General features: G+C 26.9%; 4 protein-coding genes across 5 annotated transcripts; 2 read left to right on the top strand and 2 right to left on the bottom strand.

Moving 5' to 3' along the window:
- Positions 1–5,722: 5,722 nt before the first annotated feature.
- On the bottom strand, positions 5,723–11,942 carry LOC129961736 (intraflagellar transport protein 27 homolog). Its single transcript, XM_056075287.1, has 7 exons — positions 11,720–11,942; positions 11,250–11,329; positions 9,883–9,942; positions 9,020–9,079; positions 7,635–7,752; positions 6,484–6,593; positions 5,723–6,102 (listed from the first exon to the last, which is right to left on the bottom strand). The coding sequence occupies exons 1-7, from the start codon at positions 11,754–11,756 to the stop codon at positions 6,004–6,006; spliced, it is 564 nt and encodes a 187-aa protein (XP_055931262.1). The 5' UTR covers positions 11,757–11,942; the 3' UTR covers positions 5,723–6,003.
- A 254-nt stretch (positions 11,943–12,196) lies between these two features.
- LOC129960222 (intraflagellar transport protein 20 homolog) lies at positions 12,197–19,765 on the top strand. The gene is made up of 4 exons (XM_056073475.1): positions 12,197–12,395; positions 18,356–18,441; positions 19,378–19,481; positions 19,564–19,765. The coding sequence occupies exons 1-4, from the start codon at positions 12,269–12,271 to the stop codon at positions 19,643–19,645; spliced, it is 399 nt and encodes a 132-aa protein (XP_055929450.1). The 5' UTR covers positions 12,197–12,268; the 3' UTR covers positions 19,646–19,765.
- A 23-nt stretch (positions 19,766–19,788) lies between these two features.
- On the bottom strand, positions 19,789–33,191 carry LOC129960213 (beta-glucuronidase-like). Of its 2 annotated transcripts, XM_056073453.1 has the most exons (12): positions 32,722–33,186; positions 30,178–30,357; positions 29,910–30,085; positions 29,498–29,643; positions 27,905–28,104; positions 25,191–25,331; positions 24,826–24,998; positions 23,922–24,065; positions 23,759–23,843; positions 22,930–23,106; positions 21,793–21,931; positions 19,789–20,289 (listed from the first exon to the last, which is right to left on the bottom strand). In XM_056073453.1, the coding sequence occupies exons 1-12, from the start codon at positions 32,908–32,910 to the stop codon at positions 20,108–20,110; spliced, it is 1,932 nt and encodes a 643-aa protein (XP_055929428.1). In that variant the 5' UTR covers positions 32,911–33,186; the 3' UTR covers positions 19,789–20,107. The 2 variants fall into 2 exon arrangements, with proteins under 2 accessions (XP_055929428.1, XP_055929437.1); XM_056073462.1 differs by lacking the exon at positions 23,922–24,065 and having other exon boundaries at positions 32,722–33,191.
- A 127-nt stretch (positions 33,192–33,318) lies between these two features.
- On the top strand, positions 33,319–90,440 carry LOC129961953 (RNA polymerase II-associated protein 1-like). The gene is made up of 33 exons (XM_056075602.1): positions 33,319–33,420; positions 39,947–40,121; positions 41,400–41,434; positions 43,378–43,464; positions 46,002–46,086; positions 47,224–47,376; positions 47,490–47,552; positions 49,119–49,334; positions 53,243–53,373; positions 56,114–56,215; positions 59,746–59,847; positions 60,051–60,218; positions 62,907–63,041; positions 63,783–63,917; positions 65,630–65,699; positions 67,542–67,648; positions 67,880–67,935; positions 68,602–68,703; positions 69,770–69,922; positions 70,029–70,125; positions 73,511–73,579; positions 74,526–74,635; positions 74,762–74,957; positions 75,083–75,223; positions 75,515–75,639; positions 77,423–77,527; positions 79,489–79,611; positions 80,511–80,656; positions 84,681–84,807; positions 85,272–85,437; positions 86,000–86,084; positions 87,931–88,070; positions 90,171–90,440. The coding sequence occupies exons 1-33, from the start codon at positions 33,415–33,417 to the stop codon at positions 90,303–90,305; spliced, it is 3,846 nt and encodes a 1,281-aa protein (XP_055931577.1). The 5' UTR covers positions 33,319–33,414; the 3' UTR covers positions 90,306–90,440.
- Positions 90,441–111,890: the final 21,450 nt, after the last annotated feature.

Raw genomic sequence — 111,890 nt, 5'->3', positions numbered from 1 at the left:
TTTATGCCATGTATTTTATTTCAGAATGAATAGTCTTATTCCTTTCAATTTACCAATATGATTCATTGTTCGGTTAAAAAACTATAAATGTGTCTGGAAAATTAATTTCTTTAAAAAAAAATTTCTTGACAATTCATTTTAAAATTTCTGCAGTTTAAAAAACTTTTTTGAAATATTCTGCCTGAGAAATCAATCGTCTTGTATCTACAGAAACAGTTTGGTAGTTGTCATGTCTATTAGCTGCTTCATAGACATTAGATGGCATCCTGTGATCAACACAGATCAAAAACTCAACGAGTTAGGATAAATAAGAAGTAACGTTTTGGTCTTATCACTTCAATTGCAGATCTGTACCAAATTTTGCACCACATTTGTTTACTTGAATGCTATCGATTCATCTACAGTTATCGATTTCTCATATACAGCAAACTAGATGGAGTTTGATATGCGAGTCTGATATCGGAATCGTGTATCTCTGTTAAATTTTGGATGTAATTGATCAAAGAGCTTCAAAATGAACACTTGATCTACATTCCACGATGTAGCTTAACTCGCAACTTGAACAAAGGAAAGTCCTTATTTGGGGTAACGAATGGCAGTTTTTATAAACAAATTATACCCACTTGATATAGATAAAAGGCTTGACACCAGTTTTAGAAATTTTGAAGGGAGGAATAGGTTATAATGACTACGGCGTCACATGAAAGGATCAAAATGATGGTCAATGAATTTCTGTATTTGTCTTCTATACATTTAATTTAGATAGAATTCAAATACAATAGAATTTTATTCAAAAGATTAATTGGTAAAATTCGTAAATTTTGCGTATCATTAATGCGGTCATCCAAATGGTAATAAAGTAAAATTTCGTTGTCGCATTGCTTAATATTTGCTTCTCGTTTTGAAGCAACATGAGAAGTGTTTTGGGACAGACATCGTAAATTTAAATCTTGGTCAGATGCTGAAGATTGATATCTGAGACTGCGTCCACCCCTCCAGCTTTCTGCGCTCTGCGAACAGAAAGACGTTTGAAACTTGACATCATATTTAACGAACACCAGACCCTCATACATAGTGGTTTTTGGTAGAATTCAGTTGCCATCTGGAATTTACCATTCTTCCACTCAGAAGTCGGGTTCTTAACATTGGACAGAGAGGGATACATTTTTTTTGGTATCCTATTTTTTAAGCTATTTATCGCCTAAACTGTTATTTTTATGTATTGCCAAAGAAAAATGCTTTAATTTAAATATTAAATAGTATATTTAATATTGCAGCTGACTTTCAAGTAAGTGCAGATGCAGCTGAATCCTGTCTAATATATTTACATTTTAAAAATATAAATTATGCTCAAGAGGTAGTAATAGTGGTACTACATTGCTTTCGAAACCACAGTGCAAAGAAGCACTAAATATCTGGAGCTTCGGTATTCAAATTGTGTTCAATATTCATTTTGCATGCTTTAAACTGCTAGTTTTCACACTAGAAACGATGTCTCTGAACTGTTAATTTGGATGAGGTACATTACTCAAGTTGGCTGTCCGTGTTTATTTGCGATCTTGAAGAAATGTCTAATAAAAGTTTTGATATTATATTCCGAGTTTCTAGAAGGAAATTTACAAAATATAGAACCTTACCTGTTTTTTCTGTCATATCTGAAGACCAGTTTCTTGAGCAACATTATATATATATATATATATATATATATATATATTTATATATATATATATATATATATATATATATATATATATATATATATATATAAATGTATGTGTGTGTGTGTGTAACATTATTTTGGTTGAAGCAGAATGCAGGTTTGAAGACATAGAAGACTTTGTATTTTTAATTTCGTTTTATTCTCTCTCGGAAGACACGTATGATTTATTTACAAGAAGGCGCAGCGCGGCGCAAAAGCAGAAGTAAGAAATAGGGGACGAAACAAATGATCACTAGTCTTATATAACATGGGATTTCCGGTCACGTGTCGATTAAAACGTGTTGACCTTGAGAAGGGCAACGGAAGTATCACTTTCACTCGATACTGATGTAGCACTGATGGCGCATTATTTTTACAAAGGAATTAATTAAACCGAAAGTGGAATTAGATCAGGAAATAAGATAATATTTTACTATGGACTAAATTAAGATAAAGTTTTGGAAATTAATTTGGTTAGATTAAGAGTTTAAAATATCATATACATAATATGAATTCTAAGTGATGAATATGCTGTCGTTAAATTGATGGTGGTGTGGCTTGATGTTACCGGATTAAAAGTTTGATCAGCTTCCTTCTTTGGTTTTGTGAATTACCTACGAAAGTTGCATCATGAATATTTAAAGAAGCATTTCAATACATACTTAAAAATCATGTTAATCAAATGTTAAATATCATCGAGAAGTAAAGAAAGTCCTAAGAGAGTAGTTTGTTAATTTCCATTGAACAACATCAACAGCAAAACCCTTTATAGATTTGGAGGTTTTAACACTCGTTTTGAATAGGTTCAAATAGCCACAAATTACACCGAACTTTCTTAACCAGAAGTGAACATTCACTATTTGATATTCTGACAAGAAATAATGTTCGAATCCTCGATGCTTCAAGAAAATATATGTCGAAGATAAAGGAAAAAACGAATGCGCTTTGATAAACCCCTTCCCCCTCGTAAGATGCATATAGTCTCTTAAAATCAAGAGAAAGGGGTGGAATTATTTTTCTCTCGTGAAAATTAACTTTTTCCACATCTGATAATGGAAGGCTAAGAAAGCGTAATGATAAGGATGATATTGTCATCTGTCTAGATTGGTTTGGTTTGGTTTGGTTATATTAACGTCCCGTTTGAAGCAACACTAGGGCTATTTTGGGACGGACCTTGTAATTTTGAACCACGGTCAGATGACGAGGACGACACCTGAGCTGGCACCCCCCTCTCCACACCACACCACACCAACGGGAGGACGTTTGGTCATGACGGATTTAACGTGCAACAGACCCCCTTACACGACGGTTCTTCGGTGGAATCGGGTCACGAACCTGAAACCCTCCGGTTCCAAAGCCGAGACCTTACCACCAGGCCACCGCGGCCCATCATCTGTCTAGAAAACGGCTTTTAATGGAAATAATCCAACTAATCAAAGAATGGAGAAACAACAATTCACTTATTTATTTCAAAGGAAACAATAACTAGTATACATTTGTTGGTATTTTTAAGTCATAAATTCCAATTTATTTCTGTGTGAGAGAAAATTGATGCGATAATTGATAAGCATAATGCCGCTTGACAGAAACAAGAAAAGAAATCGATATGGTAAAATAAATCTTTTTTTACAACTTCAATGAATAAACTAGAAATTTAACTTCTACGGAAAAGACGGTTATTTCACACACATAAAACTTAGATGCTTTGAGAATTCACCTATATGGTATGAAGAAGCGATGGACGACTTCTCCTCACGTAAAGTGTAAGATTAAAATGGGTATGACCATATCAGCAAGCGGATAATGATGTTGATCAATATCCAATACACAAAATGGTTAAAAAAAAATTGTAGTAATTGTGGCTTTAAAAAAAGGATGAATCATTGTTCATCACTCTTCAAATATGTAATATTTTATGTGTAACTCCCTGTTTATTTTTTATGTTTTGATGAATTTTTTGAATTAAAACACATTTTTTGTTGAGTTATTGAAAAGCAAGTTTCCAGAAGGTTCATAAATGCTAACTACCCGTAGATTTTTTGAGCATGCCATCAATTGAAAATGCATTATTTCAGTTCGTGCAGCAAGTTACATTCCAGACATTATCTAGAAAAAAAATAATGAACACCCATTATAAGAATTTCAAGGATAGACAAAAATATAATGCTTTAAAAAAGGGCTAGCCTACCTAACTGTGGTCTAAAGACAGGACCAGCGTTTCTCAACAGACAAATATATTTAAAATGTGTTCTGACTTATTAAGTAAATTTATTTGTTCGCAATTTTCGTGCAATGCTTTTTCTGAAATGTATTTCGTGTTCGAAAGTTATTGAAAATATAATTTTAATGTCTGTTAAGGAATTGCTTTTTTTTTAGTTACAAATTTGTTTGATACATATGTTATGAAAATTTACTTTCACTCATTTAAAAGTAATATATATTGTATATAACAGCATACAGAAAGTTAATTTACTTATAGTAAGTGTCCATATTTGTTGGCACAATTAATGATGACGGATAAATTCTTTTAAATCTTGACAACGATAAAATAAAAGGATAATTCCACATATTAAAAATATTTAAATAATTCAAATGAAAAAAAAAAAAAAAAAACACCAGACATTGTAGCTTTAAGTTTTTTTCACGGCACCATTTTGATGACGATGCAATTTCTTGGTTTAAAAAAAGACCGTGAGTTATAAGTTTTCTTGTGTCCATTTTGACGACATCATATCAGGGTCACTAAAAGCAATAGTATCGGCTGATTTAAAATCACAAAATGACAGATTTAGCACCCTCGGAAAAAGCAGAATTTCTGCCAAAATTAAAATGCTCCTTCACTTCTTACAACTTACCGACAGTGCTAAAAATGGCAAGTGAAATAATAGATTTAAGGCTTTCTCTGTATTCGAGATACATTTTTTTACGGTTTCTTGTAGAAAATAAGAGAAGGTACCAATTTTAGACGTATTAATAAACAGTTTCGTATTCCCTTTTACAAATTGTAAAGAAATGGTATCCAGTTGCATTCAAAATGTACAACATTTTAATAAAAATACAAAAACATTCTTAAAAATCATTTTTTTAAAAATGTAGTAAGAAAAATATTTTTTATTACAAATCCTCGATCCAATCAACATAAAATCGTCAGAAGTCAAAAGAAATACGTTAAGTATATTAGAATTTCATTAACATTCATACATATTTTTAATGAATGTTTAGATTTTTTTCTTTTTCTTATTTTATTACATTCCAACTTTTCATTTCCCTATTGTACTGTGTTTAGTGTTTAATGCTGTTATATTTATTTTGTCTACCACTGGGGCATTTGAAAAAAAAAAAAAAAAAAAAAAAAAAAAAAAAAAAAAATCTACAGCATTAATAAAAGTATTTTTTTTACATTTTTTTTTTTACTTTGTTCTTTTAAATCTTTATTATCCTTTATAATTCATTATAATAAATGTTAGAAAATTTCGGAATTATCTTGTTCTCTGCTTTAAAAGCAAATAAAGCCAGTTACATGGAATCAAGGTTTAATTAAAATTAATCGGTTGATTTTAACAAAGGCCCTGAAAGTTTTGTATTATATCATCAGAGACACACAACAGTACAAAATTTGGTACTTTAGAACAAGAAGTGAATGAAAATTTGATTAGAAAATTCAGCTTCTTTCAAAAGCAAAAGAAGCTAAATTAGAAAAATGTACTATTTTTAAAAGGATAATTTAAAAAAATAAAAGCACCATTTACTGAAACTAAAGTATTTTGTTTATAAACATAATGTATTTTTGGAGGGGAAAAAATTCTGAAACATAAATTCAAGAAATATATCAATAAATAAATAAATAAAAAGAGTTAAAAATTATTTTATTTAGCATAAGAGATTTTGCTAATTATGAATAAATGCTTAAGCTCATTATTTACTTTAAAGTAATTTCAGAATAATTAAAAATATCTTGAATGCAAAAATTATTTATATTACTGGTGGAAATATTTCTTAATTATTTTTCGATATACATATAAAAAAATGAATAGTGGTGGCATAGTGGCAAACTACATAATAAAATTATATAGTTTTCAAATTAAAAATAATTTAATTCTGAGCCAAAGATAAAATTTTTTAGTTTACTCTTTAATATTTAAATAATAATGTCTTTTGCATAATGTAGCTCATTTTCCCTTTATATATTCACAGTGCCTTTAGAGTACTATGAAAAATCATAAAATCATTATAATAATTTATAATATCCTCTGATTATTGGTTAATAAAATTTCTTCTGTACAAATGGTATTTTTTTAGCAAAACTACGATATAGTTTTGCAATATTCAACTTTTTCCAAATACATCTTGTGCCATTCATTTGCTAAATAGAAAAATGGTTCTTCAACTCCTTTGTTTTCTTTCTGGAAAAAAAAATCGCTATTTATAGTATAATACAAAATATAAAAGTCATCATTTTTAAATTGCTTCATTTGTATCAAAAGTGTAATTATATGATCATTGTAATATTTTTGAAGATTATCATAATAATTTAGAAATGATGCAATTACAACAAATTCTCTTATTTGAAAAAAAAAAAAAAAGAAAGAAAGAAAAGATATTGTAGATGAGTTTTGTTTTGTGTTAATAGTCAATAAACTTTAAATTTATAAACTATGAAATACTTACAAATCTTTTAATTATTTGTTAAATGGAACAATATTTTAAAATATTCAGTCATTTATTGTGTGTGTTTTTCAAATAACTGGAAACCTCCTCCAAAAAAAAAAAAAAATTAAACATACCGCTGAACATTCAAAATACTGAAGACTGTTTTTACGAGCATAATCTTGAGCAACATTTGCTTTGACTACTCTTCTTTCCTTCAAATCAGATTTGGAACCAATCAAAACACCTGAAGAAATTTTAATAACTATACAATTAATCTACAAAAGAATATAAAATTGAGCAGTATTGAGATAGAACTGTGAATAATGCCAAAATTATTGTTAATCACAATGATTTAAAATTATTTAAGAATAAAATAAATACACAGCTTCCAATTCAAAACAATGCATGCAACTTTCATTTTGAATATTGGGAAGCATTTATTAAAGACATGAAATGGGAAAAAAAGAAAACAAAACTTCTCTTTTAAGAAAATATAAGTGCATTCACTGCTTATTGGTACATTTAACAAATTATCAAACATTCTGAGGCTCATATAAAATACACAGTACTTTAAAAAAAGTAAAATTTTCTGTATAACCAATATTGTCACAATTCAATATAACAAGGTCCTGAATTTTTTTTTTTATAGAAAATGATACAAAAAAAATGTTTAAAGACCACAATTAAAAAAAATGTCCATTACCGAAAATTCTATATATCATTATCATATAGCATAATTCTGAAATGCCTTTTATTTAAAAAAAAAAAAAATAAATAAATAAAAATAAAGTGCATAGTCGGGATTATTGTTTTCAAGTAAACATCTTCATATGCAGTTAATAGTGTTGGGAATTAGGATGGACAAGATTGTCATCTTAATATAAAAAAAAAAAAAGATTATAATTTGGCCCACAAATATAAATGAAAAAAAAAAAAAAACTGTCATTGAAGTTTTGAAATTACATAGATAATCGATATTTTAAGGAAAAGGTTTATTATTAAGTTAAGTAAAATTTTTAGTTAGTTTATAATATTCTTTAACAAAGAAAAAAATAATGCTTTGCTCACTTACAATAACAAAGTATAAATTTATCTAAAAGTAATTAACTCTTATTCTTTGTTATCTATTACTTTTTAAAAACAATAAAATTCTGTTAATATGAATCAACTATAAAAATACGGTTATTATATAAAACTACTATTTTATCGAAAAATTACAAATAAATGACTTTATAATAAAAGATTTGCAATGGTTCATGCAATAAATAAATAGATAAGTACTAACCAGGCACTGTTAAGTAACGACCTGTATTTCTAACAATATCCAACCATTTGGAAGAATTATTAAAGGAATTTTCATCTGTCAGGTCAAAAACAACACATACCATGGATGGATGATGCCACTGAGTTGAAAAGAAAATATACATATTTAAGACAAAAAGAAATTACAAACGATGTAAGCTGTCTTATAAAAAGTTTCATTGTTCATTTCATTTATGCTAGAACCTAATCTCATTTCCTATGTTACTTTTTTATTTTACATATCAACATACTTAATTTTAAAATATTTACAGAAAATATTAAAGTGAAATTATTGATTTAACCCAAATACATTTCAAAAATTATTTTTTAATCTATAATGGTAATGTTTCATGCTTTAATATTCTTATTTTTAGCCCATAAATTTGTTCCTTAAAATTTAATATATTTGCTAATAAAATATGAACATCAGTTTTTAAAAATTTTATTATATTGTGGCCAATGGCAGTTTATAGATTTATAATAATCAAGAATAAAATAGTTTGCAGAATTTTAAGCAGTTTTGCCAAGTTAAAAATAGAATAAAAGATTTTCTATAACAGCTCATTTTTCAGAAAATTTTAAAAAGTAAAAAGAAAATCCTTTTAATAAAATAGTATATTTTTAATTTTGAATGTCAGCAAAAAGTATGATTTTCATTCATTTTGTAATAAATTCAAAAGCACAGCAATAATTAAAAACAGGGAGAAAGAGATTAAAAGATTTTGAAAGTTCAATCCATAAAGTGAGAATACTTGCTAAATTTGAAAGTGCTTATTTATTTAAACATAATATGAAGTGAAATTTCTCACTATCTATATTGTTATTACAAATTTTTCCTCAAACTAACTTATTATAATGCCATGGATTTTTTATTTTCATTTAAAGTTTATTTCATGTATAACTACTGAAACCAAGCAACTTTAGAAAAAGTCAAATCTGTTGTCTGATTTGCTTCATTTTTATGCTGATTGCATTCATATTGTACAAGTATATCAAATTTAGTGTCTAAATTTTCTCAGTTTTCAACTAATGTTTACTGTATCAAACCTTTTGTCATGGAAAAAAAAAATACTGGTTTCTGGTTTGATGTTACTGGAGACCAGGAGGGATAAGCCCCAACAAACAACACCTTTTGTAAAATTAAGATTCACATCATTTAATTTATCCCTATTTTTAAAATGAAATTTATAGTTTAAAGCAGTGGAGTAGCAAAAGTAAAAACATTCAATGAAGACTTTTCTTTATAAACAATAAATAGTCCCTTTAATTATAAACAAAGTTGGTGCAAACCAAAGAATTAAGTATGACATAGATTTGAAAGTATGTAATAAAACATAGCTCAGAAGAAAACACAAATATTAAAGTTACCAGTTGGGTCTGGAAATCTAAATATGCATCCTTTCCTGCTGAGTCAAAAATCAATAATTCCTATAAAATTCATAACATTCATTTATTTATACAAGTATATAATTGAAATTTATATATTACATTTGTAACGAACTTGCTTTAAACAAAGTTATTATATACTAAATATTTTTCCCTAAGTTGTATTCAGAATAAATAAATGAAAAAAGAAAATAAATTAAAAGCTAGGCATAAAAATGTTTAATTAAAATATTATATATTAAATGAATAAACTGAACATGGATATAATTTTATTATTAACTCTAAACAATCCAAAATAATGAAAAAAATTAAAATGGTTTATTTCAATGAATAAATAATTTACTCTTCATCAGTAAATTTTTTTTATTTCCATCACTAATATTTAAATACTGCTTTTGTTTAGCATTAGTGTGTTACCTGCATTTTGTAATCAGACTTCATAATGGTTGTATTATGCAACACAAAATAAAGGGGGAGGAGTGTTCAAAATGAATCATTTTGAATCATAAAATTATTGTTTCAGAAAAAAAAAATCATTAAAAATATACAATTATGTTGCTTCTTTTCGGGATTTATATCACTTGAATAAAATAAGTACACTAAATAAAAAATATCTTTTTCTTATGTCATGTCTTGTGTCTCATTTTGTCTTTCTTTTTTTGTACTTCATATAAATATATATGTTAGAATATACACATATTTATTTTAAAACTAAATTTATTTTGCAATTATCTAACAAAAAAAATCTTTTCAAGAATAATTTAAATATTACATTTGAAGCAACACAGAATGTAAGTCACACTGTACTAAATGAAGAAATGGAAACTTAGAATTTTAAAGCTTACCACAGCATCAACACTATCTGGAATCGCAATTATTTTAGTTTTGACTTCTACTGCACATGTCTGAAAAAGAAGTATTTTCTCTAAAAAATTATCAATAATTTCAGAAAATTTCATATTTATATTATATTATTTTAAATTATAAAAATAATTCCAGAATTTTTTATTTTAATGAACTTAAAATAGTTAAATATGATTCTTATAAATGCACAAATATATTTCATAAGAGTACATAATGTGATGCGTGGAAAAATAAATTCAAAAGCAATCAATTCTTGTTTTAGAATTTTATTGGGTTTGAAGGATAAAAAAAAAAAAAAAAAAAAAAAAAAGATGAAAATAGTAATTTATTTCAGGGCCTTCAACCATTGTACTGATAATGTTTTTTAATTCTTCTTCTGATAAGAAGAAAGTTACATTATAAAAATGAACATAATGAAAGGTTTTATATATAAGCTATAATTTTACACATAAAATGAGATTAAACATATAAGGAAAAAGATTTTCAAAACTGCTTAAAAACAATTATTTAAAATTGTGTCCAATGTGATCTCTAAAAATTATCTTTCCTTTAAAAAAGACATAAAAAAAAACCAAAACAAAACAATTAGAGACTGCAATTTTTCAAAAAAATATGGAAAGTAAGTTTTTGTTTTAAATTTAGATAAAAATAAATTAGTAGGCTTAAGACATTAATTTAACATGTACTTTATGTACTCTGTGGATAGGCAAAAACTACCTACAATAAAAGTAACCAAAATGATGTTACTTATAAAAAAATTTGTTTACAAAGTTTCTTTCAATTTTTTTTATGGGAAAAAAATATGCATATTTTTTTCATATATATATAAGAGGATATGACATATATATATATATAATAATGGATAACAAAAGAAATATAAACTTCTTTCTATCAAAAAATTGCTTCGACAAAGCAGGTAAATTTCTTACCATTTAGAAAGTGATCATGGTTTTACAAATCAATAATTTTATATAATTTTAAATTCCTTAAATAACTCCTTAGTGTTTTGGTTTAGTTTTATTCCATAAATATTAAAGTTATAACTTCAACTGAAAATGACAATTAATGATGTATTTTTTAGCTTTTTAGAAATAATGAGAAAACGTTTCATTTTAACTTTACAAATTTTAGACAAATCTCATAATAAAATTTTAAATGTGAAAAAAAAAAAAAGGCCAAAATAATTATTTGATACCTTATTAAACCCCAAATTTTTAGCTTGGAAATTGTTCATGAATTTATAATTACATACTTTTAAAACATAGTAAGCATTTTCATACCCCCCCCCAACAAAAAAATATGACGAGATACTCTTACAATAACCTTAGTTATAAAATATTGACCATACCATTATGTAATTCTTTTGAAATTTATCACTATCATGGAGAAATGTATGTACAATAGCAGATTTTCCAACAGCAGGATCTCCTAAGAAAAGAAAGTACTTAAAATTATGAAATTTTTCATGCAAATTCTTTAATATATACATTCAAGTTCTTACTTTAATACCTCAGTATTTATTGTTAATTTTTTATAAGACTGTAATTAACTAATATATTAATTACCTATAATCAGATAAGCAATAATAATTGCTAATAGCATCACCTAAATAATCAATGTTTTCTTAACAGCATTTTTGTTCATAATTTTATTGGCAAATTCATCAAACAAAAGTGAATAAAAAAATTAAAAATAATAATAAATTAAAATGGTATGCTGATTATTTTGTAAAAAGCGAAAATAACAAAAATAAACTTTCTACTGAATGTATGAAAAGTCTATAAAAGTTCTTTATGAAAAAAAATAGTAGAATCTTACCAACAACAATGCACTTTGCGCGTAAAATATTTGGCATTGTAAGTAATACGAATGATGTTTTTAGAATATATGGATATATTTAAAATCACTCAATGGGGGCGGCTTTTAAAATATGAGGAGATAAAAGAAGCTTCCAAATAATGATGATTAATTTCTAGCAAATCCAAAAAAATCCATGCATGTTTACCGAGTTTTGAATTACATGCTTTCGTTGCTTAGCAACATAAATCTCATCTCTTTCAAATAGATGCCAGATTTCAAAGACAAAAAAAAATTTAATTATTTTTTATTCTTAATATAAAAATTATAGCGTTTTTAATATATAGTTTAGTCACAGTAATTTATTTATGAATTCATTTGTTGATTAATAAACTCAAAAATATGCCCATTGAAATTAATATTTTATTCAATATGTCAGAGTATTGAAAGATATCTGTAACGGTAACTTTATTTATTTGTTTATGATTCCTGTCTTGGGATAAAATTTCAGTTGCATACGCTGGAAAACAAAACTCCATTCCTTCCTTCCTTTTAGGTTTCGATTTTAGTATGGCGGCGGAAAGTTTACAGAAAATCGGATTATATTTTGATGACTTAAACAAAATTCGAGTATTAGATCCTGAAGCAAGCCAAAAAACTACTGCTCTTAAAGAAGAATGCAGAGAATACGAAAGCAGTAACTATTTTCGTTTTTCCACTCATGTCATTTGTGATAGCGTTTTTTAAGTTATTCTGCGTATTTTGTGTCTCTTTATTATTTTTTCCATTTCTATATTAATAAATTATTTTATTTCTATTTCATGTTATTTTTTTAAATCTTCACATTTATTTGATATGTACTTTTCATTATTTATTTTATCTCATATGATTCGAATTTTTGTATATGTCTTAAGATTGGACGTCAGGATTTTGATAAATTCCGGACTTCTTTGAGTTTCAAAAAAAACTCAGTTCAAAATTATGTCAGGCTACTAACAGAAACTACTAGTAAATGAAATTTTCTAGATCAATGAACTAAATTTTCTCTTATCACGGAATGATTCAGAAAGAGAACCATCTGAATAGATAAAATTTTGCATTAATCATTATACAAAATGTGTAAATTTCTGTCAAGTTCGGGTTAAAATTTCTCTATTTGCAGATCACTTTCTTGCATATGAATATGATTAACTTAAAAATACAGGAGCCCAATAGGTGAAATTTGCCATACATCAGGAATGTAAATGAGTATCAAATTCTAAATCAGATTCCTCACTAGGTTGATCATTTGTGAGTACAGATCTATGTACATATGAGCTTAATCATTTGCGAGTACAGATCTATGTACATGTGAGCTTGATAATTTGAAAGCACAATGGCGTTAAAGGAAATTTGGTATGCTGTCTGTAGGTCATAATTGTAGATTTGTGTGAAATGTGACTTCAATCAGATATTTAAAAGTTTTCCAAAAAGAAACCAGTTATTCTAATTGGTTTTCTTCATTATAGCATAGAGTTGTAGAAAAGATTATATTGTGTCAGTATATGAAACTGTGACACACAAAATGTACATTCCAATTAATTAAAGTATGAGTAAGTTACTAGAAATTGTAGTATAAATTCCCATATACATTTGTACTACATTATTGGACATTGTGCTTTATTAGACATTATTTGCAATAGACTGTTGTATAGGTTAATATAAAATAATGTACCATTTCACTAATTCATATTTCTACAATGTATGACATTTCAACAAGTTTGTATGGGAATTAACTGCACCATATTCTAAGACCTTAGCCCTTCACAGCTTTTTGCTCTTCACAGCCTAATTAGTCCTGCGCAGCTTTTGGGACAATATATATATATATATACACAAAAGTATTAGAATCAAGTTAATAGGAAAAAAATTAAACCAAAAAAATTATAAAAAATATAAAAAAAGAATCCGGCCTGAAGACTTTTTCAAGGGTCACCCTCAGGCAGGGATTCAAAGAAAGGGATTTTTTCTGTGAGGAAAAACAGACATTGTCTAAAAATGATTCCTCGTGACCCGAAAATCCCCTGAAATTATGCTCAAGAGATATACCATTTTAACAGAAAGGAAATATAAAACAACAAATAAGAAGAAATTAACCACAACAAAGTAAAAATACAATAACAAAAATAACAATAAAAACAAACAATAGCACTAAAATTAAAAACGAAAAGGCCAGTACATTATATATATATATTATTATTCTTTTGTTACCATTTACCATATTATACCACTGTTGATAATGCTTTGAGTTTAACAATTAGAAAAATTTGTTCACTGATCAATAACTGTAAATTTTACACCATTATACTTTAACATTTAAACACCTATATAAATTGTACTATCTTTCTGATGATAAATAGTATAATTTATGTTCTGATTCAATATGGTATGTATCATATATATTTAATGTTTGGATACAATGTGCTTGAATAAACCTGATCTAAAACAAGAATATATATATAATGATATTTTAAACTCTAATTTAAATCCAAATTAATTCACAAAGTTTTATCTTGATTTAGCATTCTAAGCAAATACTTTTTAAAAAGATCCTTGTGTTTCCCTTATTTGTAATTGATATGCGTCGGAAATCCCTATCAGAATCTTAATAATATATTAGCACTATGAAAAAATATTTTCCCTATCAATGTCTCATGTTATATAAGATAAGAGATAATTTATTTCTCTCTCTTCCCCACTTCTTGTGTAATCTGTTACTATGAGCGGACATGCATTGTCCCGAGCCTCCTCTTGTAAAAAAATTATGCCTTCCCAGGATACAATAAATGCGAACTTAAAAAATGAGTCTCTTCACTACCTGTCGGACCTGCATTCTGCTTCACACACACACATATATATATATATATATATATTTAAATAGTTAAAGTTAAAAATTTTATTGTTGTATGAAGATATATGATTCTTCATATAAATGGTTTGTTCTAGAGAATCGCTAACTATTTTTTAAATGTATAATTTCTAACAAGAAATATTATAGTTATCATTAGTTATTATAAAAAAATTATTATCCTAAATTTTTGAGAAGAGAATGCTCTTTATCAAAAAAATTACTGTGCTAAAAACAATTTTCATCTTGTTTAGAAATTTTTCTGCATTAATGTGTTCTTTTCTTTCTTAAGTTTTTTGGCCAAATTCGTTTTGTTTCTAAACTGATGAAATAATAGATTTTAATTGTATACACAATATATAGTTAAAAGTTCATCAGTCAGTGTTAAATAAAATATTATTTGCAAATTTGCAATAAAAAGAGAAACTTTAACTTTTATTTCACATGAAAGCTCATGATTGCTAGACACATCATTCTCTTCTCACCACTTTTGACTTTTTAGAAAAATCTGGGGGGAAGGGTGGAAACACTACTTCATCATATGTTCTCTGTATTGAAACCATGACAAAGTTTGATGGCCACAACTTTCATATTGATTTGGAATTTTTTGTTTTTTTATATGAATGCTCATGACTCCTTCATACTTCATCAGTACTTGCATGTCCTTTACGTTTTGCTTCAATAAATAAATAAATAATAAATCTTGAACAGTATCTTTAATATCAATAATTAGTCTAATTTCTCTTGTTTGACAATTCAATCATTTTGAAATATTTTTAACGAATCAGAATGGTTTATCATTATTATATGAGTATGATTTAAATAATGCTTATGTTTACTCTTTTTTTTTTCTCTTTCTAATTATACTTTTATGTTTGCTGTGATAAAATGCTCATCAAAGTTGATTGACATAACTAAATAATCATTATTAATACTAGTCATCTTTGATAGTAATGCTCTTAATATAGTCCTGTTAATCAACTTTGATTAAATAAATTTTATCAAAACAAAAGGGAGTATTATTTTAAGTTTTGATTACATAATTATGATACAGTATTTTAGCTGGTTAACTGTACTTGCAAATTAACAAAATTATTCAGGGACAAAATTGGCCATTTGTTCAGATTAAGGCTGTGTCTTAGTTTTATTTTTCAAAAATATTGATGGAGCGAGTGGACAGAAAACTATTAATGACATATCTAGGAGTCATGAGCTTTTAAGGGAATTAAAAATTGGTGAAATGGGTGTTGTGGTTCTGGTGATTTGATTTTGCCAGTTACTTAAAACTAGACACTTTTGGTGACTATCTGGTTTAAATGGAGTATTGATTATGTTTAATTTCAGTTAAATCATTTAGATATAACTTCATGCCCAAGATTCCATCAAATTGTCAGACATTAAAGCTATGTTATTTTAACTGTTCATTGTTTATGTGAATATTTTTAATAGATAGCAGTCCCATGACACTATAGCTCGATTAAAAATGTAAATGCGCAATTCATGTAACTTCTAAATTTTGCTTTTTTATTCGACTTGTACACTACACAGTTATTAAACAGAGTCCTTATTCCTATACTTGTATGGAAGAAAATCCTTCAATCAAATATTTGATGAGATAATAAAAATAGTTTGGATTACAGAATAATAATGTACTACATTTAGTGGAAACTGAGCAAGGAAACATTTTTAAAAAATTGCCAAAATTCAGGAAAAATTTGGGTTTTTTTCAGAATTTCTGATAGTAATAACAACAATTCAAAAATAAAATATTCTTTTTTACAAAAAAGCTTTTACCAAATGTAGATATTGATAAAATACTAAAAAAGAAGTTTTATATTGAAATTATTGTTGTATAGTATACATTTTAAGCATGGTTTAAACATTTTGTTTTGAAGTATTTAGGATTGGGTTTCATAATTTTTAATTAAAATCACATCATAAGAAAGAAACTTCAATCGTTGTTTGGTGAAGCTTGTTTTTAAAGTGTTCCTGTAATTTTCAACTCTGGTCATTTCAAACATAAAATTTCAGAAATAATTAAATTCCACATAACAATTTCTCTGCCTTTACATTTGAAAAATGTAAAGGCATGGTTCAAATCTGTTAGATGGGTCATTAAAACCTACCAAATTTCTGTGATAACTTATATATACAATGTTTCTAGCATTTACCAATAGCAATGATTGGGTCTTTCCTAACAAAGTAACATCTTTATCTATTTTTATTCTCTCTCTTTTGTAAATCTAGAGAACTTATTTTTTCATTCTGTTTCATACATCGAATTATCTTTTATGTTTAAAGAATAAAGTATGCAAAAATAAATAAATCTTGTAATAACCAATTTGAAAAACTTTTATATTGATATAAAAATCACTATTTTAAAATATATTCTTTTTAGAATAAGTTTAATAGCAGTGAATTTATTTTACTGTTATTAAATTTATTATTAGTTATTAATAATACATTTAATAACAGTGAAATAAAATATTTCATAAATTTAAGTGATAGAATAAAAAAAGAAAACTAAAGAACATGGCAAGATGTTGCTAATTTATACAATGCCCAATTTGTTTTATTCATAAATTATTCTAAAAAGTAATTCATTCAAATTTTTCGATGGTTAATATAAATATCAGAAAATTTTTATCCCTAACAAGTCAAATGTAAGTATCTGTAGATTTGTGATCATTTGTTTGAGATAAAGAAGCAATATGAATGGTGTAAAGTGCCCTGAATTATAAAAGATTATAATGTAGTACTTTAAGGAAAATAAATAAATTCACTTGATGTAGACATTTTTCTTTACTAAAAAGACATTTATTAAAAGTTCTATTACAAACATAATCTGATATTCTTCTCGTCCCCCCCCCCATGATTTGATACATTTAGATGGTCTGTTTAAACAAAAATATTTTGCTGTAATATGCCAAAATTAAATACATATTCCAGGTGATAAAAACTGTATGCCAAATTGCTCAAGTTAATTCAAATTAAAAACATACACATCTGTACTGACTTTAAATAACATTGATTAATTTATAGTGTTGTGGATTCTTTATAACTGTGTCTCTAGGTACGAAATATGACAATTATTAATAGAAATATAGAATGAATATTTTTGGGAAACTTGAATTGAAATTCTGAACTATGGATTCAAAACCTTTATTTGTATGTAAAAATAAAAAAATCGTCTCAACTAATCTGAAATAATATATTTCTTATTCTGATTGGGAATAATTCTGCTACTTATTTTAATAATATACTTACTGTAACTTTTTTTTGTGATAAATTCTTCTTTATTTAATTTCAGTAGCAATAATTAGTCTTCTGAATACTGAAAACTAAATGAACAATTTTCATTTGCAAAGGTAAAAAAAAAAAAAAAATCTGTAGTCTTTAACCTGAAATTTCAGTGCAAACTGAGAGGAGAAAATTATTGAAAACCATAAAAGAAATGTTATTTATGTTTTGAAAATAAAAAATAATAATTATATCAATTTAATTTTAAGTTTTTCATAAAATTAAAGAAATTTATTAAAATTTAGCTCTAATAAGCAGATAATGTTGAATAATGATATTTCAGTAGTTTGTATCATTACGCAGTTTGTTAATAACTTTATTTTAAAATGAGTTATAGATTTTTCTTATTCCATTCATAAGATATGATAAATGGACAAAAGATTGTATATTTAAAATAGGAATCAAGAAAAGTATTTTTAAAATTTATTTTACATGGTATATTTTAAGCATTTCAATGTTTTTTTTTATAGAAATAACGGAATTTCAAAGAGTAGTTGATGGATTCCTTCAAATAGCAGAAAGTTTATCAGCTGAAGTTGAAAAGGAAAAGCTTAAAGTAAATTTATTTTAGCTTATTAATGTTACATCTTATCTTATAGAACTATCTCATAATAGTCTTGGTTTCTTTTCTTTTTTTTTTTTAAGCTTAGATAAGCATAGAGGAGAGGAAGAGATTTTTAGTAAGATTTTTTATGAGTGAATTGCAACAAGATGGATAATTCTTAGGCTTTTCTTTGATTATTATTATTACTTGTTCTATATTTTAATGTTATGATTAAGAGATGTATTTTGAATTTATATAATTATATATGTATATAAAGTCCCTCCTAAATTGAAGCATTTATATTTCATCAAGTTTCTGTTGTCTGTAAAAGAATTGTTTCAAGATAGCATTCAAAATTGGAACATCTCAAACTTTAACTAGCTGAAAATCTATCAAGTAAAATGGGTAAAAATTCTATGAAGCTTTTTAATTCCTCTCCCCCACATATATGTGTGCATGTAAAATTAAAATTAATCGAAAATATAATTTTATATTTAATAATATTGTATTTTATGATCATCTTATTGAAAAGTTTTTAGATAATGTTTATATTAATAAGCTCCTTTTAACAAATGAAATAGAATTAGATGTAGTTATTAAATTTGTGGATTTTTAAATGTCTTTCTCTTTTAAGCTATCGTATAGTTGAACTTTCTAAAGTAACTACATAAAACCAGTAATTGTTGTCATAGAAAAGTTAGTTTCATGCATTTAAGAATTTTTACTAGAACAGTAAGAAAAAAAAAATACTTATACAAAAATAATTAAAGGAATTTTAAACTTTAGTATGTCTGACATTGTTTTATAATTACAACCATATTAATATGGACTTTTTGTAAATAAGTTTTAAAACTATGGAAATTTGCTATGAATTTTAATGTCATAGATTTCATTGAAATATGCATTACTCTCAAAATATCTCAGGGTATTATATTATTTTTTTCATAGGCAATTGGCTCAAGAAATTTACTCAAGTCAATAACAAAGCAAAGAGAAGCGCAGCAGCAACAACTTCAAGCTTTGATCATTGAAAAAAAATTACAACTTGAACGGTAAGGAATTAGAAAGAAAAAAAAAAGTTTCTAATTATTATTGAATTGATATATCATATTTTTAAATTTTTTTTTTCCACAGGTTAAAGGTTCAGCATGAATCACTTAAAAAAGAAGAAATGGAACAAAATGAGTTGATTGAACAGTTTTTACTTCAAAAATAAGACATACATGTATCATTTCCTTTTACTACAGTAATTTTCATTGTTTGACACATGTAAATATAACATAATCAGATTATGACTAGTACACATTATTGCACATTGAAATATTGTATTTATTTATATTTTTCGAAATAAAAGATTTTAATTGTCTTTAATGTTAATTGCCTTTTTATTAGATGACTAAATTAATATTCTTCACTAAATGTTAAACTTTTTTTTTTAACAAATCGAGTTTCTTATTAAAAGTATTTCAATATAAAACTCATAAGATTGTATTAGTTACATTATACTTATGTAATTTTTATCCACATGGTAAATAATTAAACAAATGAAAAAAAGGAAAAAGATAGATTAAGTAGAAGTATAAAATAGTATACAAAATATATTTGTTTGATAGGATGATATATTATAATAGTTGATACATTTTGATTGAAGCATTCCTTTCAGAATGGATGATTTCCATTATACAGCATTTGAACACTGATAATCACTTAAACTTTGTGAATGTGGACAGTATGCTATACTGCCAACTATGGTGCGATTAACTAATGAGTGATAACGACACCTTAACAACTTTGCAGAAGCTTTTGGCTGTCTTTCTCTGGTAAAAATTCCTTTCTTGTTACCAACCACTCTCTGGATTTCTGCATAGAAAGATTTATAAATGAGATATAGTATGAACTGCTTTTCTAATCCACAAATAACAAAATTAACTTTCCAGGAATTTAAATTAACAATAACAAACCTTTCAAAATTTGTAATATATTCAAAATCTTAAAAATTTAATTCTAGTTTATTTTAATTTCATTTTTATTACAAATAATGCTAGATGTAAAAATTAATTTAAAGATAATAAATAACCAACGTGTAAAAAATTTACAAATAATAATATAAATAATATACAATAATAATAAAAAAATATTTGGCTTAAAAATAGTTGCTTATTCAGCGAATTAAAATTTTTAAAACCTTCTTTTTATGACTTGTAACACATTTTGAGACGCCTCAAAAATTTGTTTAATTATTATTATCATTATTTTTAGGTGACACTCTTATTTCCCTTTTCTCTTTCCAAATTTGCACATAATTCTCTTTCTTGTCTTTATACTCTTCATATTTGACTCATGAATTCATTACATTTAAAATCAAATATTTTTACACTTTAAAATTACTTATTCTACTGTTTGCTTGAATATTGTCATAATTCTTTTTGCAATGAGTGTTTGTTCTTTAATAATTACCCACAAACAATGAAATTGAAAAAAAATTTCTCAATAATGTCATGAGAAAGGTTTACTATCACCTTTACTAAAGATACATGGTCACTGCAAGGTTCTGAGTTGACAGCAGGTTAAGCTTCAATTTATTTGTACTCTTTTTCTTAAAAGTGAAAACAGATATTTCTGGTTGTTTAATTAGGATTACTGTCAACAATATTCCTCAGCTTATCATAATAAAATTTTAAAAATTTGCTATATCCTTGAAAGAAAGTTATTCTGGATTATTGTTACTATGATTGTTTTGGCAACATAGTAACATTTTCATCCAACAACTTTGGATGAAAAGAAACGATAATACAAAATTACTGCTCATGAGCACACTTGGCACAAAATGCATGCAATTTTCCCCTGATTTTTACAAATTTCTCTGAAATTCCAATTTAATCATCACCCTGTTTTACAAGGTTTTTAGTAAGAAAGAGTAGAAAACTATTTTTCATACACTATTAAGAATGTGCTATGAAATAAATAAAAGAAAGAAAAGAAAGCAAATTTCAGAAGATTTTTGATTAAAACCTGGAAATAACAGGGAAAATCAAACAGCAGAAATGCTGGCCACTCTGTTATAAATAGTTTTAGTTTCCAGTTATTTTAACTATCTTTCGACTGTCAGCCTTGCAACGCATTAAAAGTAGTTAGTATTTTTGAGGACATTATTTAAATATTACAGTAAGGATCCTTAAACTATGAGTCTCATATGGAGTTATATGGAACACCCTTTTAGAATAAAAACTATTATAATGCCTTCCTATTCCTTAGTATTTTTTAATATTTGTAAATAAATAAAGACACTTCATAAACTGTGAAAAAACAAAAAGACTAATACTTTTAAAGTCACATCTCTTAAATATTGTTGAACTAACTTACGTTGCAGAGTCAAAAAGTCAGCGAAGTTCCATATATGTTCTCCAACAAAAAATCCTTTTCTACGTAATATATCAAATGCCTTATGATGCAACATCATAAGTTCTGTTTGATAATCTTCTGTGAAGATAAAAGGTGGATCCTAAATAATTTTAAAGACAGGAATTTAGGATAAGTGCTTTCAATATTAGATAAAAAAAAATACTTAAAAGTAATTTAATTTTTAAAACAATACAAAAAGCATAATGGATATTTTATCATATTATTAGTAAAACAACGGAAAACAAAAAGTGGGCTTAATATTTTAAATTATAAACCCAATGAATTTGTATCATGTGGATATAAACTTTCTTTTCTTTGTTTCAATGTATTTAATTACTAGTAACTTTTTGGCAATATTTGTATTGGATATTTCAAAAGGTCGATAACAAACTTTAAAAAACAGCAAGAATTGTAGGAAATTTTTTATTTGTTAGTTAATTTATATATATATATATATATAAACATTGCATTGAGTAACTATTGAATTTATGTACATATTTCTAAACAAAAATGAAACTGTCAGAAAAAAAAAACCTTTTTATTTCCTTTTTTTAGAAACACAAACAATCTAGCACAATAAGTAGCTTGTAAATTTTGTATTTTGAGTGTTTGTGCAGATGAGGAATATCTGGAGGCACATAATTCATTAGCAGAATGAATATTCTTTAAAATTAGTTTTATTCATTTAACAGCTTATTGAGATTGTATGTTGTAACTGTTGAGTAACTTATGAGAATTTGAAATTTGACTTCTAAGATTTTAAATAAAATACTCTTAATTGTAAAGAAATTCAGACATTTAAATAGATCAATAAATTATTTTTTAAAAAATGAGAATAATGGAGCTTATTAAATTAAAACTAGAATGAAAAGCTGTTTCTTCAAGGAACAAGATATGAAAAAATTATTTCACTTACTAAAGAAATCAAAAAGGTTATATGAATAAATCTTGTATTAAAAAAAGAAAAGAAAATCTCTTCATAAACTTAAAAAAGAAATTATATAAAAACTTTTGGTCTTTATTACAAAATAAGATTGAAACAACTATAAAAATTGCATGAAAGTTTGTATTTAATAAAATAAAATGCTCTAGAATTACCATATGTAATCCAGCTATAGTATCTGCACCATATTCAGACATCATAATTGGTTTTTTATAAACATCATGAGCTTTAGACATAAAATTCACCAGTAAAGGGATAATGACTTCAGTAGATCCTACATCGCTGTACCATGCAAAATAATGGTTCAACATGACATAATCCAAATATTTTCCCTGAAATAATATAAATTGATACACCCATAATATATATATATATATATATATATATATATATAAAGTCTCATTAAACACACAAAAAAAATTCTAAGTTAGCAACAAAAGTATTTTGTTTTAAATTTACAATTTACAATTTGCTAAATAATTAAAACCTCTATGCACCATACAAAATTTACAACCAAACAAAAAATAAATATATAATCATTTGATTAAGATATACTTCATACATAATTGTAGCTATATTTTTAAAATCAAAGTAGAGGAAATTTTGCATGTGCATACGATTTTTTTTAAATTCATTTATTATAACCTACAACTATAATTTATGTATAATTAAATGTTAATTTTTAATTTCATTGGCAAATAACATTAATTTAATTTTTAAATTAAAAAAATGAAATAACATTTTCAATATTCTTTTTCATTAATACTGCAGAAAAAGAATTGGCAAATATTATTAATGCTTTTAAATTATTTAAGATGTAACTCTATGTGTAACACTTGAGAATAAGATTCTTTATAGCAGACGTTTTCAGTGTGCTAAAAGAAATTTAGCAATAAATTACTGAAACTACATAAATCTGCTACAGATATTTATGTGAAACAGCATGACATCATAGTTTAAAAACAAAACAAATACTATACTTACTGCTTTTTCTTTGTTGTAGTCAGCATTAATTGCAGCTGTTACTGGTCGTGTAGGATCAAGTGATTTTACTAATTCTGTAATTTCTCTAAAATAAATAAATAAAAAATTAATAACATGCAAAAAAAAATTATTAAAATGTAAAATACAACATTAAAATACACACTTGAAATATTTATCAGCACTTGCTTTAGCAGATGATGGCTCATTTGCTACTGACCATGCCACAACAGATGGGTGGTTTTTGTCTCTCCTAATTAATTCGTTTAAAACAGCTTTATGCTGGTTTAATAAATCTTCACTAAAGCTTCTAAAACACAGAAAAATGTAAAATTTTAAGAATGAGCTATATTTCTTATATCTACCAATAATAGGGAGAATATGTGTATGTATTGATGTCTTACTGGTCAGTTTGTTTGACCTAAAGGAATATATTTTGTAGGATGAGAATGCACATCTTGGAACAATTTGAATTTTAAAAATTTTAATCAGTTAAAAATTAAGTGTGGTTTTGGCAGTTTCCTTACAACAATATCTTAGAAAACATCATTTTATATAAAAAAAAAAAAAAAAAAAAAAAAAAAACTGTTTTAGAATTTTATATGTATATATTCTTTCAAACATTTTTTATTGCTCCATAAAATATTTATTTATCTTCAATTGTTGCAAATTATCCAAAGAGGAGTTAGGTTTATTATCTGCACAGTTTACAGAAGAAAGGGGAAGAAAAAAAAGGTTATGGTGCTATGAAAGGTTATATGCAATTAATGAGATAAATAACTGGATAGATCAGTTTTCAGTAATATTATGTTGCAGAGCCCATTAGGGAGACTCAAACACATAATAAATAGAACAAACATAAGGCTATAAAAATAACATAGTTTTAATATCTATCATGAATTTAAAAAAATGGGGAGGGGATGGGTAAGCTATGCTTATTGAAGTTATACATAAGAGGCCTACTGAAATTAAATACATTCATGGTGAACCAGACTGCTCACTAAAGGTGGATAGTAATATATAAATCCATAAACTGCTAATGAATCATTAAAACATTCAAACTTGTTTACGTTAAGCCAACAGCAGGGCATTCATCTATAACAACTATTCCTTGTGCATCAGCCTGATCCATTATTTCTTCAGCATATGGATAATGAGATGTACGAAATGAATTTGCACCAACCCACTGTATTAAGTTAAAATCTTTGATGATCAAAGGCATATCAAGTCCTTTACCTCGTATCTAAAAAACAAAACAAAGTATCTTTTATAAAAGGTCATTTAATTCTTTTATATATTCAGCATAAATGTAGCTTTTTTTCAATAATGATGATTCAGTATTCTTCCATACAAAATAAAAACATCAATACCACTTGTAAAGTCGTTTTATTTTCTTATTTGATTATGCATTTATTGTTTCTAAATCTTTACTTACATTAGAATCCTCATGCTTCCCAAATCCCATGAAGTAAAAGGGTTTCCCATTTATTAGGAACTGGTCTTTTGTTACTTTCACTGTTCGAATGCCAAAAGGTTGATAGTATTCATCAATAATATTTTTCCACTTTATTATCACCTGAAAAAGTAAAATCAACATACAATATTTAAGAAATATATATCGTTGCAAGCCTGTAAAGTAGCTTCCCAGCACGGTAAAATGAATCACTGGAAAGACCGTTTTACAATCAGCTCGGTAGGTGCTGATCGGATGCCACGTCAGTAAAATCAATGCTTGGCGACTTTTGCGACAAAATAGATATTTTGGAATTTTAACGATCTATTCAATAGGAACCAAAATACACTTGATTGATCCCAAACCTTTTCGGCCAGCCTCCCGGAAATTGAAAAAGGCCGACAGTCTCAAACTGCATTGAGTCAGTTGGAGTCGTAGTCAAGTATCGAGTCGTCGAGAGGATGACGAAGCAACTGCGGAATAGTAAGTCTACGCGTTGTGTGGAGTTCAAGTGTTTGCTGAATTGAGCTGTGTACCGAGTCCTATTGTTTATATAGAAGCAGGATCGTGTTGTTTGTGGAGTAGTGAGTTGGCCGTTGGATACAGCTAAAGCGAAGATACAGTGGAGAATTTCAGCCGTTTGGAGAGACCGTAGAGTGAAGCACCGAAGATTCCCTCTCCTGCTGAATTCTCTCTGGCCGCTTTGTGTGCTGTGGTCGATTACTACTTGTGTACTACTGTTTGCTGTCCTGTGTTCGTTTCGGCTGTATATTTCTCGTCTTTGTATTAGTGTCTTCGTGTTGAATAAACGTTGTCGTCGTTCGTTATTGTGGCCTGCTGATTGTTTTCACACCATACACCCACTATTTTACGGACTTAGTAAATAATAGTAGAATTGATGAAGTTCCGTAACAATATATATATATATTTACCATTCATAAACACTCAAATAAGATAAACAACAACCTATTAACAAAAAGAAATCAAACATGAATATAAGCTAAAAAAAAAAAAAAAAAAGAAGAAAAAAAAAAAAAACCTTCGTAAATAAATTTTGCTAAACATAAGCAACATGTAAAATATGTGTTTTTAAATGAACAATAAAATATTTACAAATACGCTTGAAATATTAAAAATATTGTACAGTTTTCAATACATTAAAGAAAACTGATTGCATTACATAAAAGAAAATTGGTTTGAAGAATGATAAAATTTGATTCCGTAAATGCAGAAATCTGCATTAGAAAAATTATATAATTCCCTGAATTAAATAAGATTTTTATTATGGAATAGTTAATTAATTCATAACTATTAATAAATCTCAATAAGGAAATGTTAAGAACATCATAAATTGAAGGGTTTGCTGCAAAAAGTATGTAGCCCCAACTTAGGAGAATTTGGAGTTACATGCACTATCATACAGTAAAAAAAAAAAAAAAAACTTGTTTTGTCTGGTGCCAGAAAAATATAACTCCAATCGTTAGTTATCATGTTACTCAAGCGATGGAACTGTCCGTTTCATTAGTTTGTTATAATATAGAGGTAGCTCCTTGAGTTACCGTCATCGATGCTGCCTATGGAAACATTGAAAAACGTGCAAGGAAGTTGTATGAGTACACTGGTATCATAGAGAAGACATTTGAGAAATTTATTGTTACTAAAGTTACCCAAGGAATGATTTTCAACTTCGTTGACCTATTAAAAGGTTTCTTCCTGAAAACTCCTTACATCATTTCTAATGGTTGCAAAAGTATTTATAATGAAATATAGTGTTTTTGCTTATGAAAAATCTCAAATTAATACAGGAAACATATTATGTAGAGAGAGTTTTGGACTGCTCTGTAAGAAGCCAGTAAGAATATTCCACATCCAAAACTTTACAAAATTAATGTTAAACAAGATTTAGCCATCTTACTCCCACTCCCTTCCATTTAAGAGCACAAAATACAAGGATGTGATGGAACTAGCTTGCAAATACATCCCATAAAATTATATGTAGTTTTACGATGGCCTACAACCTGACGACACAGTGGATGAGCCAACGTCACAGAGAGGGAGAGTGATGAGTAATTGGAATATAATTTGTTTGTTTTTGGAGACAAGTTGTCTGTATATTTTGTTAATTTATTAATAATATTATAATTTACTAATAAAATAATATTATAATAAAATGCATTCTTATTGTGAATTATTTTTCATAGAAATTGTTGGTTGCAAGAAAGAGGTAGCTCCGACATTCTAATATGTGCCACGTCATTTGAAAAATATATTTTTGAGTGAAAATGCTGTCATAATATGTAGAAATAATAAAGAAGATTGATCAAAAGAAAAATCTTCACCCAATTTGGAATTTAGAATTTTCAAACATTTTTTACGGCTTTCTGCAAACTTAAATAATTGCAACTACTACCTTTTTGCAGAAAACCCTTCATTTGCTGATATTTTAATTTGTTACACACACACACACACACATGCAGTATTTTCAAAATATATTTTAGAATAAAATTATTTATTATGAATTTAAAAGAAGCTTTAAAATTACCAATATGAAAAAAGATTAACCTATTAAAAGTATACATATGCAAAAAAAAAAAAAAAAAAAAAAAGAGTTCAGAAACTAAAAAAACATCTTAAAATTTAGAATCTTACTTATTTAAAATGAATAGAAAAGAATAATAATGTTGTCGATATCTTACATGCAATTTATATAAATATCCTGGATTTTGATGCATAGTATTTGGCCACCACAATTTGGGATTTTTAATAGTAATTACACCAGAACATCCAGTAACAGAAGCCACTACCTTTCCTCCTTTGTCTATGACTTCAATGCTGCATTCAGGATATAATGTCTGAGATGAGTTAATACTTGAAAAAACAGAATAGGACACAGAACCTAAAAAAAAAAAAAGAAACATTTTTCTTTCTTTTTTCCCTTTATTTTTAATATTCATGACATTTTGAAATTTCTAAAACTGTTCTTTGGGCCTCCCCCCCCCCCTCCCTATATAATTCACTGATCGTAGTTTCAAAAACCATTTTTGGAAATGATATAGTAAAGAGATAAATTAGATTTTAATCTATGGATTTGAGATTATTTTTGTACTGGAACATGCAATGCAAGTAGAATATTTAAAAAAAAAAAAACTTTACATTCAAATTGATTTTTAAAAGAATGGTTCTAAAGGTATTCGGAAGTATTTGAAATAAGTTTTGCATTATGTGTTTCTCAAAAGCATGACAGATTCTGCTTATCTTTTTAAATATATTCAATAAAAGTATTGTAATCACCAAAAATTTAGATATGAGATTTTGATGAATTTCCCATTTAGACTTCCCAGAGTTTGGAAAACAAGCTTTGGAGTTGAGTTCATGTGCCTTCAATAATTTCAAGATCAATGATTGAAATTAGGTAAGTTGTACACATACCAAAAGTATTAAACATTATATCAAATTAATCAACAATAAGAGGTGCTATACAAAAATTGATAATTAGTTGTTTCCATTGTGGAATAAAATTAAATGAAAATTGCACCATATTGTGGAAGTATGCAAAATTGTTAATTTGCAATTTTTAAAATATCAATAACAGATTATATCAATTTGAATGCAGTTTTAAATAATTTTAAAAGTTACTTTACTTCAAATGGACTATAAAGGACAAAACAGATAACATTTTTTTCTTTGATTGTGAAGATAAATTTGGACAAATTTTCTTTGAATATGATGGAAATTTTTTCTTTCATTGTAAAATAATTATAAAAATTAAAATAAAAACATTTTAAACAAAAGGCAACATTTTATTCAAGATTACATTTTTTAAGGCAGAAAAATTGTTCTTGCCCTTTAACTTTCAGTTTCACCTTAAAATTACACCTTCCACTTAAAAAAGAATGAAATACCAGTACAGACATTTTTTTTTTCTACATGAAATTGGTAGTTTTTCCTTTGTGTGTGTCACAATTAAAAAAAGAAAAAGAAATATTCTCTCTTTTATTAAATTATCAATAAAAGCAATACAATTATGAATTGAAGATATAACTGGAATATACCAGCAAATATCTTCCACATCATTATATTTCTATTAATGTGATTCTGTAATGATTAGTGCACAGAAACTATGAAATGATAAAAAAAAAGTTTTTTTTTATATAAATTTTTAAAAAAGAAAAGTATTTTTAACAAAATTATGTGTTGTAAACATCTCACAGAATTAAATGAAGAAATAAATTTACAGAACCCATATTCTAAATGATTTCATCATTCAAAATAATTTCAAATAAACTGACCTGTATTGTTAGAGATATCTGTGATTACCAGTATATCATCAATGTAAGCAACAGGCATGGCATACAAAAGCACAGATCTATGAATACCAGCATAGTTGAAAAAATCAAAACTTGTTCCCTGAACATAGAATCCAGGTGGATAAGGTCTTGAAATATAAATTATCAGGGTTATTAATAAATATTATTTTGAAGACCTCTATAACAGGCAAAACTAAAGTAGATTTAAATCAGTTACAAATCCTTTTTAATGATCAGAGTCTTTGCTAATTATAATTACAAAGAATAAAATATTGAAAATAAATTCATAAAGTAACATTATAATAATAACCACATATTCATAATCAGTAAAAATAAAAATAAATTTAAATAATTGACTAAAAAATGCTTACTAACAATAATAAAATATACATACCCATCTTTCTCATTTTTAAATGTTTTGCTTCCTTGAGGAATAGTTTTATCACTAAGAGTATTATTTAATGCAACAGTAATCCGATTTGGACCAGAGAAACTAAGGTATTGGGTAACTTCACTCTCAAAAGGCAAATGTCCTCCAGTGTGATTCATAACTTCTTGACCATTTATATACTATAGGGAGGAGGGGTGAAGGTATTAGTTATGAAATGAAAAACAATATTTTGTTAAAAAACATGTCAATTTCTATTTAGAAATTTACTTACAACTATAGTAAAATAATGGGCACTTTCAAACCTCAATACAATTCTTAAATTTTTGTTCCATCTTTGAGGCACATAAAATTCTCTATCATACCATGACCAACCAAGATAATCCCTGATAGTTTTGTTTTGAGTAATATCATTAAAGCTCGATGGCACTGGCATAGGAATAATTTCTCCAGTCTAAAAGTGAAAAAAAAAAAAAAAAAGCTTGTATTAGAATATTACAGCAAAATAAATAAGAAAAATAACTATAAAATAAACCATTAAAAGATTGGATGCCAATAAACCTATATAATTTTTAGTAGAAAAAATGCAAGAAATACAACTGCAAAACTGCTTATCTCCATCTCCCCATTACTAAATTACGAGAAAATCACAATAATATTGATTGTTTTTCCAAAAACATTGTTTGCTTATATATACATAAACTGTAATTTTGCAGATATGGGGAAGAAAAGAAAACACTTTTGGAATAAAATTCAATTTATTTTCCCAAGAAAATAGGGTAGAAGCAATAATAATTAAAAAAAAAACCCTTGCTTATATTACAACACAAAAGCAAAGTGTCAGAAATTTTCTCTTCAATGATTTTATTATAAGATTGAATTTCTTTGACACATGCCAACTTAGTAAAGGAAATCTTATGTGTCTTTAAATGAGTGCCATAGGCATTGGGATTTTTATCTTTCTGCTCATGAATGGGAAATTTCAAAACTATCAATTTTTGTGTGTTTATTATGAAATAACAACATTAACACCTTAAAAAAATTTTAAAAAAATGTGGGATTTAGATCAGGAATAAAGTGAAAATGTAAGAATAAAGTAACATTCTTCTTAAATGGGCTAATTTAACATGAAAATTAGGAAATCATTTAATATTAAAATTAGATTAAGAAATATCAATACATATATATATATACACACACACACATTCAGAATGCATCTTTAAAAAAAAGTATAGTTGACAAAGTTGTTTATAGTAAAAAACAAAAATAACTAATTCTAGATAATCAAGACTATTTTCCAATTAATGGGAAAATGATTGTCAAAAAAAAAAAAAAAAGCCTGTTTATATAATGGATAGTTTTTATTAATTTTTAAAAAATTCCAGATACACTTTATTATGCTCATAAATGAGTAAAACATATATGAGATTTCTATATTTAGAAAAAGAAATAAACAATTTAAATTTAGTACTATATGCATGATTCCAGATAAAACAGACAAAATTAAATCATATTCAGATGACAAATGAACAAGCACTCTATTTTCCAAAATTCCATATTTGTATTAGTTAAAGGATATCTTGTCTCATAACAGACTTAACATGTATCATGCTTAAGCATGATAGATTTCTAAAGAAATTAGGAAAACACATTAAAATAACTAAAAAATAATACTAAATTTATTTTACAAAATTTTGATTTTATTCTGGAATAAAAAGCAATTAATAAGAAGATAAAAAAAAGAATATGAAGAGTAGCTATCGTTTATTTGTTTAGAAATAAGGATTTAAAAGCATCCATCATTCCCTTTAAAAGCAAACAGTTCAAGAAATTATTAGAAAGGATCTTGATAATTGTTTAAATAATTTATATAATTCATGCCCTTATTTATATTAATGAGTAATTTATGAAGCTGATAGGTACGTCAAAATATTCTGAAATAGATAGTAGATTGAAGTCTTGAGGAGAAAAAAAAAAAAAGATGTGGGTTTGAAATTCATTTCAGAGATTTATGAAAATAATTACATAGATATAGATTCCTTTAATCGAAAATACTAACATTTTTATATACAAAAAACTGCACACATTTTATATTCTCATATTTAAAATTATTAATCTAAAATCTCAACATTTCTATTCACATTGCATACATTTTATATTCTCATATTTAAAATTTATTCTGTGCATATATAACTATTTATTTAAAAGAAGAATTGGAGTATGATGTTCATACTGACTTTTTTTAAACTTTAAAATAATAAATTAAAAAGAAAAATATTCAAAATTTATTTCATGAAATAGGACTTAAATTAGGTATTAACTTTTTGCAGTTGGTTATTATTATTTTTTAAATAAAAATAATAATAACCAACTACAAAAAAGTAAAGGAAGAAGCTTTTCAGGACTTTTGGATAACTGCCATGGGTTCTTACCAAGTAGTAAAGAGAAAATATCATTAAGAATTATTACCATGAAATCTTATATAAGGGGGAGGTAAGGACTGATAATGAGTATCATTTAAAAACAGAGTAAGAAACTAAAAATATAAATCAAAAGCCTTGGCTTCCACAGAGAAAAGTTTCAATATATGTATATATATATATATATTTCTATTAAAATTAACCGAGTTTGAAACTTTAGTCTCTTGATCATCCAATACATTTTTATAAAGTCAATATTCTTGCACCAAAGTTTAATAGAATATAGGCCAAATTAATGGTTTTATACATAAAAATAACTAAAATCAATATCTGTGAGAAAGAACTAATAAAAACAAATGGAGTTAAATATGAATTTGAAGTTTAATATGAAATAATACTTCATAAAGAGGAGCTTTGAACCACTGTTCTCTGAATCCAGCATTCTGATCATCTTGAGAGCAAATTCTAAAATTCCAAACGTCATTTAAAAGTTTAATTTCGCGAGTTAAGGATTCTCTAGGAAACAAACTTTTAACTTCTCTACAAATTAGTAATGAGAAGAATAATATAAAAAGATTACGAGCCATATCGATCTAAAAACTTAAATTTAGATTCTGACTGTAGAAACTATATTGATTGTAGTGAATAGTGGCAGATCCTTAAGTACAGATTTTGATAATCAACTGTATCTTGTGATAGCACAAGTGATACTGTCAAGCACTGTCAAGTGATAGCACATTTCAAAATATTTACTTTCACCGCTAAAATCTTATGACAAGACATTAACTGCAAACTGCACAATTATGCTCCTATTTATCAGAATGTTATAATAGGAAATTTCAATTTCACTGATATAAAAATTATAAATTAATGTGAAAATTAATGAAAAATTGCTAATATGCAGTCAGACTTCACTAAAACGAAAACATGGTGAATTTAAAGACTTTAGGTTTTTATTTGTTGGCATCAGCACTGCATAATTAATTTCGTCATTTCGAGAGTTTAGTAAGTTTGAAAACAGTGCGGTGTTGATGTTTGTGAGAATTATGTGAGACTTGAATTGTTGTGCTCGCTTTGTAAGAATTTAAATTATGGAGGTAAATTCGCTTAAGCTATACCATTGTTTATTACGAAACAATTATAGTAATCTTCCAGCAGGAGGTTTACTTTAATTGGAGGATTTCTTAATTTCAAAAAAATAAACTTCAGATGTATATTTTAATGATCACAGTATACAATGCTTACGATTTGCCTATAGTTGAACATTTCTAATTCTGTTGATTATTTTTAGCGTTGTGTTTGCGTAATATGAAAGTAGATAGTGGCCTATTTAGAAAGTTTTAGATATTCCTTTCATTTCCCATTATCAATGATATATATATAATTTGTTGTTGATCGTGCTTCATTTCTACTTCATTGAATCTTATATCTAATCAAATAATAATAATAAATAATATATTTTTAATTTTGCTGCAGTTTGTGTCATTTTCAAATAATTTATTTATTGAAATTTACTAGTACCATTCATATTTTAAATTAATTTTCTTCTGATGAATTATGGAAGCATTTGATGTGACTAAGAAAATTAAGTTAGGAATTTGAAGATGTCATCTATAATATATTTGCAAGTGTTTTGAAATTGAAGAAAATGTATCTTAAAAAGAAAATATTATTTATAATGACTATGATTTAAAAGAATATGATTTTTTGAAAAATGCTCTTTAGTAGAATGTTAATTTTTAATGATACATTTATTTAAAACCATAACTTACAATTTTGTTTTAAAAGGTGGGACATTTTTAACTAATTATATCTACATGAATTTTAGTTTATGGATCTTTTAAAGATTTAAAGTGTTTCAGCTTTTCTATGTATATGTAGGTAGTATGATTGTAACAGTATTAACAATAAATACTAAAAAAATATTTTTATGAGATATAAAACATATATAGTAGATTTACCTGAGTTTGTAGTAACAGAAATAAACTTAGGAATCTATGACATTTAATTAAAACTTTATTCTAGAAACCATTCCCTCAATTGTTTGAAAAATTCTTATTTATAAATGAAATATTTTAAAGTTATATGTAAAAATTTATTTATACTAAATTAATTAAAATATCGAATATTGTATCATTCTTTTTATATTTTACATTTTAGAGTACTTTTTAAATATTTATATATGTGAACTCTAAATATATACAGTAAAACCTGCCTAATTAGCATAATTTGTTCTCAAGTTTTATTCATAACTCAAAATTTTCATTAAATTAAACAATTTTTTTCCTTAGGAATTCATATAAAATAGGATGATGTGTTCATTCCAAAAAGATACTTAAACAAATTTATAATAATGTAATTGGTTGTTTATTCCGCATGCTTTTTTTTTCAAGAAAATTATGTAAATGCTTTATTTTTGGCTATGCTTCAAAATTTGGCAAAAATGGGAGACATTATTATCATTAAATATGTTTAGCATCATAGCTACTGCTTTATCAGGGTAATGTTTCTCAACATATGATGTAATAATTTCTCTTTTTTTCTGCATCTCCCCTATTTCACTGAAAGGTTGTTATGCTGATGCATCCATTCTTGTTATTCTCTTGACAAATCTCCTCAGCTTTTTGTTCTGACATAGAAACTTCTTCCACGAGCTCATTAATTCTTCCCTCAGGTCCAAAATCTTGTTTAGAGATAAAATTTTGTTGATTAAGACTCCACAGGCACTTGCTCAAACCTCTTGGAGTTGTGTTTGACAGTGTCATCTAACCAAAACTTCATCCATTTAGTTATAAAAGTTCTATTCAAACAAGTGCTCAATATAGACTAATACAGGCCAGTTCAACTAGTCATCTTACAATGTCTCCTTCCTTGCCTTTCGTTCTCTGAAAAATTGCTTGTTACACAAGTCACTTATTTATATTTTGTTTTGCTCATTACTGATTCACTCACTCTGTGAGATACTCATTAAGCTAGGTTAGGTGTGTGTGTGTGTGTGTATATATATATATATTTATGTAAATAAAATTTTTCCTCAAAGTCCTTTAAATAGAAAAATATTTTTCTTCTATTTTTTAGTGTTATTAATTTCAGTAATATTGAATTTTTCTTTCAAAATTAGATAGTAACTCATTAAAAAAAATGTTATTTTTTTTTCTGCTAAAAATTATTTTAACATCATTTTCACCATGAATGCTTTAAGGAGCAATAAATATTTTCTATATCATATCACATAAATAGACATTAAAAAAATTGTTAAACTTGTCTGAAAATATAAAATTCAGCTAGTGTTAAAGTTACTTTATTTTTTTCATTAAAAAAGTCTGACATATTTTATGCACCATTTTTTGAACATGATTTTATCATTTTCACCAAATCTTAAGAAAAAAATTATTTAAAAAAAATCCTTTAATTATCTGATTATTAATTAATTTAAAGTGCACACACACACACACACATATATATTTCCTAAAGAAAATTTTAAAAGTTCAGTGATACTATAAAGTTAAATACTACAAGTAATATTTTAAATATTTTACTGATTTCTACAGCAATTTAAATCTTATTGCAGAAGTTTTAGAGAATGATATTATCTCTGTTTGAAATTGAAGTGAAAAATTTAACTTCATGACATTTCAGCCATTTATTATATATTTCTCTAATGTTATATTTGTTTTCATTATTATTAACTAAGAAAGGCTAAGCAAAAATCAGCTTATTAATTTAGTCTGAATATATATAACAATTTAACTTTAATGCTGTTTCCCCTAGACTCTATGTGATTAGAATCAGAGAACAGTTTTTTCATTATAGTATAATTTGTTCTCATGCACCCACTGAAGACAAGTCAGACGATGAAAAAGAAAACTTCTATGAAGAGCTAGATAGAGTCTTTAATGAAAATTAATTATTGTAAATCTTAATGCTAAGGTTGGAAAGGAAAAAGGAATTTTATTCAGTTATAGGTTGACACAGTCTACATGATAATGGATTGAGATTAATTAATTTTGCCATGTCCCTTAATATGATCATTAGGAGTACTTGCTTTCCCCATAACAATATTCACAAAGTAACTTGGAGAGCATCAGATGGATCATCTGCCAATCAAATAGATCATGTGCTTATTGATGTAAGACATTATTCTAACTTATTGGATATTTGAACTTACAGAGGTGCTTATATTGGCTGATCATTTTTTTGTGATTGCCAAACTAAGAGAGAGAATATCTATTACAAAAAATAAAAAAAGTATAATCTTACAGGAGTTTAACTGTGATAAATTAAAATTAATAGATATTAAAACAAAATATATTAAGGTATTGAAACTGCATTTACTAATACACATTTTGAGAATGATTCAGCTGAGACGAATTGGATTCAGTTGAAAGAAAACATATGCAGCGTTGCTGATGGCATTATTGGTAAAAAGAAAAAGAGCTCAAATAAGGATTGGTTTGATGATGCGTGTGCTGCAGCTACGAATATTAAAAACATTGCTTACATGAGAATGATTTATATGAACCCTAGATTTAGTGCTGATGAATATAGACAACACAAAAGGGAAGAAAAAAGACTATATAAGAGCAAGAAAAAAAGCTTTTGAGGAAGAAGACTTTAAAGATATTGAGTCCCTGAAGACAATCAATAAAAGCAGAACTTTCTATAGGAGAATTAATGGAAGTCACATGGATTTTAAACAAACATCAAACCTCTGCAAAAGTAAGGATGGTCTAATTTTGACTGACAAATAGGTTATTGTTAACAAATAGAGTGAACATTTCCATGAAATATTCAATCAACATGATCGACCCTGCAGTTCTGAAATTGTTTCTGAAAACCAAAATAGTGAAGAAGTACCTCCACCTGAACTTGAGGAAATTGAAACTGCTATAAAAAAATTAAAAAACAACAAAGTAACTGGGCATGACTGCATTGAAGCTGAGCTATTGAAATGTCATGGACCCGTACTTCTAAAGTTGATTTGTAATTTTATTACTGATATCTGGAAAGCTGAAATACTGCCTTCTGATTGTAACACAAGCATTATATGCCCAATATATAAAAAAATGTCATTCAACGGTTTGTTCTAATTATGGAGGCATCAGTTGATTATGTGTCACTTATAAAATTTTGTCTAATATCTTATGCAAATGACTTGCACAGTATAAAGACCCCCAAATTGGGAGTTATTAATATGTTTTTCACAAAGGAAAATCTACTAAAGATCAGATTTTTGCATTTAAGCAAATTCTGGAAAAGACCAGATAATTTGGTATTGCTACACGTCATCTTTTTATAGACTTCAAAGAAGCTTTTGATAGTATTAATAGAAATCACTTGTATGAAGCTCTGGCTGAATTTCAAATACTGCCTAAACTAATCAAACTTGTAGTTGCAAGGTCGAATTCTTAGGATCTTTATCAGAAGAAATTAGTGTCAATAATGGTGTCCTGTCCGGGTGATTCTTTATCTTGTCTTCTTTTTAACATTGCTTTAGAGAAAGTCACAAGAGATTCAGGAATTAATATCAGAGGCAATATATATTCTCAAAATCAACACAAATTTTGGCCTATGCGGACAATATTGACATCATTTTAAGAACTGTTTCCACATTAAAAGATGCTTTTCTTTCATTAGAACATGCAGCTAACAGCATAGGACTTATCATAAGCAGCGAAAAGACCAAATATATGCCTGCACAAAGTAATGGAACCTCACATGAATCCCATCTAGAAATTGGTTCTCACAAATTTCAGGTTGTCCAAAGTTTTAGTTCTATAGTTACTGATGACAATAGCATAGTCAAAAAGATTCAAGGTCGTCTAATGAATGCAAATAAAGTCTTTTATTGACTAAAACATTTTTTTAAATCCTAACTACTATCAAGAAATACAAAATTTTTACTATATAAAACCATAATTAGACCAATATTTATCTATGACTCAGAGACCTGGACCCTGACTAAAGCCGGAGAAAATAAAATAGCCATTTTTGTAAGAAAAACTCTGTGAGCCATTCTTGGTGGGATAGAAATCAACAATGTCTGGAGAAGATATAACTTTGAACTATATAAAATCTATAGAGAGCCAGATATTATAAAGTTCATAAAAATAAATAGGACAAATTGGGTGGCTCATATATTTGAATGGATGATGATTCCATATTTAAAAAAAAAAATTCTTTAACAAGTAGGAAAAGGGGTAGACCCAAAATGAAATGGATGGAGTCAGTGGAGACAGATTTCCTGGGTATACAGGAAAGAGACTGGCACATATGTGTCAAAAATAGAATGCAGTGGAACATAATTCAGAGGAAGGCACTGGGTTATCTAGCCAAATATGATGATGACATATAACAATTAAAAAAAGTAGTGTTTGGAGAAGATATAACTTTGAACTATATAAAATCTATAGAGAGCCAGATGTTATAAAGTTCATAAAAATAAATCGGACGAATTGGGTGGCTCATATATTTGAATGGATGATGATTCCATATTAAAAAAAAAATTCTTTTACATAATTCTTTAACAAGTAAGGGGTAGACCCAAAATAAAATGGATGGAGTCAGTGGAGATAGATTTCCTGGGTATCCAGGAAAGAAACTGGCACATATGTGTCAAAAATAGAATGCAGTGGAACATAATTCAGAGTAAGGCACTGGCCTATTCTGGGCTATCTAGCGAAATATGATGATGATATATAACAATTAAAAAAGTAGTATAGGTAAAAAGAATTATTGTTTAAATTGCATCACGTGGACTATGAAAGTCTGCTTCATTATAAACCTTCATAGATCAAATATATTGTTTAGTATATATATATATATATATATATATATATATATATATATAGGGTCAGTGTGAATGATCGGTTATTGTTAATTATGACAGCTAGTGTTAATGTATACATACATACATGTGTGTATTGTATGTATCATATGTCTTATATGTAATTTACTTATATTTTGTCATGTGAAATAAACAGTTTTTAAACTCATATCTTGCCAAATCCAAAGTATTTAATTTCTTTGAAAGTACTGTAAAGTAATGAAAGAATTGGTCTAAATTATATTCTTCAAACCGGGAATTTTTTTCTTTATAATTTTAGTTGTTGAAAGTTAATGATATTTCTATATATTGGTATCAGTAGGCTAGAAAAATATGATTCAAACCTCGATATTATTCAAAAAGACAAATCCTCATATCTTGTAATGATCTTAATCAATTTTGGGAGGAGTGTAAAGTTAATGCAAACATCCCTTTTATTGATAATTGGTAATTAATATTTTTATGTAAGTACATTGTACAAAGATTTTTTTTCATTGTTGACACTTTTTTTAAAATTTTTACTACTTTCAATTCATTTGTGGGAAAAAACAAAACAATAAAATATTGTGTTTTATTCAATAAACATGATTTGCAAACAAATGGTCAGTATTAGAAAAGGAACAAGATAATTCATCTTCTGAGCAAATGGACTGTTCAATCCTAAAACAAATCCTTTAAGATTTTTTTAGGATTCATGTTTAAACAAAATTGTATTATTGCACTATCATTAAAATCAGTTATAGTTGAATTAAAGTTATTTTCTGTCTTTGATTTATTCATAACATGTTATTCAATAGAATCTGAAAAGGCCTACAAGAGAAGAAACTGATGAAGATTTAATTCAACAACAAGAGCTATTTTTAAAGAATAAAAGTAAACCTATTGTAAATGTTGCCAGGAAGTACAAACAGGAAAGTTTTCAACAAAAACAAAGTGCTCAGGATCCAGTTACTACAGAAGAAGATAATTTAGGTGAATAATTTAATGCAATTTTTTTCTTTTAATCTTTTAAAGTTAAATTATTGTATAAAGGCTTTCACTTCATGGCAAAAATGATGAAGTTTACTGATTTTTCTTTTGTCAGATAATTAAAGTTATTAGAATGAAAAATAACTAACAATGATGCATATATATATATATTAGGAAAAACCGAAGAATCAAGTCCTGACCATTAGTTCAGTTTCACCAATTTTTCATTTCATAAGAAAGATCTTGTGGGCACGATATATCATCAGTGATTCCCTACAACCTCTTATTTTTTAGAAAAATATTGGGGAGGGGGATCAAATCAGCGATCCCCATTCTCAGCTACAGTGTCAATATTGCAAGCTTTTATTTATATGAAAGTTCATTAATTCCAGATAAATCATTAATGATCAGCTGTTCCTCACATCGATTTCTGAGAGAAATCTCAAAAGCACTTTCTCATCAGGAGAACAAACAACATTCTCAGTTTTCTTTCAGTTTCGCAACACGGTTACTAATTTTATCAGCTTATATTTCAGCATCAAATGTTCAGTATACTCTTGATGCCTAGATATACCATCCATGATTAATCCCTTATCCATTCTCCAATCAAAGAAATACCACTAAATAAAAATTCGCAGAATTCCCAAATTCAACAGCTAGAACATTTTTTTCTAGCCATTTTTTTTTCTCTTTCCAGATGTAACTAGCTAGTCAGAATGTTTTATGTTTATAGTGTAAATATGATTTTAAATAAACCTTTCTTTTGTTATAATGAGATGTATATCAGAGTTAATTGACAAGACTAAATTAAAATTATTAATGTAGTAGGCAAACAACTGGTTGCCAAATGCAGCTATCTAAAACAAATAATTTTCTTTCTTCCTATAACTTCAGTTGAATTTTTATTTCAATCTGAAATATATTAACAGTAAATGAGTAACTTTTCAATCTTTATTTTTTTTAAAAAGTACATAGATTTAAATGAACTTGTCACTCTTGAAAATAATACTAATAAAAAAAAAGAATGAAATTTTAAATAATATTTCATATGCATTCATGAATTTCGGGAAATTTACTCCTCTATGAGAATTTTTTTTTAAATTATTAATTCTGTTATATAACGGAAGAAAATTCATAAAAGTTATATATTTAAAGTACAATATCACTTTAATAAATGAAAAATAATGAACTGTTTTGAAAGTGTTTGTACATCGAAGAATTATTTACAATTTCATGTTTTAAGTATATACATATTTATATATGAATAAATTGCTTTTTCAGTGATTCAGGAGAAAGATGTAGTTTTTGATGTAATGGTACGTAAAATGTTTTAATTCTTTCTTCTTTTTTTTTTTCCCCATTTATATATATATATTGGCTTATTTTTTAATTTTTTCTGGCCTGGTAGATAAACACACACACACACAAAATGTCTAATTTTAAAATTTTCTTTAATAAAAATCCATTTTGAAACCTAAAATTATTACTGGAAAAATAGCATCTCACTTCTTTTTAGAATTGTAGATATTGGTATAATGAAAAGTTCATCAAGATTATAAATGAAACAAAATCAATTGATCATATATTCATCCTTTGTCCTTGAAGTGTTAATTAATAATGCTGCATATAATTCAAATTTATGGAATTATATGCAAATGGATGTTTAAAATGTATCTTCATATTGCAATGTTGTCTACTTAACATCTCATTTTTGCCTATGTAACGGTATAGAACATGCAGTATCCCTTTATGTGTGAAGCAAATAGATACTGTTATACGTTTCAGTCGATTTCCTTCGAAGTAATTAACCATCTCCATTTTTAGCATGTTTCTTTTTTTAATTACATTTTGATAAATATTTTAATATTTAATTATTATAAATATTTATTTTTTGTTTATTAATATGATATTTCAATTTTTAGATTGTATCGGAATATTTTCTTTCTTACTTTACCTTTATTAGATTTATTTCATACATATTCCACAAAATAATATTTTAAAATTGTATTTTCTTAATGTTTTAATGATTTAAATTCCTTAGAATATGAGTGAAACAAATTTATGAAACTAAGATATTCATAATTATTTTTACTGTAATAAAAATTACATAATCTCTGAAGATTTTCTTATAAACCAATTACTCTGGACAGGTGGTGACCTTAAATATACTTTTCTTCCCAAAGTATAAGTTAATTTTAAAAAAAACACACACACACACTCTATATTAAAATCTATTTTTAGACCTCTAACATGTTTTATACATGATTTTTCAAAAAATTTAGTAGACTGAGCTAGAAAAGGTTAAAGATTCTTTCCTAATATGTATGTATTTGAACTTCCATCATCTTTAAGGAGTACAGTTCAGCTTTTTTGCATCAAACTCCCTCAATATTCTCAACTATTACAAAGTGCATTAACAAATTAAAGCCATGTACTTTTGTTTCAAAAACTTAGTAATAATTTAATACTTGATGAAATTAACTTTCTATTATCGCTAGTAGTTTTATGCTGAAATGCTCTTTAAAGAGTTATATATATATATATATATATATAAAAAAGAAATTTCTTTTAGCTATATATGCTAGCTGTATCAAAATAATTGATTAATTATGGTTTATTTATGATGTTTCAGTATTCATTGAGCTTTCAGTATTTATTATATTTAACTTCACATTTTTCTTCTAGTTAAGAAATGTGTATATTTTTTCTTATCATTTTCGTACCATTAGTGCAATGTCATGAAAAATTTATTTGCTTGTAAATCTCATTCCATTTTATAATTTTTACCTATTATTAATAAATTGTAAGAAGATATTTATACTTTCTTAATTAATATTTTATTCTATATTTGTTCTATAACCTAAATCTTTATATGATGAAATTAGAAGTTATATCCCAAAGAAAACTCTAAAAGCTCAAATCTATTATTTTAATATGCTGATATATATTTTTTAAATTTTCATTGCTTTTGATAACTTTGAAACAAGAATAAAAAAGTTTAACATATTTCAGAGCAGTGAACTAATTCTGTGAACAATTTTTACAGCTAGATGCTATTAAACTCTATATCTATAAATATATTTTTATAATGAAATACTGATAGTTGCTTGATATAATATTTAATAGATTTCATATATTTTTCATCATATTTAAAATTTGCAAATGTTAGAAATAAGTGTAAAATATAATTCATTCTATATATTGTTTGAAATAATTATTCAGGTCTTACTTTTGACATGGCAATATTGTTTTAATTTAGGAACGAGATATATCTCTCTTGAAGCCATTTACTTTTGAAACTCCTGTTGATCCATCTATTTCAGTAGATGATCTAATGAATAAAAAGGTGAAATATTCTTAGGTATTTCTTTTAAATGAAATGAATATCTGTTTATATTACTATAAAATTAGATTATAATATAGTGTAAATGCAAATAAAATTTTTGATATGACTGGCATTATTTAGATTTATTAAAAAGTAAAGTAAGATTTTTATGTTCTTTTTAGAGGAATTTGCTAAGTATTCAATTTTTAGATCATCTTTTGAAAGGAAGTTTTTCAGTACTGTTTTATATCTCAGAAAAAAAATTAGTTTATTTTTAAAATTTTTATCAAAATTAAATTAAAGTGTTAGGAATATAATGTGCATTCTAACAATATTTTCTGCTTTCAAATAAAAGAAAAAAAAAAAACCAAAGTAAACAAGAATATATTTTCTAGCTTAAATTATTTATATATGTATTTATTCATTTCTTCAGAATAAATCAAAATGCGTATTAAAAAAGGTATTTTCATTATAATGATCTATGACAAAAGAAATAAGAGTTAGTTATAGGAAAAGCCATTTGCCAGAAGTCAGAAATATTTTTATCTCTCTTTTTTCATTTCTAATTTGGTATAAATACTTATGCAAAAAAAAAAAAACCACTTTTACTATTTGTTTATTTTTAACTTTGATACTTGGCTTCTTGATCTAAAATATTGTCAATTAATTGATTAAAATGGATTGCATAAATGTTGAAGTATCAGTCTTATTGCATGACAAAATTCCTAAAATTGAAAATTTTAATGAAAAGCAAAAATTATTATCTATTACTGAGATTGTTTTAAAAATAATGAAATTATTAATAATTATTGAACCTAATGTATATTCTAGCTAGATTTATAAAAGAGGGAGCAAGTTATGTTTTGAATTTTTTCAAAAAGTACTGTCATTTATATTTTATATAAGCCATATTGTTATGAGTCAAAAAACATAAATCATTTAACTGATTTCCAATTGACTAAAACTTAAGGCATTCTTTTCTGTACATCACTATAAAAAAATATCTGTACTGTTTTTTTGTTTTTTTTTCTATTATTATTTCTTTTAGTGCAGAGTCTATCTGTTACTTAAAATTTTAGCAGGGATATACAATTTATATATTATGTACTTGCACCCGTAAGCAAAATACAGCACAGCAAATACAGAGTTTTGTGCTCCCAACGCTCAGGTCCAGAGTTCAATCCTTGGGCTGGGCAAGATCGACTCAGCCTTTCATCCCTTCAGTGGGTCGATCAACTATGGACTAAACATGCTATGGAACTAAACACTGGGGGTTCTGCATTAAGTTGATCATCTAATCATGACATATGCCTTGCACCCCAGGGCCTTTGGTAAAGAAAGCAGATATGGACGCTGTAGGCCTTGGCATACATGGGCTGTCATGAAACTGAGTTTAGTTTTAATATATATTCAGTGTCCATTCTTATTATCAACCAATTACTAATTTCTAAACCCTTAGAAATACAATACGTTCTTAAAAAAAAATACTTTAAATGATTGGAAGTATTTTTTTTTTTTTATGTTGAGTCAATAAATGTATTTTTGAAAAAGTTACAAAATCTAACATTTTATACAATCTCCTGGTTATATCAATCATATTTAATGAAATATTCTTAACATTTAAAGTTTTAATATTTGCATTTTCAACAAAATTTATGATTGACTTATAAAAAGTTGTAAATCACTATTTTAGATGAAATTAAATTAGTGTCTCAAAAGAGATTTTAAGATATTGTTTGAAAATTGAAACTATGCTCTGTTGTATAACTTTCCTAAATTGTTTCTTAAATTATATTTGTAAATGACATTCATTTACGTTAATTTTTTATGACTCGGGGATATTTAATTTTTTATGACTCGGGAATATTTAATTTATTACGACTCAGGGATATTTAATTTATTACGACTCAGGGATATTTAATTTATTATGACTCAGGGATATTTAATTTATTATGACTCAGGATGATTTATTAAATCTTTATGCTTTGGAATATTGGAACAATGTTTTACTAAATATGTTTGATGGTACTATATAAAAGTTAGATTTTGTAACTTTTTGAGAAATATATTTATTGATTAAACAACATAAAATATACTTTTTTCCATCATTTAAAGCATTTTTCCATTTAATGTTATATGTATATTTCTAGCAGCTTAGAAATTAGCTTTTGAGTCACAGTAAGAGTGGACATTCTGTATTAACAATGGAAAAAGACTCCATAATATTGAAAACTGTCTCATGAAAGATTTCTCTTTTGTGTTATTTTTATTGAAATATTTGTAACAAATATGTTCTATGTTTCATATGTTTTAATTGTAATATAATTATAGTATCATGCAATTTTCACCTTGATTTTTTAAGAATTTCTATTGTATTTATATAGCTTTTGTATAGTTGCAACATTTTTGAAATATTTGTTACTTACAACATATCATAATTCCTTTGACATTTTTATTTCTATTATTTTTATTATTTATGATATATTATTAAGATTACATTATCTACGGAATAATATAATTTCTTTTTAACTCTTAAATTTGCACATCATATTTTATAGTTTAAAGGAAAAAAGTCCCAAAGTGTATTTGCTCAGTTATTGGAGAAAAAGAAGGAAGAACATAAAAAAAATGAAGCTTTAAATGGTAAGTGCAATTGTGAAAGTTTTTTTTTTTTCTTTCTTTATCAACGCATATTTTCTGAAACAATTTTTCAACATTTGTATAGTTTATTTTTGTATTTTAAAGATTAATTTATTTGAATTTCAAAATCAGAAAGTAAACTTCTTTAGAATGTAAGCATGAGTAACTACACATAATGAATGAAAAAAAAAAAAAAAAAAAAAAAAAAAACTGATGCTTCCAAATTACTGTTTATCATAATTTTTCACTGATGCATTCAATTTGTTTCAAGATTATCTCTTTCCTAATTCCATATAATTTGTGAAAATTTTCTGCATGTTATTATAAGAATGCAGAAAATTCAAGAGTTAAGGAATCATTTAAGCAAATTTGTATATATTTTATGCCTTAGTATCTGCCATCCCCATATCTGACAGTGTAATGTTCAAAGTTAGAACAATTACTTTCATTGGTTTCAAAATTTAAGAGAAATCAAAGGCTATTTGTTGCCTTACAATTCAAATGATTCAGTTAGTTATTTTTCCCCTTTATTCAAGTCATCAATGTTGGAAACAAAATCTGATCTTATAAGGGACAGGTGTTATTTTATTTCTTCGTCATAAATATAAGGGTAATGTTCATGTCAACTAACAATACAAGAAACAATGGATGCATAAATGGTTGTGTATGTGTTTGTTTTTATTTTTTGTTTGACAGACTATTTGATCTAGTGCTATTAAATTCAGCATAATTTTGTTTAGCAGCCGTTAATTTTGACCCAGATTTTAATTAATGAAATTTAAGCAAAATTGTGATATTTTTTTTCACCATAACTTCTGAAAATGCTTAAAAATGCTAATCTTTACATCATATTAAATTAGAAAAAAACTATCATTTCATTGATATCAATTTTTGTGTATACTATTTCTAGTTTAAAATAATTTTTTAAAAATATTTTTTGCTCATTTAAAAGCAATATATTTCATTGTTGTTATTTTTTTATCTTATTTGGTAGTTTAAAATTGCTCTTATATTGTTCAATGCTTAATAATAACTTTTTATAAGTTACTTGTTATTCTTTTAATATTTGATACTGCAACTTGTCCATATGTAATTTATTTTAAAAATTGAATTATATTTTTCTGTATATTAATATTCTAGAATCATCTAGCATTCTTTTGGATGGGAGTGGCCTTTTGAGCGACAGACCAGAACTTGAAATAGAAAACATTCACAAGGAAAATCTTGCCAAAATTTCTAGTATGTCCCAAGAAGAAATCTTATATCATCAAAATCAGCTTAAGAAACATTTAGGTAAATAACTTCCTTTATTTCATTCATTTAATAAGAATTTTTGTTTTACTTTTTGCTTCAATCTGTTTCTTCATATTTGGATTTTAACCATGTATTTCCTTTATGTCCTTTAGATCCTAATATTATAAAATTTATACAGAATAAAAGAAATTATCAAAAAACAGCTTCTTCTGCAGGTCAGTTGAAACCTTAATTATTTTTTAGCTTTCATTTATCTTTTTTTTTTCTTTTTAATCAAAGAGTAATTTGTATTTTGATTTCTGTTGTAGAATATAAATATATATACACACACAGTGTCCCAAAAAGCAAAATAAGTTTTTTTTTTAACCTTTATATTACACCTAGCCATATTCTGTTAATTAGTAAGTTTCATTAAATGAAATGGGCAGTTATCCGAAAACACTTTGACTTCTGTAAATGGAGATAATTTTTAAAAAAATTACAAAAATATATTTTTTATATGGGACCCAACTAAATGGAAAAACACAAAACGAAAAATGACAATGAGTAAAATGTTTTTCTTGAATTCTTCTATGTATTACTTGCTTCTCTCTACAAAAGTTGTATTGATATACTTATTTTTAAAGTTAGAGGGACTAATCACAAATTTAGATGAAAATAGTTATTTTAGAAATGCAGATTTATTTAATGCAAAATAAACTGCCCTTTGTAAACATTTAATTTAATAACATCCAATTATCATGACTTCAAAAAAATTTACTAATAATGTCATTTTCAAAACAGCCAAGATCCTTCTAGAAAGTATGTTTATAGGATTCTTTGATGATTACAAATTACAAGATCCTTATTTTCTCGAAGAGGAAGAATCATTATACATGTAATGTAGAAATTTTGTGTTTGAAGTTACTGTCAAGCCATTGTATGAACATCCAGAACTCATCAAAATTGACAGTGTAGAGATTATTATATTGCAAAAAATCCTATTTCATACAGCAGTTTCATCTCAATGGCAATTTTCCATAAATGCATGGTGTGGCATTTTTAGACACTCTTTGTTTGATTTCATTTTGGTAAATAATATGCTGAATGGTGACTGGTATATTCAGTTAGTTTTGATTGGCATTATGAATTAGCTTTGGCAGTACACATTCTTGTTCTTTGCCAGCAAATTCAAAAAGCCTACCTTAAAGTCACAAGTGATGAACTCAGTCACATATGTGCTAATTTTCTTGAAAGAATTCATCTTTGTATAAAATTTTGAATTTGTTCATATTAAGCAATTAAATTAATATATTGTCTGACATTTTTAAAAATTTAATGAAAGTTCATAAGTACATTTTTGTTTTCTGATTCTGCCCTTTTTTAATCTTTAATAATATGTATCCCTGAAAATCAGCATGAAAACATTATTCATAGTTTGGTCAGAGGTATGGGTAAATGGTCTAAAATGATAAATTTACTTTTTGATAGTTAAGAATGTTTTACAGATAGAAACCTGAAAATTTGTGTCCTTGTAGATGAGTGTAAGAAAAACACTTGTTGACATTCTTTCACTATGAAAGATGTTTCGAAGATCAATTTTTTAATTTTTTTTAATTCCCTTCTAGAAAAGTCAAAGTATTTCCATACTTTCGAATACTTTATTTGATGAACGTTTGCAATTGGAAATATATGTGTAATTGTAATAATTAAGGAAATAAACACTTGTTTGAATATTTTGGAACATCATGTATATATATATATATCAGTAGTGTATAAAATATTTGTGAATATCTTTGCAGAGATAAGAAACAAGAAAGCTGTTACTTCTCCATTAACAAATTTGACAACAAACAATGATTTTGAAGATGGTGATCAGTCATCTGGTGAGGTTCTAAGAAAAGAAGGCAAAAGTGAATGTGATGCTCTTATTCTTGAAAGAGCTATGGAATTTGAAGTAAATTATAATCAAAAGGAATTACATGCTCCTGTAGTTGAAGCCAAACATAAAGATTTAGGTAAAATTTATTAATTTTCTGTAATGAACTTGATTGATTTAATACTGTTGTTTTTTTTCCCTTTATATATAGGATATTTTTAGGAATTGATTCATAGAAAACTACAGCATTTCTTGGTATGTTTTTTCTATCTTTAGTGTAATTGTATTTTCATGGAACATGCTTTTATTTTAATGTGTTTGATATTACAAGTTTTGAATAAGTATGTTATATCTTCCTAAAAATGTACATTTTGTTGCTTAAATATAGAATATATTAACTTGTGTATCCATAGCTTCACCTCTATCTATTTGTTTTCATTTTATTTTTGTAAACAACCTGTACTTTTGCATGAGAAAAAGCAAAACACAGGAACTTGGTAATTGTACTAAAAATTAATTAAATTTATGTTTGATAAATTAATTAAATCTCATAAACAAGGTATTGAAATTGTTATCACCTTAAAATGACTTTTTGAATTTTAGTATGATATAAAAATAATGTTTGTATGATGATATGTTCAAAAGTTATGGTGGGAAAATCTAAAATCTCCTAAATTTCATTTCTCACTTTTAGGGAAGCATGGAGATTTTTTAATAGTTTAGTTAATCCATCTGGATGATAAGGAGCATGTGTTAAAAGTCATTGATGTGGAATTTTATAAATTGCACAAACAAACTAACACTATATATATATATATATAACTATATATATATATATATAACTATATATATATATATATATATATATATATATATATATATATATATATATATATATATATATATATATATATATATATATATATATGATATTTTAAACTCTAATTTCATTTCTAATTAATTCCCAAAGTTTTAGCTTAATTTTGCTCACATTAATTTCATTCTAAAATATTCTCTTATTTCCTGATCCCATTCCACTTTTTCTATTTAATTCAACAGAAAAGTGCTTAGAGTTGTACTTTCACAGGCTCTGACTGAAGGGATAAAAAATATCAAGCGTAGCACATTCTTTTAAGAGATCCCTATAATTCATTTGCCTGTGATCGACTTGTATAGGAAATTCCTATCAAAATCTCAGTATATAAGCCCTGGGAAAACTATCTTCCCTCTCTTTTCCCTTCTTCTGCTTTTGTGTCACACTGTGAACGGATGTGCCTTATTCACACAGCTTGCCTATAAATTATGTCTCCTGGGATCCAAATAAAATGAAGTTAAAAATTCAAAGTGACTTCAATGTCTTTGGCTATGACCCTGCTTCAAAAATAATATGCTTACATTTAAGAGTTTACATTATTTATCTGCGCCAAAATTGTTAAATGAATTATAATTAAATCTGTGGGAGAGGTTTCGATGTTGTATTGCGCCTCTGCAGCTCGTTATTGCTCCGAAGATGGTTCCGTACTAACTTGGCTGCTTACTTCAGTCATGGCCAACCGGCCACATAGTTTCCCTTGGCGTAGCTTCTTCGCATCTGGCAACGCGTTTCCTGAGGCGTGGCTTCATTGCAGTCTTCCTCCTCTGGACACTCCGTTCCATGTTGCCGAAGCTCCACACCAGGCGCTGCCATACCCTCTGCCATCTGTACTTCAGGGTCAGTTCTCGTTGAATTACCTTGGCTTTCTTCACTGCCTTCTGTAACTTGTGACCTCATCTGACATTCCTACTCTGCTGCCCAATACCCTTGTGTTTATGCTCCTTGTTATCATAAAGAGGTTCCAGCTCTTAGCCTGTGCCATGATTCATCCATTCAATGTCATTTGTGTGTTATGTGTTACATATCATCACAACACAATAATTAACTTCCATTACCTGCTTTGTTCTTCAGTCCAGTGCTCAAAATTGTCTTAATTGTGATTAATTAAAAAAGTGATGAATGTTTAAAAGAAAAGCCTCAATCAACTGACTCAACTGGTGAAAGTCAAGATTTATATTTTATACTTTTGATTTTATTGTAAATTGCATTTTTCCAATTACAATACAATTACAAATAATCTTTTTATATTATTATTTAAAATATTTTGAGCTTAACTAATTTTTTTCAAATCTATTATTTAAAATTTATGCATGATATTAAAGTATGCATTTGAAATTTTATGCTATTAAAATCAAGAAAAATGATTTCCCCAAATAAATTAAATTTATCTATTTCCAAGATTTGAAATTAATAAATGTATAAAAGTAGTGACACATGATATCAGAGAAAATCAGTGAATACCTCAGAGGAAATTTGTTACACCTCTGATTGTAATTAAACTATACTCTGTTATTTTTTGTGTCAGAATGCTTTTATGTTTTAATATGCATACATACCTTGTGAATGAAGAAAAGTAATAGACCAAGGTTCTTATATACTTTATAATTAAGGGTACATGATAATTAGAATAATATAATGAATATGAGAAATTTTTACACTCCTGATAGTCATTAAGCTACCCTCTGCTATGCCAAAATAATTCGAAGTTTCCAAATACAAATGTTTCTTTTTCTCAAATACCAAATATTTTTTATATTATGTATTTTATTTCCCAAATATTTATTATAAGATTATTTTGAATCTTGTTTGTTACATTCATTTACATGTGTTTTGTATGAAACCCTTGAATCTTGCATTTATTTCCAGTTCCAAGTATTTTATATGAAACCATACAATTTTACACATATTTGTATTGCCAAGTTTTTCATTTGATATTTTTGAAATCTTGCATTTATTATTTTCAGTTCTAAATACTTTATTTGAAATCATAAGTATATTGATATTTCATTTGGGTGAAATCATGGCAATATTGATATTTTATTTAATATTTTACTTTCTAATTTAATAATCTTGTTGAGTCAGAGTCTTTAAGAATAATGTAGGCAAATATACCATTGACTATCCTCATCAAATTAAATTCAATATTGAGTTTCAACAGAAAAAAATGATCAAAATATCTTTCTGTATAATATCATTTAATTTTTAGTATTTTAAGTGCTGTTATTTAGGCTTATGAAAAGATAATACTTTATTTTATATTTCTGATATAAAATGATGAATGGGATTTCTGTATTAATGTAAAGGTAAGGGAAACTTGGGTATCTATATTAATAAACATTTAAATATTAACCTCTTACTTGGGCACCACTGTAAGGTATAGTTGTGTGTCAAAGGACCCCAGCACATTTCCACATCTTGCAGTAGAAGGAAAATTGTAATGATATTTGAAACTCTAATTTCAATTTTAATTAATTTCCATAAGTTTTGCTTAATTTAGCCCATATTAACTTCATTCTAAAATATTCTCCTATTTCCTGATCCCATTCCACTTTTTCTATTTAATTAATTCAACAGAAGTTTTGTAAAAATGCTTAAAGTTGCACTTTCACACTCTCTGAGTGAAGGGATAAAAAATAGTAAGCCTAGCACATTCTTTAAAAAGACCCCTTTGATTACGTGTAGAAACGGCACGTGTAGAAAATCCCTATTAAAATCTGACATACAAGCACTGGGAAAACTTTTTCCCTCTCTTTTACCTTCTGCTTTTGGGCCGCACTATAAGCAGATGTGTGCTTGTGTCTCCCAGGATGGAAATAAAGCACAGTTAAGAATTCAAAGTGTCTTCTATGTCTTCAGCCACAACTCTGCTTCAAAAATAGTATGCTTACACACACACACACATATATATATATATATTATGCCGATTAATGATAATTCTTTAATTATTTCTATGAGTTGTAATAAAAGAGGTATTAAATAACACAAATCATGCATATTAAGTTCTAATATATCAACTGTTGTAACTATATGTTGTTGAAACTGTATGAAATTCTTTATTACTAAATTTACACACACACACACATAATTTTTAGGAAGTTTAAACTTATTATTATCAGCTTATTTATGTTGATGAACTTTTTATATATATTCTTAAGTATGTTTCTTTTTAATAGAAATTCCAGTAGAAGCAAAGAAATTGGTGGAAGGCAGTATTAAAGGGCTATGGAAAAATATGAACAAAATTGAAAAAGAAAAATTGGAATGGATGTCAGATTTACCTAAACCGAATCCTGTTGATTTGAAGGTTAGATTTAATAGGCATTACTTTCTTTATATTCTTTTTACATTTAAAATTTATCACCTATATATTTGCTGAAAATACTATATTTAAAAGATACTTATATATATATTTTTTATCAGTTATCAATTAAGTATGCTATTTTATCACCTGTATCTAAATCGAAACAGATATTGGAGCTGTGTATAATGTAAAGTTTAAAAGAATTTTATTCTGTTTTGTTAGAATTTTCTTCTACTAAAACTTTTTTTGAAATAAATATTAGTACAATTTAAATACTTACAAGTATTGGAGTGAATGAAGGAATTTGGAATTAAGGCTTTCCCTAGGGGGTTGTAAATAACATAAGTATACAAAGCCCCTCAACACTGCACAATTTTACAAAAGAAAAATGCTTTCATATTCTGCTTTAGTTCAGGTTTTATTTTACTCCTAATGTATGTACATTTGAATAATGTCAAAAGATATCCTATTTTCCAAATATGGGTGTTTTGAGTCTTCTTATATATTAAAGTAGCTGGTATTGAATGCATAGTTCTAGTCTCAATTGAAAATCCTATTATTCTTTTGAGAAAAAGTTTGTAATTCATCACAAGCACGTGACAACATATGATTTAAAAAAAATATTGACAGACTGTCTGAAGATGATCTTCTAAAATGTTGCAAAACTGAAATGCTAGTTTAAAGACATTACTGGTTACATTTACAAGTTTAATAAGATTATTGAAATAAAATTATCTTGATTTCCAAGATCACAATATTATTAATACAATATTATGTAATAAAAATAATTTAAATTTTTATCAAAATTTTTTTGCTGTACAGAAAATTATGTTGTTTTTACCAATTATTGATCACATTTTGTGAAGAAAATTTCTCAAGATTAAAAATTGGAGAAAAAAAAGGAGAGAAATAAAAATAAGAGAAGAAATTTGAGATGTAGTAATAGCCATGAACGATTTATTTCTCCTTTAAGATTATTTCTGTTTGACCTAAATTTCATATAAAGAATGTAAGACAGTAAAATAAAAATCACATATTGCGACCTTATTCTAGCAATTTGCTCTCAAAATTTTACATTATAATACTTTATGAAGCAATTATTTTTATTTGACTTATTAAATGCTTATTTTTGTGGCTGAAAAGTAAACTTTATGAAAATAATTTGTTTTTATCATTTTGATGTATTTCTTAAATAATTATTATAACAATGTAATAAATAGTAAAAGGCAGTAAATTATTATTTTGTAATGCAGAATTTATTTTCAGACTCATTCTCCCCCACAAATTTATTTTGTACTAGTTAAGGTTGATTAGAAGGAAAGTTATATAAATTTGTCTATTTTTCCCTCTTTTTTTAAAAAAAGAAGTAAAATCTAATAAATATCAAATTTTATTGAAAATTATTAAAAAGATTTATATTAAAGTTCAAATTCTTGGAAAAACTAATCCAGCTGTAAAGAGGAGGCAAAAAAATATCTTGAACGTGACTCCGAATAGAATTTGTAACCTGTGAAATTCATATCATCCCTTTCTTGACTAAACCACTCAGACTCAATATGAAAGTTCTAAGGGGATAGTTAATTCTTACTTGCAAGTATCATTTTATTTGATCATGTACCTGTAATCAGTTCCTTCATGTACCTGTAATTAGTTATTTTATTAAGTTATAATTTAAGCAAAATTTTAGATTTCTGAAAAGTTCTATAAATTTCTGTAATTAAACTATCTATTTCAAAAGAATTAATTATGACTATATATATCTATCAGTATTAATTTAGGTTTTCATGATTAATGATGAATTTTTCTTTAATAACTTTGTTAATTTTTCATTTGTATTTAAAAAAATTATGTATTGTATTTTTTTTTTAATAATCTGTTTTCATTCTCACAATCTTTTAGTTAAACTTCATTGTATGCAACAAGTTTTAGTTCTCAAATAGCATATTTTTGATCTTCTTAAACTTAAGAAAAATAATAATTTTTTCTATTTATGTCGTCACATTTGAAATTTATAAAAATAAAAATGCTGAGCATATTTATTAACAAGATTGAAAACAAATGCTTAAAATTTGAGCTTGGATAATAATTCAAACTTGGAGAAACATTATTATATTAAAGAACTTCTGTAACAATGTATATCCTTTCTGAAGCTTCAGAAAGTATTAGTGCAGTTACTATTGTAATGACGCATAATTACAAATGTTATTTGCAGTTATTAAAAATGCTACTTATAATGGCTTATATAAAGTTAAATGAATTAAGAAACTGGAAAATTTGCATTTTTGTAATGTATTAGAATTTTAGTATTAATAGACAAAAATCAATTTTTTTGCTCCAATGTTCAAATATTTTCTTTTTATTCTGTATAGAAACCTTATTGATCTGAAATATAAATTAAAGAGAAAGAATGCATTAGCAATCTACAATTAGCATTAACAATGTTTATTTTAATTTATCAAACAAAATTATCCTCAAAATATATGTAGCAAAAATTAAATTACTGCTAAATTATTGTTTAATGTGTTTGTTATGAAATTCTGTAAGGATAAAAAAAAAAATGTAAATTATCTATATTTTTAACCAATTTATTTCTTTTGTTAATTGAATTTTGTTTTTAAATAATTTTTATTTCTACTCTTATGTTAAAAAAAAAATTATATTCTATTCAAGGTAACTTTTAAAAACTGATTTTTTTAAATGTTTTCTTATTGTTTAGTTATAATAAATATATGCTTTTATTTAGACTGGTTTCACAGCTCGTTTTGATTTTGAAGGAAAATTACTTGCTCGTGATTTAGAGACACCTACTTATAAAGGTCTGCATCATCATGGAAGTGAACCTGAAGTAAGATTATGTATATAGATTATATATATTGGATTTAGATACTTTGAAATAATTTTTAGTATTTTAACTAATTCTAATATTTGATTGGAAAGCTCATTTAATTAGGTTATCTTACTATTTATTCATAAAAATTAATTCATACAAATATTTTTTTAAGTAGATTTTTCTTAGGAATTCTACATATTGCAATCATTCTTTCGATAAAACTTCGGGAAAATTTCAGATCATCACCTATTATTATGCCAAGAACTATAAACTCTCTCTCTCATTTAGATGACTGTGTGCATGTTGCTCCAATTTAAACAGACAAAGAATAAAGGCTTTTTAAATGAACATCCGAACTTTGCAGGTCCATTAAAAGAAAACAAATCAAATTGTAACATTACACCAGCCTGCAAAAAAAAAAAGAAATTTTTTTTCTTTGTAAAATTTTAATTGATTTATATCAGCAATGATGATGTCATTCCAAAATGCAAACTAAATTTTATGTAACACGTAAGAATTTTTTACAAATGATGATGAAAAAATTAACAAAATGCAGTATAATGCATACAGTTGCAACTAGTTACTATTAACTAAACACAATAATGCTGTTTATTTACAATATTATGATAACTTTTGTGTTTTTCTTGAAGTCAAGAAGCTTCTTTTTCGAGTTTTTCGTTTATGGTCCACATCTCTTTTTAAAGACCAACAGTAATCGGCCATCACGTTAACATCCCACCGTCCTTGATATCTGCGTTCCATCTCCTTTATATCCTGGTGGAATCTTTCACCTTGCTCGTCATTCATTTTTCCTAAATTGTCTGAGAAGTAAATGTGAGTGAAGGAAGTGAATTTTAATGCTCATATTGCACCCCAAAAGATGATAAGTACGTAATAACTCAGTTACAAGTTCTTTGTAATTTTCTTTTCTCTCATTTCCCAAAAAACCTTCTACGACATCTTTAAATGCAACCCAAGCCTGCTTCTCTCTATTTGTCATACATTGTTAAAAATTGGAATCTTTAACTAATTTCTTTATTTGTGTTCCATAAAATACACCTTCTTTAATTTTAGCGCTAGACAATTTTGGGAACTTCAATATAAGATACTCAAAACATTTTCCACTTTTATCGAAAGCTTTCACAAACTGCTTTATGAGTCCCAATTTTATGTGAAGTGGGGGCAATAAAATATTTTGTGGATATATTAAATATTCATTTAAAATATTCTTCTTACCAGGAATCCATTCTTGTCTCTTCTACCATATCATTTTTATCCAATGACTTTCTCTGTCCCTGCTATCCCATTCACAAATAAAGTACGGAAATTTAGTAAATCCACTTTGTTGCCCGAGAAGCAGACCTATAACCTTTAAGTCACCAGATATTGCCCACTTGTGTTCAGTGTATTTTATTTTAGTGAGAAGCATCTCCATACTTTCATATGTTTCTTTCATGAAAACGGAATGTGCAACTGGAACTGATGCAAGTTTAGATTCGTTATGCAATAAAACTGCTTTTAGACTCCTCTTTGAGGAATCTATAAATCGTTGCCAATCATTCGGATTATAAGGAATATTATCTTCTAATTCATGTAACAAACCAGGTATGTCAGCACAATAAACCAAGAATTTATCAAATTTGAAAAATGATAAAAATTGCTTTTCTCGATTCCTGTACCAACTAAACGGCATATCTGTCGTTAACAAATTTTTCTCTTTTAACCAAGAGCCTAATAATTTTGCATTTTCTTTAGTTAAACCTAAATCACGAATTAAGTCATTTAATTCCGCTTTATTAAATTTTTCAGGTACTTCATTTTTCATGGTGAAATCCAACTGCCGTCAATGTTTTGAATTTTTAAATAAAAGGTTTTTTTTTTAAATACAATTATAAGTATTTATTCGATATAAATGTATTATTTAATTTCAGTGAAGTAAGAGGTTTTCAGAATTTATTTAAACTAATAAACATACATACTTTATTAATTTATCCTATCCAAATCGCAAAAAATCTGTGTATTTTTACTTATTTAAAAAAGTCACTTTTCAAAAAAACTGTACGTGATACGTAAAAACTGATATTATTTTTGAAATAAGCATGCGAAAATACATAAAAAACAACTATTACTTTTAAAACAAGAAATTGTTGCAGTCTGGTGTTATTATTTCTTAGAGATAAAAAAAAAATAATAGCTGAAAGTTTAAATTCAACACTACTATTAGTATTTACTGTGAACCCATCCAGAAATATGAATTATATTAAAACAATCCAATACCCAACCTACATGTTTCCACCGTGTCTGATATGACACTTTGAAAGTCAATATGCATTTCTTAAGTTCTGCACCAACAATTGATTGTAGAGAAACAAACACTTGCAGTTTGATATACTCCCCCCCCCCCAAAAAAAATAATAAGTCTTATCACTTTGCATGCATATCTGTAGGTTTTCAAAACTTCAATACCAGACATTCAGAAAAAAGTGTGAAATGAATTATCAAACAGCCTCGTCATCATTCATATTTCTGGATTGACTCATATTATACATAACTGTGTTAAATTTAAATTTTCTATTGTTATTTTTGATTTCCAAAGTACAACAAGCTAAATGCAATAAGGTTGTATTTTGTTTTGTTTTCTTTTAATAACCCTACAAGGGATATTCATTTATGCATGCTTGTATTGTAAGGAAAGCAAATGTCTTACTCATTTAATTCAGAAGTTTTAGAGCTGATTGATGATTAAAATTTTTAATCCCAATAACTTTCTGATATTGATGGTAGAAAGATATTTTGAATAAGCAAATTGTCACCTTAAGATAACAAACAACTTTTCTCCTGGAAGATTTCTGATAGCTTAGTTAGTGTTAGCTTAGAAGTTAGGAACTGAAAAGTGATTGTTAATCCCCCAGCTTCAATTAACCTAATGACACATGGTTTAAAAGTTCTCAACTTCATTCAGAATGCATTCTTTCACTCTTTTTCATCTGGAAGTTCTTAACACATATCAAATTATTGAAGAAAGAGCTAATTAGGTACCTCATATCTCTGAACAAGCAAAATTTATATTTATCTACATGCTAGCATAAAGTTCAATCAAGGAGTTATATATTAAGATACATATTTGAAATTGCATGAGATAAAATTTTCCTGGATATTCAAAAGTTTTTATATCCGGAGGAATAGCCTTAATTATAATGATATTTTCTGAAGAAATTATATGTAAATTTATCCATTTATATTCTTTTGTTCATTTAATATTTATATGTGATAAAAATTGCATAATCTGAGAAAGGCAATTAGATAAGATCATTGATTTTTATACTGTATTGAATTTGTGTAATATTATATTAATAGCAGTTTAAAATGTTTTGGTTTGATTTGAATAAAATAGTTAATTTATAATCGGTCTTTAAAAATTTTACTTCAATCATTTTAATTTTATGAAGAGTTTAATATTTATTCCAACTTGACTAGATCATATTTAATTTGTGATATGTTGTTTTATGAAAAATATATCTAACTAAATACATATCCTGTTTCAGGTTGCTGGATATTCACTTGAAGAATTGTTTCTTTTAGCTCGGAGTACCATGCAGTCACAAAGAATTACTGCTTTACATACAATTGCACATATTCTAGATAATGTAAGCAAATATCAAATTTTTATAACTTGCATGTTGTAATATCTTTTATATTAGCATATTTTGTTTATTACATGTATTTAGCAATTCTGTGTAAATGGAAGTATTATATATTGCAAGTATTTGAGGCATATAATACTTCCATATCAATGAAATAAATTTGACTTTTTTCTGTTCAACAACTTATAACTTTGATTATATTTTAGTATTGGTATGGAATGATGGATGGTTGTTTTGATAATCCTTTATTACCATCAATACTTGAAGCTGGAATAGTCCCATTACTAAGATGGGCTCTTGATGATACCTCAATTACAAGCATAGCAGCTACTATTACAGCTATCCACAGTCTTTTAATTTGTAAATCTGATGAGGTAAGTTAATTAACCAACTAGTCTTCAAGATTTTGTTTCTTATTGCATCAGTTTTTCAATATAAGAAACTTTTTGATTTATTACAATGTAGATTTTTTTTGTCAAAAGAAAAATTACAAATACTTCTTGAATTAATTTGATGAATTGAGATAATTTATTTGAACAAAGAATTTGTGGAACAAACTTAAAGTGCTTTTGAAAGAATTTTTAACTAAAGTTTTATTTTTAATGATTGGTACTTCTCTTGAAGAAAAAAAGCAATTTGACATTTAAATGTATGATCACAACAAAAATATTTTTACATATGAAATTATATTTCAGAACATTTGAAAGTTTTGCTTTGCAAAAAGGGCATTGTAAACTTGTATTTTATCATTTGTTTTGTTTCCCAGACTCTGATTTACATTTCCCCCCCTATTGTATGATGTAATTTTCTAAATTTTGTTTAAATGTCTTAATTTAATCAGAATTGTAAAACCATTATTTGAATTTTCAAAGTAAATCATTTAATGGTAATAATACATTAAATTTTTTATAAAGATGCTCTAAAAATAATATAATTAGTAGAATAATAATATAGTAGAATAATAAACTTAATATTTATAACATAAATTATGCAGGGAATTAAAACGCTGTCTCCTTCTGCTGCTTCTGTAATAATGGTAGCTTTTATAATATTACAGCCAAGCTCTCTGATACGAAGCCTGGTGATGTTACACAGTGCATCAAGATTTCGCATTTGGCGACAGTACTACCCTCTCACACAACCATTATTCATTTTTTATATTAACCTCCAAATTGGAAAAAACTTGCATGATAAGTTCATCTTCTGTAGCCACTGGATAGGAAAATTCTTTTGAAAATAGAATTATCTAATCTGCATCCGTTTCTAGACGACCCTCTCCAATATGTAGAATCTTATTTGTAAAGACACCTGATTCATGGTCGTTGTACCATTGCAAGCGCATGTTGTTCTTAAGATAGAGCTTTTCAGTCCTAGACCACAGAGGTGACGCCTTGAGACATGCGCTTATTTCATCCGCCGGTATGGCCCTCTCAATAACTGTCAGTGTCTGTCTAAAATCGCCTGCGCGCAAAATGACAACTCCGCCCATCACCGCCTGGTTGTCGCGGATGTCCTGCAGATTTTGATTTAACGCCTCTAATGTATGCTTGTGTGACATTGTACACTTGTCCCATACTATTAACTTGCATTGCTGCAATAGAACTCCCCTCATGTCGGGGTATCTTCGCTTGCAAGATTAAGCGGCAATTTGAAAACGGAATGTGCAGTCCCACCACCGTTAAGCAAAGTTGCAGCAATGCCCGAGGAAGCTATATTGCGGTCCTTGCGGAGTTGGGCTAGCAGAGATTCAGCACAATTGTCTTACCCATACCCCCTGGTGCGTCAAGAAAGAATAATCCCTCCTCCCCACTATTACTCGGTGCAGAATCGTTTCGTAGATTTGACGCTACTCATTTCATTAAATTGCACTTCTAAGACTGCAGTGTCGTAGTTTAGTTCCTTCACAACTTCGCTTGATAACTCCCCTCTTCGCTGCGGTTTGGGTAGGTTGAAATCAGAGAAATATTTTCCAGATATGGAAATCATTTTATCCTCAATCAATACCAAAGCTCCGTTAATGATTAGGTCATTTGAGTGCCATCCAGTCTATGCGTGATATCTTCTGATAAAGCGTCCTTGTATGTATCCAACAGCTGAAGGGGGTTTGACAGTCCGCAAGTGCTCACTAAAATTACAAACAGGTCTTCTAGCTACTTTCATAGTCCGAGCTTTATTACTCCTCTTCGAAAGATTAGATTTGCGTTCTCTGGGAATTTCGAAAGAATATGAAATAATAACAAATAAAAAAAACTAAACAAACCTAAAAAACGATGTACTAATAAATGTACAATGTACAAAATAAATTTATTAAAAGTATATAATAAAACAAAATAGAAAATCAAGTACGAATTTCTTTAAAATCAAGTCAAGTCTATTTTATTTATCGGTCGATTTTGAGATAGCTACAGCAGTATAATGCACATAATTTTTAAACTTTTAATTAAAATATAGTTGCCAACAATCAGAACACACTATGCATATGTGAATTTTCAACGCCAGTTGGTGTAACGCAAATGCGTGAATTTTCCACGCCAGTTAGGGTTAAGCAACGGAGATTAGAAATTTTTTATTTCCTTTATTCTGTTTTATTTTAATTTAAAAGTACTTCAGAATGAATCCGAAAAATCGATTAATTAACAATTTTTAATTTTAAATGCATCAAACACTAAGAAAAGCAACAGAATCATTTGAAATAATCGATCGAAAACATGTTAAGCCTACCCTTTTTTGTGTGGGAAAGAAAAACAACTGAAGCCCTACTCATTAGGCGATGGGGAAATGAAGGCTTTTGGCAGGAAAGTTAGTTTTAATTAATAAAAAAAATAGCCATTCAATTGACCGGAACAAATAATAGCCTATGTCCTACTCCAGACTATATTCTATCCCTGTGCTAAATTTCATCCAATTCTGTTCAGCCGTTCTGGCGGGATTGGCTAACAAACATCCATCTATTCAACGAAACTTTCACATTTGTAATAGTAGTAGTGGTAGTATATATATACATACACATACATGTGTGTATGTGTGTGTGTTTTAATTATGATTAATCTTCTTTACTATAGCTATGCTTGCAAAGATCTTTCTGTTGGTTGAATGGACATTTAATGCCTCAGCTTGAATCTCAAGATTTAATGGAATCTAATGTTGTAATTGAAGAATTAACTGATGCTGATTTAATTAAACTTGATGTCATTAAGGTATATTTTTTTTTTGTCTTCATTTAGACTTTGTTTTTACAATTTTAATTTCATTGCATTGTTTTTAGTGGAGGAAATAATGTAAATTATTAGAAAAAAATCAATAAAAATTGCATCAAATATATTATTTTATATATTTTTATTATCAATATAAATTATCCATCTAATCCATTAATTGATTTTCTGTAAAAATTTGAATTATACATCAATCATATATTCTTTATTTACAAACCTTAAGAAGTGTATGATTTTATAAAAATTCATATTTGTTCTGTGGTTAGAAAATATGTACAGCAACTGAATAAAACTTCCAGTAACTCTGTATGATTCTGCATGAATTCATATTTGCTCAATGATTAGAAAATATGAAGAGTAACGGATTGAAATTTCCAGTAACTCCCACTTTTGATTATTTATCCAGTGCTTCGTATTTAATAACTACTACAATAATAGTCTACATCAATTGGGATGATAGATTTTCAATGCTCGTTTTATTTTAATATTGCAAATTAATTTAAGAAATTATTTTACTGGAAAGATTTGTTTTTTATCAGCTTAATTGTAAATATCAGTCGAAGCATTTTATGTAACTGCCTTTCTTTACATATAAAAAAAGTAATTTCTGGTATTTGTTTATGAGGATTTTTTTTTTGCATATATTTTCGTTTTTCTAAAACATGCACTTTTTCTTAATATTGTTATATCAATTCATTTCATAAAATCATTTTGTTTTTGTTAAAGGCATTCCTCCGCATGGATATTCTTCCCAGATTCTTTTACATTCTCCAAGTGATGCAACCTCCTCCTCTTGTTTGCAAACTCATCATTGAAATTTGTGCTCATTTAGCTCAACATTCTGTTGAATCTGCCAAACAAGTAAGTGTAGTTTAAATCATTTTTTAAAATTTTCATTATAAAATAATAAAATCAAAAAGTGCTATATTACATAAATGCATTTTAATTAGCTGTGGTAACAGAGTGTTCATTTCAAAATTGCTATGATTTGTCACAATGAGAAGAAATTGACATCAATTAATATTTTCTTGCCCACCAGTGCCGACGTTATTCCATTCATTTGTTAATGTAAAATATGCTATTACCATGCATTTTCTCTCAGATTAAATTTGGTGTTTTATTTGTTTTTTAAAGTATCATTTGCTTTTTTGGCATCACATACATATTCAAGAACTTAAGTTACTAACCAAATACTTGTGATTAATGATCATAATATTATCTGATGATAGATACTGATGAGTATTAGTGGTGTAATAAAGAGCATAGATGCTCTGGATAAAAGTTTTAGGATTCCATGAAAATATTAATGCTCTGACTTTATTTTATAAAGACAAAAACATAGTTCTAATAATAATAATGTCCAAGCACTGTTTTTTATTATTATACTGTTAAATACAATTTGAATTTGTGAATACCAGTGATGAAGGATTATAATATTATAATGATGTAGCAATAGGGCAATAAGAGGAATACAGATTTCTTTGGAACACAATTTGGGAATATTTTAAAAACTAAATATTAGTCCAATTATTTCAATTTTTAAAGCCAAATATAGCTTGTTATTTCAATTCTGAATCAGTAACTTAAATATCATGCAAAATTTTATTTATCCTTACATTATTAATGCTTATTATTAGGTTTCAATCGAGCACATGATTTTCCATGTGTATGCGCTTTTCATATGTTAAATCTAGTCAGGGATACTTCATTTTTCATATGCATAAATTTATATTATGATATTAAAGTTATAACAGTGGACTAATTTGCAATTAATTTAAAAAAAGTCTTTGCAAATTGTAACTAAAGTATAAATTTAATTGAATTCAACCCCTATGATGAATTTGGATCTGATGGATTTTTAAAATTATGACATTACAACTATTTTGCTCTTGAATAATTCAATATCTTTTGCACTATACCAATTTTTGGAAAACAGAAAATGTGACACAACCACGGTAACTTCCAATCAATGGACAAATTATTGTACATTAATTATTGTCTTCAATTTAAAATTGTATGATTTATCTTTAATTGAAATGGAACATTTTTAATAAATTTAGATAAGATTGATTCTCAAATTTTAAAAAGAAAAACAGAATCCAGATGTTACTAGATTGGCTAGAGAAAATTTTTATCCTGCTTCCTTGATACTAATATTGTTAAATTTTACTAATTATAAGGCTTGTAAATGAAAATTCATGGCTGATATTAATTTAATTATTGATAGTAAAACAAAAACAAGGAACTTTGAATATATATTTTGTCTTCTCTTATACATATAAGTTCTTGAACTAAAGACAGGGAAAAACAATTACCTTTTAAAATGAGAAATTTAATATTTTATATACAAAGAGTTTTTTTTTTTTTTTTTTAAGTTTAATATTTAAAACATTTCTCAAGTTTTATATACCCTAGAAAATTCCGGATTTGTAATTCTTAACATTAACTGGTTGAACTGATATGCTTTAACATTCTGTAATTTGATTCTAATTCCCATTAAATGTAGACTTCCAGAAACTTCTGTTTTCTTGACACTTTTTAATTTAATTGTTGTTTTTTTTTCTCTCTATCAGGTCACCAGTCATTCCAGATTGATAAATTTGCTGTTTGAGAAATTTTTGCCTCTAAATTGGCATTTTGTTGGTAAGTGTCTACACACAATAAATTATAGAATATTTCTCATTCTGAAATAATATTTCTTTCTGAAAATTTAATATGAAACAATCAGATATACTTTTTATAGGTTAAAGAAATGATGACATTATTGGTTTTATATATTATAAAATGGCCTCTGGAAATAAGTTAAATCTATATAGCCTGATGTATTATTATTTTCTTTTTTCCCATTTTAATCATTTGAAAAAAGAAGGGGAAAAAAACAACTGTAGGCTTGTTATATTTTATTTTGTAATTCCTTGATTTGTCAAGTGGATATTTAAAAAGTTTTAAATGTACTTATACTTTTCTATAATAAATTCTATTTACTTAATTTTCAGTTTTGGCCCCGTTTAGTTTTTGTTTCAAACACATTAGGCAAATTAAAATATAATCTTTTCCTTGCTTTTTGCATATATCTACTATTTTTGTTGAATTGACACCATTAGCTTAATATTTCTTTAATCATTTAACTAATCATTTATTCTTTCTATGTATTAGTCACTCAATGTGTTTATGGAAATAATCTGGCATAGCCACTCTATAGTAGTTGGAGAAGATAACTGACCTTACTCTTTACTATCCTTATACTGTTTATCTGTAAAAATCCTTATTTTAAAAAGATATTTAAGTTTTTCTCTAGTCCATAATTTCTTGTTTATGATAAATTGAAGCCATTTGACAAATTTTTATTTACTATATAATTTATTTTCTGTGGTAATTTATTTATTAGTTGAATTAATTTTTTGCATGCATCTTTAAAATCTCTTGTTTTAGTTAAAATATGATTTTGTCACTTAATGTGTTAATAGTAAATAATCTGGCATAGCCATTCCATAGTAGTTAGATAAGATAACTGACCTTACCTTTTACTATCCTTATTCTATTTCTCTGTAAAAATTCTCATCTTAAAAAGATATTTAACTTTTCTGCTAGCCCATAATTTCTTGTTCATGATAAATTGCAGCAATATGACAAATTTTTACTTACTTTATAAATTATTTTCTGTAATAATTTATTTATTAGTTAAATTAATTCTTTGCATGTACCTTTAAAATTAAAAAGAAAATTTAAAAATCTCCTGTTTTAATTAAAAAAAAACCCATATATCTCTTCCAGATTCTCAGTGCAATCAGTTAACTCTATTTGCATTTTGTATTATAAGTGTACTATTTAGAATTTTAAATTTCATACCTTTTATTTTAATGCTATTTTCCCCTTTCCACCCATAAAGCTTCTAAAAATTATTGCATAGTTGCAGATTTTAATATGATGAAAAATGCATGCCATTGATTTTTATACTACTTTTGCACATTAATGCACTGAGTGAAATATAATCTAATTAATATAAAAATGTAAAGTCTAGCCTCATTGATTCTTTAAAATACATTTATTATTACAAAGAAAATACTGTGATGATCATATTTCCTATCAGGAAACATGAAGTAATGAAATCTATGTTCAATTAAGAGTTGTAGTTATTAATAAAACACACTACAAAATGAGAAAATATTTAATTGCCTTTGCATTTCAAATTATTTTGTGATGATTTGTAAGATTTTTATCACTGTAGTTTGGAAATTAGGAAAATAACTGCTACATTTTTCTTTTTGTTTACTATCACTATGATATATATATATATATATATATATATATATATATATATATATATATATATATATATATATATATATAAATTTTATCTAAATTTTTTTTTATTTATTTCATAAAAACTCAGCTAAATATTAACAAATTGTTACAGTTAAATTTTAAATATAATTTAATCTATTGTGCTGTATATATATATATATTTTTCTTTGCCTCTCTTAGATTGTAGCAAACTTACTGATACAGTTAACTTTAGTTACCCAATGCCTTCAGCAATGAAACTCATGCGAATCATAGTTTCTTCAAGCCAAGAACTTGCAGTTCACTTAGTAAGAATTTTTCAAAGGACTGTTTTTTCTTTTTAATATTTTATAAATATAAATACATACCAAGAACTTTTGTTTATGATAAAATATCAATATATTTTTCAATTATTATACATGTCATATAATTTTACATATTTTTAAAGAATTTTTTTTTAATCAATAATTATTTTTACTAAAGCAAAATTCTTTTTGGCAATTTGTTGAAATCGATATTAACAAAATGTTTATTTTCAGATTGAAAACCATGATTTAATTTCTAACATAATATTATATTTGACTTTACAACCAAAGTAAGCATACTTTTTTTTTTTTTTTTTCATGCATGAACATACCTTTAAATTTTGTTGATAACAATAAGATAAATTTTTGAAATCCTGTTTTGTTTATGTAGCAATAAGAATTAATTGAGAAATAACTGGATACTTGTTATCATGCTTGCTTCTGATTAAAGAATTTTGTTTTGTTCAGTGAATTGTGGTGCACAATTATTTTTATATCATTAGATACAGATATATATATATATATATATATAAATTATTAGTTAACTTTTGATCTATCTACCTTGTTAGAAATAAAATTTATGAATTGCTATTTATGAAATTCAACTTTTTTTTACACTCGGTTGATACATATTTAACACTTTTATGCAATATGGTATTTTTTAATCTCCTTTTTTTATTTTTTGAAAGATTTCAACAGAAAATTTTAAAAGAAATGTGTGATAGATTTAAGAATTTGCCAATTCCATGAATTAGTTATCTTGTCAGATTAATGCTTTTGGTTTTAAGAGGTGTATTTTTAAATATTAATTTGAGTTCAGAGAAAACTTTGCTCTGGCTCAAATTATAAAAATCAGATTTTTTTTTTTTTTTTTTTTTTTAATTTCCTGTCTTTTAAAATTTTTATTGTAAATGCTAACAGCTTTTTTTTTGAAATTATTATTATTATTATTTTAGTGATGGAAAAGTCACTCTTCAAGATATTCAGGAGATAATGATTGAATCACTTAAAACTTTTCATATTTTATTATCCTATGGTCTGGCATATGACATATTTTTGTAAGTATATATATATATAATTTTGTATCATTTATTATAAGACTTTCCTATTCAACTTTTAAATTATGAACAATTTTATCAAAATTTTTAATCTTTTTTTTTTCTTTTTGTGTATGAAAAATTATCTTATTAAAATATATCAATTAAATTGCTTAATTTAAAAAAAATTTCTAAGAATGCAAATCTAATTTTCAAAGAATGAATTGTTTCAAGTTTTTGTCTTTTTAAGGCTAAATTTTTATTCTTTGTTAAAAAAAAATGATTTTTTTTTTCAAACTTTTTAGACTATATATATATCCATTTTTTTTGATAAATATTTGGTGCATATTATATTAAAAACAATATTATCTCAATTTTATTTTGAAATCAATTTCTTTTTGAAAAATTCAGCAATGAGTCATTAAGAATTTCTATTAGCTCTTTTTAGCATTCTACTTCTGAATAGTTATTTTCAAAATATTCAAAAATGGAAAACAAATGATTTTTTGGAAAACCATATGATTTTTTTATATGAATTGATTCTCTGTGTATATATGTGCATTTTATTTCCTTTAAAACCATTATTTCTATCCATGTTTTTTACAAAATGCATACAGGATATATAAACTTCTATATACAACATATCTAAGTATAATGTCCAATCCCCTACTTTTACTGTTAAAAGTGTTAATTCTGTCAAACTTATTATTCAAATTTTCAGTTTAGAGAACTGGCAGGAACACATTTAAACACTCAATTATACTAACAATATTTCTGGCGATCTTTCATTTTCTATTTCAGTCGTTAAAAAATTTGGATTATCATTTATTAGTCATATATTGTTCTTTTTACTCTTTGTGTACATACCTGTAATAAGGTAGTAATTTCACATTTATTATGATGTGTATGCTTTAGGTTTGACATTGTTATTATTTATACTTTAAAAGTTACATGAAATATATCTTACTTCTCCTTCATATATATATATATATATATATATATATATATACATACATAACTATTCTTCACCTGTAGAATTGCACATATTTTCTTTCCTTTAAATAAAATGCCATCTTATTTTTTTTAGAGAACTTTTTCCCATATTTTTAAAGCAGATGGAATTTTGTTTAAGTCTTGATTTAAATTTTGAAAGAAGTAGCCATATGCGAGACTTTGAATATGCCTCCCATCTTTTTAAAGTTTTAGAAGCTGTTGCTATAGCTTCTTCAAAATATGAAAGGTATTGTTTTCAATTATACTTAAAAAAGATTTAATATCTCTGTTCTTTTTTTAAATCTTAATATATTAAATACATTAAATAATTTTAAAAAAAAATCTGTTTGTAGTGATTCATCATATGCAGCTATGAATGCTATTTTTAACAAATCTCTGGTCTGTCTTAAGAAGTGGCTTTGGCAATTTCCTCAAGACAGATATAATGATGTAAGTATTGATTACATATTCCTTATCCATTTTTGTGTTAAAGATAGTGAATATTCTTTTATTCTTATTTCTTTACAGCTCAAATACCTAGTGGTAACTCATGATGTAATTATTTTCATGTTTGTGACCAATGGAAAATCAACTATTTAATTAATTATCATAAAACCAAATACTTTAGTAAATAAAATAATGCAACATATACACAGGTTAAAATTATCACATTGAATCAAGAGACTATGCTATATTTTAGAACTATTTTTTTTTTTAGATAAAATATTATAATGCACATGATCTTACTATCATCTGCATTTTTATTTGTATTAATATGAGAAGATTTTTATATCTTATTGATGATTGATATTAATAACAGATTATCCAAAACCATTTTTGAAAAATTCAGAAAGCTTATTTTTTTTTGAATTATTAATTATTTTTAACGAATAGTGCAAAATCTTTAGAGCAATTTTAGCATGTGTTTGCGACTTGAAATATGTAAACTCAATTCCATTTTCATCTGTGAATTCTAATCTCAAAGAACGTGTGAAAAAATTTAAAGAGTAATAAATTTTTTTTATTGTAATTATTCAGACTATTTCTACATATCTGCTTGAAATTGTATAGGAATGCTTAAAACAGAATATAAAATGATTGCTTTCCCTGTGTAACTTCCAAATTTGTTTGAAGGATCTGAACTGTTGCAGAGGTACCAATCAACTTTTTACCTAATATGGTGGGGTATATATAGTTGTGATAAAGCTTTATTTGTGGTATGCCTTCTTTCCAACACTCTTGGAATATAATAATAAATTGTTTTCTCTTTGGTTTTATTTGTTTGCATGCAAAATAATCAGAGCATATTATAAAATTGTCAGGAGGGAGTTCTGAATAAATTTTTTGTAACAGAAAGTTGTAAAGCAGATTTCCAAGTTAACATTTTTAATGACAATATGTTAAAATGAACCTTATTTAACACTAACCCATATTTTGATCCTTTTTTTTAATGATAAATAAATCAATGTGCCGCCATTTTGTTTGCTTACAAAACATTTCATATGGCAATGAAAATACAATTTTAATTAACAATTTTAAATTAATTGTTAAATCAATTTTCATGAAACATTCACAGAAATTTTCCTGATGTATCTCAAAGTATTTTTAAACAGAATTTGAAATATATATATATTCTATAGTTATGTTTTTTGCGAATAGAAATTTGGATGCTTTAGTTTGTTTATTTAGATAGAGGTAAGTGAAGAATTTTAGGAAAGAATTGAAGTCAGCTTTTATTTTACTTCTTTCCTTTCTCTCTCTCTCTCTCTCTCTCTCTTTTTTTTTTTTTTTTTTTCATAGAAGCATTTGCCAAATAAAATATTTTTATTTTATTTTATTCAAAAATTACTGCTGCAGCAAAATTATTTCAAGTAGTTTGCAATAACTAAAGAACATTATATATATATATATATATATACATACAGGGTAATTGGTAACTCCTTTATAGCTCTTAAAATTCAAAATGGTGTCTCTTATAGCCAATTAAGTAGCATGTACCTATAATAAAGTGTCTATGCTGAACTTTATTGAGAAAAGTTACACCTGTTGGCAGAATACATATATATATATATATATATATATATATATATATATATATATATATATATATATTAATGTACAAAAATTCTATTTAGAAAAGTGTAATTTTGTACTATAATAAAAGCACATGAGACAGTTTCATTGAGTTATCTAGCATTCTCTCCCACCCCCAATGAGGTTTTCAGCCTTTTTTAAAATTATATTTGTTTAATTTCTTTATTGCTTAACTGAGAAAAATGGAATACAACTTAGAATTTTCAATAAGAGTGAACCCTTCTGCAAGTCATGGAAAATTTATTTCCTTTAATCACAATTATCTCTGTCAATTTTATAGATAACTCCATGAAACTTTTACCTGTGTTTTTATTATAGTATAATATACATTTAACTAACTGGGCTTTTTGACTTATCTCCTTTATTTTTTGAATTTTTTTTTCTTGTAACTTCCTTATTTCAATGCTAGGGGTGCTGTAATTTATCTCAATAAATTCAACATATTCACTGTACTGTAGTTGCACATTACTTCCTTGGCAATACAAAACGTAATTTGGAATTTAAAGAACTCAAAATGACTGTACCGATCACCTTGTATATATAGTTTAAATTATAAATCATTAGTAATTGTGGTAGTGAAACATAAATCAAAATGTGACACTAAGTGATAAATGCATTAATTGATCATCAGAGGATTAATTAAAGTGGATACAAAAGGATTTATAATATTTTCTGTAAAATGAACTGAAAAGATACCGTCTTCATCCCAGAAGATCAATTATGAAAGATGGGAAAATTGATATAAAGTAAATAGCTTTTTAAAAAGTGTGTAATATAGACCAAGTGCATCAAATGTGGAAACATATTGGAGATAAAAAAAATGAAGAAATTAAAAGTAACTGTATATCTTAATGGCAGTATAAAGGTAATTTTTCTTTGTACCCTTGTATATCTTTTCTGAAATTTTGTTAATATGTTTTAGATACTGTTCTTCTGTACTCCAGTTTACTTTAAACTTAAAAAAAAAAAAAAATGTTTTTAATTTTTGTTAAATTTTATTTTTATCTTCTCTTTAATTTTCTTAATATTTTCTGCGCCTAATATATTTCTAAAATTTTGCTGATATGTGGCCAAAAAGGATATAAATTTTGAATGAATTTAAATTTATTTTTTCCACAAGGAAAAGATTTATAAATGAGAACAAAGTTGGAAAAGATTTGTTTGCACCATAACTAAAGAGCAAAGTGTTTGAAATTTGTCTTTTTTAGTGATTTTACTGAGATATTCTGACAGGGATTTCTTTCAAATGTGTCAACTGAGGAAAGGAAATATCAGATATTTTTGGAAGGAATATGTAGGTGTTAAGGATTTTTATCCCTTTGCTCTGAGCATGAAAAAATGCAGTGATCATAACTTTCTATAGCACATATTAGAAATAATTAGAGAATAAAAGTGGTATTCAGATCATGAAATAAGAAAAAGCTGATTTAAGATAAAAATTAGGAAATTAATATGATTTTTAAGTTAAATTAAAAAAATATCATTACATATATGCATGCACACACACACACACACACACACATATGCAAATAGAAAATGTGGCTTATTTTCCTCTACAATAAATCATTTTAATTGCTATATCAATTTTTTTTCTATGTCTTTATTTTCCCCCTCTAAAATAATGCTGCTTTATAGACATTTTATTATAATTATTTTAGTTATCATTTAAACACAATATAATTATTTTAGTTATCATTTTTTCACAAAAGGTCTTTTTATTATTATGTAATTTTATTTATAGCATGGAATGTTGCTGCTTTCTACTTGTATGAATTTCATTTCTACATGCTATGAGAAATTACATAATGAGGTGAGCAATATAAATTGCTTGTTTGTTTTTTTTGTTTTTTTTAAATTTTATTCCTTTTTTTTTAAATCAAAGAATTTACTACAAAATTGGAATATTTCTGCACTTTAATAAATGTCTTATTTATTTGTCATAAGAATATCTGAAGACTAGTTACTCAGTCCAAAGGTCATAAAATAAAACATACTTTTTACTATGCACATGATCAGTTTTGATTTAATTATATATATATATATATATATATATATATATATATATACATCTGAAAGAATAAACAAGACTTGATCAGATTTTTATTTAATTTTGGGTATGTAACAGTATTTGTAACAATTAAACAATTATTTCAAGTATCTTCTCCCTTCAAACTGAGCAGAAATATGAGTTAAAAAATTTAACACATCAACCCTAAAAACTAAAGAAACAAGCATTAGAACTGAGATATTAGCACTAAATTATTTTTTATTTAAAATCATGCTATAACATAAAAATTGTGTAATTTTCTAATAATATGTTCATGCGTTTAAATTTCTTCCATTTTTGAAATAGTAACTTAGATAAATGGCTTATTAGCATGCTTGTTCAGTTTTTGTTATTTGATTAAAGGCTTATTATATACTTAACTTTACTTTTCACTGTTAAAAAATGGAAGGATATAATCTTGCTTTTTTTTTATTTAAATATCTTTCTTTGTTAATTGTTAAATCTTGATTCAACATGTTTTTTTTGTAATTTAATTTAATTCCTATTTATTTATTTTACAAATGTTGTGATCCAAATTGTTTTAAATGAAAAATCTATCTCTTTTTCTTTCTGCATTTCAAATTAATATTTGAAATGTCTCCTTAAAAAAGAGAAAAAAATATGTAACTCTATTAATTCTTGCTTACTTTAATTAAATTTGAATGTGTGATTTTATTTAGTTTTCTTATATGCTTTTTTTTTATTTTAGTTAATATGTAAAGCTTGGAAACCTTGTTCAGAAACAAAAGAGGTTTTTAATTCTTACTTACTTCCCTGTATTAAATCTAAAATGTTTAAAAGATTACTTGAAAATTTAAGGTAAGGAGAAAAAAAATAATCCATTTTAAAATAAAATTTTTGTAACTCCTAAAACTTTTCTCACTTTTCATTTAATTGTATTCCATAACTGTTTTTGAATATATATATTACATCATTTTTCTACAGGTCTTGTTCTATACTTTTGAATTCAAGTCAATCTGGCAATAAACGTGATAGCAAAACTCTTATATCGTTAGGAAGTATATTATGGAAAGAGGATGTTGTTCCTGTGCTCAAAGAGGATTCTTCCATACCATTGCTCTTAGCTGTACTGAGGTTATGTATTTTACAGAAGCAACATTTTAGTGATACTAATAATCAGGTGATTTTTTTTAAATTTTATTTTCATTTGATAGTTTATTTTTTTAGTGTAAACATTATATTTGTTGCAGTACAAATTCTGATTAATCATTTTATTATAATCATATATAATTATTTTAATTTTAGTTCCTTGAAGAATTACTTCTGGATAAAAATATTTTAGTATATCTTGAAAGCTTAGCCTCAGAAAAGTTGAATGCATTGAATTGGTTTGCTAAATATGAAAAGCATTTAATTGCTCTGATTTTAAAGTTGGCATCTCTTGTGGTATGTATCATGTAAATTATATTCAAAACTGATTAATGGTAAAAGTAATTGACTTAAGGATAGATTTGGACCATTTAATACTTTCTTATAAATAAAATCATTACAAATAAAATTAAATTTATTCTAATATTTTTATTCATTGTCCCTATCATCAAATAATGTAAATATTAAAATAATAAAAATTGCAAAACTTTCAAACTGAATTTTCATAAGTTTTCATTTTTTAGTATTTTTTATTTGGTTATTGACAATCTGTCTTAAAAATTATGTTTTTGTATAATTTATCGGCAGACACCAAGAGAAGCTTCATTCTGGTATAAAACTGCTACATCAATTATACCAATTTTTAGAACTCCTGAAGAAGGTCTTGTTGAGGATTTATTTGAAAGCATCATATTTAATCCAGTTTTTATAGTGTAAGTACATAAAACATGAATTTTTTTACTGAATTTATAATTCATTTGAAATATATCTGAAAGAAATCTTTGATTATTTTAAAATTCAGTTATAAATTTTAATTTCTTTTATTAATTTGTATATGTTTATTCCTGTTTGATTTTAACCTAAGTTATAATCCTTTATTTATAAAAAAGTTGTATTTATTCAATATTAGCTGAACAACTTGACTTTTGATAACCAACTTGTTCATACAGATTATTGACTTTTTATGCTGTGAAATCATGAATACGAATTGCATTAAAAAATCTCATTATTGGGATACAACTGAAAAAAATGAATTTAATTGAATCAATGTGCTGCTAATACTGTGGATGCAAATGTTATGAATTCAAAGGAGAATTAAACATCCTATTTTGGAATTAAAGTCTATATAAAACATTTTTTTTTTAATTTTAATGTTGGAAAAATGAGCAGTTGAATATTTAAATGAGTGAATTTGAATTTCATCATGACTGTAAAACATCATAACATTACTTTGATTTTCTTTGCCATGTTTAGTATTTTTTTTCAAATAGAATAAAACAAAATTTGGATTCCTACTTTGTTAAATGCTCAATGGTAAAGTCTCAATTTACAAACAGAGTAAGCCAATAAAATTCAACTTTTCAGTTTAACATAATTACAGATGCATTGTAATTAAAAATGTTGTTAAAAAAAAAAAGAAATTCATATTGTTAACATTTTTAATTTTGAGATAATGTTTTTTTTTTTTTTTTTTTTTTTTTGTGAAATAATAGTTTTGGAAGATATGGTCATGAATTATCAGAGGCATGTCATAGCAATTATTCATCAGGTGATGATTAAGCTTATTTTTTACTCTGGATTAAACTTTTTATTTGATGCCTATTTCTTAATTTCTTTTATTCCTTCTTTTCTCTGATTAAATGATTTTAGTGACTCGTTGAGTTCCCGTAAGAGCATTTCTAATAAAGTTTTGCAGTTAGATTAATTAACAATATATTGAATAATTAAAAACATTCAATAAATCTGTCCGAAATATAACTTTAGTTGTTTATTTTCATTTAATTGTTGACATATGACAATAATAAAAGGAATTTCTGTGCACCTATGTAGCATTTTTAGTATATTGATAGCCTGCATCCTTCTGTCCTTCTCCTAGAGTTTCTTTAACTTTTAAATAACTTTTTAAATTAGAATATTCATATAAATAACTTTGAATTAACTCTTATTAACTCAAATGAATTCTTATCTAATTGTAAATATATAACAGAAGAAAATGCAACCTTATTTAATAAATGAAAATCTATTTAACCAAGTCAGTTATTTAATAATTTTGTTAACATAACTCCAATCAAAGCTATGATAAGTAATTTTGCTTAATATTAAAGTACTTCATGGAAATGCATGTTATCAAAACTTATGCCAGGAAATTCAAACCATGGCATCTCATTTAAGATTTACCTAAATTTAGAAGTCTTGCCATCAATTAATTTTTCTTTTATTTTCCTAGCATCTGATATTGCTATTGCATTCTGTAATATTCCTCTAGAAATATTCACGTTTTTTTTTTTTTTTTCATTTGCATTTTTAAACATGGTACAACTATTTTGGCCACTATAATAGTGAATTTGAAGTATATTGAAATATTTGTTTGATTTATTCTTAATGATCTTTTAATTTTAATATTTTAATTTGTTATTTATTATTTTCCCCCATGTTTCTAGACATTTTATAGGTTTATTTCATATCAATTTTTCATTTTGTAAAATTTTTATTTAGTTCTTCTGATAAAGAAATCTGCAAGGATACCTTGTGTAGACTTCCAGTCATAGCCAAGTCATATATTTTGTGTTTATTAGAGCCTGATGCATTATTGCATTCCAGGTGAGTAAAATATTCTTTTCAATGTTCCATCAAAATAATCAAAGAAATAAATAATAACTTTATTTCATATAATGAGTTTTCAAATATTCTTACTTTTTGATTAAAAATTGCATTGATATATCAGTTGCTGAGTTCCATTTAAGGTGTCAAAAACTTCATGTTCGAGTGTTCTAACATATACCCACACATTGTATTTAATAATACATAGATGAACACTTTATGCATAAAGAATTATAAAAAGACAAATTGCAAAATAGATCAATGCAATTATGGTTTATCAAATAGTGTATGAATAATGCTTGAAATCATTACTATCTGCAGTTAGTTTAGTTTAGTTATATTAACATCCCGTTTGAAGCAACACAAGGGCTATTTTGGGACGGACCTCGCAATTTTGAACCGCAGTCAGATGACGAGGACGACACCTGAGCTGGCACCCCCCTCTCCACACCACACCACACCAGCGGGAGGATGTTTGGTCATGACGGATTTAACGAGCAACAGACCCCCTTACACGACAGTTCTTCGGTGGAATATGGTCTCGAACCTGAAACCCTCTGGCTCCAAGCCGAGACCTTACCACCAGGCCACCGCGGCCCTGCACTATCTGCAAGAATATGATCCTTGCTACAGCAAATTATGGATTTTTCAAACTTTCAAATATTCTTGGACTATCTCAAGAATATGCAATTGTTTCAACAACTTAATTAGAATTCCTCATCAAATTATCAGATCATTAAACAAATATTGTTTGAATAAAATCTTTGGAGAAAGTGGACTTTGCCCCCTCCCCCCTTTTTTTTTAAAAAAAAATTCAGCCGTACTAATGTAAATGTTCAAAACTTTTTATGGCAGAACTTGCATCCATTTAAAAAGCTTTCATAATATAAGCATATTATTTTTAGCATTATTCCTTAACCTCTTCAGACCTAGTATCCAGTACATTAGACATCAGCTTTGAACAGCCAGCATTTATTTCACTTTTTACTGATAAAATTGCATGCGATTTTTTTTTAGTTTATTCTCTGCTTTCATGTTATTAATACTTTAATAAGAATTGCTCCTTGTAGGATTGGCAATTAAGTCTTTTGCATTTCTCAAAACATGAATTATCTTTGCCAAAATTAGTTCTATTTTAAAATTATTAGTAATATATAATATTTTATTTGCCATTTTCAATACTTGCATGAGAATTTATTGCAATTTTGTGAGTATTATACAATTAATTATTTGTTTGCATTGCTTTATATATATTTTTTTTAAATAGAAATGTTTAGATCTAAGTGCATGTCCGTTATACCGGACATTCCGACTCGTTGCATGTTAAGCTATTGTAATGTCACTAAGCTAATTGAATTTTTAAAAATTTTATTCAAGCCTGAGTTTTTATTGACAACTTTTCTTTGGGGACATATTGGAATTCCATCAAGTCTAATATGAAATAAGTTTTTAATTTTTTTTATAAATGATATTTTTTTACACAAATTCCAGCAGTTGATTTGGTATGTAATATCTTTAATTATATATATATATATATATATAAATGTTTGTAGGGTATTATGGTTTATTTCAAACTCTGCACACAATTGCAAAAGTACAATCAAGTTTTAAAAGATGTTTTTGTGGCCGCTAATAAAATAACTGATTTTTCATTAGTAAAAAATATAAAAATTTAATCTGTAATAATTCTGGGTATATCATTTATTAAATATATTTTGTGAATGTATGTTGAGAAATTGAAAAGTATATAAATTCATTGTGCTTTTTCTGTTACATCTTTTATTTAAGGGACCATCTTATAAGAAAATGTGCCCCATGCATGTTCCAAACTTAAAAACTACTGCAAAGATAATCTTTTCTAATTTATTTGTATTACTTTACTGTGTTGATTTTTAATAAAGATATTTTGTAACCTATTTTTATACCATGTTTCTTTTAAACAGCTCAAATTTTATTTTTAGGCATATTTTATCTGGAAACACTGATGTTAATACAGTTTCTTTTTTGTGCAAAACTCCTTTTCTGTTATCATTTGATTGGTCCTATAAACCCATTGCAGAACAGTATTACAATTTTACTAAGAGGTATTTTATTACTTATTTTATATTTTGCAGATACTTGTTTTTATATATAATTTTGGATCTACTAAAGAATTGATACTGTACTTTTGCTCTATAAATAAAAATTAGAGAAAACACACACACACACACACAGATTTTCCAAGAAAATAAAATAAAGAATTATTAAAGGCATTATGTTTAGTATTAAATAAAAATTTAAATAAATGAAAACAGCCTTTTATATGTATATGCACTCTAATAGAAATCTAAATATACAATTATATATTTGAATATCACTTACATTGATTTTATTTATAGTACAGTATCTGAGCTGTACTGAGTTTTTATAATCAATATCAAAAAGGAAAAATTCCCCATTAATTTCTCTCCTGAATTACATACATTGAATACATTACAGGCACTTTACATATGGCTTTATGCTTTACCATTTGTGTTAAACTTTGGCCCATTGGAAAAATGCATCCTCTTATCTAATATTAATAAAAAGATAAGCTTTATTATTTTATTTAACTTTTATAAACACATTTCTATGTATTTCATGGCATACTATTTTACCTGTGTGTCTTGTTTGTCCCAAAAAAAAAGGGAATTGAATATTGGGATCTCTTCTCTATTATTCAAATAAAAAGTATCTGTTGAAAATTATTTTGTTAATATTATGATATATATGTTCTTTGACCTTTACCTTTACTGTAGCCTGCATTGCTTATTATCTTGCTCCTCTATTCACATTTCATTCCTATTAGTTAGCAATTATCTCACTTAAATTTTGTCATTCGTGCTATTTTCTAATCGTAGAATTAGCATTTATGTATCCAATATGAAAATCTGCTAATTTTTTTTCTCTAATATTACCAAGTTACAGAATTTCACTTATGATTTTAAACATTCTTTTTACATAGCAATAGAAAGCCAATATCTGAGGTCAGTTTACAGCTAACAAGTAGTTTACAGTGGATACATATGTGCCATGATCTGCAATTGCCTCTTGTCAAAGATATTCCTGGTGCTGTTGATTTCATGTATTTCTGTATGGTATTTTTATTAGGTAAGATTTTTATTTCCACTATATGTGAGATTTTGAAAAACAGGTGTGTTAATAGTAATTTGACTCTTATTTTGGACTGTAGTGATACTTTTTATCAATATTTTTTTTAATTAACCGCAAATAAATTTTGTTTATTTGAATTTAAGATTAAAAGGCCTTAAGGCCTATTAGTTCTTCAGATAATTTTTTCCTTTAATTTTACTGATAGAATTTGTAAATCATGTTAATGTGGTAACATTGCAAGTAGCAAAAATAATATTTGTATTGTGAAAGAAATTATGCAGAATCGTGTTTATATATGTATTTATAGTTATTTTACTCTTAATTTTTATGTTTCATATCTTTTGCTTGATTTTCATCATGAACTCCATTGTTCACTTTAATTTGAAATTTAATTTGATTATTTTTTCAAAAATTGTTTATTATTATACTCTTTCACCCTAACTTGGCAGTATTGTAAAAGGCAGAAAATGTGACGCTCCACGTTGGAAAAGAGTTCCCCATCAATTCCGACTTTAAAATAGTTAAAATGCTCAGAAATTTATCAAATAATGTCATAAATTACAGAAATCCTTTTTTTATCAGTATGTATTTAAAATTATTCTCAAGTTAGAAGTGTTTATCTGTTAAGTATTTTGTAAATAAAGCGAATGAATAAAACGAAACGATTGACATAATAAATTCCACTTTGGCTAGAACCGGTCTTCAAGGTCAAATATTTGGCACGCTTTTCTTTTACGTCTCCGCCAACTCAGCTTCATTTAGTTCCCAACCATTATCATCTTTCGTACTTTTTTATTCTCGCTGTTTTACCAGCTGATATTTTTGATACTATTAATCACATCAGTAGTTATTACTTTTGATTGTTGAATATTTATTCGATTCGTCATTTCTATTCACTTCTAAAATGTCTGAAAAAGAAAAAGTGTTATCACTGAATACGCTTTGCACATCTTTAAGACGAGTGAAATCAACAAAAAGTGCAACATGAAAACAGAAATAAAGGCATCCAGTCCTTTAAGTACCCCTGGAAAGAAGCAACCTGGCTCAGTAGGTAAACATTCAGGTCATCTTATGAAATAGTAAATATGATGATGTAAAAATGATGATTTTACATTATCCTGTATCTGACAAAAAATCCATGCATTTATTTGTAGAAATGAGATCCCAGCAATAGATAAAGTTTTAAAAGATATGAATGATGATACAGATATCTTTTCTAAAAACATTAACCGAACTAAGCTTTACAGAATATTGAAAGATTTAGGGTTTTCTTTTGAGAAACGATGAAACGAAATGAAATAACTTTAATGATTTATTAAAATAATGTATCAATAATATTGAAAAAAATAAGGAAAAAATTAATTCTCTAGTTTAAAATGATAATATAATAAAGTTAATAAATATTTACTATTTGGCGAAAAATTTGTGAGATAAAGTTCCGCCAGCGATCTGCATTTCTAGTAACTTTATAGTTTAAAGTAACCCAGTTCCCCTCACAGCGACTGTGATTCGGCATGCCTAGAATATACACTACTGCCAAGTTAGGGTGAAACAGAGTATAGATAGTTCTGTTATGTAGTTTTCATGTTATGAATAATTCAGCTATTTATTGCTTGTATGCATTTTATATCATTATGTATCAAAAGCTTAGTTAATATTTTTTTCATACAAACACTCATGTCCAGAAATTAAGGATAATTCAGAGTCATGCGGAAATCGAACTCTAAAATACATATATCACCCATAAAATGACTGCACACATCTTCAAAAATCATGTGCAAGCCATTAGATGACACCAATAGTATGTCACAATGATGAGAGTGTAAGAGAGTGATGTATAAAGAATACAGGCAAAGAAGTAAAATTGTTCACGTGCTTTATAAGCCTTTCAGTGCAATAACTGCATAGTTATGACACAAAGGACGCATTTAGAGGATTTTTTATGTGGTAGAATTATCAGCTTTCTGGAATGTGGGCGTACTGAGCTGGAAGTATCTGAGGAACTTGGAATTGCCCAAAGTGTCATCTCCAGGCTTTGGCAATGATTACAAGATGATGGTAATGTTAGTAGACGTTACAGCACAGGTCGCCCCTGAGTTACAACACCGAATGATGACTTGTATTTACAACCGGCAGTTACAGCCAAAAGAAACAGACGGAGCACAGCATCAGACCTGTCTAGTCAGCTCTCTTCAGCCACTGTTATGACAGTTTCAAGGCAGACTGTGTACAGATACTTAGGGCATATTGGTCTATATACTCGTAGGCCTGTCAGATGTATTCCACTTACTGCAACTCACTGTTGCCTGCGGTTAGCCTGGAGTAGAGAGCATTCATTGTGGACACTGCAACAGTGGGCTTGTGTGATGTTTTCTGACAAGTTCAAGTTTAGCTTGCAGTCTGATTCTCGCTGGACTTTCATTTGGAGAGCGCCAAGTACCTGTTACCACCAAGAGAACATCATTGAATGACACCGTTATGGTGGTGCAGGATTGCTCGGTCGGGGAGGCGTTATTCTAGGTTCCAGAACTGACCTGCATGTTGAAACTGGAACCATGACAGGCCAAATCTATCGGGAATTCATTCTAGAACAACATGTATGTTTGTTTTGAGACGCCATGGGCCCAGAATTCATGTTTATGAATGACAATGCCCGCCCTCACCGTGCAAACATCATAAATGAATGCTTTCTATCAGAGGATATCACCCGTATGGACTGGTCAGCATTTTCACCGGACTAGAATCCAGCTGAACATGTGTGGTATATGCTTGGCCAATGAGTTGCAGCCCATCAACCACCTCCATGACTACCAGAACTTCGGAGAGCATTGCTTGATGAGTGGTGTAATATTCCCCAAGATCAGATCGATAATTTGATACTCAGCATGCCTAGGCGTTGTAGGGACTGTATGGCATCGTCTGGGGGGCATACCTACCATGCAATATTGATTTTTGTAAATTGCTCCTGGGAGCAAAAAATCGCAAATTTTATTAATGATATCAAACATATAGCATCTTTTTTGCTCTTTATCTTTTGTTTAATAAATAGGCTTTACAAATAAGTTACATTTGTTTTGCTTCTGACTCCTTCTTTTCCCGAACATGTATTATCCCTAATTTACGGACATGAGTGGATTTACTGTGTTGTAAACTATCTAAATAGTATCTCTTATTCAAAAGTTTTATACATTAATGTCAAATGGCTTTAAATAGTAATTAATTTTGATAGTAATGGAATAGTAATTGTTCTTTTTGTTTGTATTATTCTCTTGAATAAAATATGAAGAATGATGGTTAAAAAAAATTAACATTGTGGATGAAATGATTATAACATATAATACAATCGGGGATATAGAAAGACTATTAAGTTTTTTAAAAATTCATTTGATTTCTTCGAACTACTATCGAAAATATGAATCCTTCGAATTCACATTTTTCTGACAATTATCTTTTTTCATACTTATTTATGAAACTTATATTCATTTTATTTCTCAAAGAACTTCTTAGTTCATTTTATTTTAAATATTTGGAAATGAATACATTTGTTTGCCTCAAAGCATGAAAGAATATGCTCCACATAATAGAAAATTGTATTATACATGACTTGATAGATACATCTGATAATTAATCAAGTTCAGGCATATTAAGTACATATTTTAAACAAGACTTTTGTTTTCCAAATTTTTAGCTCTACTGTTCATAACAATAATAGGTGCATATGTGTGTATTTCTAGGCAAAATAAAAAATTAAATCAAAAAATCAAAAACAATAAAAAAATGTTTAATTTATCTTATGTGCAATACTAAACTGTTTATCATATTGTATGAATAGTAGAAATATTAATAGTAGCAATTTTCTTATCATATTATGCAAATTCATTTTAAACAAGAGTGCACTGCATGAGAATCCATTGTATAATTCTTTGTAAATTCTCATTACTTTTCATTTTGTAAGATGAGAAATATATTTGATTTACAGTTCCATTTTTATTTATTTATTCATTTTTATTCTCTTTCTTAGATGAAGATTTTTTCCGTGATTCAAATGTTCAAAACCTTTTGAAAGATTCTTTAATATCATTATTAAAATACAAGAGCATATCTTTAGAAAAGGTTGATTGGCCAAATATGAAGTCTTTTGATGATCTGTAAGTGTATAAATAGCTGTTATTTCCCTGTATTATTTAAATTTTCATTCTTTATAGAATGTCCGTAAATAATATCAAAGATATATTTTATTACATTATTTGAAAATAATAACCATTTACAACTAAAATATTAATTATCTATAATCTTAAATAATATAAGATTGAAGTTACATTTGCTGATGATTAAAATGTTTTATTTCATTTTTAAGAATCTATAATGAAACATATATATAATTCAATGTAATTCTGTAAACAACTCTTATTCATATTTAATTAAAATTGGCTTTTATGTTAAAAATTATAAAAGTGTAAAATGCAAAATTTGTTAACTAACAGATAATTTGCTAAAATAATACTTATATCATCTTCTACAGAAAATTTTCTTGGCATTATTCTCTAAGTTACATGTAAAATTAAGTAAAGCTATAAAAATTGGTCATAACAATTTTTTTCCTTTCCCATAGGTATCTTGAGATGTTGAATCAGTATGAAGCTGTTTCATATGGTGATCAGCTTTTTGGGAATTTTGTTCTGTTTCCTCTCCAACAAAGCTATCCTTCCAGATGGAAAAGATTACTTTTAACAGATCATTGTCAAGTAGTTCAATTTCTAAGAATGCCTATTTCTAAGGTACATGTTGTGGATAAAAACTTTAATATTAAATTACAGCATCGTTATTTAAATCATAGCTTACATTTTAATAATAAATTCCTGAAACACTCAATTTTTCTGTAAAATTTTTTAATTTGCTCTTAATATTTAAAGGCATTCATTCCTAATAAAAAGCTAATTGTAATTAAAATATCTATTGATACAAATTTAATTCCATTGATATATCACAGATTTATTTGAACTCTCATTTGTCAAGCATGCTTGCACTGTCTAAATGTCTGTATTGCTAATGTTTAAGACTATTTAATTAAACATTATATAAAAGAAATTTGAATAATGGGTTGCTTTCAATAATTATAATTTTGCAAATCTTCTTAGCAAGTTATTGGATTTTGATAGTATCTAGTTTATTTAAGATTTTGAAAAAAATAAAAATATCAAAATGAAAATAAGAAAATGATTCAGGGTGAATTTTTGTTTCTTCTCTGAAGGTTATTTTTACTGTTGTCATTTTCAATTTATTTGTAATTTGCTTTAATAATTTAATTTGTAATTATATTTTTTTATTTTGTTTTATTAGCTTTTAATACCTTTGCAAAAATTTTTGGAACCGAATGAAACAGAAGTTGATATCATCTTGGAATACAGCAAAGTTTTATTATCAGGTAAAAAAATTTCTATGAAAAGTTCAGTAATTAGTTGATAAATGTAGAGTGTTGATTAATTAATTTGTTTTAAAACTGATTTAGTACTTGATTGGTAATTAGTGTTCATTTCAAAAATTCATTCAATGTTTAAACTGAGTACTCAATCTGCAAATTTATGCAGCAGTAAATTAATAATTTAAACTTTAGTATTTGTTTAGTTATTTATATCCTGAATTAATTTATCAGCAACTTTAAATTGTGTTTTTACATGGCTGGATGAGTTTTGATGCTGGATAAGTCCAGGAAGAAAGAAAATATGAGAAATATTCAATAATTCTGCAGAATGAAGTGGGAGAAAATACTTTTTTTTCTCTAAATAAACAATATTTAGGTTTTAATTAAACATTACTTAGTTCCTTTATGGTTTCTACAATTAATTCATCAATGCTCCTGTTTTTTAAATTTTGTTTTTCCAATAAAATGTATACAACTTTGAAGAAAATGTTTCAAATTTCAACTCATTATTCAATGAAAAAAAATTATTAATAATCCATTGGAGCAAAATTGAAATAAGAGAATAATATGGAAGAATATGATAGTGTCAATTGTGTAGTTTTGTGCTCACAGCTGCATTTATGTAAATAAGCTAACAAAGAAGCACATTATTGTTCAATAATGTTTTTCCCTTTGCTGAAAAGCTTCAAAATTTCCTGCATCCTTGTAGACTGTGCCCTAACTTTTCAAGCTCATAGTGATTTTACTTTTTTTGAGATGAATTGTGTGCTTGCAGCTTATTGTTATTGATTTTTTTTATTTGATGCTGAAAGTAATAAGTAAAAAAAAAAAAAAAATGCACCACATTTTCTTTTTTTTTTTTTGATATTTTTTAATTCTCTGAAACATTCTTTGATACTCCACTTTGATCTAGAAAAATCAATCCTAACTTCCATCATGCTGAAAATTTACTCATCTATAAATGTTCATTCAAAAAATGGGTTGATATGCCCATAGTATTAATAAATTCATGTGGCCTCACTCTTATGTTATTGTTCAATATAATATGAAATATTTGAATGATGTCTTGAATTGTAATCATGGCTTATGATGTCACATATGGCCGAATTTAATCTATGGTATTTGGCATCCATGTTGTCATATGGCCATTATACATTAGAAAACTCTCTATAAACTGTCTTAATTAAAGGTGCACAGAGTCACCATAATGTTTATTAAACTTTAGTTTGATTATTTCACTTTCAGAATACAAAAAATGCTTTATCAACACATGAAATATTTTTTCAATTATTTATTAATTTCACAATGTTTAATCAATTAAAATAAATATGAGACATAACCTAATCAATATATTTAAATGAAGTTTTATACGATTCCGTCAAAAAATATGAACAGTTGAAAAATAATCTTAAACAAAAATTATGAATCTGTGTCATAGAATTGTTTGGATTTATCAATCAGTTTATAACTTCTTTAATTAGTAAAAATATTTTAATTGATAATTAAGATAATTTTATTTTCCCTCCTTCAGTTACTGTTTACAGCTTAGTACCCGAACTATCTTCATCTTCTTGTGAGACTGTCATACCTTATGAATATTAGAAAAGAAATCATATTACTAGATCTAAGCATTTAATTATAGCTTTAATTTAAAGTATTATCAGAATATAAAGGGTAAAATAATAGTTAAAACAATACAGTTTTTGGAGCAATTTTCTTTATCAAACTTTTTTTTAATCAAACCTTTATACCTTTAATATATTTCATTACCTTTTATACTAATTTTAGTTATTAATTAATAATTAAATTTATTAATTATTATTATTATTTTATATTTCTTATTCTACAGGTACTTTGAATCCTACGAGATGTCCTGTTCTGTATTTAATGGCTGTCCATCACATAAATCATTTCTTATTTGCCAGAGAAAATGAAGTAGCTAAATCACAGAAAAAATTATTATTGATTATTTTGCAATCTAAAAACAAAGTAAGTGTTATATGAGCAATTTTTAATAACATTTTGTATCATTGGTTACATGATGGAATATTTAAATTCATTGAAACAAAAATAGCATTTCCTATGTTAATATATAATTATTTATTGCATTGTGTATATCATGTGAGACATGCTATCGATTTGTATTAAATATATACAGTGGCTCAAAAAATTGAGAGTACACCTTATGTTTACTTGATAAATGCGACTTTCAATATAAATAACACATAACCGAGAAGTGCAAACTTGTTTTTATTTTTACACATAACAAATGGTTTAATTTAAAGTAAAAATAAAGAAAAATCAACGGAAAATTCCTAAATTGAAAATTTTCAGAAGCATTTTAAATGAACATACGCAGAATTTTGCCTCAAAAAATTGAGAATACACCAATGAAATTTTTGCAATATCATGCATAGAAACAAAGTGTCGCTATTAAATTGCATGTCTTTTTGCTCTTATAATGATCTCTAAACGTCATGGTACTGATTCGACCAATTTTTGGTGGTATTTGAAGATATTTTAACCATTCTTGCACCACTTGTTTTAAATGGGTTTTGTTTCTAATTTTGCATTTTTGAAGCACTTTTCCGAGTATGGCATACGAATATTCAATGGCATTGATGTCAGGGTACTGTGGTGGTGTGTAACTGTTGTTTACAATGAAAAAGACATCATATTTTGACGTTACCTGCATTCTGTTTGGGGTCATTGTCCTGCTGGAAAATGGAATTTGCATCTAAACCCGAATTTTTAACATTTTCCTTTAGATTGCTGCTACCATATGGTTCATCCAACGTGTTGCAGAAACTTTTCAAATCATAGGCAGAAGTGTAAGTACTGAAACTGTGCTAAATGCCATTAGACAAGCTGGATATAAAAGTCGCATTGTTGGAGAGAAACCGTTCATCAGCTTGCAAATTCAGAAAAAGCATTTGAAGTTTGCAAAAACTCTTCAATTGAAGACCAATAAGCTTTGGAAGAAATCTATATTTAGTAATGAAAGAAACCTCAACATTTTTGCCAGTGACAACCATCTTACTGTATGGAGAAAGCGTAATACTGCTTTGTAACCAAAAAATGTACATCCTACAGTTAAACATGATGGTGACTCCGTGATGATTTGAGGTTATATGGCTTCATCCGGGGTAGGAAATTTAATTTTTATAGATGGCATTATAAATGATACGGTTTACTTGGATATACTTGGCAGCAATCTAAAGGAAAGTGCTAAAAATTTGGATTTAGATGGAAATTTCATTTTCCAGTAACAACTCCAAACAGAATACACGTAACTTCAAAATATGGTGTTTTTTTTCATTGTAAATAGCAGTTACACACACCACCACAGTACCCCAACATCAATGCCATTGAATATTCGTGGGCCATACTCGAAAAAGTGATTCAAAAACACAAAATTAGAAACAAAATCTATTTAAAACAAGTGGTGCAAGAAGAATGGTGTAAAATATCTTCAAATACCACCAAAAATTGGTCCAATCGGTACCATGACGTTTAGAGGCCATTATAAGAGCCAAAAGACATGCAATTTAATGGTGACACTTTATTTCTATGCGTGATATTGCAAAAATTTCATTGGTGCATTCTCAATTTTTTGAGGCAAAAGTCTGCGTATGTTCATTTAAAATGCTTCTGAAAATTTTCAATTTAGAAGTTTTTTGTTGATTTTTCTTTATTTTTACTCTAAATTAAATCATTTGTTATGTGTAAAAATAAAATTATGTTTGCACTTCCCGGTAATGTGTTTTTTTTTATATTGAAAGTCGGATTTATGAAGTAAAAGTAAGGTGTACTCTCAATTTTTTGAACCACTGTATATATATATATATATTGATTACATTTAATTTTCATGAATATGATGTCCATTAGAACTTGTAGTTTTATTGATGAATTTGTCATCCTATAGCAACTGTACTTTTTATTTACTAAATATAAAATTTATTAAAATCATTCAAAAATTTTATGATTATGACTTTTGCATATATTTAACAATTTATTAATGCCTAATACTTTTATTTTATTTTTTATTTGTTTATTTACTTAATTTGGAATTTTTTCACCTCTTTTCAGAAAATCCAGCATCAAATTTTACTTTATTCTGGTGCTAATACTAGTTTTGAATGTGGTTTTTCTGTCAAAGAAAATCTTTCACATGAAGATCAAGAGCATTTCAGTGGTATAATTGGTCATCCTGTAAATATATGATACTTGTATGCCAATCATATTTTATGAAAACATCTGTGATATCATACATGCAAAATGTATATTGTAATAAGATTGCATCTGTTATTCATCAAAACTGTAAATGGTATTTCATATATTAAAAATTCTCACAGGAAAGACGAATTTTTCATTTGTTTTATTAATCATATCACCATTTGTGGAATGAGAATTAATTAATTATTTTTATAATTTCAAGGAGATTGGATTCCTCTTAGGTTATTGATTTAAGCTTGCCTTGAGAGCCTATTATGAAGTTCTTTTTACAATCTGTATAAATTTATTGTAGCATACTGGGTGACATTTATGGTAATCATTCATTAGGAAGTATAGACAATATTTGCTAACGAGTGAGTTTTCTTTTTTTTACACATACTGTTTCTAAGAAGGGATCATATTTGAGTAAATAAGTAACAATCAACATCATTATCTGATAAAAAAAATATTTTCTAAATTCATAATTTAAAAGCATAATGTTTGAAAATTAATATTTGATTTACAAAGGTTAGTTTTGTAATTCATCACTTATGATTCTTATGATAATGATGTTTTTCTTTTAACAACATTTTTTATTTATTTATTTTAATGAATTTCAGTTGTATAAATCTTATATCATTTTATTTTTACTACAACCAGTGCATCTATATTTTTTACATTCTATTTCATCAATATATTTAACCTAAGTTCAGATTTTGCTTCTATCTGATTCTTAAAATAGTTAATAAATTTAGATATAATGGCATGTTAGTCGAGTTATTCAAATAGAAATAATTTGAATAACTGGTGGAACCTCGGTAGTTGTCTTGGTTGCGAGTTCTAGTCAATTGAAGATTCTAGAGCATGTGGATTTAATATAAAGTATCACTTAAGCATTTTTAATGAACAATAATAGGGAATTATTTTTATTATTCTGTATTGCTGTTCATTAAAAATTGATATGGCTTTATTTTGTTTATTTATTTTTAAATACTGTTATTAACTGTTTTAAGAAATGTGTGTTTTAAAGTCAAAAGAAAGTTACAGAAAAAATTTTGCCCTTGGTCCAATTAAGAAAACTGATTTCCTTAATTGTACTTACAATATCCGTAAGTGAAAGTCTTTATTACTATTTTCAAATTTGCATCAGTTTACAATCTAACAACTGGTATGATAATTTATGCTATGTATTTCTTCTTCTTCTTCTTCTGTTTTTCGTTTCTAACATATAATATAAAACCAGTATAATATATCAACATAGTTTTTTTTTTTTTAACCTACATTCTTTTTTTTTTTTTCTTTCCACTCCATTTCCAACTTATGACAATTACTGGCTGCTTTCTGGACTATACTGGGAGTTCCAAGATGAAGTTCTGTTGATTTAAAAAGTGAATCAATTTTTGGACAATGACATAAAATTAATTTAAGTTGATTTTCATATAATAAAAAATTGTGTGGTTAATTGTAATCCAGGTTTCCCCCTGAGGATATAATTGCGTATTTGCTTTCATTTAATTTAAAATAGTCTGATGATTGTTAGTCTTATTAAAATATTTAATTGTCGATTTCCAACTGTAAACTTTTGTCCTCTATCAACGAATCATATAGCGTTTCCCATAAAATATCATTCCATTAACTACATTTACATTGTTGTAATATTAATTGTCAAATATGTGGCAAAAAAAGAGGTTATGGCAATCTGTGACTATCCAAATTGAGCATCTCTTCCTTATATTTCATTCTATTGTATATAAAATGTCCATTTGGAAGAACAAAATTATAAATTGGTTTTAAATCATGATTGCATTTAATTTTTGGATAAATAATGGGAACAAATTATAATAATAATTAAGAGATGGGGAGGGCAAGGAATAATTTTTTGAAATTTAAAATATTGTTTACAAAACATTACACAAATGCAAAGTTTTATTTGTTAGCCAGAACAACATAATAATATTTTTAAAACATGGTATGACAGATATACTTTCTTTGTAAATGCACCTTCCCGAAATGTAACAAAGATGAATGTGTGTATTCTGATTAGGCTAGACCATTCCGAATAGAGTTACGAAATTTGGTACATATATATTCTTTGAGGGGTATGAATGCTAACCTCAGAGCAATTTGTAATATTTATCAATTAAAAATTAATGAAATGATGGTTTTTTTTTGTTTTTTTTTGTCCTCTATCTGAAAATATAGTACAAGAATATTACAGTGCATTTTTACATTATCCTTAAATTTCAAAAAATTATCATTTCAGTGATACCAATTTGTAGACTTATTACAAAGTTTTTCTATATTTAAAAAATATATATATTTTAACATATTTTTCAACAGGAATACAAAGGTAAGCAATAATTCTGAGCGAGCATTAATTGTATCATAAACAATAGTAAAAAAACGGAAGCATTTCTGGAATGAACACTAAAATTACTGATGAAAATCACTCTAAAAATTGCATACATTTCTTATTTTTTATTTTATAATCGGAATTATATTCGATATGAATATAATTAATGAAATTGGCAAAATAATGTAACTCAACTTCTGTTTTTAACACAAATAATTATTGGGAAAACAAATTTCAGGAAAGCAAGCGATATATTTACTCCCATTTTAAGAAGAATGTGCGAAAGATTTAAATTTATATTTAAAATACTATTAACATGAAAAATGTCAAGTTCTACTTTGTGTTAGTTTAGAAATTAGGCCATATCGTTAAAAGGCTAGAAATAGTAGCGTGTATCCATTTGTTACGAACGAGCTTGCGAAAATTAAGGAAAATGCATAGTGAAATGAACGGAACGGCTTAAGACTTAACAAAATATATATTGATTAAAATAGTTTGCTAAATGGCCTATTAAGACCAGGTTGTATAAAATGTTTAATTGAAAATGTAGCAGCCATTAAACATGGCGAATCAGCTGGTCGCAATTAACGACTAGTAGAAAGTAGTAGTTCATGTTATTTAAATCTTGTTAATTTGTCAACAAAAATTATTTATATCAATCTTATCGAATTAATTTTACTTTCTGATTATAATATTGTAGCGCCAAATACCATCATTTTTGGTATACAGATTATGAGACAGACAAAAAAATAAGAATAAATTACCAGCCGAGTGTTATATACCAAAAGCGAGGATATAAGTTTATGCAGTTTTCCAAATTTGTAAGTTTTTAGTTACTTATTTGTTAAAATATCCATCTCTGTTCTGTGGTGCTTGCATCCATAAAAGTATCGAAATCAAAATATATAGTCAAAATTAAAGCATAAATGTATATTTAGTAGTGAAAGTACATTATTTGCCGATTTAAAAAGAAATAATCATATATAAGGTTTATTTATTTATTTTTTGAATTATACCATTTGGGATCTGTAACAATTAATAAGCATTAAAACTGCAATATGTTTTTAATGAAATGATTCAGTTTAACCATTTAAAGGGTCATTTTTTTCTATTCATTATGTTAAAATATTTTTAGGCTTGAAATTAGAATAAGAAAAGGGATTCATTTAACTTATTAGATAAATTTAATTTGATTAATTAATTAATTTGGTTAATTAATAATTAAGTAACAAATCAAGACATGTCATTTTGTCTGAGATAAAGAACTGAAGCATCTAAGTTTCTGACTTACTAAAAAAATTTGTCAGAACTTATACCAACCTACATAATTTCATAAAAAGATTGATAAATTTGGTGGGAAGTGTAGTGATTGGATTTTGAAGCTTTAGGAAATAAACGTTCATAGATGGCGCTAGACCACTAGCGCGAGTGTAATTAAAAGAGTGATGTCATTCGAGTGTTGGCTCTTGGAGGAGAAGGAGTTACTGAGCAGAGTAACTCGAACGAATCTGAAATAAATCTGTTAAGTTTTCTATTTGCCTATTTATTGAAAGCACTCACGAACCAGCCACGACAGGAAGCACACTTCCCATGGCCCTAGAAAGGGTTAAGTAACCATAGATACAGTAAATAATGCATAAAAAAGATGTCCACTCTTCAGAGATTTGGGAATTCGCATCATTAAATGGATATATATATATATACAGTGGCTCAAACAATTGTGAGTTCACTTTACTTTTACTTGATAAATCCGATTTTCATTACAAACAACATATTACCAAGAAACGCAAACATGTTTTTATTTTTACATATCATAAATGGTTTAATTTAAAATTAAAATAAAGAACAATCAACGAAAAGCATCTAAATTGAAAAGTTTCAGAAGCAATTTAAATAAACATATGCAGATTTTTGCCTCAAAAAATTGAGAATAACGACCACCAACAAAATTTTTGTAATATCCCTGATACAGAAAAGTGTCAAAAAGTGTAGTTGCATGTCTTTTGGCTTTTATAATGGCCTCTAAACGTTGTGGTACCGATTCGGCCAACTTTTGGGTGATATCTGAAGATATTTTATCCCATTCTTCTTGCAACACATGCTTTAAATGGGTTTTGTTTCTAATTTTGTGTGTTTTGATTGTGACCCACAGATATTCAATTCGGCGGATTGTGATGATGTGTGTAACTGCTATTTACAATGAAAAAGACACCACATACTGACGTTACGTGCCGTGTGTTTGTGGTCATTGGCCTGCTGGAAAATGAAATTTCCATTTAAACCCAAATTTTTAGCACTTTCCTTTAGATTGTTGCAAAGTATTTCCAAGTAAACCATATAGTTTATAATGTCATCTATAAGAACTAAATTTCCTACCCTGGATGAAGTCATGCAACCTCAAATTACAGCGGAATCACCACCATGTTTAACTGTAGGAGGTCATTTTTTTTTAACCCAAAGCAGAATTAGGATTTTTCCATACGGTGCGACAGCTGTCACTGCCAAAAATGTTGAATTTTCTTTCCTCACTAAATATAACTTTCTTCCAAAAGTTATTGGTCTTCAATTGATGTTTTTGTAAACTTCAAACGCTTTTTCTGAACTTGCAAGCTGATAAACGGTTTCTTTCTAACAATTAGACTTTTATATCCAGTTTGTCTAATTACATTTCGCACAGTTTCAGCATTTACACTTATGCCTATGATTTGAGAAATTTCTGCGGCAAGTTGGATTAATCATATGGTCTTAAAAAAAAGAAAGTGCTAAAAATTTAGGTTTAGATCCCACCAAAAATTTGTCGAATTGCTACCACGACGTTTAAAGGCCATTATAGAAACCAAAAGACATGCAACTAAATATTGACATTTTCTTTGTATGCGAGATATTACAAAATTTCATTTGGTGTATTCTCAATTTTTTCAGGCAAAAATCTGCGTATGTTTGTTTTAAAATGCTTCTGAAACATTTCAATTCAGAAGTTTTTCAGTAATTGTTCTTTATTTTTACTTTAAATTAAACCATTTGTTACGTGTAAAAATAAAAACATGTTTGCACTTCTCGGTAATGTGTTATTTATATTGAAAGTCGGATTTATCAAGTAAAAGAAAGGTGTATTCTCAATTGTTTGAGCCACTGTATATAAAGACAACAATACATCTTTAAACTTATCATATTTTTTAAATTTAAAATATTTGAAATTTATTTGTTTTTATACTGCTGTTATTCTTGATATAATATATTTAAACTAATTATAAAATCATTAAAACTCAAATTTTCAATAAAATTGTTATAACCAAATTATATTCAGTTATTCTTTCTAATTTAGTAAGCTGAGTACATCAGTTTTACCGTGAAACAGGTAATTTTAAGTCTGCTAAATGGCGAATTCAAATCTCACGAATATTTGATTGCTGTCTATTTATTTATCTGGTAGTAAATAGACGCTTCCTAACACTTATTAGATGCTATCTCACATGAACCCATTTGCACATAAATTTATATTTAGTTGTTTTCATATTTGACTGTCTCGATTGGACGTAAAATTAAAAAGAATTATTCGTATATATATTTTTGTTAGTATACCTCGTGTTACTCATATTTGCGGACAATATAGCTTGATTCGTTTTTAGTTGCGAATTGCAGTAATAGCGACGTAACTATAATGAGTGCCAAAAGCAATAAATTTCCCATACTTCAACCTTGAGCAGAGACGAATTTCGGCATTTTGCGACCCTTAGAAGTTCACGTTATGAAGCCCTAATTAAATTAGAAATTTAATTTCATATTTTAAACTGATATTTTGAGTTTCATGTTTGTTGGTGATTTATTTTGCTTTCGTGTTTTATTTTCATGACTTTTAAAAGAGTATGCTTTTTGTGTTTTTTTATGTATTATTCATTATTTATTACTTATGTTTGCGCAGTATTTATGTTTGTGTATAATGCTATTGCTCGGTGTTTTTAAATACCACAATAACAAAGTAAATTTAATGAAACATACAGGAAAGTGTTCAACTATGCGTGTCAAAATATCAACATCATCCTAATATTTCTGAATTCATAGAATTAGTGCTTTTTACAAATTGGCTTATTCAATTTTACAAATTTTTATTTGGCTTGTAATCAATCTATCTGCTCTAGACTAGTACCTAGTTTGTCTAGTCGGAAAGTCGCCGCTGATCCTTGGAGCTTTATATTTAGAAAAGCAATAGTATATATTGTTTGCTTACGGATTCTAAAACCCTCCGCAATTTTGCGCCAGCGTTAGGATGAGTTTAATTCAACAAAATAGAGATGAGTAGAAAAATAAAAGAAGGAGATGTTTACATATAACAATAAAGTAAATTCCGGAAATGCGCACATCCTTCCGTATCTCACACCTTAGTGAGATAGAATCGTCAAAAAGTTGTCACCTCAGAATACTGAAACGAACAGTATTTAAGTAATTTTTTTAAATGAAATATTTGGGGGAGAGAACAAATGAATTTAATAATGAAGGGTCATTTACACTTATTAAATCACTGAGGTGAAAACGTCTTATGCCACATTCCTTCGACACTCCACTGTACTGTGAAGAGAACTGAGAATGCATTTTGAATCTATTCTCTTTGACTAGTTCGTTAAAATATCGACATGGATTCGATCTCGTAACGTGTAAACTTGCCTTGAATGCTAATCTTGGCAGATACCATGGAGAAAAAATTTAGTGTATTTATGTTCCTTTTTATACTCCAATAGCCATTTCACTTTTCTCAGCCATTGATGCCTAAATAAACATATACCCCGGGGCCGCCACTGCATATAATTTCGGCTCGAAACCACTTATTAAATAATAAATTAACGGATTTAATATAAAAGCAATTGGAAATAAATAAATTTGATGAAGCGATTATATACTAAAATTCATCCATACATTCATCCATCCACATATTTGTCCATCACAATATTTCATTCATTAAAATTTATCTATGAATTTATGGCATACAAAGAATATCTATTATCTAATAATGAAACCTACTTTCTACACAAATCTACAATCTAATAATGGAACCATATGTCAGATTTCATCAGTCTAACTCCTGGAATTTTTAAGCTGCTATATTCATTAATAAATCGATTTAATTTCAAATACATTAACTTCGTGTATTTTTGAGCTACTATAATCATAAATAAATCTATTTAATTTCGCAAGTTAAGCGACCTACAACTTGTAATTTCATCAAAATTTCTTGGTATATATTTTGAGGATTACAATGTTTTTTTTTTTTTTCTGCATGCGTTTTATACAGGAAAAAGTAATAAAAGTTATAGTTTATATTTTTATCTTAAGACATCGTAAACACCACATAAAATCAGTCATTTCCCTTTGAAATGAATACATAAATAAACTTTTTAAATATTTTTTTAAGATACAAATATCAGCGAAAAAGAATATTCCGAAGTAGTTAAGATTTAATAATAAATAAAAAAGCTTCAATTACCCCATTCTATCTCTTTTAAAAGCAGCTACCGTCATAAAAATCAAGATTTGAGTTTTTTCCCTTGTTTTTATGAACGCCTGCACTTAAGAAGAAACACTTTTTATACCGTCTTCGGTAAAAGCGACGAACAAAGGCAAGAGCGGGATATATCTCTTTTGGGACACACTCGATAACATCGAAAGAGGTAGAGAAATTCTTGAATAACGCATGTCAAAACAGCAACGCCGTAACATCTTCTGGAGTAGTGAAGATTAATGATCACTTAACAGTGGAAACGATAGAAACCTTTTCTGTTCGGGGGATGCGGCCTCAAAGGCAAAAGCAACTAGCTTGTGCTATCGTCGTAATCTCCATTTACTTCCCCTCCCCATCCCCAAACTTTTTTTTTCTTCTTTTTTTTTGCTATAGAATTGAACTCAAGTATTCGCAGTCGTAAGATGTCGAATGAATACGTTAAATGTTTCGAATCAATACTTCCACTTTATTTATGTTCGGCAGGCTTTTTCTGGAAAATAAATCTTCCTGAGAAGTTGAATGTTATAGATAGTAAAGCTTCTTTTAATTGCATCGCCGATTTTATCATTCTTTTTTCAAAGTTCGACTTGGAATGGAAGTCATTTGTCTTTTGAGAATATCTCGTACAAGATGAATAAACAGTTGATGACAATGCAGTATAAAGCTTTTTTTCTCGTGGATATTCAGAAATGTCTACCTCATTTCTTGATTTTGCTGGTGCAAATTAATCATTGCTATTTTAGTATTATTTTTATATATAATAAATTTCAACAAAATATATTAATTTGGAACTTCTTCCACTATCAATTGCGTACTGACTTGCGTTTGTAAGCCTTGCGGTATACTTGTTGGCACACAAGGAGTATACATCTCAAGAATTAATGCGTGTGTGTGCCAATGCCTGTATGTATCTGTTTGAAAAAATTGTTATAGTGGAAAGAAATGCAAAAAAAAAAAAAATAAATCAATACAGAGTGAAAGGTAATTCGGAAAAAAAATGAACTTCAACCTTTTTTTTTTAATTCCAGAACATAAATTCCATTTATCATTCATTTTCTATCACTATCTCTAAAAGCAAATAAACAACAAAAAAAAATTAACTTAGTTTAATGAACCGACATAACATATAGAAAATTTTATAGAAAAAAAAATACATTCTTCATAAACAAAAAAATCAACAGAAATCCGTTGCATTGTTATGAAGCATAGAATCTTGAGTTTAATTGCATTTTAAAATTATAAATAAAAATTGGAATTAATCTTTGCTTTTATCGTGAATACATACTAGCACAATCTAAGGTCATATGTTTCTTAATTTCAACTAGCTTCAGTTAAATACTGAATTCTTTTCAATCTTGTACTAATTTATTAAGTCGTTTTATTTTCAAATTTAGATAGCGTTGGATTAAGTATTAGGTTTGATTAATTCTTTTCAGTTTCATATTAATTTATTTATGCATTTCCAACTTCGAATTTAGATAACATTTGATTTAATATTAGATTTTAATATTGAAATAGATATATTTGAATATTATAGAAATTAAAGCTATTAGTTAAATATATTTCTCTATTACATTACTTTCAAAGTAGATTCTTTATAGAAAGAATACATATTGAAGTAGTCGTAGTCCTCATGGTAAGAATTTAGGAAAAACTCCTGCTACCCAGAACTAAACACTATCTCTCGTTTAAAAGTGATATTCAGTCCTTAATTTCTACTATTTTGTAGCTTGAACAAGTGCCCTCACATTTAATAGCTCTTTCCAGTTTCAATCTCTTCCATTCTTTAATCGTCTCCAGAACCGAAGGGTTCTGGGTTCTGGACCCGATTCCACCGAAGAACCCTCGTGTAAGCGGGTTTGGTGCACATTAAATCTGTCCGGGCCAATTGTCCTCTCGCTGTTGTGGAAGTTTGGAGAGGGGTGCCAGCTCAGGTATAGTCCTCGTTATCTGACCACGGTTCAAAATTAAGAAATCCGTCTTAAAATAACCCTAGTGTTGCTTAAAAATAGGATGTTAATATAACTAAACTTAACTAATCCATTCTTTAAATCATCAGAACATCAATCTTTATAAAATTAGAGACGAAAATGTTGGAAGAACTTTTCTTTCCCTTATACCTTCTGACATAATGAATCTACCTTTACCCAAAAGTCTGACAAAAAAAATTTTCATCTTTATTTTAACAGTTCTTTAAGTGAATTTCATCCATTAGTATGTTATTATAATTAAGAAGTGGATAAGCATTAGAGAACAAAAGATTATGTGAAGACATAAATGTTTTGAAAATTATTTTTTGGCAATATCTTCATCATCAGATAAATTTACTGATAATTTTTTTGAAAACAAAACAAAATAAAATAATAAAATTTTAGGAAAATATGTTTTTAAAAAATTATTTGCTACAGCTCTTTTTCTCTCACATTAGAACCTAAGAAATCTATTGTTATGTTGATTCTGAAACTTTTAAAAAGAGAACTATTATATACAACATTATAATTTTAAAAACCATATGGAATTGTATTTTTAAAATTTTGCCTTTTTCAAAAAATTATCAATACAAGTAATTAACAAATAATGTTATCGATATAGTAGCATTGGATCAAAAGAATTGTTTTCAAAACACATACTGGAACAGGCACGTTTCTACTATCATAAATGAAAATATTATTTGAAACTAAAATTTATTTCTGACAACAGCATTTTTTTTTTTCAGAAAGATGCCAAGTTGATTTAGAACATTTTAAGTTTTCCAGCCATGTACTCTTTTCAAGTCTGAAAATAATTCTAAGCACACGCAACTTAGTAATACCACTTTTCTTCTGAGCAATTTTCTTGTTAACTAAGTTCTTTCACCGTTTTAGTCCCAAGAATGTTACATCGCCGTTACAGAAAAGAAACCCATTACAAAACGCGAGTTAGCACTGTCCCTTAGGTATGACCGGGGAAGTGCAATTTTCTGTCTTGTTCCCTTTCCTCTGTTATTCTTTTGCTTTTCTGCCGCTAAATGTTGCGTTTGCCTTGCGGCCCACGATCCCAGTTCTCTATTCCACGGAGTAACTTATAGAAGGTTTTGTTTTTCCATGTTCTTAATGCACTCGGTTTCATTTCTCTTGTTAAACTTCGAGAAACTACCGTTTAGGCCTAATTTTGCTCTTAGAAACAATGTCCTCTACAGAAAGTAGTTAATCGGTCGATTCATGCTATTAGAGAATGACAATTTTATTTTATCCTCAAACATACTTGAGTAACTTCAAAAAGAATAATTAAAAAAAAAAACTATCAACACACTAAAAAGTGGTGAATATTTTATTTAGTTAAAAATTTGGAGGTAGAAAAATTTTAAAAGCGTGATGCATTGGCAACAATATTTTCATTGAATTAAAGTTTTAATCCAATTCATAATTTTTATATAGGAATTTTTATTTTAATTATAATCGTCAGGACATAATTAAATAATTAATTCATAATTAAGTCTCAAAAATTTATATATATATATATATATATATATATATATATATATATATATATATATATATATATATATATGTGTGTGTGTGTGTGTGTGTGTGTGTGTGTGTGTGTGTGTGTGTGTGTGTGTGTGTGTGTGTGTGTGTGTGTGTGTGTGTGTGTGTGCACTCGCGCGTGCGTGCTTGTAATGATATCTTTAAATGTAAATTAAACCCAAATTAATTTCCTAATTTTTATCTTAATTTAACCCATATTAACTTCATTCTAAAATGTTCGCTTATTTCCTGATCCAATTCCAACTTTTTTATTTCATTATTTCAAGACGAGCTCTAAAATTGCTGAAATCTGCACTTTCATACACTCCGGCTGAAGGGATCAAAAATCTGTCAAGCTAAGCGAATTCTTTTAAAATATATCTAAATTTCCCTTAACTAAATTGACATGTGTAAAGAAATCCCTGTGAGAATCTCATAGTATATAGTGACCGTGAAAAACTAATTCGTTCTCTTTACGCTCTTTTGTCTTTTCACTCTTGTGTCGCGATGTAGATTGAAGTACCTCGTCGTTTTTTTGCTTATACATAGATTATGCCTCCCGAGATGGAATATAAGTAAAGTTTAAAAATTCAAAATGTCTTCTCTCTCTTCAGCCACGAAACTGCTGAAATATATGTGTTTTACATTTTATATGTATAGTATTTACCACACGAATAAAAGCTTGTTTCTTAAACTTCAAAATTTTATTATTTTATACTTTTCTGTTTTTAATTTAATTTCATTTTTATAAATATTATGGAATTTCACAATTAGTTTTTTTTTTAATTCGCTACTAAATGGCTCTCTCCTTTGATGTTAATTTTGAACTAAAATTAAACCATTAATTCATAATTAAATTTGTAAAATTTCATAAATTTTATTGTAACCGAAAACACTTAATTGTACTGAATTTCACAAACGTAAATGTAACAAATTCCAACTATTAAATGTGATAAAAATTTACATTGGTGATAACGAATCGCTTCGAAACTAGTGCGTATGTAAATTAAATTGAACATCCATAGTGATAAGAAGATTAAGTGAAATTAAGTTCTGAGTAAGTGAGTGAAGCTGGATGTCGAAGCAACAGGTGTCACAATAGATATGTCATATGCAAAAAGTTGATAATCAATATACATCATCCGCATGTTTAAAAAAAAAAAAAAAAAAAAAAAAAAAAAAAAACTTGTTTTTTTTCTAGATTAAATGCCGAAACTCGAATCCTAATAAAATTATTCCCATTTCTTGGATATTTGGGACTTTTCTTTTTGTAACCAAAAGCGTCTCAGTATCGCCAAGTTTGTCACTTCGGCCAAAAAATTATTACTTGGTATCCGTTCTGCCGCCATTAAAAATCTCTGTAAAACTCTCTTCCTTGCCATGGGATAACACAGCAGAGAAGCAATATTGCATATTCATAACGCTATTATTTTGATAACTTTTCTTATCTCTTGGATTTAATATAAAATATTTTTTACCTAATCGGTAGATAATTCATTTAATGCTAAAAATAAGGAGAGATTTTTTGTAATGAGCTTTGAGAAACTATGTATCTTCAATCTAAATTATAATAATAATAATTCTATTATTTTGCGTTTTTGTGTGACTAACTATTGTACATCGAAGAATTCGATCAGAAACAGAAAGAGGTATAACGGAAGATCCATACATGTTCCTTGAAATAGTTTGTAATCGATTATTCACAAAATTTCAATAACCCGTGGTTTCGATAAACATTGAAAATCGTTTTAAATATCGTTGATAAGAACGATGCGAAGACAATAACCAGTTATTTATAAAACCGTGCAAAAGATACAAGAATAATAACTTCAAGTTTGGGATTTTCATAGAATGCACAAGACATAAAAATCAGAAAAAGATTTTAAAATATAATTAATGCTTCAAGTAATAATAAAATTCTAGATATTCTCAATGACATAGCGTTTTATCTGATGTTGAACGATGACGAGAAACTTATGTGTTTGCAAAATAAGGCAAAACAGAAAACTCTTCTATCGTAAAACGCATATAAAATTTTTAAAAAATCGCAGAAAAATTTTACTTTTCTGACGTGTTTATATTCATTTGCAACAATTGTTCAGTATTTAAAAAAAAAGTTTTTTTTTTATTGCTAAATAACTATAGGATGAGAAAAAAATTCTTTTACTGATTGCAAAACGTTCGTAGAAAATAACACCTGAAAACAGTAATATAAAATTTTTTATCATTATACAGTTTTATTTTTACAAAATTTTTAATCGTCAAAATGATAGGAAAATTGATTACAGAATCAATAGCTAACTTTTTAGAGGAATGGCGTCTTTAAACAAACAAAGAGAGAATTTTTTTGTGGTTCCATGGTACCTAATCATCCATTTCTGTTCGGAGGAAGTTTACACGTTGAGCTGGATCCTATTTTCTAATGCCAAGAATAAAGCACTTTCTCCATTTATTAATTTTTTCGCATGGTACTTTTAAACGCGAAATCCCGTGGGTTTTCCTTGTGAGTTTAATGAGTATATGTGAAAATATATTTTTGTATTTCTTTTTCCCAGACGAAAAATTTCTGCCATATAAATTGAAAGGAATGAACCATACTACCAGCTTCCCACTCACTTAATATTTCATTTCTTGATTTCAATTTTTTCTTTGGCTACATAAAGGAAGGAGTTTCTACTCATTTAGTTTATATTATTGGAAGATTCAAAAACTAATTCGCTAGATTTGATCTTCTTCAATATGTGTTGGACAAACCATGAATATACCTTGAATATCAAATTTACTTTAACGATTTAGAAAGGGAAAATATTTTGAAATTTGCAACATAACTGATCTTATTACAAAATTCTTTATGGTCTCTATTAGCTCAAAATATTGTAAAATATTCCCAGAATGTTATTCGATCTTCTGAATGCTGGCCAATGTCGGGAAGATATCGAACAATGTTATTCAGCATTTTGTGCTAATAGGGGTATTAACAAATATGTGCGTAAGCAAAAATAAACCTATATATATTTATGATAGTCTTTACACAATTGGTTTTTATATTATGGAAAGATTTTATGCTCATTTGGCAGCTAAACTCTCAAGCAAATAAATCAACCCATATTGCAGCTCGTCAGAAAAGACCTGTTTCAAAATAAAAGTTTTATATTAAATTTCCAGAAAGTTTCTAAACAATGCTTAGTTATAAATGATGTTGTTATATTGCATACTTTTTTGCATTTCTCGTAATTATTTATGAATCTAAAATATGAAGAAAGATGGCTGTTAATGAATCTACAAAGATATGCAATATCTTTATAACTGAATCTAATATATATTTCTTTACTTTTTCGATTTTTCATAAAAAACACCAATCACAATTTTTTTTTTTTTTTTTTTGCAATGAGAATAAAAGTGACCAAATAGAAAATGAACCGGTATCCAGCTGTTTGAAGTTCTACTGGAGGGCGGTATTTTTCCATTTGAGAACTTTGAAAAGGGAAAGAAGAAAGAGAGAAATGTTTGGATCGGGATCTCTTTTTCAGTAGAAATTTTTGCTCAAAGCATGAGATAGAATGGAAAATATTTTTGCTTTTGAGAAGTCTTGTGCAGGAGACTTACCGATATTTTTTAGGAAATTTTTTTCATATCGAACTTTACCTTATGCCATTGCTAAACCTAATGCTATAATTTATATTTATATGAAATGAAAGATTTAAAAAACAGAAATTTTCTATTCTCCACATAAAAATTTCTTTGTATCTTCTCTATAATAATTGTTAGAGGCAGGAAGTGATCTAGCCAAAGACACTTGCTAAGATTTTTTTTATTCTACACCAAAAGGGCCATAATCGATGCATTCAAGATAGACATCCTGAGTTATACATCTACTTTTGAAAGATCTGCTAATGGATGATTTTAACGATTGATAAAGTGTTCCAATTACATCAGAAATGACGAAAGACATTTAGCATGACGAACATACTTTCAGAAGATATTTAAAACATTAACATTTCCACCTTACAGAGTGGATGGTCGTCTTATTATGCCCAGTCTAATCACAATGTGCAGAGCATCATATGTAGCTTAAGGACATTTAGTAAAAATAATATTATACTCTGCTACATTTAGCGGATTTACGTATCAACTGAGGATTGTCATTCAGACAAAATTATACAATTTCTGGTTGCGTAGTTGTGAGTTTAGAAGTCTAATGAAGAGACTGGGTCAAACCAATGACATAAAATCTTGAGGAAAGAATGCTTCGAATCATGTAATAAAACTACAAAGGACATTATGAATTTAAAAGCAAATGCAAGTTATTTCATAACTTAAATGCAGAAGTTTGTAACAAAAGGAAAATCGAATACGTGTTTATATATGTTGGCACTCTACAAATCAGGCAATTTGACCAAGAGCTAAAAATTTGACGCTTACATTTTTTACGGGGTGTGGCAATGTACCTTCCTGGGAGATTTCTTTAAACTTTAGTTGAAATTATATTAATTAATAATCAAGCAAGATATCGGCAATAATTTCCAAAAAATACTACAGCTCAAAAATGATCTCTACATCATTTGAAAATGTAGAAAATCATTTTTTAATGATATTAAATTTTTTAATGATATTTTTGATGCATAATTTTTTTCTATTTTTCGTTAATAATAAAGATAAGCATATGTACCTGTTGACGCTCTGCAGATCAGACCGTTTGAACTACAGCCACTGGATTTAGCTCATGTATATCTTGGAAGTAGGAAATATGCAATTTTTCGACATTTTTATTAGAATTTCAGTTAATTAACAATTGTCCAATTATGGCTTTTCTCGCGATGACTTTTGAAAATGTTATTGCAAAAGAGTAAATTTAAAACCGTTTCAAAATTAAAAAAAAAATAATCATTTTTATGATAATATCTTAATAGCCTTGTGAAGTTTTGCTAAATTTTAGCAATTTTTTTTTAAATATTTTTCTGCTTGATTTTTAACATTAGACAACAATGTTTCCCTGAAGTTTACAGCGTTTTCATTGTTTCATCAAATATCTGATTACGTGATTTTTTACATTATTGAAAGCTAAAGAAGGTTTCTGCTTAATATCTGTGTAATTTACAGAACGAATAAAAAAAGTAAAGATACTATACTGCTAAATTTAAAAGACAAATAAACCGGACATAAGGGAGCTAAGATGTCATGGAACTAACCTCTATTGGTAAAGTTCATATACACAATGAACAGAAATTATGTAAGACTATTAAAATAATATTCCTTTAGTAGTAGTTTGCAGGTACCCTTATAAGAAATTTCATATATTTATAAAGAAAAATTATATTAAATAATTCATTTTATAACAATTTTTAGAAACGAAAATAAGTAAACAAAGCATGTTAAATTTAGGGAAGAAGATTTATTATTTTTTTTTCTTTCATGTTTCGATTTTTAAAAAAACACATTTTTTTTTTTCTTTTTTAAATCTGTATCCTGTAAAATCCATATATATAAGCCTTCTTCCAAACTTTTTATATACATTTTTGTAGTATATGTTTTGGCACTGTAAAAGATGATATGGAAAGGAATTATTTAATATAATTTTTCTTTATAAATACATGACATTTTAATGTCTTATAAGAGTAAGCATATACTATTACCTTCCAAATATTTTAAGATTTTAAAGACAATAAAATTTTTAAAGTTTATAATTTTTTTAAATCGATTGAAAAAATACAAAAAAAAAAATCGAAATAAAGGAAAAATTGAAGTTTAAAATAAAAACAATTATCTTAAACAGGAACCACAGTCTTTATTTCCATTATATATAAACTCTAATCCAGATAATTTCTTATTTAATTTCTGCTTCGATTATTCCAATTTTTCCTTCTTACATTTGTTAAGTAGAAAAGCAGTAAAATCTTTCCAATCTTCATCAATTTACAATTATTTTTTTCACAATTTTTCGTGGATAGTTGTTTTATTTTATTTGTTGAATTTTCTCTATCAATTTCATTTAATTTTTTTGAAACGCTTAATTTTGAGAGAACCAAAGGAAGTGAACTTTTTCAGTGCTTCATTGCTATTTCAGTGCATTCATTTAATTTCCATATTTTAGAACAACAAACTTTTTTGAATTTAGAAGTCTTTCATTACGAATGGTCTGTTTTGTATTTTGTACAGTTTCATCTCATTCAGTATTATTCTCTAATATATCTAAGTAGTTTAAAATGTGTAAATAAATTGGATCAAAATCTCTATTGTGTAGAATATGAATAATATATATAAATCTTTACATAAACTAGTTAAAGTGATTACATCAGCATCAGGATAATCATCACAAAATTTAATCACACTAAAACTGCATTTATTACATTTTATTTTTTTAGAAATTTTTTTTTGTTCTCTATGTATAAACTCCTTGTGTGCCAACAAGTATACGACAAGGCTTACAGATGTAAGTCAGTACGCAATTGACAGTAAAATAAATTTCAAATATAAGGTCGCAGGCACAAATGCAAAAAAAGAAGAAAGAAAAATAGGGGGGAACAAGTTGTCACAAAACCAAGAAACTGCTTGGGCTATGCAAAGCAATTCAGCCTGAAAAACACTGCATTCATCTCTTATTCTGAATTGATGAGTTTCAGTTTCAATATTATCTTGGAAAACTACAAATGCAAGCCCAACCTTATTGTTAATTTTACTACCATCTGTAAAACAGACAACAGAAAAGTTGTCTTTAATATTATTATGATAACTAATTAAATTAAGAGGAAATCTTTCAGCAGGATGGGGAAGTTCAGAAATTTGAAGGAAATCATCTAGATTCTTATGGGCCAGGTTCTTCGCTGCGTTCTTGAATTCATTACTATGGTTTATAAAGATGTCAATAGGTGGAAAGCCGGAGATAGAAAATACAGCTTCATAAGATATCGTTCGATGCGCAGAAATAACTCGTAGCAGCATTCTCCTTTGAATTTTCCTCAAGAGCCGACAATTTATTTTTTTCTTCAGAGCAGTACCCCAGACTCGAGAACCGTAACAAATAAATGGTACAATACCTTGTTTGTAGATGAGGCATTAGATTTGAGACCAAAACTATTTCTGGCAACTCTACTAAGACCAAACAGAATTTTTTCACATTTATTTGAAAGATGTAAAATATGTTGCTTCCAAGAGAATTTACTGTCAAGGACAATTCCAAGATTTTTTAATTCCTTCACATAGCAAAGAGGAATTCCATTAAGGGTGAGGTTACTATTACGAACGTGGTTCTCTCTCCTCTCCAAGACCATTACTTCTGACTTGATGGCGTTGAACTCTAATTTATGGTTCTTTGCCCAGTTCGATACAAAATCAAGAGTAATCTGTGCTTGTCTGCTTGTATCGTGAAATGATTTTCCCTGAAAACAAAGAAGCAAGTCATCAGCAAAAGCAATCGTTTCACAAGAAGAGAAAGCTGTGATTTTTTCCAATAAATCATTTATAATAATATTCCAGAGAAAAGGCCCAGAAACAGATCCCTGTGGACACCCTCTTTGTAAAACCCTCTCCTTTGAGGTGTGACCTAAGGACAAGCTTGCAGTTCTATCCTTCAAGAAGCTAGAAATGACGTCAAATAAATTGCCAGGGATGTTTGCTGCTTTTAATAGATCCATAATAGCAGGCCATCAAGCATTATCAAAAGCAACTTTAATATCCAAGAAAACCAGGATTGTATGAAGGTTTTTCTTTTTTCCCGTTTAAAACAAATTTATTAAGGTTCAACAAAGCATCTTCAGTGCACGTTTGAGGCATAAAACCAAACTGATTTTTATTGAAATAATTATCTTTGTGCAAACGCCAAGCTAATCTGTTAACAATAAGTCTTTCAAAACATTTACCCAAAGTTGACAGTAAACTGATACACCTTAGGTTGTCTAAATGCGGGATACAGATATCGTTATTTTTGGGAATCAGAATAACTCTAGCTTTCTTCCAACAGCGGGGGGAAATCTTGAGACGAAGACATGAATTAAAAACTTTTAAGAAAAGATCGGGGTGCATTTCGTGTAATTTCTTGATAACTTCGTTAGGTATAGAGTCCGGACCAGGAGACTTTTTAAATTTCAATTTACTAATAACAGAATCAATTTTGTGGATGGTAAAAGGTGGATCATTCGCTACGTTAGTATTTAAAAGAGCGTCTTGTCGTATTTTCTTATGACAATCATCATCATCATTCTCATTATCCTCAGGAAAAGAATGGGAAAGAAGAGCATTTATTGTCTCTTCAAAAGAATTACTTACGGTTCCACATGGAAGAGCTGTTCCACTGAGTTCAACTCTTTTCTGAAACTTCTGTTTTATTCCAAAGGTATAAATTTTTTTCCACAAATTAGTTTCATTAATTTCATCTAAAAATTTCTTCCATGAGCTTATTTTCGCATCCAAAAGTTTTAAATTATATTTATTCCTTAATTCGTTGTATTTATTCTTATAAATTTCTTTCAAAGTGACATTTTTACATTTCTGAAATCTCCGTCTTGCAGCATTAACATGCTTTCTCATGCAATCGATTTCTGTTGTCCACCAGGGAACACTGTGCTTTTTTTTCTTTTTAATCGGGATGGACATTTTACAATACTTTTTTTTTATTTATCTTCATTCTTCTATCTTTTTGTATTTGAAACTGGTTTATTTTTATATCTATAGAAAATGTTCTACCTGTTTTATTTTCATTCTTTCTTCAAAACAGAGCTTTGTTTCACTTTCTTAAATTATTTTTAATCCTTTTATTTTTTTCCTTCAATTGTACCGTCATTTATTAAATATGCATAGTCTTTACTAGCTGGAGATATCCAAGTTTTTATATATTTATCTTCCCGGAAATTATCTGTCCAATCACTTAACATACAAACTATTACTGCTTTATTAGTCCCAATATCGATATAAACAATGTCATCGGTATCTCAATAAAGTATTTGATTATCTAATTTATTCACCATCTTATATAATCTTATTCTAGCAGAACTAGCTATAAATGCAGCTATATAGATATTTGCATTAAAATTGTCTTTAACATATTCTTTTTTTCATTTTATAATTTATTTCTATACAATCATCATTCAAGAATATCATATTCAAATCTTTATTATTATCATTCTAAGCAATTCTATAAAAGTCTTCTAATTCCCTTGAACATTCCCTTTGCAGGATAGTTTTTCTTTGTTCAAATTTATCCAATATGGAGTTCAAAAAGATTTTACCAATAATTCCAGGATTTATTTGGACATTTTTTTTTAAATTTTACATCTAATTTTTCTTTTGCATAAAGTCTATATTCTTCTTCAGTTTTGAAATTTTTAGACTATTTGTCATCTATTTCTAATTTTATTTTAAGAAACGTTTTCACATAATCTCTAAATTATGTATTTCATTTCGTATTAAAATTCCCAAACTACATATATATTCAAAATCTGATATTCTCTTTGAATAGCTAATTCCACTTCAGTGGTTATCCAATTTCCTATAAAATTATTTTCATCATTTCTTTTCTTATTTCATGCATTTTTATTTCTTATTTCGCAACATTTTTTTTATATTTCTTCTTTTTAATTTCTATTTTATAATGTGTATTTTTAATATTTTTTGAACACAATTTACTGAAGCTAAATATCCATTTTTTTTCCTTATAAGGAAGCTTTGGATGACACAAGAAGGCGATACCTTATATTTGATTAATCCGTACCGTTTCTTATATATTTTTCAAATTCCTTCAGTTTTTCAGGATATTCTATATGAAATTTATTGTTCGATAAAGTGAACAATCATCTACATATCTACTTGTTTCTTTATCTTTTATTTCATAATTGAAAGTAGTATGTTCACATTTACCATCATTAAAAGCATCTCTGAGAAGGTGTTACAAAATCTCTTTTTGATTAATTTTGCATATAATTTTTTTTATAGATTTACCATTGTTAAAATCGCATTCTCATATTTGAATAAATTCATATCAGATTTGGAACTTTAATATTTCTTTGATTTTGATTTTTGATCTTTTGCACATTTTTTCAATGAATTAAAAAACACATTATAATCTTCAAAAACTTTATTGCTCTTAAATAACATTATTGATCTCAAAATTATAAATAACTTTATTGCCTTCAATGCCTTTAATTATTATTGTTCTTAAAATCTTAAATAATTTCACTTTCTTAAAAATTTTTAAAAACTTCATTGTGCTTGAAATCGTAAATAAACTTATTGTCCTTAAAAACACTAAA

The sequence above is a fragment of the Argiope bruennichi genome, chromosome 2, assembly GCF_947563725.1.
Source record: "Argiope bruennichi chromosome 2, qqArgBrue1.1, whole genome shotgun sequence".
Lineage (NCBI taxonomy): Eukaryota > Metazoa > Arthropoda > Arachnida > Araneae > Araneidae > Argiope > Argiope bruennichi.
This window is presented reverse-complemented; position numbering and strand designations above follow the sequence as displayed.

Coding starts and splice junctions, on each gene's coding strand:
- LOC129961953 (XM_056075602.1), top strand. Junction 53,374..56,113: donor CGAATCCTGTTGATTTGAAG/GTTAGATTTAAT, acceptor GCTTTTATTTAG/ACTGGTTTCACAGCTCGTTT. Junction 86,085..87,930: donor CAGCAAAGTTTTATTATCAG/GTAAAAAAATTT, acceptor CTTATTCTACAG/GTACTTTGAATCCTACGAGA.
- LOC129960222 (XM_056073475.1), top strand. CDS start 12,269: ATGGCGGCGGAAAGTTTACAGAAAATCGGATTATATTTTGATGACTTA. Junction 12,396..18,355: donor ATGCAGAGAATACGAAAGCA/GTAACTATTTTC, acceptor TTTTTTTTATAG/AAATAACGGAATTTCAAAGA. Junction 18,442..19,377: donor TTGAAAAGGAAAAGCTTAAA/GTAAATTTATTT, acceptor TTTTTTTCATAG/GCAATTGGCTCAAGAAATTT.
- LOC129960213 (XM_056073453.1), bottom strand. CDS start 32,910: ATGGCTCGTAATCTTTTTATATTATTCTTCTCATTACTAATTTGTAGA. Junction 29,644..29,909: donor TTTAAAAATGAGAAAGATGG/GTATGTATATTT, acceptor TTATATTTCAAG/ACCTTATCCACCTGGATTCT. Junction 21,932..22,929: donor CTATAGCTGGATTACATATG/GTAATTCTAGAG, acceptor AAAATTATTTAG/GATCCACCTTTTATCTTCAC.
- LOC129961736 (XM_056075287.1), bottom strand. CDS start 11,756: ATGCCAAATATTTTACGCGCAAAGTGCATTGTTGTTG. Junction 9,943..11,249: donor TTCAAAAGAATTACATAATG/GTATGGTCAATA, acceptor CTTCTTTTTCAG/ACATGTGCAGTAGAAGTCAA. Junction 9,080..9,882: donor CAGATAGTGTTGATGCTGTG/GTAAGCTTTAAA, acceptor TGAATTTTATAG/GAATTATTGATTTTTGACTC.